Source organism: Mirounga leonina, unplaced genomic scaffold, assembly GCF_011800145.1.
Source record: "Mirounga leonina isolate KUSES-001 unplaced genomic scaffold, KU_Mleo_1.0 Mir_128, whole genome shotgun sequence".
Lineage (NCBI taxonomy): Eukaryota > Metazoa > Chordata > Mammalia > Carnivora > Phocidae > Mirounga > Mirounga leonina.
Window position 1 is genome coordinate 20,391,236 of NW_023270320.1, and position 144,179 is coordinate 20,535,414.

Below are 144,179 nucleotides of genomic sequence, written 5' to 3' on the forward strand. Positions count from 1 at the left end.
AGTAAGTGGGGCTGTGAACTAGTTTCCCTGGTCAGGTGCAGCAGGAGAAGCAGCTCAAAGGCCATTAATGCTTTGTGGTCTTGACTCAAGCCAACCCATGCCTCAAGTTCCCTGGCCAAACAAGACCACTGTTTTTTGGTGCTATCAGTTCTGCCCACCTATTTCTTGGCTTAAGAGCTGCTGGATCACACAGCTTCCAGGTGTTTTTGTCAGCCCTTCCTGTCGGATGGTGCAGGAGGCCATGCTTTGTAGATGTGGGGGCTGGAGATGGCTAGGTCTCTGGTTACTGTGTGGGCAAGAGCCCACTTTAGGCAACTCCGAACTTTCCTGAATAGATGTTCTGATCAGGAGGGTAGCTGTGGCTCAGCTCTTCTGCCAAGGCATGAGAAGACCAGGCACCAGGGCCAGCAGAACTCCTTCTTTGGGGACCCACATTTGGCAGGCCTAAACCCTGCCGAGTTCCCCAGATTGTGCCACTGACCTGGTTTGCAGATGAACAAAACCACTGGTTGGGACTATTACTTAGGCTGTGCTCACAGGAACTGTCTTCCAACTCCCAAGTGTTCGTTGTTGGAAGCCCCTCTCCTCTTCTCTTGTCACAGGCTCCGAGTGGTTGAGCCCCATGGCTTTCCCGGCAGTCCTTGTGGAGTGAAACCTGAGGGGCTCCAGCTAAGCAACCCACATCATTGGGTGGGTGGGAGGCTGGATGTCACCCATGGGCTCTCCCCCTAGAGGAACGGTAGGCTCAAGGGGGAATCTCTCCATGTAGTACTGAGCCAGCCTGGGGGAGGGGCAATGTGGTCAGCATGTAGCTGTCCCTCTTACCCTTCTAATGCAGTCTGTCTTGGTCTCTCTTGTGTTGGGGGGGGCCTTAGCCTCACTCCTGAGCGCTCTAGGATCCTCTCAGTGGTATCTTGTCCATGAACAGTTGTTAGTCTTCTTGTGAAGGGGGGCAAAGTCAGAAACAACCTCTGTCACCATGTTGGTGATATTATTCCTCTTCCCTCTCTTACCTTATTCCCATTTCAGCAAAATTTAATACCTTATTTAACAAATTTAACCTATTCAAAATACTGATGTAGGGGTGCCTGGGTGGCTTAGTCAGTTTAGCATATGACTCTTGATTTCGGCACAGGTCATAGTCTCAGGGTTGTGAGATTGGGCCCCATGTCAGGCTCCGTGAGCAGCAGGGAGTCTGCCTGAGATTCTCTCTCTCCCCCACCCTCCCCTCATTTGATTATAAAAGTGGGCCCTTTACATTCTAGAATGTAATGATAATTAAAAACCAGGCAGTTGTAAATGTTATTTATCTCTGTCTAAACTTTCTCCACTAAGTTTCTTCAGATCAAAAGTTTATAATCAAACTCTTTTCAGAACTTTCAGCAGTCAGTGGTTACTAATGTTAAGTCATATTAACCAGTTACACAGTTTCTAAAACAATAGGTGGTAAAACTTATTCTATTGTTAAATAGACAGGACAACCAAATTCTCTAGTTTTTAACTGGTGTTCTTCCTTATCAAAATGTTACACTGCTAACTTTGTTATACTAAATGCATCAGGCTGGTGGTTGGCCCACACTGTAGTGGTAATGCAATCTCTGGAATAGTAATAAAAGGTTATTTTAAAATGCTATGTTTTATAACATTTATAATTTAAACTGTTATATTTAATATGATCTGAATTCATATTTTAAGAACCAAAGAGTAAATGTTGCTTCTATTTTATTAGGTATTAGACCCGTGTTAGAGAAGAAGTGAATTATAATGTTTCAGCGTTTTTTAAATGATGAGATTCCAGAAAAAGGAAACAAGATTATAATAACAATTCAAAATATATTATTTAAGGAAAAGTTAAAGTGATCATTAAACCTGAAAGATAAGCTCAAGCAATTACAAAGCTCCTCAGTTAGAGACACATCTGCCAACCAAAAGGGGTGCGTTTCCACAGTGTACTCTGTCACTAGAAATACTGGTAACAGGATGGAAGGCAATGTCAAATATTCTAGAAAACAAAATATGTATCTGGAAGTGAAATACAGGGAAAGACTGAAGATAACAGGTTTGAGGGGAGAAGGAGTCGGGGCACCTTTTGAGCAGATGCATGCTATGACAAGGAAGATTTGCAATGATAACTCAGGTGATGGAAGAGGTCAGCACTACGTAGTGAACAAAACTTTCAGAGTCTAGAACAACATTTAAAACGGGGAATTTTCCGTTTATATATGTTTGATAAAAGAAATGGCTACTTCCTGTTCTTCAACATCTGAAGAAACTAAGAGTTGGGCTGTTCTTTCCCTTTTCATTGCTACATTTTACAATTCTCAATGACACGTGCCATTTCTTGAATTACTTTTTATTTTAAATTGCACTGCTCCCTTATTTTTGGAAAGCGTTTCTTGTGTGTCCTTTATTTTGGATCCGCACAGGGGAACTTCAGGCGGTGAGAGACACCGCTTCATCCGAGTCACGGTCCTTGCCACTGTCTTCACTGGGTGCACACTCCCCACCACTTGGGGACCGGCAGCTCAAATCCTCCACCCCAGACTCCTGATCACTGTTGGCCGACAGATCTGGATCTGAGCTTTTCAAATTGTCTTGGGGTAGAATGAGAGCAGAATCCTCATCACCTTGGGAAGGGCTCCTGGATGGAAATGATTTCGTATTTCCACTGTAATCCTGAGGAGTGTTGGCTGTGCTGTTGTCTGAGGTGGAAAACCCTGAGTGTTTGCTGGGCTCACTCTGCTTACTCTTCACTTTAGTGTGATTCAACTGGACTTTTTGAATTTTTTCCAGCCTCTAAAAAAAACCGGAAACATAAATAATTTAGCATTTATTACTTTCCAGCTGAGTATAATGTTAAGAACATGGGATTTAAGTGGACATGGGTTCAAAGCTAGATTTTATGACCTTGGACAAAACAGATTCTCCGAGACTTGGTTTCTTCATCTCTAATTAAGGAAGGTAATACCTGCCTTAGTATATAGATTTTCTGTAAAATGCACAAAAAACAAGCAAAAAACAAAAAAAACTATGTAAAGCACCTGGCAATCAGGAGTCATCCTTCTTTCTATACCTGTAAGGTTTTACATAATGATTTTCATCCTGTGAACTCAAAATACATTTTTTTTTAACATCAGGAATGAGGTGTTTATTATCTAAGTTTATAAATTAAGATATAAGTCAATTACCATAAACTGCCCCCCCCAAATATACAATTCGTTGGTTTTAGTATAGTCACAAGGTTACACAACAATTAACTACTACCTAATTCCAAAATATTTTCATCCCCAAAGAAAACCCCATATCCATTAGTAGTTACTCCCCATTCCCCCTTCCGACAGCCCTGGCAACCACTAAGTTACTTTCTAGCTCTATGGATTTGCCTAGTCTGAACATTTCCTATAAATGGAATCATAAACCATGTGTTTTTTCATGTCTGGCTTCTTTTCCCTTAGTTTATGTTCTTGGGGTTCATCCACAATGTAGCATGTATCAATACTTCATTCCTTTTTATGACTAAATAATACTACATTGCATGAATATCCATATTTTATTTATCTCTTCATCAGATGATGGACATTTGGGTTGTTCAAAATACATTTTACCAGATTTCATCCTTTGGCATCAGCAAGGGAGGTGTTAAAAGATCAAGTATTACCTAATCATTTCAAAAGCATTCACCCTAAGTTGTTGTGTGCAAAGAGCATTGTACTGGGCAATATAAGTAACAGAGATAAATACAGATCCAGCCATAAGGAACTTGGAGTATGGAGGCAGAATTCAGGTAATGTAAGAATTTGGAAGAGGTCAAAATAATTTAAGAGGGCAGGTGGGATGGCTAGAGGGAAGAGATCTGAATAAGCTTCAGGAATGAAGGAGCATTTTAACAGGACTGTGAAGGAATTAAACTGGGGGGGTGCTGGTGATGGTTAGAGCATTTATGGCAGGAGGGACAGTGAGAAGAAAAACACAAAAGTAGGAAGAGGTCATTGTGTACAAGAAGCAGAGAACAGTTAAATTTGAGCAAGGGCAACAACATGGATGGAACTAGAAGGTATTTTGCTAAGCAAAATAAGTCAATCAGAGAAAGACAATTATCATAGGATCTCACTCATATGTGGAATTTAAGAAACAAGGCAGAGCATCATAGGGGAAGAAAGGAAAAAACAAAGTAAGACAAAACCAGAGAGGGAGATAAACCTTAAGAGACTCAATCTTAGGAAACAAACTGAGGGTTGCTGGAGGGGAAGGGGTCAGGGGGTGATGGACAGTGGGGAGGGTATGTATTGTAATGAGCACTAGGTAGTATATAAGACCCAGAATCACAGACCTGTACCCCTGAAACAAATAATACATTATATGTTAGTTAAATAAAAAATTTTTAAATTTGAGCAAGGACAATAGTAGAGAATAAAGCTGAAAGGACTGATTACTGAATTATGGGAAAATTTAAATGCCAGACTAAGGGGTTCTGACTTTGTTATAAAGGAAAAAGAGCCAATGTCTTTTAATTAAGGTTTTTCTAAGTAAATTTTTTTTTTCATTTTTAGTATTTTAACAAAAAGAATATTGGAGCAGACCAGGAGAATCCTAAGCTTTTCATAAAGCTTGGGTACCTTTAGGAAGAGGAAATAAAACTGGCCTACTGATGTTGTGAGTGGACTTAAAAATGGCAAAAATCATAGAGGCTTTTACACCAGAGCTCCGGAATCCTAAAAACCTAACCTTTGCTTCATTTCAGTTGTCTCTGTGTTCAAGGTCTGTCAGCCCTGGAGGAAATTCACAATCATTGTGGAGCTCGAAAGATTCTCCATCAGAATCTCTGGGCTTAGAGCCCTGGTAGTAGGATTTTTTGTGAGGTGATTTTGATGCACAAAAACTATTTCTCCAGTCATGTAAACTTAAGGTCGAGCTCTCCATACAGGATCAAAGATGGTTTGTTTCACCCTTGCAGATTTATAATAGATTAAGATTTATGCTTGATTTCAAAAATTCTCAAAACCAACAGTTTACTAGTGACAGAATTTGTTTCATCCATCTGGCTCCTGTATGGACTTGAGTGTGCAACCCTAGACCTAAGTTCTTCTGTGGTACTTCTATCTTGAAAGGTGATGTTTCCTGGTAATGTTATGGGAACAACCAGAGAAGTCAGCCTCACCAGCTACCTCTACATGACTATATTGGTGGGGTCCCTGAACCATAGTGCATGTCCCTCAGGCCATCATTCTCAGGGGTGACTATCAATTAGTAAAGGAGTAGACTTTGTTGGAACTCGTCTTGTGATAATTTCGTCAACTTTCATTTCATTAGACATTACCAATCTACACCACATATGATCTTAGGAGCGGGGAGAAAAGGCCTTTCATCTTATTTTAATATTTAGTCTCAATTCAGAATTCTGGTCCAGACCACAGGAATTGGTTGCCAGTTCTTGAGCAAGTGAATGACCTGATGATGCCATGGAGTTTTAAGATGAGTGAAGCAGAATGAAGCAAAGAATCCAAGTGGTTTTAGTGAGCAACTAAACCAGTGGTATCACTGGAAACAAAGTTATATAATTAGCAAAAATATGTATATTATAACCTTCCTGGCCAATTACTGGGAAATTATAAAAGCCAAAAATTAGGCTGTTGCTAAGTTGGTCTCAGTTATTACCATTCATAGGCTAATGTAATAATAATATTCTAAAAAGTAGAGAAAATTTTACCACATGTGCATATATCTGATTTTGTTCTTTCACTCTGAATCCCATTTTTTAATGTACCTTTCAGAAAGAATTTTAGTTCTCTCAAATAACAGTAATAAATAAAACCTGACCTATTATAGGAATAACCAACAAGTTCAGCAAACCATGTGAGTGAGCCCCGAGCCAGATATCTAGGTGGGGTTCTGTTTCAGGTTATCCACTTAGCTAAAAATATGAAATGGCTATGTTGCTGCGTTCACATATCCTGAGTCATGAGAGGTGTTCATGGAACAGTGGTTGTCAAGAAATAAGCATCAAAAAGAGACGAATAAGAACGAGCGTGTCTTACTTCTTCCAGGGCCTCTAGTTCTTCCTGCAGCTGCTGGGTCTCCTCCTTCACTGCCATAAGGTAATCCGTAACAGACTGTCGGGGCTGCAGTCCCTTTTCAAAGCGATTGTACATCCCATTCCAAAACCTGCAAAAGATGGCAGAGCTTTAGGATACTGCCATAGCAGTCTGTAAATTCACTCCCTCAAGTCTTCTAAGGTATCTATAATGCCGGAGTCCCAAAGTCCTAATGATCACGAATTATGGGCTCAAAGACGACACTTACTTAAGGTAATGATTTCATGTTGATGTTCTCTTTTTCTTGGGTCAGTAAAGTTCTTTCAGGAGGATAAATTCATGGTGAGTCTACTTGTACATATGGTCCTGAAATAAGAAGGCCTGTATCTTTCTAAAGTAGACCGAAGTAGCCATATTACCATATTCTTTTTTCTTTTTAAGAAAATGGCTCTTAGTTTTGAAGTAAACTTGGAAAATTAGTGATTATATTAACATTTAGAATCTCTCAGTTGCAGATTTGAGGGTTTTGGCTTGTCTTTTTTTTTTTTTAATCACAACCACCAAAAATTGACATTTCCGTTTGCAATAAATCTTTCTTCTTTTATCCTACACAATAAAGCATACTGGATTGCAAAGAATAAATAGTATTATCACAGGGATGTCTGTAGATCTATGCTTTACTTAGAAAAGTACTTTGAGGGCAGGGTTTTAGTATCATTTATTGTTTTATCCATAGTGCCTAGGATAGTGCTGGACCCTCTATAACATATTTGTTGACTGGCTATTACTAACAAATTAGGAGCAATACAATTGATTGCATTGTATCTCAACAGCTCTCAAAACTGCTGTTTTATGGCTTTTTTTTTTTTTTTTTCTTCAGTGTGACAGTAGTCTTTAAAATTCTGGGCAAATAATTAGATAGAAATAATTAAGAACAAAAGCAAATTGATGAGGGGAAAAAAAAACTATAGAGGAAGCCACTAAGCACTAAGTGTGTTTTCGGGGATGCATAGGGAGAAAGAATGTGGTTTCTCAGTTTGTTCTGTGTAAGTTTGTCTTTTTGCTGACCTCTGAGACATCCTTCACATCATACAACTTCCACATAGAGAAGCCAAAGGATAAAATATAACCTACATCTCTAATAGAATCTGTAGGATGCCACCCTGCTCTCCCCATCCCAATATATATACAGTCTTAAAAATAATTTATTTCCACAGGGAAATAGTTCCACTAGGCAGAGTTTCAGCAGAAAAAGAAGGTAAGCTAAGTCATGATCACTACCTAAACTTGTGATTCCACATTTAACTTACAAGACACTTGGTTTACCTGGTCCATCCTTTCCTCTATCCTTTCTTGCTTCCTTCCTTTCTTCTTCCCTCCCTCTCTGTTTTTTGGTTCTAATAATACTGGAACTTACATTTTTAAAGATCATTATTATAAAACATTGACTTCTAAGAATTCCATATGTAGGGGGAAGGAAGGGGAGAGGGGACACTGGCAAAAATACCGGATCAGGTATTTAAAGCATCCTCTTTTAGTGTGTTTTACATCCAAAAAAAAGCCTTAAGGCTCAGTGTTCATCTGCTTTGGCCTCCAGATAAACAGTGGCAGAATCTAGGTTCATAAGCATACTGAGTAAGGTCCTAGAGGTTTACATACTTGTACATGAAGTTGAATGGCGTTGAGGGGAGACAAAGGGTTCCCCAGGTCTGACTGTGATCAGCTCTAAATAGAGGATTCATATAGTCAGCCCGATTCTTCCACAGGTGAGCCCATAAAGAGTATGTTCTTTCTTGAATTCTGTTATAAAGAAAAGAAGCCTGAAAATGACCCATCTTGGTTCTTAGCAATTGTAGATATGTAATATTAAAACTGGAAAGGGACCAATAATTGTTAGATGAATATCCCATGTCCCTGTTCTGTAGCAGGGAAATTTACAGTCTGTGTGTCCTCGTGATCTAGCAGAAGGGCACTGTAAGAGTCTCAACTTCTCTGCCATCTGAACTGGCCTGGACAAGATGTTTAATTCCTCTGAGTGTAAAACAAAACTTTATGTAATTTGGGGGAAATTTTTCCCCAAATAATCACTGAAATTTTATTATTTGCTAGGTAGTATTTAAATGCTTCACCTGTTTTCTCTGATCCAGCCCTCACTGAACTCCTACGAGATCTGTCCATTGTACAGGTGAGGAAACCGAGGCTAAGAGAGATTGAGCAGTTTCTCTCAAAGTCACATAGTCACAAAGACACATAGTGAGTGGAATAGCCAGGATTCAAAGGCAAGCAGACACCATTAAAGTGATGGGTCTGTCACAGCAAAGCACAAAACTGTCTAGGAAAAGAGGTGAGCTTGAAGGAAGCACTCTGCTGCTTTTCATCATTTACCATTTAGCAGGAATCACACTTGAAGTTCGTGAGAGAAAACAAACTAGTATGCACCTGAAAAAGCCATTTTCTTTCTGTTCAGACTATATAAAACCAGTAAAGTCCATTTTACTTGAACTGATCATTTCCAGAATTAAATCTGGTATCATATACACCAGAGTTAAAATCATTTTATGAACATTTCAAAACTGTTCTCTCATTGCAATTCATAAAGCACTTTGCTGTTCAGTTTTTGACTTAGCAATTTATTTTAAATTCTACATTTCACTGACTTTCCTCCTGGTTAAAAACAACACAGTTTTAATCTGAGTAAAAGAATGACTGGAGTTTCGAATTTGCTTTCCCAGTTAGATTTGCAGTTCTTACTCGGAGAGTATATCCACTGAAGATGTCTAACTTTTTCCTTTTAAGTACAAAAATTGCTTCCTCTGACTCCAGGAAGTTTCCTTTCAATGTGAGTGCATCAAGTCTGCCACCCTGTCTGTGGATGTCAGTGGGGCAAATGAGCTTGTGTCTATCTTTGTCACTGACATTAAACCGTTTATGAAGTGATGTCAGGAAAAAGAAAATAACTTTCATCTGCCAGTATCGCTACGTGGCTAAAATAGTCTCCAGAATTTTAAAATGTCATCTGAAATTCTCAATCACAAAATCCTTAGATAAAAATTAAACAGGAAAACACTTACTTGAGCTCTTGTCGCTCCTTTTGGCTATTACATAAGAAGTTTCCAAACTGGCAGGAATAAATGTGATGTTGAATGTGAATCAGAAATCTCTCATTGAACTCAAAGGCACAGGGAAATTGTTCCATTAGCTGCCAGACACACTCAATGAACTGATCAATAACTGGAGAGATTTCTTTTGGATCACCATCTAGATTGCCATATCTATACAACAAAATATTAAGAGACTTTATAGGAAGTTGAGGTTTTTTATTTACAAAGCTATAAATGCAAAAGCCCTAGTTTACATACAAGAAGACCTAATTTCTAGACAAACCTTATAAACCTGGGGTGCAGAAGTGGAAAAAATTAACTTCTTAAATTCCACTTTCAAGAGAAACTGTACTGAAGGTCTGGCTAGAAAAGGGACGTACAGTTACAAAAGAAAGCATCAGTGCAAGAGAGAAAATTCAAGGAAACTTGCCATGGCAAAAGAACATTCTTTTTTTTTAAGAGCATTCTTTAATTCAAGTTGTAAAAGTACATTCGCGACTTTTGAAGTAAATCTTCCGCTTTTTTAATAGAGCATTCTTTAATTCAAGTTTCCCAAAAGTACTTCAGGACTTTTGAAATAAATCTTCCACTTTATTTAATTAGCAATTTGTGGGAGTGTTAAGAGTTTTTCGCTTTTGCACTGTTTTGTTGGAAGGGAAGAGGAAGAAAGACAACTTGAAAAAAAATGTGGTTTCCTAAGTTTCTCAGGATATTTTTAGAGCAATGTTAAAACCTGTCCCATAATTTATTTTCCATGTGACAATTCCCATACTCCCAGACTCCCATACCTTTATATCTCCCATCTTTGTTTTTCAAGAGTACATCAGAAGCTTCTCCCTCACATTTGTATTGATTTTTTTAAGTAGGTTCCATGCCCAGCATGAAGCCCAACATGGGCTTGAACTCACAACCCTGAGATCAAGACCCAAGCCAAGATCAAGAATCAGATGCTCGACTGACTGAGCAACCCAGGCACCCCTTGTATTGATTTTTAAATGAAGACTGCCTAGTCCTTTACACTATCATGTGAATTTTAGAATCCAAAAGGGTTATTTGGGTGCCATCAAATTCAAAATAACAATATAGAACCTCATCTGCTCAGCAATGGATGACCAACTTTAGGAATAGAAATGAGTAAAGATCAGTTTAGAGTTCTTCCAAGAACTTCTTCTCAGAAGTTTCAGTTCCACTCAACTTGGTAGCTTTAAAAAGGGTTTCCTCGTGAAACAATTATATAGCTAGTCTTTGTCCATTTCCACATTCTTTCTGTCCATTATCCTCTATCTCAGAGATACTGCTGCCACTAGATGGTAGAACTTCATGATACAATGTATACAACAAAACTTTAACTTTTTGAATAAGATACACAAAATAAGGCTATTTTCCCCACTAAATTGAAAACTTCAGAAACAGAGTTTTTTTTGTCCTACACATTCAAAACAACAGATTTTTAAGTATTTTTTTTACCTGTGATTAAACTTATGACCAAAGGAAATCCAGTCCTTTTCAATTAATACCTATACGAAAAAGAATATAAATATCATGGAGAGAAGAAAACAAGGAAAAATAAGAGACCCCAACCAACAATGTTGAAGGATTCAAAGGATCTTGGAGAAGTCACTATCCTCAGGTAGTGCAGATGAATGCACACTCATTGTCCACCAACACAGATGGGTAGCAGAAGGGCAAGCTGAAGGTCATCCACAGGAAAAATAAGTGGGAATGGATATTTGAAAACGTAATAGCAGCACCCACTGAGTGTTTTCTAGAAACACTGTTCATAGTGCTTCATATATAATCTCATTTCACTGTGGGACAAGTATGATCACTCATTTTGCAGAAGGGGAAACTGAAAAAGAGGTTAAATACTTCTAAGATCACGCTACTAAGAAGTGGTTGATGCTACCTCATAACCTAGTTCTTTCTACACCAAAGCCCATCTCTTAACCAACAGGTCTCAGGGTAATATCAAATACCAACCTTTTTACAAGAACAATTAGGAGTATATTCCTGTGATCTTTACTACACATTAGAAAAATCCTAAAATGACAGGTGTTGGGGACATGATAGAGGAGTTTCAGCCCTGCTTTGGAGTTGGGGTAACATAAGTTTACAATCTCAAATTATCTGGATTTTAAAAAGAATCAAGTAATACAGACCGATCCCATCGCTATCACCAGTGCTCTAAAATGGCCAGAGATTTCCCTTAAAAAATATGGAGTGGTTGAAGTTTGCCCTTGACAACACGTAAATTTAATGGGGCAGAATCAAAAAGAATCCATGGTGGTAGAGGATGGTATGAAGGAATGTGTGAGCCAGAAACCCTCCAGTCTCCAAATGGAAAGGAAGGAACCCTAACCTCAGTCCAGGGGAGGGGTCTGAAGCTGGAGGATCACTCTGATGTCTCAATGCTATCACGGGGAATTGGAAGTTCTCTGACACTTTCCAAAAAAGGAGAAAAAGAAAAAGCCCATAAAGGAAACCTGCCTCTGCCTCTCCTCTCTTGTACCCAGAGTGTCAGCTGATCTTTCTCGGTGAAGGCGATCGAGCAGTAGAGATAGCCCATTCAGGCTCCTCTGTCAGCATCTATCCCTAGCATGGATGCAGGATCCACTGAAGCACTTTCTACCAAATCATGGTGCCAGAGGCAAGAACCAGGAACCACTTAGGAAGCCCCTCCAGTCATGTTAGGAACAGGGCTCCAGCTTGGCCAGAACTTCACCATCCCAGTAACTACACAAATATTCTGCAGGTGGAAGGAACACGTTGCACTGTGATGCACACCTAAAAGGTGAAAATCTAGGAAAGGATGTGCTCATAATTTCAACAGAGAGCACAGAAACACTGAAATTTCAGTACTCTCAGCTATAGTTGTGAAGGACTACCTAAAAAAATCAAAGTAGTAAAAAGTTTTTCCTCTCAAGGACTTTGCATGCAGAGGACAGAAAATTTTTTCTCCAAATATTTTTTCCTGAAAAATGTTTCCTACCACATGTTCACATGCTACCTCAAACTTGATTTATGAGCGAATAATGTATAAAATTCACTATTTTACAGACTACTGAATATATTTTATATTTGCCCCCAAATTCACATTTAATAATTAGCACTAATTTGAATTGGTTCCAATATCCCAGAAATTCACTTCTTTACTCCAAGACCATTTTCTACCTCTTCCCCTTTAATCTTGCTGATCTACTAAGAGAAAAATAACAGAGAGAGGGAAAAACAAGTTGCCAACAGTTGCCGAAAGGGAGGTCCATTTTGTTCAAGGCCCTGCGTGGGGCAGAAGCCCGGCGGCCGCACTCACCATAAAGCCCCTCAGAGTCCGGTAATGCGGATCCAGCAGGAGGCCGGCCACTGAGCACGCTTGGGCAGTCCTGTCCCAGCCGTCCGAGCAGTGAACAAGCACGCTCGCCCCTTCCTCTGAAACTGCCTAACAAACACAGGACCAGCAAAGAGTCAGAAAGAATGGCTAACAAAAAGGAAAAACGTCTCCTCAGACCTAGGTTTGGTTTTTATACCTATAGAAAGAAAAGGGGGAGAAAATAATAATAATTAAAAAAAACATAACCGAAAACAGCTAATTGAGTGTTTCGTGCCCCATCCAGTTAGGGTAGAGCCAAGGAGTCATATGATGCTGGCAACCAAAACTTTTCCTTCCCATTATACCCAGGAGCCACCCCAGACCACTGCAACTACGTATACGTGCTACGCTTCCTGAGCACCTCCAACCCTCCCGTCGGGGTTCGTAAGACCTTTCCAATATTGAAATTCTGCAGCTGCTACTGGTCTCAATCATTTCCAAAAAGGGAAAGACACAAAAATTATATGTAGTAAAACTATGAAATTAGAGATAAAAGGATAGGCGTCAAGTAATGGATCCTGGGGTAGGGGAAGGAAGAGAAAATAAGGTAAAAATTATAGCAGGGAGTCTCAAAAGAATTTCTGTCTGCTACTGCAAATGCACACAATTTTTAGCTGAGTGTTCTGGCAGGAAACATAAACTGGGAGACATAGTAGAGATTGCAACATAGCACTTTCACTACCAGAAATCCTATTTATTATTTATTCACTTTCTGTGTCCCATACCAGAATGCAAGCTCTTGTGAGAGAAGAGACTTGATCTGGTTTATTTGGCATTGCCTGCTCTGCACTTACAAAAGTGCCTTGCACTAAATAAATACTTGGTAAATAAGTGAATTATCTAATAAAGGGGAGCATACCATATCCTCAGAAAAGACATGGTTGTCTTTAGGTATAAATCTGAGAGGGATTTATAAAAACAAACAGAACCAACAAAAAACACTGAGAAAATAGATAATGCATCTAAAACCTGCTTACATGAAAGTCACAGCAAGGTTGTTCCCGTGGCAGAAGGGAACCTACCTACCAGGTCTGGAAACATGACTTGTTTACGCCATCATGGCAAAGAAGTTGCGGTTTACTAAGATGGAAGACCGGCCTTGGTTACTGAAGTGTCACACATTTGGATGTATGTACTCTCCAGTAAAAAATTCTTTCCTCCATTTAGGGCCAGGCCTACCCGAAGAGAGAATACTCTGAAAATGTTTTACCGTTTACCGCTGTGCCGCCACCCTATCAACGAGCACTGTCCTCTCTTTCGCAGCAGTCACATGTTAAGAGGCCAAACACGGTGGTCGGCAAAGCCAGCTCCCCACTGGGCGAGCCACAGCTTACTATGCGGCAGCCTCAGCAGATGGGGAGGAAACAGCCTCTCTGGTCTGAAGTCAGAGTTCGCTGGCAGCGCTGCCCTTACCCATACCTTCGCGATGAAGATCCCTGCATCCATGATGGCCTTGATGTGCCTTAACCAGCCCGAGTTCTCCAGTCCCCACAGAAAGTCACTCATTGAGGGAGATTTCAGTTCACACACTGCAAGGTAAATCATGTGATGAAAGCAAACTTAAGACAATCTCTTACTTTATATATGCTCATGCTTGCAGGCAGTTTGTTCACGATTCCCTTCACCGCTGTATTTTCTGGAAGAAACTAAGTCAGGATATATGTCCATACTTACTAAAATTGATTCTACTGAACCACTTCAAATGAGGCTCTTCTACCTTCTCTGGTCCTAGGGGATGCTGCATTTGTTCAGAAGTATTATGTTTGTAAGGTTTAAACTCCAATATTAATGAAAATCATGGACCACAGTAAAGGACCAGCAGAGAAGATCTATTTACCCTTCCAGCAAAGATTGGCAGTGGGCCATGAATGAGCGGGCTACAGAGGAAAGTTCTTGTAACGAACCCCAGCACCTGCCCAGTTACAACTCTGTAGCACCCAACCACTTCCGTTTAGGACCACTGTGAAAACACAAAACCACCATCCCAAACATCTCAGAAGGAAATGCTCCAACTCTCCTTGCCAACAACCCCCACCCACTGGGAGGAAAGCCTAGGAACTTAAAACTGAGATCCTGTCCTTCTGAACTGCTTCTCCAGCATCAAGTTAGGGGCTTTCCCTTTGACTGAAAATAAAGGTCAGCTAGAATCATAATATCTGTGTTTACACTCAAGCGGGTGTGTCAACACCTCTATATTATCACAAGCAATTTCAGCTCTAGAGCTTACTTTTAGTTAATGTAAAAGTTTTAGAGCTAGTGTTCTGACTACGTATCAGAAATAGACATTCCACAGTAAATGGGTTTTATACCTATGAAGTAGTTTTGAGGAATCCTGTAAGTCAATGACAAATAATGTTCCATACACGTTTCTGTTTGTTTGCTAAAGTATATTTTCTTGTATTCTGCGATGCTGTGATACACGCAGGGAGTAGGGAGCCCTTTCTCCTACTCCCAGCGCTGTCTGTCCCTAGCTCTACAGTCTTGCACAAGTCATTTCAACCTTTTTGAGCCTCGATCTCTTCATGTTTAAAATAGGCAAGGTGTACTAAACTATATCTAAGTGTCCTTCCAACGCTAAACTCCCAGATTCAACTTTGTTAACTCTTCCAAAATAGAGCGCAGTCGGTTAAGTGTCCAACTCTTGGTTTCAGCTCCAGCTCTCATCTCAGGGTCCTGTAATCAAGTCCCAAGCCCCCAGGTCCTGCCCTGCGCTCAGCGTGGAGTCTGTTGTCCCTCTCCCTCCTCCGCTCGTGCTCCCGTGCCTTCTCTCTCTCGCAAGTAAGGAAGTAAAATCTTAAAAAAAGAGAAAGGTATTGCACATTTGGAAAAGAGTAACTGTTAATTACAATATTTCTTAACTGTCTTTTCCTCAGACATGCCACATGAGAGGGTTCACTCTCTTTTTCCACAATATAAGAGCGACATTAAAACACACACACACATAAATTCGGAGTCATAGAGGACAGCAATGATGAAGAAAATAACACCAAAATTCCCAGCAAAAGGCCCTACTTAAGAAAACCGTATTATAAATGTGTTTAGGCAAAATCCCAAACTCTTGCTGAGCTGGAAGCACAGCTCCAGTGACCTAATAAGCAGCTAGAGAACTGAGTTCTCTCTGGCAGGGCTCTGACTCGCGAGCACTGTCCCTTTGTCTGAGGTTACAGTGCTACCCCCTCCCACTCACATCACACACTCTCCTGATAAAGCACATGCAGAACAATACGGGAAAGCTTTTTTCCCTTTGCTGAAGCTCAGGGAAAAATACACAGACTGATGCATAGAATCAACGGCTCTGTGGGTCAGCCCCGTGCCCCTCGGCACTCAGCAGCAGGGTGTTTGCAAGGTTCTGGTCTCCTTAGTCATGAAAACGTGTTAAGTTGTGAAATATTTGAACATATAAAAGGTTTTAAAATAATGTAACGGACACTCAGACTGGCCACAATTATTTCAGATCTCTCAAAGAAAAAAATGTTACAAAGTCCCATGTTCCTATGACATCCTGCTCTTCCGCCTGAAGTCTGTGAACATTGCCAGGCAGGGGTACGTCCCTTCACTACTTACTAGCTGTGTAATCTTGGACACTCTAATTAGCCTCTCTGTGCCTCAGTTTACTTGGGTGTAAAGTGGGGATAATAGCCCATCAGTTATTTTATATGTTGCTTTATAAGTTAGTCCTCATGACTATTAATTATCCTCATTCACACTTCTAGCCTTTGCAACTTGATTTTAGCCAACATTTTATTTTTGAGACTTCCATATTATGTAAGTAGATTTCACTCATTTGACAAGCATATAATATTCCACTCTATAAATATATGATTATCTATTTCCCTACTGTTGTTTCTTCTTTTTCAATATTTACCAACAGTGCCTCAAAAGACATCTGTCTACAATCTCCTTGTGGAAAATCCCCCTGTCCATGCATTTCAATAAGTGAAACGGGCTGGGTCAGAGGGTCCTAACCACATATTGCCAAACTGCTCTCCGAAGGAGTTGGCCCAGTCTGCATCCTCACCAACAGGGTGGGAGAATTCCTTTCTGGTAGTGCCAATGCTGTCAGTTTGGTCACCGTTATTTCTCTAAGGTGATTAATGCCAGTTTTTTGTTTTCATTTCTTCTACTGTCTGGATGAATCAGTTTTTTTCTGGATTCACTATGCACGCTTCCTTGCGTGCATGCGTATGTGCGTGCGTGTTGTCTCCGTCTTCCATGGTGGGCTTTCCTCAAGTGTGTGGTGATCTCTGTCCAATCATAGGTAAGCGCGGGGCACTAAAAGGTGTCTGGAAGTGCTGGGTGCACAAGCAAGTCTCTCAGCTGCAGGGCTTTGCTGCGTGACCTGTGGCTGGTGTGAGCCCCCAAACTCCAGGACCAGCAAGTCCTTTCTTGTGGGATGGCTGCAGGCCCCAGGGAGGGACTTTCAAACACCGGAGGGACTCATAGGACTGGCTGTCATTGTGCTCAGAGCAGAGCTGGAGGTGAACCACAGATAGTCTTCTCCCTTACTCTTACTTACTACCTCCTTTTTTGGCCTGGTATTTCCTGCCCATTCTTCCAGCTGTGCCTGCTCTCTGTGAGCCCAGAGTGTCTCTCGTCAACCTTTCCGGAGAGTTCCTCATCATCTTCCCTTGTGAAGGTGAGGGAAGAGGCTTCTCTGGGCAGCACAGGGGAGGGAGGAGGCTGGGTGTCTGAGGACAAACGTTCAACCAGTCCGCCTGTTTCAGAGGAAACTGATGCTTCATTCTGGAGCTTTCTGAGGGTCTGCAGGACTGTCTGGCTGGCTTCTATGTTTCTCACACACCCACCATAAATTTCAGCTTTTGTCTAGTCCATTACTCATGCATCCATTTTCCAGCATTGAAATTTTTGTTGCTGCCAACTCCTCTCCCATTCTCCCACTGTCTCACTCTTTTCTTCTCTTTCTTTTTTTTTATGCCACTTCCTTATCATTTTAGCAGGGGCCAGGGGAAGTGGATGAGTATATGCACCAGTATGCCAAGTATAACTGGAACAGGGATGATCAAATTTTGGGTCTGTGTGAGGCAGGACATGGAACGGAGATTCCCTGTATCAAACTGAGCCATTAAAAAAAAAAAAAAAATCCCCTTGTGGACTCAGGGTGATGACCAGGATGCCTGGACTCCACATGAGGAAAATAAAAATTTATCCTGAGAAAATAAAAAAAATTTTTTTTTTTAAATTTATCCCCAGGATGTTGAAACCCTAGGTCTAGTCTCATACGTGTTTGGGATCCAAAAGCATCTTTTCCTATGTGCAGGATTCCCTAGTTGAGAAATTACCATATTTGGCCTGGAGTCTTATGATACCTGGCAGAAAGAAGCAAACCAAAAAACTGCTCAGGAGCAACACTTGTGGAATCCCACAGAAAAATTGACTGAATAGAATAAAAAATTACAACACACCAAGAAACGGTATTCTCAAGTAAGAGCAAAGAGACAGAGAAAAAAAGATACAGGATTAGCACCCCCAAGAACATGATATACTAGAACAGTAATCTGAAGTGAAGTTTAATATACTTGAATTGGAGCAGGAGAATGGAAGGCTCCAACAGAATATAAAAAGGATCATTTTGCTGATGTGTTTGAGTTCACACTTCCAGCAGCCTGGGGAAAAAGTCACGTTAGCCCCTGCGGTGGGGCTGTATGGCCATCTCTGCTAATTCCCAGCCAGGATTCCCACACTGCCCTCTCCGGGGTGCCAGGTTAGCATTCAGCACAGCTATCTGCAGGCTATCTGGAAGGCAAAGGGACGCAGCCGTGTTTAACTCTGTAGAGCAGTGCGGACTCCCTCCTTTATGAACGTCAGGGAAGACAGTAAGTTGTTCTAGAAAGGAAATACAACCAGAGTAACTTTATAAAAAGCCTCAGCTGAAAAGGATACTTACACAATAATAATGTACACACTGAATAAGGAGCTAATCAAAGGAATGTGAAAGGTAGAGAGTGTATGAAAGCCATCATTCCTCCTCCATAGAGGGACACGGGCAGACCATACATAAAGGGGAAAAATGAAGCAACCACAGTGAACTCGGGTGACACTAGAAACCTGGAGGCCGAGGCCTAAGGTAAAAATAAGCGGTTACCCGAGAAGCAGGAACGGAAGTGGGCATAGTTGGGGAAGAGGACTGCGGTTTTGCTCTTGTTTTGGTTATAAACATAGAATTATTTGATTTTTTTAAAGACCCTCTATAATTGCAAGATTTTTTGAAAAATAAAAGCTAAATTTAAGCAATATCTGAAGGCTTCAGCCTTCCCTGAAGGCAATTCCCCCCTCTCTTTTCCCCTCCCCCTCCCCTTTCCTTCTGGGACCTGGAGAGTTCCTCTTCTTTCTTTTCTAACAGTTTTGTGATAGAATTTACTTACAGTGCAATTCAAAGTGTATGATGATTTTTAGTATATTCATGGAGTTGTGTATCCATCACCATATTCAATTCCAGAATGTTTTCATCACCCCTAAAAGAAACCCATTAGCAGTCACCCCCATTTTCCCTCCCCCCAGCCCTAGGCAACCACTCATCTACTTTCTTTCTGTATAGATTTGCATATTCCAGATACTTCATATAAAGTGAAGCATACAATATGTGGTTCATCCTGAGTGGCTTCTTCCCCTTAGTATAATGCAAGTTGCAGCATGTGAGTACTTCATTCCCTTTAAGGCCAAATATTTCACAGGACGGATACGCCCCATTTTTTACCCATTCATCAGCTGATGGGCATTTGGGTTATTTCTACTTCTGGGCTCTGATGAATAATGCTGCTATGAATATTCATGTACAAGTTCTACATGGAAGTATGTTTCATTTCTCATGGGGACATACCTAGGATTGAACTCGCTGGGTCACACGGTTTCACCGCTTGAGAAGCTACCAGAGGGGCTGTCTTCCTCAGCAGCTGCACCCGGTTATATCCCACGAGCAGTGCGTGAGGGTTCTGATGTCCCCACATCTGCACCAACGCTTGTTATCACTTGGCTTTTTGACTCCTGCCTCCCTAGTGGATGCGCAATGCTGTCTCACTGTGGTCTCCATTACCCGAGGGCTCATTCCTCGTCTTGCTTACAAGTTCAGTCATTCATTTAAGGAAATGTTTGCTATATTTATCTGGCATTTCTAGGTGTTCTTATCAGAGGGTGTTTCATATTTAATCTGACATCTTGGGAATTGGGAAGGCCTCCGTATTTCACTTAGATTTTAGTTTTATGTGAACTAACCTGCACACCTTAGTAATAATCGCAATTTGTGCAGGGACGACAGCACGTGGTACTGGTCAAGGCCATGGGCTTCAGAGTCCGATCCTCTGGCATTCAAATTCCAGCTCTGTGCCCCAACAATGCAACCTGGAGCTAGTTACCCAAGCCTTGATTTCCTCAAGCGTGCCATGGGGATAAAACACCTTCCTCAGAGCATTAATTGAAGGGTGAAATGAGATAATACATATACACTACGCCGGGAGATAGAAGATTCAGAAATGGTAGCTATGAAATATGCTTTATTATGTGTTCATCCAGTGTGGTGTCCTGACAGGAAGGAGATACAGACTCACTCACACCCGACCTCAAAGCTGAGGCTTAGAAAGGTCAGAACACAAAGTGATCAAGAGCAGGAGAGCCCAAGTCTTCTGACAAAGAAGCCTAGAGTTTCTGCCACCACACCACAGCTACCCTGGTGGGTTTAACTAGAAATAGTACTACTAGTAGTAATAATAATAGCAAAACTTAAATAGTACTTACCAGGTGCCAGACACTCCTCCAGGTGCTTCCCATACTATAGTTTTTTAATCCTCATGGCAATCATAGGAAGAAGGTACTATTATTATCCTTATTTTATGAAAGTGGAAGCCAATGCAAAGAGAGGTTAAGTAACTTGTCCAAGGTCACCGGCTGATAAGCAGTGAGGCTCAGATTCATTCTGGCTCCAAAGTCCGTGCTCTTAAGCAATGTCTATCGATCTCAGTTATATGATTTTTTTGTAATTCAAACACGGACCACTCTAAATGCTCCTTGCCTCCCACCTACTATCAGCTTATAGATTACACACTTGGTCACTCAAAACTGTACCATCCAGTGTGTCGCATGTGGCTGTTGAATATCTGAAATGGAGCAAGTCTGAACTGAGATACGCTGTGAGTGCAGAGTAGATCCCAAATGCCAAAGACTTAGTATCAAAAAAAGAATAAAAAATATCTCACGAATAGTTTTTGTAATGACTACATGTTGAAATGATAATATGTGGGATGTATCGAATTAAATTCAAACGTATTCTGAAAATCCACCCATTTCCTTGCACTTTTTTTGATGCAGCCACTAGAAAATGTAAAACTACAAATGTTGTCCCCACGTGTGACTTCCATTACACTTCTCTGGGATAGCAGCTATTTAGACTCTTCGAGGAAGATTAGCCTGATTAGCAGTCTTCCAGCATTTCTGCACATGTACCCTTGCAATAATGTTTTAAATTAGGTACGCTCTCGTGCACCCTGGAATAATACATCATAACAAGACTGAGGATGTGATAAAGGGTGTGTTTGTCTTTTGTAAAGTTGGCAAGAGGGCATTTAGGAGGGGAAATGGCCAAGGAGGGATGGCTTCCAGCCTGGGCCAAGGAACCTTCCAAGGCAGTTTTAGGAAGGAGAGTACCTCGAAGTTGATGCTGTGAAGCCAGCTAGCCAGGGTGCACTTCCTAAGTCTTCCCGCGAGCTCAGGGGTGTGTACCCAGTTGGAAGACAGACTGGATTCTGATGAAGGCAGAAGGACAGCCTCTAGGTAAAACTGGGCAGGCCCTGCTTCCCTTCCCAGTGACACGGCCCAGCAGTACCACTCGGCTCCTGCAGGGGGCAGGCTCGCCTCTGCCCGTGCACCCAGCGGTGGGAAGTGCCTGAAATTCCAGCACTCGCAGGGCCCTCTCGCCACTCCCTGGGCGCCTGCTGTTTGGTCTGTTTAACCCCAGGCCATGACCCAAAGTGTTCAACTTCATCCTAAAATACACACATTCCACCACGTAGAGTCTCAGGACTCCACTGATTCCTTTAAATCTTTCACAGATAACATGACCTTGCAAACAGTTTTGTTTTTTTTTCTTTTCACCAAATAGGCCAAACTTTCTGGTTGTTATTATAGGGCTTAGGGCTAGTTGGCATTCCTGTTTATTTCAAAAGGTCCAGGGAGCCTGAGGGATATCTTGGCATCCAAACCCTGAAGCTCAGCCGGAGAACAAATGATCCTTTTCACCTTCTCTTCCCACAAGGCATGGAAACGACAGCAAGTTTAAAAATAAGACACCAGGCTTTCCAGCTAACCTGGAGATGGTCTGTGCCAAAAGCAAGAGAGGAACAGACAGCTCCCAGAAACAGGGCCCTAAAATGTACTGCCAGAGAGAATGTTCCAGTGTTTCCCTCTTCATTTAGCTCACTCAGCAAGGAGACAAGCTGCTGTATCCCCTGCCAGGCCAACTCCTTTCTTCCCACACTGCGAATGGCTCCTTGTTGAACATTTCCGTTTTCAGGAACACTAAAGCTGGGTACGTTAAGTAAAATAACCTCACCAGGTTTTCAAGCAAGGTACCCACTTCAAGGGTGTTCTCCTGCTAAATGCTGAGCGGCCGGGTAAAAGCAAACAGCTCTGCAGATGATTAATACACACGGACAGATGGGGGAACACTTGAGACTCAAACAATCAGTGCCTGCATTTTTAAATCTAAAACTGGTGGGTTTGTTTGGATAAACTCAGGAAAAGGCAGAAATACTGATTTGTTCACTCTCGTTGCCAAACCCAAACCAATATTGACAAACCATTTTGCTGAACGAAGTTCATTTCAGCTGACATCAGAGACATATGCCACAGAGAGTTGTACTTACTTCGTGGGAGTTTAATGCCCAGGTCTAACAATATTTGTTTTACGTAAAAGGGCAACCATATCCCATAAAACATGTATAGATAACACCAAAAAAGGAAAAGACAGATAATTATAGGACATAAGGAAACAAAGAGGAAATAAGAAATTTACTTGGAAGAAAATAAGCCTTGGATGATCTTCTTTAGAGAGTTCCTAACACCAATCTCATTTCTTCGTGTACGGTTGCTGGGTGGGATGAGGGAGGATGCAAAGACAGTCTCCGTCTGAACCCCACGGGATCACTCTTTCTTGTCTCCTAAGACCTAAAGTTGAAGAGTTCATGGCCCTCCCTTAATTACCAGCCTGACAGCCACCTGAGTTCTGCTGATGTTTGATTTGTCCCTTTCCCATTTTGGAGTCAAAACGCCAAGCCCAATGAAATGATCTTCAAAGAACCGGTAAAAGGGTAATAATCTCCCTTCACTGAACATCCTAGCAGGTGAACCCATTGAAAGAGGACTTCATGATGGCCTGTGGCATGGAAAAGTTTTGTTAAACCTGTTTTATGGTCTGCTTTCTACTTAGAGCCCACCATGGTGACACAGAATAAACTTCTGAGCTCTGCACAAATTGTATTCCCTTTGTTAATGTTAGTGGTGTTGCTCCTCCCTCCCCAGGCCAAGCAACGTGGGCCCTCTTTATAGAGAACTCTACATTAACTAGAGAGCTTTGCATATTAGTTTCTCCACAGGACACCAACCAGATTAGTGACTATTCTTTAAAACAATTCCAGCCTTGTGCATGAGGTGCTATTTTCTGGAATCGCTATACAGTAATTCCCTGAAACCCATGGTTGTACAGCCTTGTTTTCTTTTAAAGAATTTGATGATCATATGAATTGGTAAGGTGCAATCAAGCCTCAATTTAGGAGCAGAGAAAACAGTATACACAAGTACACATGTGCATGAGTATGCGTGTGTCCAGCTACTGATAAGCGTGAAAGCGTGTATAGTCCGTGGATACACACATGAGCTCCAGTAATACTAATTACCATTGTCCTGAGGGACATCAAGCAGCAGGTTCACAAAAGAATGCCCTCAGCATTTATTAGCTTTGCACGTGAATTTGTGTCTTAAAAACACCACTTGTGGCAAATAAACGAAAACATGTATGTGCCCATTTATATTACATCCATGTATAAAAGCTTGGGCCTTGGTGGTTTTCTCTCAGTGAGCTAACACAACCTCCCATCTACAGTAGGTTTGATTCTCTCAACTTACAGAAAAGGAACAGGTTCAGATGCTAGTGGCCCAGTAAGGACACGGTGAGAGGAATCTAGCTCCCTTGACTCCAACTTCCGTATTTTTTCCACTTCAGATAGAGAATAATCAAGTCACTATGCAAACTGAGCCAGGATGAACAGGAAGTTAACTGAAGGTAAGGCTTAAAGTCTAAATAGGAAACTTAAAGCACATGGAAATAGAGAAGTCTAGACTGGGAGAAAATGCTGAGAGGCTAGAAGTCGGGGTGGATATGAAGTATTAGCGGCAGGCACTGGAGAGAAGACCCAGGAATCACTTAAGATGAAGATGGTGGCAACAAATAATTGAAGTGGTGAGATAAGCAGCAGGGGAGGGAGCGGGTGGGGGCTCATCCCACCCTGAGAACGCTGCCAGGACCAACATTCTCACCAAATCTCAAACCTTACCATCGCTGGCAAGCAGATACCGAATTGCCAAACCCCAACTACAGCCTTAGGGAAAACCAGCTCGCCTTGTCACTAAAATTAGTCATGTCTACCTTTAGTTGCACGGGAGGCACTGTCTTCGACAGCATTCCTTTTGTACATGCCCTAGTTATCCAAAACCTAACCATCATGATGAACAAAATATAAAACAATAATTCTGACGGTGAAATTAATCTTTGAATTATCTCAGTGAACGTCAAGGGACAGCATAATTATTTTCTTAAAGACTGTATTTATTTATTTGACAGAGAGAGAGATACTGAGAGAGGGAACACAAGAGGGACAGGGGGAGAGGGAGAAGCAGGCTTCCCACCGAGCAGGGAGCCCGATGCGGGGCTCGATCCCAGGACCCTGGGATCATGACCTGAGCCGAAGGCAGACGCTTAATGACTGAGCCACCCAGGCGCCCAGGACAGCATAATTAGGATGAAAATAGCCACTATTCTCATTAAATCATTTTGTTTGTCCTCTCCTTGATAATGTCACCCAGAGATGAAGTCTTTGACTCTGACATCCAGTTAAAACATTCAACCTTACCCAGGGATAGCCCTCAGTAATAAGCAAGCATCATCTTTTCTTCCTGCCCATGATTTTTGCCCTACATCAAAATCAGTACTTCATTTCATATTAATGAATAAAGCATTTTTCTACCCAATGCCCAGCATGTAGAAAATTCTCAATAACTATTTGACGTACAGACAAATGTCGGAGAGAACTTCTGTAGCACCGACTTATTCCATACTTACTCTAAGCAGGGATTGTTCCTGCTACTCTACATACAATCTCTACCAGATGGGGTATTATTTACTCCCAATACACAGATTGGAAAGGTGGCTTAAAGAAGTTTACTGAGTCATCATCCATGGTTACACGGTCCGTAAATAATTGAGCTGGAGTCCAGTCCACGTTCCCTATCCCCCCAAGGGGCCCACTCTGTTCTCCACGCCTTAGTGCTTAGGATATGCTTGTCCAGATTAGCTGATACCCAGCATTCACTGGCCACATTCTGCATCCTCTTACAACACCACAGAGAGCAAGGTACATGCTCTTGATCTATTTCTTTCCTCCAAGTGACCATGGATTGATAACTAGTAAAGCCTGACAGGACAGACCTGTTGGTCATACCAAACACTCTTTGAAAAACCTCAGATGTGAAGCTATCTAGTTCCATTTTACTGGGAAATTAGGTTTTCTGTGTGGAAAACCATGCCTTGTTGCTAACTTTTGAAGGACAATACCCAGATTTTCAGCCAGGTCTTGTTGGCTGTCTCATTTAACGGGTTAGTAATTGAGGAAATTAATAGTGGTAAAAAGGCAAAACATAGAGAACAGAAAAAAGATGAACTTTTATAGCCTTTCATTAGCTCATATCTGGTAGAACTTTGTCAACCTGTAGGCAATGTAATAGGAAATACTTTAAATTGAAAAACTTAAATCTGAATATCTATAAAGATATCTTCCAGGTTGAATTAGTCATCACCTCATAAAGACATGAGGTGAGCAAGAAAGTCTCCAACAAAGGGGACATTTGAACTGATAGCCACAACCGTAACTCTGAGCAGAGAGAAGTGTTTCATGGGACCCTCAGAGCTGTGTGTGTTAGGGTCTGCTCCTTTCTAGACCTTGGTGTGCCCAAGGCAACTTGGCAGGGAGACCAGAGCAGTTAGTCGGATGACCATAATACCCGCCGCCTCCCATGACATACTCAAAATTCTCTGCTTTCAACCATCCTTTCTACACCTAATGAAGGTTCTGAATAATTGGCCTCAGAAACTTCACACAAAAGTGCAGATCAGATATGATCTCTGAGGCCACCTGATTTTGCCACAAAACTTTCTCCACTGTCAATGTCTACAATTCCGGGGAATATGACAAATGTGGTTACACTTTGGGGCCTGCTAAAAAGATTTCAATCTTTTAAATTGCATCGACTCTGGCCCCTTTCAAACAGCTCTTCACTGTAGTATTGCCCAAATTGCTGAATGGACACTGGCCTTTCTTCCTGTGCTCAGGACCCATTCCCACATGACCTGCCATTGGGCTGAGGTTTGTATCTCTGTGAAATAATTTGCTGAGAAAACGTCCACAAGGCCTCAGAGGTGGTTTATTAAATTATTTTTGATGGACTTTTGCTGAGTGGACATTGACCGTTATCACAAGGCAAGCACTTCCATGCCTCTGAAATTGTGCTGTCTTACTCCATGTCTCTTGAATAAAGAAATTGAGAAAAGCTACTCATAACAAGGCCCGGGACCTCCCAAATATTTATCTTGCTGACTGAATTAATCTATAGCCCATTAACTTACCCATTTTATTCAGTACTTATTTCCAAGTGCAGTATTGCTTCTCAAGAGAAAGCATAATGCACCTTACAATGGAAAGAAAGCACTTTATAGTTTGCAAGGAATCTTTTCAATAAATCTGTAAGTGAGGGATGATACATTACTAATGTTGTTTTACAAATACAGGAAATGAGGTTTGTTCAAGTTTATTCAGAGACTATAAAGCAAGAACCCAAACCCAGGTCTTCAGACTCTCGGGCCAGGGTACTTTCTACCCAACCGGCTACCTAGAGAGGCCATAAAAGCCAAGTGGTGAAGAGTGTGGCATCTGGATCCATACTGATCAGGTGAAAATCTTGGTTCTATCATCTACTGTTGTGAGTTTGCATGAGTTCTTCAGCCTCTGCACCTCAATTTCCTCATCTGTACAATGAGGATACTCTGGAAAACAGTATGGAGGTTCCTCAGGAAGTTAAAGAGCTACCCTACAACCCAGCAACTGCACTACTAGGTATTTACCCCAAAGATACAGATGTAGTGAAAAGAAGGGCCATATGCACCCCAATGTTCATAGCAGCAATGTCCACAAGAGCCAAACCGTGGAAGGAGCCGAGATGTCCATCAACAAATGAATGGATAAAGAAGCTGTGGTTCATATATACAATGGAATATTACTCAGCCATCAGAAAGGATGAATACCTACCATTTACATCGACGTGGATAGAACTGGAGGGCATTATGCTAAGTGAAATAAGTCAAGCAGAGAAAGTCAATTATCATATGGTTTCACTCATATGTGGAACATAAGGAATAGTGCAGATGACCATAGAGGAAGGGAGGGAAAAGTGAATGGGAAGAAATCAGAGAGGGAGACAAACCATGAGAGACTCCTGACACCAGGAAACAAACTGAAGGTTGTGGAAGGGAGGGGGTGGTGGTATGGGGTAACTGGGTGATAGGCATTAAGGAGGGCACGTGATCTGATGAGCACTGGGTGTTATACACAACTAATGAATCACTGAACACTACATCAAAAAACTAATGATGGCTAATGATATATTGGCTAATTGAATTAAAAAAAAAAAAAGAATAGCTCTAACAAGACTGCCCTGAGGACTACTTGAATAAATACACCTGAGAAAATTAAAACAGTGTCGGGTACATAGTAATTACCCCGTAGATGTTATAACACCATTCTTATGTGGGGTGGTTATCTGTGAGCCTGTCCAACACCGTACCCACAAATCAATGAGGAGTTGTGCTCTAACATGATAGAATACAGTACTAGGCTCAAATCCAGCTTTGTTATGAGACCCTGGGAAGTGTGTGTTTTTAAAAACTTAAATATGTAATATAAAATATTTTTAAATGTGGGATGCCTGGGTGGCTCAGTTGGTTAAGTGTCTGGCTCTTGACATCAGCTCAGTCTTGATCTCAGGGTCATGAGTTCAAGCCCTGTGTTGGGCTCCACACTGGGTGTAGAGTCTACTTAAGGAAACATATATTTTTTTAATGTAATATACTTAGATTTTAGAACTGGAGAGTTAAGCTTTGAAAAAATAACCTGCCGGGGCGCCTGGGTGGCTCAGTCGGTTAAGCGTCTGCCTTTGGCTCGGGTCATGATCCCAGGGTCCTGGGATCGAGCCCCGCATCGGGGTCCCGGCTCAGTGGGAAGCCTTCTTCTCCCTCTCCCACTCCCCCTGCTGGTGTTCCGTCTCTCGCTGTGTCTCTCTGTCAAATAAATAAATAAAATGTTAAAAAAAAAAAAAAGAACCTGCCATGTTGTGAATAGCATATATAGAGTGGTCCATATGGCAGAGAAATGTGGGCTTTCTTATTGACTGTTCCAATAAAAAAAGAAAAAATAGGGCATCCCTTTATTATTTGAGGGAAAGACATTATATGATCAAGAGGGAAAGCACTGTAGAAAACAATTACAAAATTGCTACATAACTGGAAGGGATCATCATTACTATCTCATTGGGAGGTGTGAATACCGCAACACAGTTTGCTTTAGGACTTATAAATCAAAGCTAAAATTAAGTGACCTTTATAAAAGGACCTACACCGGATGTGAACTTGGTCCTAAATTTCAGTTTCTGATGAAATATCCTGCAGCTCTTGCTCACACACAGAGCCAGAATGCAAACAATTTTTTTCTTTTCTGTTATTCAAAATCTATTCTGATAATGTTAACAGTGGTAAAAAAAAAAAAAATCAAAGACAATAATAACCATGAATAAAAATGCACTATCCCTCTTCCTACCAAGTGACCAGCAACACAAACTTTCCAATCTCTTTGATGCCAAGGACAGCTGTTGGAAGCAGGAAAAGCCCTAGAAGGTGGGTCTGATTGCATCACTTCATCAGCTGAGCCTCCACAAGTGGTTTATAATTTACTTGGTAAAAACAGATAGTCAAACATTGGTCAAGTTCCCTGAAAGGCATCCAGAAGGTTGTCCTTGCTTACTGCACTGACAGAGAGCTGAAAGGTGATGTCCAATTACTGTGATCCCTCATGGAACAGGGACTGCCCTCCAGGACTCTGTCAGTTTGCCGTCCTTTAGAAGAAGAGAGTCAGACCACAGGTAGAGGGCGGGAGAAATGGTTCCTAATAAGAAACCAAATAAATGCTAGCTCCAAAACTCAAGTCAAAGTGATAGGTTATCAAAACTCCGAAGAGCTACTTTCTGCATTGAAGAAAATGTAGGTTGTCGGAAGTCAGCTTATGAAATTACTAAATGAAAAATATGAAGCATAACAACCTAAACGCTTTTTAATGATTCTGACAGTGATGCACACCTTTCGTACTAATGTTAAACTATCCTTTTAACAACAGTACAAAGCTGGTCCGATTTTTTGACACCTAAAAAGCACAGCTTATAGCACGGACAGCCACACGGCCCATGATTATCTCCAGAAGTTTAAGAAGCTCAAACAATCAGGGCACGTGGGTGGCTCAGTCTGTTAAGCGTCTGCCTTTGGCTCAGGTCATGATCCTAGGGTCCTGGGATGGAGTCCCGTGTCCGGCGTCCAGCTCCCTGCTCAGCAGGGAGTCTGTCTGTCTCTCTCCCTCCGCCTCTCCCCCTGCTCATGCTCGCTGTCTTTCTCTCAAATAAAACCTTTAAAAAAAAAAAAAAAGCTCCAACAATCATGCCCAAGGTTCCCTTACAGTGACCTGAGCCATGGCAGATTTCCCGTGAAAATAAGATGGAGATTCTCTGGGGCCGTGATTTTTCTTTTTTTTTTTCCAGATTTAGGATGAGATTTCTTCTAACGATTCAAATGTCCAAAGTCCAAATATTTGCAACCAGGGGCATCAAACTGTAGTCACAGACCCGACACAGCTGGAAGGACCCGGAGAAATTATCAGTCCGAGCTTCTCCTTTCATGGCAGGTAACAGCCCCGTGAAGGTGGCTGCTGGGCTGCAAGTTTCACAGCCCGGGCGCTGACCCAGGGAATCCAGGAGGGAGGATGGAAATCAGGAATGTGCTCCTCAAGGCCCTCCAGCCCCACCCGCAGGTTCTCACTACCCCCCATCCTTCCCATGAAGCAGAGAACTGCATGCTAACTGAGAGCAAACGTGTACCCCTTTAGAAAAAAGGAATTCAGCACTTCCTTTGTCCGCCTTCATTCCACCCTGCCTTTCCTATTCAGACAGCGCACTGTCCTCGCGCTCGGCTCCACCTTTCCAGGGCCTTCACGCCGAGGGCAAGCACAGCGTTCACAGCCTTTCCAGGGCCCCAAGGTACAGAGCAAAGCGTTTCGCCTCCCCCTGTCTCTGCGGCTCCTAATAGAGCCAGAAGCGGCGGACTGCAGCACTAGACGCCTCCTTGCGCGCCTCTATAATCACAGGGAGCATAAGCAGTAAATGAGGCCGGTTTTGCTTGAAATGCAGAATTTCTGCTAATCAGCTTATGGCTGGTTTGGCCACAAGAATGGCGGTTGCACATTACCTAATCCATCTTTGCCATTTCCTCCCCCCTAAGCCTGTGTGTGTGTGTCCCGCGGCGTAAGGAGCTGGGGGCGGGGGCGGGGGCGGGGGCGGGGGCGGGGGCGGGGCGCGGGGGGGGGCACGTGGTTTACGCGCAGGCGCACTGCCGCGGTCGTGGCGCGGAGAAACGGGAGGCAACGCTCTCGCCTCCAATGGCCGTTCGGCCGCCGGGATTCATCTCATACGCTCCTCTCCGCACAGGAACAGAGCTGGCTCTATTGCTTTAAATGTAGGACTGTTTTATCTAAATGGCCTTGAATGTGGGTCAAACCAGTATCATGAGGGAGAAGGAAAAAATACTCCTGTGCACTTTGATCTTAGATACTAAGCCCTGGACAGTGCCTGACTTTGCTAACCAAGCGAAAAACCATCTCCCCATGACACTTGCAAGAAATAAGAGAAAGGCTTAAATGTTTAATGCAATACGATATTCTCGTGTGACTTACCCCCCCTCTATAAACAGCATCATGGTAAAAACAATTTAAACAAAAGACTATCTTATCCTGCTTGACATTACAACCTTTCACTGTATTTTTTTTTTAATGCTGTGCCTAAGGAAATGGCTTACCTTCCAGCATTTTTTGCAGACTGCTCCTCATGACATGGATGTTCTCTATCCCGATAAACTGAAACTTGATATTGCAGTAGTTGTCTTCGTTCTCATAGCCTTTCCCTGCGGCACGATTTGCCATCGCATTGAGCTGCGGTGGTCAGCAAAACAGAGCAGTCACCAATGATATTCAGGGCATAAAACAACCTAAACATCTCACCGACAGCGGTAACAGCATTCAAAATGGTGTGCAGAAACATAACATGTTTGAAATCACTGGAACATTCTACCAAGCTATGTGATTCCAGGCACTCCTGCTGAGCTTATTCTCAACAGCATAAATGTGTTGATGCAAGGAACACTTTCTTAGCTGGAAAGCATTCTACAGAAAAACCCTTCTGGAGATGTCTGTCGTGGTTCCATCAGAGATGCCAAACTGAGTATGGAATTCTGTGATAGAGCCAAGTGGCCCTGACTTAACCAAACGTCATAGCCTGTAGGTTGGCAGAAGAATATCAGCAGATACAGGGGGAAATCCAAAGCTCTGAGTTAAATTATATCTTCCAGTATTATATTGCCAATAAACACATTATCCTATAGGAATGGTGGTGTGATTTTAATCTGCCTATAAGAATCCCCCAATTAAACCTTGAGCAGGACTCACTGACTAAAATGGCAAGCACACGTAGAACTATCTCCAGGGCCATTTCTCCAGTGATTTTATTTCAATCTAGAGAACTGCTAAGAGGTCTTTTGGACCACTCTCATTACTACAATTTTGTATATGGTGGGGGTTTCCCAGCAGAAACTGGGTTAAAGAGAACAGACTTCAAAGAAATTTATTAAATGCAAACTTCTGCCCCCATCCTGTGTAACTAAAACCAGGCAAGGGACAAGTCCTGCCTTATCTGGGAAATACATTTCTGGGATGGATGTATTATTGCTAAAATTCCATCCTTGCTGTTTGGCTAAGTGGGTGGTCACAACCTAGGAAACACTACCACTGATCATGTTCAACTTCTGTCCAAAAAAGGCAGGCAGGTTCTCCCAGGCAGAGAACTGACACCAGGAACTCACCGCCAGAAAAAATATATCAATTTCACAAATTAACAAATACTTCTCAAAAAGCCAAGTTTAAAAAAATGAAGCTAAAAACTAAGCTAAGTTAAAAACATAAGTATTCTTTGGCCCAGATCTTTACTTCACACAATTAAAACTACCAGCACATAAAGAGAGATGTCCATTAAAACTTTATAATAGTAAAAACCTGAAAACCTATGAGTATCTCAATAGGGCAATGGGTAGATAAATTATGGTATATTCACACCCTGAACTTCTACAGGGGCAAAAAGACATGGATTTTGGAGAGAGACAGACACAGAGACAGAGACAGACAGACTGATTTGGAATTGGCCCATGACATGGTTAAGTGAAAAGAGTAACCTAAAGAATAATATTCATACAATAATCTCATTTCTTGTAAAACAAAGTACAGATGCATATTTATGTTTATACACGTTTGAATAAGCAGATTAAAATGTATGAATGACGATACCAACCTGGCAGCGGTTAGAGCAGAAACACAGAGGTGACAAGTGCCAGGGGACACTATCAATCCTACTTTAGATGCCTCTGTATTCTCTGTTACCAAGATTATATTAGCTTTGTAATTTAACTAATAGACATAACACGTATTAGAAGTGAAAACTGAAGCAGCAGAGGGCAAGCCGGTGCCCCTCCGAGCTGGGGCTGGTGGACACCTCCCTTCTCCGTAGCGGTCCTGCTCACGATTTAGCGCTTATGACATCAGCTGGGGCCCATCAGCCCAAGACACTTCCCAGTGATTGTCACCTTTCTCCTGGGCATGCTATGAGAATAAAGGGTTTGGCCTTCCTCAAGAAAAAAAAAAAAAATACAAAAATGATGCTATTTTGAAGACAACTCCTGTTTATGCTTTACAATTTTTATTTATTTATTTTTTTAAAGGTTTTATTTATTTATTTGAGAGACTGAATGAGAGAGAGAAAGAGCACATGAGAGGGGGGAGGGTCAGAGGGAGAAGCAGACTCCCTGCCGAGCAGGGAGCCCGATGCGGGACTCGATCCCGGGACTCCGGGATCATGACCTGAGCCGAAGGCAGTCGCTTAACCAACTGAGCCACCCAGGCACCCTATGCTTTACAATTTTTAAATATTTTAAGGGGAAATTTCTCTCTAAAATTACCTACAGGCATTATTCTTTTGAAACGTACTGTTATAAAATATCACTCCTTTGTATACTTGCAAGAATCCCGATGCTACATGAGCCTTATATTTCCTCTGTATCTTAAATAATTCAAGTTAAACCTACCCACCACATACTTCAGAGATACTCTTTTCTAATAGTGTAATAAATAAAACCCCATATATCATTAGTATTATCATTTGAATGTATGATTAGAACTCTGTGTTCACATTTGTACATAGTTGAGTACCTGTGACCTGGGATAATTTGTTGATAGTCTTTCAAAGGAAAGGATCAACACAAGATGGCTTCTTGAAAGTCAATGGTACTTCTCATAATGAACAGAAGATGGCAATATTTAATCTATCATCCAAAGTGTACTTTGTCAAGGTTTCCACAGATTTTACCCGAGACCTATCAGGATAGTGTAGCAAATGCTGAACCGTCAAAGCAGGAAGTATGGTTTTATGAGTAATAAAAATTCAAGAAGCTACCCTGGACCTATTTTATAAATCTCCAGATAGAGTGTGCCTTATATATACCAAACAGTATTAGAGTAAGTCTAATTTGTCCCCCGTGCCTTTGGCTGAGAACTCCATCTCACGAACAAAGGGAAAGCTGTTCATCTCAACTCCAAAAAATTCTCGAATAAATGAAACATTGGAGGTAACTGCATTCCAGCTTCACTTTATGCATAAGGAATACAACAGAAAAATAACAAGTAGAGCTGGAAAAAAAATACCGCTTTCTCACCCAAGATCACGCCACTATTTGATAATCTCAGCATCTATGGGGGCAGAAAATCTTATCAGTGAAATAAAAAGAACCCACTCATTTCTCCACAAACTCCTTTTTTTTTTTTCTTTCTTAATTTGAGAGAGAGTGGGAGAAAGCACAAATGGGGGAAGGGGCAGAGGGAGAAGCAGACCCCCCCACTGAGCAGGGAGCCCAACACAGGGCTCCATCCCAGGACCCTGAGACCATGACCCGAGCCGAAGGCAGACGCTTAATCGACTGAGCCCAGGCGCCCTCCCCACAAACTCCTAATGAACACTTACTGTGTGTCAGATGCTGAACAGAATAAAAAGATGAATAAGAAGCTATCCCTGCCACCATAAGCTTTTGAGTGTGTCCGGGGAAGCACACAGCACCAAATAATAACGGACTCGACCCGCCAGGACTGGGCGTGAGCAGCCCCATGTGGCCTAGGGGATCAGGGGTCACGTCTCATGAAAGCAAGAGGCCTTGAGATGGACTTCCATCATCTGGGAAATGGAGACAAAGGGGAAGGCATTCCAGAAGAGGTGGGACACAAAATCAAGGGGCAGATGGGTATCAGTGAGCCCACCAGTGCCAGTGGGGTCAATGGTTCATGGATGGTAGCAGGAGCGAGAGAGGAGGCTAAAAATTATTTCGAGTCCTCCTCTACAGAGAGGCCCAAGTCAGAAGGTTAGACTTTACCCATGGGGGTGGAGAGCAACTGAAGGATTCTGACCAGGTTTATTTGAAAATCTTAAGATGTAGTGTTGATGGCAGAGAAGATCCCCTGGGCTGGGGTGGAGGACACAGGCTCCATGGGGTGCCTGCAGGCCTGGTTTGTGGCCATATCCCTCCAACTGGCACAGTGAAGATTTACTGACCGGCTGACCGGCCAAACAAAGGACTGAATATTGGAGTGAAGTGGAAAGGTGAACAGGCCAAGAATGTTAAGAAACAGAATCAGATTCTTCCTCTGACCCTCAATCAATCAGTCAGTCAGACACACCAAAACCATGAGAACTTAGCCAATGATAATCTTGGCATCAACTTAATGGTCAGCCTGGTCACTCCGAAGACTACAACTGTCTTAACCCTGCAGTCTCAGATTTCAGCACAGTACATTCTGTACCTGAATAATGACAGGAGCTGATCTGACAGGGTTGGGAAATGAGAACAAAAGTTATCTTGGCAGGAGGAGGATTGGGCCACAGCCTAGCAGCGAGCGTCCCATGACGCTCCTTTCCCTCCCTCCATCTCTAACTGGTGAAATGAAGAACCTGAACTTGTGACATAAACATGAAAATATGAGGTGGCTTGCTTTCTTGCGTACCACCCTGCTAGGGAAATCTTCCTTTCCTACCCTGAAGGACATCTTAGGCAGAATGAATAGCTTTGGGATTACACTCTGAGAGAAAAACCACCATCCAGCTCCATTTAAAATTCCAATTCCGGGACGCCTGGGTGGCTCAGTCGGTTAAGCGTCTGCCTTCGGCTCAGGTCATGATCCCAGGGTCCTGGGATCGAGTCCCGCATCGGGCTCCCTGCTCCGCGGGGAGCCTGCTTCTCCCTCTGCCTCTGTCTCTCTCTCTGTCTCTCATGAATAAATAAATAAAATCTTTAAAATTCCATTCCATGTATGATGCAAAATTATCTTTTTCCCTCATTACAGGCTATGAGGACAGGTGAGGGGTCTGCTCTCCTACTCCCTTCCCATTCCTCTTTCTTCTAGGTGCTATCTGCTTTGGGGGGGGGGTTAGGGGGTGTGGGGAGGGGTACAGAGGAGGGATAAGTGGTAAACATCTTTTTATAAAGCTGGCAAGACTGCAATTCTCTCTCCATTGACGTTGCTGCTTTTCTCATCACACTTACTGGCCCTCACTGCCCTCTCGGTGAAAAGAGTCCAAATGCTGCATCTCCCAGGGCACGTATGTGGGCTCTTGTAGATACGGGGTACACAGGTCACTGACATGGGAGATCTCCCTGGCTCGGGCCTCTTCCAGTCCCCTCAACTTCGCTCCCCAGCAGACACATGCAGCTGGGGACCGCCAGGGGACGAGCCCTCTTTGGAGGGACACTAGCAAGATGGCTCCTATGCACTTCCTTCCTCAGTGTGCACTTGACCCACGGGAAATCCCTCCACCCCTGCACTACCAAACAGAAGGAGTGCAGACTGCCCCCGCCTCTGATCGCTACCAGCTCCCTTTCCCCCTGCTCACCGCCACGGTGGCCATCAGCAAGGATGGGATACGTCCCACTAAAAGAGGAGGTCCTAGATTCTCCTCTTTCAGGCACCCCAATCTTTACAACAGATTCTCTCAGACCCCCCCCCGAGGATTTGGTGAGTAGAAACCACCTAATTACCGATCCCAGAGAAACACAAAAATACCCAACATCCTGTAGTGCAACTAAAAAACTGCTTACAGGGTGCGATTAGAAGCCATAACCATAAAGCTGTCTTTGGAGAAGGAGCAAGGACAAGAGGCTGAGCATTAGCGGAGGCGGGTGGTTACCTAACCTCCCCCCTTCTCAGCACTGCTCAGGGCTCCCTCCCAAGGTGCTGGCAGCAGAGCCCAGCTCAGAGCCCTCGTGGCTCCTCTGACCCTGGCCTGATTCCGGATGAGCTTCTGGTTGGTTCTTCAGCTCCGTGTCTCCAGGTTCACTAGGTGTGTGCTCGGAGGTGCCAACCGTCCTGAGGCTGATGTGGACACAAGGCTCCCCTGGAGATTGCTGTGAACAGCACTGTGGTCGAGTGGAAGGAGCACAGGCTTTGGCCACAGGTGAGCCCGGATTGGCACGTGGGCTCTGTCCTGAACTCTGCAACCTTGGGCAGATTATTTAACCTCTCCAAATCTACATCTCCTCGTTTTCAGGATTATTGTAAGAATTAAACGAGCATTATTACAAGCTCAGCAAAGTCCCAGGCTAAAGTAACAAGAAGTCGTCGACAAGGCTGAGAGAAAATTAGTTCCTCTCATTTTACAATTCAACGTCTAGTGCATCGATACTGTTTCCTATCTTCTTAAGGCACCAAATCCCAGCAGTAATATATGACCCCAAGGGTATAGTTGTTTTTGAGCAGATATTCAATACATGCTGAGGACCTCACCGCCTCTGCCTCCCAAGATTTTAATGTCAACAAGCAATTCAGAAGGCTTTCATCTCAACAGGCAGCGTGTGGGGTGAGCCTTGCTCCCAGGGCAGGAATGATCCAGATGCTCCCGATCCTGAGAGCAAACCCAGGGCAGGGGCCCCATTTCCCACTGCCACTGCCTATAGCAAGCTTGAGCTCCATCTCCTGGCTACCAAGGAAGCCTAACACTCGGGAACCAAAAATCAACAGCCTTGTTCTTGAACGAACAGATCTAAGCAGTTTAAAACTCACGTGAAGTGTGGGGATGTGTGAGCAAATACAAGAATGGGGCCCTCGGAGGAGACACCAGTTTTCTTTAATGGATCAGCATCAAACTTCTTATCGCCTCAAGTAAACACGCTTCATGCTAAATATACCCTTCAAATCAAAATCCTCTGGATTAATTCATTTTAAATCCGGAATCCGCCTGGCTCAACAACTGCCACACGTCCCAAAAGGTTTATGTGGCATAGTACACACTTGCATCACTGGCCCTGGAACGAGTAGGTAAATCTGTCTGGCTTTTTTTTTTTAATCTGGGAACACAGGACAGGAGAAGGGCACCCCAATTCAGGAAAGCCCCTGCCCTTCCCTTTCTTACCTCGGGCTCAGTACATGTGCCTAAGACGTAGGCGTTCTTTAATTCACCTCTGGTCACGAGGAAATGCCAAACAGCTGCACTTTACTTACACGGAAGGTACAATGAAGAGGACAGAAAAGAGTCAAGGTTAGCAGGGAGGGGTGACAGTGCGATGGGCCAGAGAGAAAAGCACACATGCAAAGAGAACAGTAAAGTCAGAGGGCTGCTGGTATCTTTCAGGTGAAAATCTACCAGCAGACCAGCTTTGTTTTGTTTTTGTTTTGTCTTCCAGTTGGAAATTCTTACCAGTGTGTTTTGTTTTCAGACTACCTAAAAGGAAGAGAATCCCCTACGTATCATCTGCTGGAACAGGATCTGGCTGTAACATGGGTTGTATCGTTGATCTCCGGGGCAGATTTGCTGATCTGGTATCTGAGAGAGACGACTTCACCGCCGCCCCGCCCACCAGTACCCCACAGCTGCACTTCGGTCAGGAGCTTGGGACTGCTGGAGGTCACGGGGACGACCAGGGCGCTGATCTTACTTACACCAGGAAAACATCAAGTTAAGGGAACCAGGCCATGAATCACAGCATTTGATGACATGAGGCTCAGAGAAGCATTGAAAACTGCCAGGGTCTGAGTGCCCACATAATGGGTAATACAAAATTCTCAATTCTCATATGGCCCATGAGTATAGACTATGTCTATAGTTACCTAGTCTACACATCTGTGTATACTTTTAAGCGACTGGGGCTGTCGGTCATAATTCCTACTTCCTGTTCTAATGTTTCTTGTGTCCTTATGCTCTTTTTAGAAAATAGCTTCGTTGGAGGGGCGCCTGGGTGGCTCAGGCATTAAGCATCTGCCTTCGGTTCAGGTCATGATCGCAGGGTCCTGGGATCGAGCCCCGCCTTGGGGTCCCTGCAGGGAGCCTGCTTCTCCCTCTCCCACTCCCCCTGCTTGTGTTCTCTCTCTCGCTTTGTCTCTCTCTGTCAAATAAATAAAATTTAAAAAAAAAAAAAAATAGCTTCGTGGGCATATAACTCACAGGCCATACAATTCATCCGCTAAAATTGCACGATTCAGTGATGTTTGGTATATTTAGAGAGTTGTGTAACCATCACCACAGTCTATTTCTAGAACATTTTAATCACCCCAAAATGAAACCCTCTACCCATTAGCTGTCACCCCACTTCCTCCAATCCTCTTAACTCGAGGCAACCACCAGCCTACCTTCTGTCTCTATGGATCTGTCTGTTCTGGACATTTCACATAAATGGAATCAGACAATGCATGGGCCTCTATGACTGAGAGATACTCTGCAAGATGGACTTGGCTTACCCCTTGACAACTAGATCCATTATTTCCTGTTGACTGTTTTATTAAATTATAAAATCAGTATATGAATACATGCAAAATTAAAATAATATTTTGGGGCGCCTGGGTGGCATAGTCGTTAAGCGTCTGCCTTCGGCTCAGGTCACGATCCCAGAGTCCTGGGATTGAGCCCCACATCGGGCTCCCTGCTCGGTGGGAAGCCTGCTTCTCCCTCTCCCGCTCCCCTCCCCTGCTTGTGTTCCCTCTCTGTCAAATAAATAAAACTTCAAAAAAAAATTTTTTTTTTCAAACAAGAGACATGTAGAAAGTTCTCTACCTCTCTAAATCCTCCCTTCTCCATGGAATTTTAACAGGTTGTTGTTTATCCTTCCAGATCTTTTCTTATTTTAACAGAAATTTTTATATGCCTGTAGTTTTATTTGACATAAACACAATAGTATACATATTATTTTGTGATTTTTTTTTTTTTTACTTGACATTGTATATTGTAAATCCTCCCGAGTCACAGATCCAGATCGCTCTACAAGGTTGAATTTGAAATAGTATAGCTGAACACCTCACAAAACATGAACTGTGGGAGCTCCGCAGTAATTTCTTACTGTTAGAGCAGAAACGGTCAATTTTAAAAATAAACCCAAAAAATAAATAAATAAATAAATAAACAATTTGGTGTATTTAGGAGAACAAGCTCCAAAATTAAACCACACTCACTGGTTGTCTGTACCGTGTACCTGGCACGATGCTAGGAGCATCTCGAAAGGCTCTGCGTGATGAGGATCCTAGGACACCCCCGGAAACAACTCGCAGGTGCAAACACACTCACCCGCGGAGAAACACTCAGCCGAGCAGGGCGGCCCCATCCTGACTACACAAAGAGGAACAGCGCCTTTGCCAGTGAGGCACCCGGAGCGGGGACGACAGTCTGTTTACCTTTGTCTCGTCTCCAGGTTCACGATTCAGGGCTGCAAAGACATGCACAGGAACGGCAACACTTACTTTGGGCCGGGTGTCCACGACGTAAATGAAGTCGCTTCCCGGATTGGCTTTCCTGATGGCCTGGAGCATCTGCTCGTCCTCGAGGCACCGGGCGCTGAAGCCGGACAGGGGCTGGCTGCTTCGGCAGATGGAGGCCTGCGGGACACGGCAGCGTCAGCTCCCACTGATACCTCGAGACCGCGGCCCCAGCAACGAGCCCCAAGCCGGCTTGTAGAAGCATCTTCATGCCTTCCAAACATCGAGCTTGGTTTCTTTTTAATTCAGGCCAGAGAAACCACTACCAGGGCAAGCAGTGCAAAGTTTCTCTGCGTAAGAAATTAGGAGTGAATATGGATGTTCAGATAGGATCTAAATTATGAAATACAAAGCCATTTACGTAGCCTACTTTCCCTTTCACTGGTATTATTTCATTTTCCTGCTGAAGGTAGAAATATAAAGTAAATAACTATCCTCCTAAAATTTACAAGATACTGCTAATAGCAAGACTAGTAAAATATAAATAAATAAGTAAGTTATTGTGTCATGTTTTCCATCAATTTTTACCAGCTCGTTTGGAAACATCACAAATACTAAAAACCAATTCTAATCCTAAATGTCCGGGAAGTTTCTGCTGTGATGAAAGGCCAGGCGGCTGCTACCTTTGCCACCCAGGAGAGCAGGCACTCCCCCGGGCTGCCCCTGGTGAGCTAGGAGCAGGGGGTTCCTCTGGAGTCAGTCTGCGTTCCAGTCTGCCATTTCCCTAGTCTGCGATTCTGACAGCCGACATGTGCAATAGCGTAAACCTTTCCCTGAGGTATTAGGAGGGGAGTGTGGGTACATCCTCGCAGCTATAAAACTGAGACTTTTGAGGCAAAGTGCTTTTTAGGGACGTAGATTTTATTTTAACACTTAAAGGAACGACTCTTGCCAAGAATCCACACTGAGGCTGTGAGCCCACTGGATGAGAGTGGGGGCCGGTGAGGAAGAGAGGCCTCTTGCCGCAGGCGGGCAGGCGAAGCAGGGCAAACTCCCTGACAATGGCGGTGGCAGAGCCCACTCAGGGTGCCCGCCCTGCAGGACTCTGTCCAGGAAGGGACAGCCCAGCTCTGAGTCCAAGCACAGCTTAACTGTCCCTGAAGTTCAACCCAGGACAACTTAGCTAGGGTTTGGGCTTCCCCAGAAAAAAAGGAAGCGTCGGTGCTCCTCACTGGAAAAGGTGGGAATGTTTCTCAATAACTATACCATCCTTCAGCTGAGGACCTGCAGGCAAGCCCGAGAACCGCAGAACAGCTCGATGCATAACTGGGCCACTGCCAGAGCGTTCCAGAACCACCCTGTAACAGCGAGGGCAATCACTGAGGTTGGTCAAGAACTCTGGGGCACCTGGGTGGCTCAGCGGGTTGAAGGTCCGACTCTTGGCTTCAGCTCAGGTCATGGTCTCAGAGTTGTGGGATCGAGCCCCGTGTCAGGCTCCCCGCTCAGTGAGGAGTCTGCCGGAGATTCTCTTCTCTGCCCCTCCCCGCTCACTCACATTCTCTCTCTCCCCCTCTCTCAAATAAATCAATCTTAAAAAGAAAAAAGAGAAAAAGAACTCTGGGCCCTGCAGCGAGGTTCAGAATCCAGGAGAAAGGACTGGGGGGCCCGAACCCGGATGAGGACAGCTGGGAAGAGGGAGGTCCTGGAGGAGAAAGGCAAGCAGGGCAGGGACCAAAGGCGGGCTGGGAACAAAAGGCAAGCAGCTTCGATGGAGAGAAAGCAAATCGCCCCAGAGGGCTTTCCTAATGCTTCCCCTGTGGGTCCTGTTTCTTCAGGCTCTGCCCCCCTGTCCTGAGGGCATTCTGGCAGCTGAGAGAACAGTTCCGAGCTGGTTCTACCTGACACTTCTTTGGGGTTGAAGAGATACTAGTTAACACAGCTACCACTGGGTAATTCCTTAGAGTATCGGAAGAGTTAGACGGGAAGGAAACACATTTACACGCTGAGAATTTGTCTGAGAATGCACACACCACACCTGAACCCCCTGACCCAGAGGGACTCCAACTAGGAAACGAAGCCAGGGAGTGACAAGGACCATCAGCAATTACCTGCAGGATGCGGGCAGCCAGTTTTAAGTGAGGGGTTAAGTCAGAATAGTTACACTAGGCAATGTGGTCAATAAACTAAACCAGATAGATTAAACCAACTATGTTTTAATATTTCATAGTTATATTTTCTTAATAACCTATAGACATACTCCACAGGGACTTCTTCATTGCCTTGGGGCTAACATATAGTTACCAATTTTGTATGGAGCATAAGTAGCCTTGGGTGCGTCTGCTCACCTTGAACATACCCCAGACCGTCCTGCTGTTGAGAGAATATTACCCTTGCCTGGCAGCCTTTCTAACTGATGTCGGTCACCTGAGCGCAGAGGGAAAACTCTTCAATGGTAAACTGTCATGGGAGCATCTCATCTACAACACTACTAGGAATTAAAATACCCAACATTTTTTGAATGCTTATTATGTGGCGAGCACTATTATAAAAACTTTGTTATTTTTTTTCTTCCTTATTTTTTTGATGTAATGTTCCATGATTCATTGTTTGCATTTAACACCCAGTGCTCCATTCAATACGTGCCCTCCTTAATACCCATGGCCAGGCTAACCCATTCCCCCACCCCCTCCCCTCTAGAACCCTCAGTTTGTTTCTCAGAGTCCATAGTTTCTCATGGTTCGTCTCCCCCTCTGATATCCCCCTTCATTTTTCCCTTCCTACTATCTTTTTTTTTCTTTAACATATAATGTATTATTTGTTTCAGAGACACAGCTCTGTGTTTCATCAGTCTTACACAATTCACAGCGCTCACCATAGCACATACCCTCCCCAATGTCTATCACCCAGCCACCCCACCCCTCCCACCCCCCACCACTCCAGCAACCCTCAGTTTGTTTCCTGAGATTAAGAATTCCTCATATCAGTGAGGTCATATGATACATGTCTTTCTCTGATTGACTTATTTTGCTCAGCATAATACCCTCCAGTTCCATCCACGTTGTTGCAAATGGCAAGATTTCATTTTTTTGATGGCTGCATGATATTCTACTGTGTGCGTGTGTGTGTGTGTGTGTATCTACACCACACCTTCTTTATCCATTCATCTGTTGATGGACATCTTGGCTCTTTCCATAGTTTGGCTATTGTGGATATTGCTGCTATAAACATCGGGGTGCACGTACCCCTTCAGATCCCATTTGTATCTTTGGGGTAAATACCCAGTAGTGCAATTGCTGGGTCATAGGGTAGCTCTATTTTCAACTTTTTGAGGAACCTCCATACTGTTTTCCAGAGTGGCTGCACCAGCTTGCATTCCCACCAACAGTGTAGGAGGGTTCCCCTTTCTCCACATCTCCGCCAACATCTGTTGTTTCCTGACTTGTTAATTTTAGCCATCCTGACTGGTGTGAGGTGGTATCTCATTGAGGTTTTGATTTGGATTTCCCTGATGCCAAGCGATGTTGAGCACTTTTTCATGTATCTGTTGGCCATTTGGATGTCTTCTTTGGAAAAATGTCTGTTCATGTCTTCTGCCCATTTCTTGATTGGATTCTTTGCTCTTTGGGTGTTGAGTTTGATAAGTTCTTTATAGATTTTGGATACTAGCCCTTTATCTGATATGTCATTTGCAAATATCTTTTCCCATTTTGTTGGTTGTCTTTTGGAACTTTGTGTTATTTTTATTTAATCTTCTCAATTACCATCTATGATTTGCTTCATTTTACAAATGAGGCAACCGAGGCAACAGAGAGGTGAAGTAACTTGCTCAATGTTACACAGCTAATAATTAGGGAAGCCAGAAATTCCATCCAGGCATAACATTTTCTGATCCTGAGTTCTCAACCAAAATAATATAGCACCGAGGTACAGAAATAAGTCAGGAGACATGAGAGAATTAAGATGCGGCATCCAAGAAGGTCTGGCTTTCAATCCACAGTTTGCTTTCACTCGGTATATGATCTTGGGTAACTGACCTATTGTCTTTGAACTTTGGTTTTCTCATCTACAATATGAGGATAATAATATCAAAACTACAGAGTATGATGAGGTTTATAATTTTCCTAGAACTGTACCTAACACATAGTGAGATTTAATAAACATTAGTTATAAAAGGAAGAGAAAATGTCTGTATTTTTCTTAAGGGAAATCACTTCTTTGGAAATCTTACAGAGTTTGGTTTCCCAGAGATTTGTACTGTGAATTTGGGAGATCACGCTATTAACCATTTAAGTAAAACTGCTTTCTTAAAAATGAAACAAGATGAAACCAGAGAGGGAGACAAACCATAAGAGACTCTTAATCTCAGGAAACAAACTGAGGGTTGCAGGAGTGGAGGGGGGTGGGAGGGAATGGGGTGGCTGGGTGATGGACATTGGGGAGGGTATGTGCTATGGTGAGCGCTGTGAATTGTGTAAGGCTGATGAATCACAGACCTGTACCCCTGAAACAAATAATACATTATATGTCAATAAAAAAATTAAAAAAAACATAACTGAAACCTTTAGTAAGAAAGAACAAAGTATACGGCAATTATAAGGGCTGGTAAATAACATGCACAGGCTTCCGAATGTAAGCGGCATTTCTAATTTATACATCTCTAACTGTTATCTACAAAGCTGTTAGTAGTTTGATATCCAAAGGGAGTATGGATGGCTCTATATAACCCCTGGGCAGTTCAAGGCCTAAACTTTTTATTCTGGGCTCTCCCTTGACATCGGTAAAATTGGGAGGACCTCAAATGACCAACAACAAGTGCCCCTTCACCCCTTGCTCCTATGGATAAAGCCCCCCGGCTAACCCTCCCTCCAGACCTGATTCAGCTCCTGCACCTGCTCATCTCTGAGTAGCGGCTTTCAGTACCCTGCCAGCCCATGGAATTCAACAAGCCAATCACATGCCCCCGTAGGAACCTGAGGTCACCGTACCCCTCACTACAAAGCCTGCCTCCCACAGTCCCTGCTGGTTCACTCTATTCCTGAGCGCCACCCCCGGGTGCCCTGCATGGCAGGCAGTGTCCTCCTCCCCTGGGAAGTGAGTACACACAACTCAGAAACCGCTGAGAACCGCTTCTGCCCAGTGTCGGGTGTCATGTGGGCAGCCTTCCCTGGAATCCTAGGGCAGGGATCCTCTTCTCACCAACAAATGACTAGGAAGTGATTACAACACCACGTATCACAAAAGCTGATATGAAAGGGATGATGCCCCCTCAGCAGGGACATTTATATCAAAGGATTCTCCCCCAGGACTTCTAGCTCATGCAACGATGTGCATTTCCCGTCATAATCTAACTCCCGATCCCACTACCGCACATTAGCCAAGCCACCTCACCAGCCAAAGGGGCCCTTAAGTAACACAAGGATATGGGAGGAACAATAGTTTAACTAAAAGATATGATATTTTTATTCACAAGCAGTAAGTTTTATTGGCTGAGGAATACATATTCTTAAGTCTAAAATGTCTAAAATCACAAAAAGGGAAGAAAGATAGATCAGCAAATTTACATAATCCACCTGTTTCCTTTTTTTTTTCCCCCTGTTTATTTTTTATGGAAGACTGCCTGGTTTATGTATGCGTTTTCCAGAGCAATGACAGCATGAACTGCTGCTTTGTTATCTCACACATCATCCATTTAACCACAGAAATCCACCTTTGACAGTATTTCCCTTTATAAAAATCCCTGGATGCATCAGAAGCATTTACATCATGAAACTTGATATTGAAACCTAAATGTTGTTATAAAACACAAAATGGATCATTCCGCTCCATGCAGGACGGAATTTAGTTCCTGGGGTTGGGAGAGTGGGTATGCATGTCCGGGCACATGAACTGTTTCCCTGGGGTAACCAGTTCATCGAGCAATGCTCAGAAGCACATCTCTATTTTGTACTTTGTAAGAAGAGCTAAAACATGAAGCATTATCTTCCTGAAAGTTCTAACTACAGGAAATCAGTTATTTTCAACTATAAATGAGGGCTGCATGGCTCATTTTCAAGCCTGGAGATCAAGTCAAGATCTTCCAAGAGGAGGAATATAACTATGAAAAGCTGAGGCCAGTAGGTGAAGAGCTTCTGGGGTCTAACTGTTAAGACTTCTATCCTGTTCTGAGACATCGCACACTTGCCCTTCGCAATAATTACAAATGACCAAGAAAAAAGTCTCTTTTCTCAAGAACATCAAAACAGAAGGAAAAGAAGTAGGGTAGACACTACGCTCACTTTTTAAATACCTAACCCACCTTCACCTCTTAAACAACAATAAAAGAAAGGATCCTCCCTCTCTTACTTCTTTATCAATGGATGTTACAAAAAGTGTCAATGTTACCGGCATCCTAATTTCAAATACAATGTCATGAAATTCCCTATTCCCTCCATCTTTTTTTTTTTTTTAAAGAAATTCACATCTTTCTTTTACCACTTCTCCAGTTCTATGTAGGCTGAAATATAGTTGGAGTCAAGTAATACAGAACATTAATAATATACTTGCCTTTTTTAGACCCCAGTGAATGTAACTAAAAGTAAGACAGTTTATATCCTTTCAATTAATGGAACTTGCACTGCTCTATGAATATTTGCCTCCAAAGCAGGCAGCACAGAAGGTTATAAGCTTACTTGGGTGCAGATGGCATTGCTCAAGGTATTTCTGGAAACCTCCTCTTAGAATCGGACACAGACCTGACCCTCCCTCGCCCATAGGTACATGTGTGAGCAGTCACACACACATCTGTTGCAATTGTTTATGGCTGTGAATTTGCCTTTGAATCCAAAACTATATCATCTAGCTTGAAAACCCAACTTTTCACCCCACTGAAGTCAAATAACTTCTGAAGTGGGTGGCAAAGACCATTCTTGGCTCCCCAAATTTGTTTTCTTGCCCTTCCCAGAAATGGAACCACAATTTTTAGTTATTTACACAATTACCCAGGAGAGTGTATTTTCTCACCTGCCCTGCACAGTTCTGACCAACAGGATGTGAGCAGAAGTGTCGCGTGGCAGTTTTAGGTTTCCTCAGAAAGCTGTGAGGGCCTGTTATCCCCCCACCCCCTGCTGCTCTGTGGAAATGGTGGCTGGTACTAAAGTCATCTCCTATACCACTCAATGAGGATCAAAGACAAAGGAAGGCAGAGCAGAAAGGTGCAGGAGCTCAGGTCTCTGAGGGCTGAGTAATGGACAACCGAGACTCTGGGCCTGGACTGCCCACTTTTGGAGTTTTACGTGAGAGAAAATAAAGTTCTATCCTGTTTAAGGCACTGTTACTTAGAGGCCCTGTTAGTTGCAGACAAATCTAATCCTAGCTTTTATAAATAATTCTTTTTTAAGTAGGTTCCACACCCAGCGTGGAACCCAACACGGAGCTTGAACTCATGACACTGAGATCAAGACCTGAGCTGAGATCAAGAATCAGATGCTTCACCAACTGTGCCACCCAGGTGCCCCTTATAAGTAATATTTAAAAAATAAAACCTGCTCTCCGTAAACAAAGATTTCTTATACTGAGGATGCTCAGAAGAGTGTGCCATTAAAGAAAAGAAGGTGCCATGGATTCTGGAAGCTTTACTAAAGCAGGCATTTCAAAGGATCTCTAGCGCTGTTTGAAGGAGCACAGAGCTTCCCAAAGTGACCACTTAGAAAAGGACAGGCATTCGTTTGGATGATTAGGTTTAGGTATTTTCTGACAGTATCCCATTACTTTATTATCAAATAAACATGAAAGGTCAGCTTCTACCTGAGGTAAGAGTTTAAGCAGAGTTGTGTTATGTAATAGTACACAGCAATACCCACATACCTTTAAGAATTCAAACACACACACACACACACACACACAGAGCAGAAGGCCGCTAGAAAAATGCCTGTTTATGATAAAACAAGAAAAGCAAAGCATAAAACAAAAGCATGCCTTGAGACTTACGTGGTTATCTTTATAGTAGTAAGAAAGGGCAGGAAATCGCCGTCTGCTCCGGAATTTGGAACTCCCCACAATGATGTGTGCCGTGGCCGATTTGGGAACATACAGTTCAGTAGGGTAAGAATCACAAACCTGTCACGGGAAACACATGGGGACTTTGAGGCCATCTCGTAATGCTTTGTGAACTGCCGCAATATATTCCATTCACCAGACTTACTTATAAGTTGTACATTTAAGTTTTTTGTTTTTTTGGTTTTTTTTTTTAGATTTTTTTTTTACTTATTTGAGAGAATGAGCGAGAGAGAGAGAGAGCGCGCACAAGCCATGGGGGGAGGGGAGGCAGAGGGAGAAGCAGACTCCCCACCCAGCAGGGAGCCTGACGTGGGGCTCGATCCCAGGACCCTGAGATCATGACCCAAGCCGAAGGCAGACACTCAACCAACTGAGCCACCCAGGCACCCCCATTTTTCTTTTTTTTCTTTACAATTTTTTTTTATTATGTTATGTTAGTCACCATACAGTACACCATTAGTTTTTGATGTAGTGTTCCATGATTCATTGTTTGCATATAACACCCAGTGCTCCATGCCCATCACCGGGCTAACCCATCCACCCACCCCCCACTCCTCTGAAACCCTCAGTTTGTTTCTCGGAGTCCATAGTCTCTCATGGTTCGTCGCCCCCTCTGATTTCCCCCCTTCATTTTTCCCTTCCTTCTCCTAATGTCTTCCATGCTATTCCTTATGTTCCACAAATAAGTGAAACCACATGATAATTGACTTTCTCTGTTTGACTTATTTCACTTAGCATAATCTCCTCCAGTCCCATCCACGTTGATGCAAAAGTTGGGTATTCATCCTTTCTGATGGCTGAGTAATATTCCATTGTATATATGGACCACATCTTTATCCGTTCGTCTGTTGAAGGGCATCTCGGCTCTTTCCACAGTTTGGCTATTGTGGACATTGCTGCTTAAGTTTTCTTAACCAAGTTACGGAGGAGGCTATTTTGAAGAAAGCAACAGCCACTTCAAAGAAATGAAGAGCTGTTGATTCCATGACATCAGAGCAAAGGGAAGCAAACACTCTTTAGCAGTCTGTCCTGGTGCACTGTCCCTTCTGAGGGCACTTCGAGGGGCAAGACAGTGACAGGTGAGCATTTCTTTCATCAGAAAGGGAGAGATTATAGTTCGACATCCTGGTAGCTGAAAAAAATGAGCCGCCTGTTTTGAGTGAAAGATAGCCCACCAGTGGGTGGCAAGCACCAGCAGTGTGCCCATGACAAAGCCCATGCCCTCGCTGGATACTTCTCCCCCTCCATCTTCCCAAATCTCTCAAGTCTCCTCCATTCTTCAGGGGACAACCCAACTCCGCCTCCTTCAAAAAGCTTCCTCCCTGGGCTTCCAGCTCAGACAAGTTTCTAGATCTGACTTGGTACCACACAACATAACAGCTTTATTTTTGTTTCTTCTGTGTGATTTCACCAATGGTAAGAAATGATTTTACTCTTTCTGTGCATTGCTAGTGGTGATTCCCACAGTGGAAACTCTAGAGCCTTGGAATGATCTTGTGATTTAGTAAGGAATCAGTTTAGAACGTGGCTCTGATTTGCCAACTTCATGACCTTCAGAGAGTCAAACTACGCTGACCTCTAAAACTGATAAAACACAGAAATAATATCCCACGGGGTTGACAGAAGGGTCAAATCAGATAACACCCATGACAAAGCACTTTATAAACCACTGGGTCTGACAGAAATGTGAGGGGTGGCAATGGTAATCACCAACTTGTTGCTCAGCATGTATTTCATTTTGACATCAGCCCATCAATCTCTTTGCAATGTGAAGATTGCTCAGATAGCAATTCCTGGGTTTTGCCAAAGAGCCGTTTCTTTCCCAGAAGTCAAGCATCTTCCTGGCCATTTCAAGAGGAGTCCTCCAGGAGGAGTAGCAACAGGGAAATCTGTCAGCCGCACGAACTCTGTCCAACCCTGCTCTCACCTACCCCTCTGGAAAGATAGAACTGGAAGGAATGAAAACCCACCCCAAGTAAGAGCCCAGCCTCTGCACCACAGCTCATGACAATTGTCCTGTGAGGATGCCGGCCCTCCCCCCGCCCCCCGCGCCTCCATCGGTTGTCTTGGTTACCAGACTGGTGAACAACATCAAGCAGGAGATAAAAGGGCCACAAAAGTGATGTTGTCAGGCTCAACGTGTAATTTCAGCAATGAGCCAAAGACATTTTAGGGAAGATTAGCAGACTTCAAAGATTTCCAGTCTCTGGCACTGACACTCTAGTGGAAATCCCATTCCAGGAACACCGATACTCTGGAGGAAAATCTTGTACCGAGAACAGATGGCCCAACCTAGTTGGACCCCAAGAGCTTTGACCAGAATGACTACCACAAGACACTACATCTTCTTGCCCATGCAAATCTGGTGCCCGAACCTCTCTTCGGTCAGCCAGCTAGAACATTACAACACAGACCACATCTGCTTGTCTGAGGTTCAAGAGGCATGTAGTCATTGCACCAGGCTTACAACATTTTCCTAAAATAACAGTTTTAAAAAGGAAATTGGGAGGGTTTCAGAAAGGTGGGAATCACCTACTTTCTTTATTATAACAACACTAAGGAACTGCAAAGTTATTTATGATGAAATAAAACAAACACTAGGTGAGATTTCTCAACCTGCCTATTACGTACAGCCTTTCTGAGTAAGAGAGGTGAATTAGGAACTGGGAAGCTCCTGCCGGGTCCCCTTATAGCTTCCCAAGGCCGAAGGAAGCTCAGCTTGTCTCATGCCTGTAACCTTTATGTGCACCGTAACTGCTATGGGACCAAGAGAAAGGTAAACCCTTGGATCTCACTCTCCTTAAGACTCTTGGCCCCACCCTACTTAGGGACCTGACTGCCATCCACCCTGGGTCCTCCTTCTTCCCAAAGAGAGCAGGAAAGGCTTTCCCACCCTCTGAGAATACCAGGGCTCTCCCCCTCCACAGTGTAGGAAAACGTGGACCTTTTAGGTTGGCATGAGCAAGGCCCAAGAGCTCAACACCTCAACCTAGTCAACAGTAGTCAGGCTCACACAGGGGTCATAGCCCCCCATGTAGGGACACGACAGATGCCAGTCACAGGGACTCCTGTTTTTCCCAGAGCACTAGCACTGGGTCTAGGTGAAAAGAGTTCAAGGCTCAGAACTGAAATATGGGCATTCTGATAAGCATTTGTGTGGGAAGCTCTAGGAGAAGCTAAAACAACTTTGGAAAAAAAGTCAGATTCATGGTGTCAGGGAAGCTCAGGTTTCAAGATACAACTTCTTAACCAAGCTGGAAAATAGGGAATTCATCCTGCTTTCATGAAATCTGACAGCACTTTCATGGAGAAAACAGCCCTAAGGGCTCCTGGGTGGCTCAGTCGGTTAAGCGTCTGCATTTGGCTCAGGTCATGATCCCCCAGGGTCCAGGATGGAGCCCTGCAGGGAGCCTGCTTCTCCCTCTCCCTCTGCCCCTCCCTCTACTCAGGCGCACGTGCGCGCTCTCTCTCTCTCTCCCTCACTCGTGCTCTCCCAAATAAATAAATAAAAATCTTTTAAAAAAAGGTCCTGCATAGCACTGACCACTGTCATTTTTACAACAAGCCCACTTGGTTAGAGTCAAAATTCTGACAATGAATAATGCACAGCACAGTGCAATTTATGCCACCAAATTCTGAAACTAATCAACGCAGCTTCCCCAAATTTTGCCTGGTTTGGAAAATCACATAAGAGAGAACGAGAGTTCAGAAAAGTACAAAAGGCTTTTCCTCTGAATTTTCCTTCTTTACACTGACTGCCTGAGCCAATGAAAGTGGAGTAAGTTAAAATCATTTCTGCGTACTTTTTTTTTTTATTAATGAGGAAATTATTTTCCTTGTCCTTCACTAAATAAATTAGCCTGCCTGGAATGCCTGCATATCTTGGTTTGGCCTCGCCAAGAAAAATCTCTTCTGATAATTCTTCCACTCATTCAACAAGTGTTTTTTTAAATATATTTGACATATACTGTTGTACACATGTTAATTTGATACATTTATATACTGTGCTAGGATTGTCACTGTAGTGATAATCAGCACCCCTATCACATTACATAATTCTCCTTTCTTTTCAGTGGTCAGAATCATTAAGTTCTAGACTCTTGGCAAGTTTGCTGATTACAGTACAGTACTGTTGTCTATCAACAAGTTTCTACCGAATACTTCACATGTGCCAGGCATTATGTTAGGTGCTAGGGAAGTAATGAATAACAAAAGAGTTATTGGCTTCAAGGACTTTACATTCCCAGTAAAGGTGATCTCTGTTGACCTGATTATACTCTTGCAGTAAATGCATTTACCACTGTAGGGTAGTATCCATCTGAGATGCCATCCAAGGCATCTTAATTAGACCTCTGTATTTATTGAGGACCACTCAACTGAGCACGTTGGAGAGTTAGTTGTCAGAGACTGAGACAGATCTACACAGACAACTTTCTTCTTAAGCATTTAGGATCTAAAATTTATTTCAAGGAATTTATGATATACTATGAGGGGAGAAGGAGGGTATGAGCCACATAAAATGATTTATATATAAATAAAATAAAGTAATACATAATATATAAAACACAGCTGTAGAAAACTGAAACAAGATTTCAGTTACTGGTTTAGATTATACTTTAAATTTTATTCCAAGAGAAACAGGTTAAAATTTTAACCTAGTAATGAATGACAATTATTTTATTTAAGAAAGACAATTTCAGGAGTTATGTACAGAAGGGAATCTTCGCTTTGAGAATTGGACTACCATAGACAAGTCTTATAAGTAGGACTAAGAGTAATAATGATAGAAATGATGATGATGATGATGATGATGATGATGATGATTAGCCTCCCAAGACCACACAAACAGAAAAAAGCAGCACAGCCTCTGAACCTGTTTTGTTCTAATTAGAAAGAAATAGGGGCACCTGGGTGGCTCAGTCGGTTGAGCATCTGACTCTTGATTTTGGCTCAGGTCATGATCTGAGGGTCGTGAGATCAAGCCCCATGTTGGGCTCCTCGCTGGGCGTGGAGCCTGCTTAAAATTCTCTCTCTCCCTCTCCATCTCCCTTCCCCCCCTTCTCTAAAAAAAGAAGAAAAAATAACTCTTGTAAAAGAAGGGAGGAAAAAGTAAACATTTTCTCAACCACGAGATGAAAAGCAAAAGTAATGGATGACATCATAACTTTCTCAATGGACTATTAGAAAGTTTTTGAGAAAATCAACTTTTATTATAGGTCTAAGTTGGTAATAAATAAGGGTACATAATCCTTTCTCCCCATTTCAATGGTATTAGTAAAATCAGAAAATCCCCTAAGTTTTCACCTCTTCTATTTCAACACAGTTTGTTGGTTGTTAGTTTTGGTTTGCTGTGTGTTACTTTGGAAAAGAAATGCTGAGTAACTCATGTTTTGTAGTCTCTACATGTAGGACTTAAGTGACTAAATATGAGTCATGTTTGTGGCGCTAATTCGAGAAGGAAATCTCATCGAAAATAGGAAGAACCTGTGTTTCCAAGAAAATATTATTCTACAAGATGTAGCTTAGATTCATTTTCTTCCTGACTCAAGGGCGTGTTATATTTTTTAAAAATTTAAAAATGTATCCAATTTTCTTTTGTAAACTTGGATTTTCCTCCCTTTCATTTCAAGGCTAAAAATTCATTGCCACATACTTCATAATAAGTGAAACAAAGAAGCCCCAAATGTCTACTCACAGAGTAGAATTATGGTTGTTAGATTTAAGTGTAATTATGAAGAAAATTCATGAACATGTCCATTCTACCCCAAATAATCTATAAATTCAAGATATCAGAAGAATGATGTGGAAGGAACTGACCTATACAATATCAAGTCTTATTATAAAACCATACTAACCATAATTGGTACAAATGTAACTATGGAAATTATATAGTGTAAAATTGGGACAGAGTTCATAAGTAGGCCAGGATCAAAAAAAAAAAAAAAACAATATGCTAAAACATGGAACAAAACAGGAAACACTAACAACTCAAAACTTCTGAGGATCCAAAGATTCTCCAGGGGCAATATTTAAACGTCTCCGAAGAAGAGAGATTTGCAACAGCTTTACATGGTAACACACTATTAGCTAGAATATGTAAAGAACTTCTACAAATCAATAAAAAAAGACAACCTTATAGAAAAAAGGATAAAAAATAACAAATAGCAAATAACAAATTTCCTTATCAGTAGACAGAAATCTTCCATATTTTTTAATGGTTACACATTAATTTAATTATATGGAGAGAGCAAAACTTATTTAACTCATCCTCTATTAAGAAATTTGGGTTTCTTCTAATATATGCTGTTACAAACAATGCTTCAATAAGTCACCTTACACATACTGTGTGTGTGTATGATGTTGACTCTTTAGAATAAATTCCCAAAAGTAAGATTGCTGGGTCAATGAGTAGGTCTATCACCAAACAAAGGCAGTACCAACTGTCAGTGAGTCTGTGGAGTAGGGAGAACTTGTATATCTTGCTATTAAGTCTATAAGTCCATGCATACACTTTGGAAAAGAACCTGGCAATACCTGGTAAGGCTAAAATCCACATACACTGTAACTCAGAAATTCTACTCCTAGATGGAAACTCCCAATATACTATGAGTCATGTGTAAGCCAGTTAACAGCTTTGTGATGATAAAACAAAAAGAGAGGGAGAGGGAGAAAAGGATAAGAATAATTTTTTTTAAACTGTGGTCTATCTGTAAAATGCAGTATAATACCACAGTGAAGAATGAAGGAATGAGAGCTGTAGGTCTCAACAGTCTCTTCACTTCTCGATGGCTTAGACAGTTATTTAATCGGTTTATGCCTGAGTTTCTCCATTTGTAAAGCAAGGATGATAACAATGGCTATCACATGGGACTGCTAACATTTGTCAGGTTTTTAGAACAGTGTCTGGCACATGGTAACTATTATAGATGTGTGTGCTAAAAATGAAACGAATCGGGCGCCTGGGTGGCTCAGTTGGTTAAGCAACTGCCTTCAGCTCAGGTCATGATCCCAGGGTCCTGGGATCGAGTTCCGCATCGGACTCCCTGCTCTGCGGGGAGCCTGCTTCTCCCTCTCCCACTCCCCCTGCTTGTGTTCCTGCTCTTGCTGTGTCTCTCTGTCAAATAAATAAATAAAATCTTTAAAAAAAAAAAAATGAAACGAATCTCATAAATACAATGTTAAGTGAAATATCAAGTTTCAGTAAGCTACATTCATCATAACACCATGTATAGAAAATATTAAAAAAACACAAAATAATACATTTTTACCACTTACATATGTAGGAACATTATAAATAGAGAAGGACAACACCAAATGGCAGTCAGTGACATTGGAGCAGAAGGTGATCTGGAGGGAACATTAGGAGGTTTAATAGCATTGATCTATGTGTCTATTTTTGTACCAGGACTGTACTATTTTTATTCCTTTAGCTAGCAAATAGATGCATTTGTATAAATATTACATGCTTTTTATATATATAGTTAATTATTACTATATTTATATAACAAACTATTGGGACTACACCAAAATAAAAAGTTTTTGCACAAGGGAAACTATCAACAAAGCAAACTGAATGGGAGAAGATATTTAGATATTTGCAAGTAATATATCTGATAAGGGTTTAATATATAAAGAATTTACACAACTCAACACCAAAAAATTGAAATAATCCCAGGGAAAAACGGGCAGAGGACATGAAAAGCTGTTTTTCTAAAGAAGACCAACAAATGGCAAGCAGACACATGAGAACATGCTCAACATAACTCATCACCAGGAAAATGAAGACCAAAACCACAATGAGGTATCCCCTCACACCAGTCAGTATGGTTAGTATTAAGAAGACAAGAAGTAAGGAGTGTTGGCAAGATGTGGAAAAAAGGGAACTCCCTTGGCACTGTTGGTGGGAATGTATATTGGCGTAGCCACTGTGGAAAACAGTATGAAGGTCCCTCAAAAAATTCAAAATAGAACTACCATATGATCCAGCAATTCTACTACTGAGTATTTACCCAAAGAGAACAAAAGCACTAATTTGAAAAGATATATGCATCCTTCTGTTCATTGCAGCACTATTTACAATAGCCAAGATCTGGAAGTAACTTGTGTCCATTGATAGATAAATGAATAAAGAAAATGTGGTATATATATATATATATATATATTACACACACACACACACACACAGGAATATCACTCAACCATAAAAAAGAATGAGATCTTGACATTTCTGACATAAATGGACTTAAGAGGGCATTATGCTAAGTAAAATGTCATATAGAGAAAGACAAATACCATATGATTTCACTTATGTGATTTCACTTATGTGAAATCAAAGAAACAAACAAAAAACAGAAATAGACTCATAAACACAGAGAGCAAACTGGTTGCCAGCGGAGAGAGGTAGAAGGGTGGGAGAAAGAGGTGAAGGGGAGTTAGAGGTACAAGCTTCCAGTGATAAAACAAATAAGTCACAGGGATGAAGAGTACAGCACGGGAATAGAGTTAATAATATTGTAATAACATTGTGTGGTGATTATACTTACCGTGGTGGGCATTACATAACGTATAGACTAGCTGAATTACTATGTTGTGCACCTGAAACTAATATAACATTGTATGCCAACTATACGTCAATAATAAAAAATTTTAAAAATGTAACCAGAAATGGTCAATAAACAGGAGATAAGATATAAATGGTCAATCAGCATATACAAATCTACAAATCAAGAAATCAAAGCATGTAGATTAAATTAAAATGAGACATCACTTGTCCCACTATCAAGTTGTTAAAAAAACTTTTTAAGAACTGACATCTTTCTCAGTGAGGGAACAAAGAATCAGGCATTCTCATACACGGCTGCTGAGAATTTATATAAATTGGTCCAACTTTTCTGCAGTTCTTTTTGACAACATGTACAAAAATTTATGTAAACTTTTTGACACAGAAATTTCACCTTTAGGAATTTGTCTTTAAAAAGAATTTGAACATGGGCAGAAGTATAGGTATGAGGATGTTCTCACTATGTTTATTTAAAATCATAAAAAATAATAATAATCTGCATGTCTAAAAATTGGAGATTAGGTAGAAAGAACAGGATATAGCCATACTATGTGATTTTATAGAACATTTTTAAATGATATAAAATATATTTATTAGGAAAAAACAGTATGATGGGTGAAGAAAAGCAAACACAAGGCATGTGTAATATGATTCCATATTTGTTATATATACTGGAACAGTTCCCTTTCCTCTGTACTTTCCAATTTCGAATCATTAAATGCATTGCTTATATAAGAAAAGAGCTATTAAAACTATGCAGATGAGAAAAGAAACTGAAGGAAAATTTTAAAACCTAATAGACGAACATTAGGGCACTGAGATGGTGGGTATTTTTTCTTTTTTCTTGCTTTTATAAATTCTCTGCAACATTCTTGCATTGCTTTTATTACCTAAAATATTTTAAAAATTAATAGGGAAACCAACATTGATTTGTAAGCCCATCATTAGGGACAATATGAGATTGATTCTGCCCCTCCTGCTTCCCTTCCTCTCCATAGGCCTTTCTGTAAGCGTAGACACATTTCTCCACATTTCTCTAGGGAAGCCTCTTGGTGACCTTGTGTACCAATCAAGAGTTCAGTGAGTACAGAGAGGAGCTGGTGCCAGACTGCCATCAGAGTCCTTGTGACTTCCCCACTAATCACTCGCTGCACTATAAAAAGAGCTGATGGGAGAACTTGGCCCTGGCCGGCTCTCCCACCCACTGCCTGGCCATGACGCCCGCCACTGGGCTTCTCTGGGTTTCCATCTCCTTAACCATTAGGGGAAGGTGTCGGGGGGGGCGGTTCTCTAAGGTTCCCTTGGCCAAACTCTTTGATTCTAGATGCAGGTAGGAAATGCAGCTCACAGTAACCAGGGGAGACTTGCAAATCCACATATCTGTATCTACAAAGAGCTGTAAAAACTAAAGGAGATTAAACAGAGGTCATGCTAAGCTATGTGAATCATGAGTTCCCTTGGATTAAGTAATGCCTCCGCACTCACTCTGTAGTCTCTATTCACATCGCTGAGCTGCCAATAATCATTAGGGAGGCCCATTCGCTTGTACTCTTCACCGAGATCGATCAGCATCCAGCCCCGTTCTCTTTCTTCTTTATCCAGCTTGGGGTTGAATGAAAAGCAGTATAACTCTTCATATTTCACTGCAAGATAAAGGAGAATAAAGCCAAATCAAACCAAGTCAAATCCAGAACCAAATCTCCTCAAAAGCATTCTATCTGGGCTGGATTACATCAAGAAGCCAAAGCAGCTTCTTGCCCCTCGGGACACTGCAAGGAGCACCCCGTCTCTGGGGGCAGGTTCACCCACCTCCTCCCAGCAATGACATGGAGACCTTGCAACAAGCGAACTCAATTTTGCAAGAGCTCCTTTCCCTTCAGAAACAAGGCCTTCTCCATTTTGCGCTTTTTTTTTAAGTTGCTTTTGAAGCCAAACATATTCTCCAGAACACGTAAGAAAGGGAACTTTAAAAATTAATTAAGAATGTATGTATCCTTAGACATCAAGAACTCAATCTGTTTATGTATATCGAGCTTGGATTTGGGATGGCCTCTCGGAGGTGGATGGAGGCCCAGGCCGCTGCCCCATGTTGATACTCACCATATGAAAAAAAGAAATAACATCTGTGAAATGTATACAGATGTTTGCCCTGAAAACATCTGAACTTACAGCAGACACATCAATGTCATAATTGCACTGCTCACACAAAATTCATAGGATTCATAAAAAAAGCAATTGATAGTGTAAGTCACCGTGGTCATGAGGGGCAAACTCGGGGCTGTCTGATGAAAGTCTGCTTTCAATTCTGCCAGGATGTCTACGTCTTTATGTACCACCCTTTCTGCTTGTGAGGCCAGGGCCAACAGCCTTCCCCATTTAGAGTGAGGATTTGATTTTCCTGCCCTGATCTTGTTATGTTGAAGGAAGCAGTTAGGCCAGGGCTGTCCAACAAGAATATAAGCAAGCCACATGTGTCACTTAAAATGTCCTTGCAGCCATATTAAGAAACTAAAAAGAGACAATGAAATTAATTTTACAGATATATTTTCTTAGAAAGCCAATATATCCAAATATTATCATTTCAACATGTGTATAAAACTTTTTTTTTTTAAGATTTTATTTATTTATTTGCGAGAGAGAATGAGAGACAGAGAGCACGAGAGGGAGGAGGGTCAGAGGGAGAAGCAGACTCCCTCCTGAGCAGGGAGCCTGACGTGGGACTCGATCCCGGGACTCCAGGATCACGACCTGAGCCGAAGGCAGTCGCTTAACCGACTGAGCCACCCAGGCGCCCCTAGTGCCTTTTTTTTAAAAATTATTTCCAATTTAACGTGATTTTCTTTCCACTTCTTTCTTTTTTCTTTTTCTTTCTTTCTTTCTTTCTTTCTTTTTTTTTTTTTTTTTTGAAGTAGGCTCCATGCCCAGTGTGCTTGAACTCATGTCCCTGAGATCAAGACCTGAGCTGATATCAAGAGTAGGATGCTTAACCGACTGAGCCACCCAGGCGCCCTGTATAAAACTTTTTAATATTTTATGTATCTTATTTCATAATGTCTCTGAAATTCCACGTGTATTTCACACTTGACAGCATATCCTCACTCATTCTACCTACATTTCAAGTGCCCACAAGCCACATGCAGCCATGTTGGATAGTGCAGATCCAAGCACCTCCGGTAAAGATGAATCATGGCTGATTATCACTGAACACGTATTTCATTCCAGATTCTGTTCTTAGTAAATGTATTAACCCATGATGGGCCTGATTTTACAGATGAGAAATCTGAGGCAAAGGTAGGTCAAGGAATATCGCCAGGGCCACAGGGCTAGTAAGTGGAGACTCTGGATTTAAATTAGGCAATCTGGCTATAGAGTGCATGCTCCTAATCACACGCATTGCCCCTCTAAGGCAGATCCTTCTCCCCAGACGGACCACTTTTGTGTCTTCTCCTTCCTTGTTCCATCCCCTGAATCATCTTCTTTTTCTCCAATAGGTTTCTTTCTCCTCAATTTTCTTAGGTCCCCCCATTTATTCCTTAATCTGTTGATGACATTCAGATGTAGTTAATTTAATGGCTCTTCCACATGTGTCTGGAGGCCCAAGAAAGGATCTCACCGTCAGCAAAAGGCCACAGAAACACACAGGCAGCCTGAGAGCTAACCTCAGTTTCAGGCTTGTTGTGATTACCATGGAAGTAACTCATCTACAAGGAGGAAGAAAGATAAGGATCATATTTTAAGGACCAGATTTTTTCATTAGACATGCACTCTTTCTTGTAGGAAAGAAGCAAAAGTAAGTTTATCAGTTAGATAAACTATGTTCTATTTCAGTTTCTCCTGATATATTTCTAAACTTCAAGCTTTGAGACACTGACAATTTCAACCAATAAGAAAGCGCACGCCCACAGATATCTGTACACACAAACATGAAGTCGACGCTCTCAGTAGGAACTGTCTCTTGTAATCTTAGCTACTGGAGCAGGAAGACTACGAAATTGAGATCCTGTTCTGGGAACCATCGGCTGGACACTGACACATCTTTTCCATCCCTCAGTACCATTTCATGACTCAGACCTCTGCTACCATAATGTTAACCGCAAATGCAATTTGGTTAAGAGGCCAAAAGAATCTCTTGAGAAAGCCTCAGTCCCTCAGTGAAAGAAGAGCTTATGAACACGGGGTTAATAATGGACGTTAAGTTCCCTTTGTCGAGTAGTTACAACTAGGTTTAAAGGTAGAAGGAGAAAACCATTCTAGAACTATGGATAGTTTTCTTTGTATGGGCTTACGCCTGCTGTCATTGGGAGGAGGCAAGCACACAGAACAGAAATTAAAGCAAGAACAGTTTATAGCAGATATTAAGAAGATCATTCTTGAACTGGGAGGCATTAGGATTGGTTGCCACTAAAACTGTGAAATGTTTTCTTTTAGTTATTTTTAAGCAAAAGGGTGATCAACCATAGCTCTAGCCCAATTTAAGTAAAATTCTACACAAGGGCAAAGAAACCCACATTTTTGTCAGCCAATACTCAGTCTTATTAACATAGGCAAGCTTCTTACCCAAAGGCCAGCCCAGGGGAAGCCTTCAGTGGATGACTGCCTACTCTGAGAAATTAAAAAGTACCATTAACACAGATGTAAATTTCACTGAATATTTCCCATTCACAATGTTCTGTTCCTCTCACCTCCATCACCTGCAAAATACGTAGCAGAATTCTTAGTAATCACAAGGAGGTGAGTTAAAAACCACACCAAAAGTAGGGCTAAAGAAATCTCTAGTCTTTACAGAATCTGAATGGAGAACACGTCTCCTTCAGAAAGATCAGATCCCTGATTCCTCACCCTCATCTCTTAAAACAGACAGGTTAAATACTCCACTGGCTTCTCACCCCACGGAGTCTGAGCCATCACACCCAACCTCAAATGTCTTTTGCTATTAGTGAGAGCAGGGTTCAACAGGAGGTGCACCAAAGGGCTCTCCTCCAGAGCTCTTTCCATAAGAAGCAAATACCCCACATGCCTTTGCACTGTGGGAGTAAGCTGAATGTGCACCTCCAATCTAAAAAAAAAAAAAAAAAAAGGTTTTTCAGAAAAAGTTATGCAGAAATCATTCTAGTATTTACTTTATTTACCTATTTAAATCTTACAACTGCCAAGCAAAGGCAGACTTGAAGGTTTTTCTATCCAGAAAGAAAAAGAACAATTTCTAAAATACTGCCTTAAATTAAGAATGGATAGCATTTAAAAAAAAAAAAAAAAAAAGAAGAAGAAGAATGGATAGCATTTTGGGTACGTTTCTAGGAAAGCCAAATCAGCGTTTCGGGACTCAGGAGATGGCCTAAGAGATGCATGTGTTGACTGACTTGGCATTCCTTAAGCACTACTGTTCAGCTGGACTCCTTAACACAGGGAAGCCCTCGGCACTGCGACGGGGTCCATACCTACTGCTCTCATCAAAGCCTTGGCTCTCGGGCAATCCCACTTCCTACTCCCTGGGGGGGGTATTTATGCCATCACGTGGCAATTTTCAACTTGGAACCACCCAGCCTCCAAATGGCCCCGTCTCTACACCCCCACCCCTTCTCTCCTGTAAAAAAGGAAAGGGTGTTCACTCCACCAGATAAGGCAGCTGTGGGCAAGACAAAGCAATTGGAGAAAAAAGAAAAACAACCTGGTTTGTTTCCCAGGTATCAGGCTAACTGGTTATGTAAACAGAATATTTTGGAAAAAAAAAATAGGGTAGGAATTACCGTGATAGACTAATTGGGAGAAACAAAAGGTAACAATAGTATAATAAAAAAAAATACTTTAAGAAGAAAAACTTGCAATGACCAATGTAAAACCTGAATAATACAGTTATTTTACTGATTGTTTCCCTTGTGCAAATTTTTTAAAACTCCAAAGGAAAGAACAAACACAAATGGGCATTCGCAGAATGAGGAGGTGGGTCTAGGAAGGGAAAAGTGACCGGCAGTCATCAGGCGGACACACATATGTGGAGTTTATTAGAACCAAAAGTAACAATTGAAAGCTCAGCTGCTCCCAACCTTCTGCTTAATTCAGGCAATCTAAAATAGCAGAGCTGAAAAACCAGTGAAACAAGGTTAAGAAGACAGCCTGGTTATTACTGGACTTTGCAGATTTAGAATAAAAATAAGGAGACGTCTGCTGTCTATTTTCAACAAGTAAGTGTTTGAATGAAACACCAGGGCTGTGGAAAAGGACTTCTGGACTCAGAGATCAGTATCGTCAATAAAAAGCAAATTACCACTGCAGACACTACATAAGCAGCCATGACAGACAAGGGTATCAAAAGTGAAATTAAGCCCCGCCCCCCCAAAAAGTGAAATTGAGCAAATGAGATGATGTCAATCACAAGATTTGTAAAATCATAATATGTGTGCAGAAGAACTGGGGACTAAGAAGAACTGAAAAAAAAAAAACTATCATTTAGAAAAAATGGGAAAATAAACAAAGATGGTTTAAATGTTGAAGGGTCCAGGAACACTACAGAGGGAAAGATAATTGATAGAAAAATAAACAGCAGAAGCCAAATCAGAGGGAGGAGAATGCACATGGGAAAAATGGAAGCTCTCTGAGAAATAGGGGTCTTTTCATCAGAAAAATGTATATCCTTATTAGTACACTGGATCTATTTCTCATTGGGGCCAAAGTTTTACTTTAACCTAAATTATTCTTTATTAAGAATTAAAGAGCTTACTGACTTTGGCTACTTTAATTTTTCATTCTTACCAATCTGAATTCACACCAAAGACCAACCAATAAAATCTCGCTAAATGTTTTAGTAGTTTGATGTACCCTTATCCTAGAAATCCTAATTCAGTGAAGAGAGAATCTCAAGAGTTCTGAAAATCTCCTTCATAGGACTTGACTTAAATGGACTCCCAAGCATTTCTTCTTTTGTACATAATAAAATAAGAAAATCTGTCCTCTACAGGACCTTGAAACTTAGCTATATCTCTAAAGGTACTGAAAATAGGTGATTCGTGTTGGTGACAAACCAGAGCAACCACAGAGAGCTGTATCGTGCTAACACACACACACACACACACACACACACACTCTGATAGACCCAGAGGAGGGGGGAGGTATATTTTGTAAAAGATCTTCAGATGGCTCTGATAAGCCACCCCTATTCCCAGCTGGGACCCCCTCCACCTTTCTCTACCTCCACCCAGATTCAAAAGCCTGCTTCCAAGGTTGTAGGCTGTAACGGATCCTAATTTTAGCATTGCCTCTAACATTAAACTGTGAAACTGTCTGGGTTCCATTTCATCTTCCCACACTTATTAAAGTACTGTGTTTTATGTAAACTGACATTTCTAATTCCAGGGTTTCAAAATGCTGGTGGCTTTCTAAAAATCTTCTAAGGTAATAAATTTAATTCAATTCATTACTATGATTTCCTTTTTGGCTCTCTGGCTATGTCTAATACCTACCTCCCAAACGTCACCTTTAAGAAAAAGTGGGAGTTTTAAAAAAAGTGAGGAACACAGAGATTTTCCTCCATGGGGACCCTTGCAATGACTGTCCGCACCAGCCACAGCCCTCACGTTCACTGTGATCTGCCCTTCCAGCCACTCAGCTCTTTCCCAGTTCTCTGGGCTATTCCTAAATCCTATTAGTCCGGTCAGAGCACATTTATTACACAGCCCAGCCATTAATCAGTGATACAGAAATTGCTGATACACAGTTCTCCTCGCATTCGCTGTTGCACGCAACCTAACACACATCTTCCCAGAACTTCTGTTCCAATTATAGTGCACCCTCTAAAAAGTTCAACTGCTTTTCTGGCTAACTTTGCATTTCTGTGCAACACACGGAGATGAAAAATCCTCCACCAACTGCTTTGAAAGGGGAGCAAAGTCAAGTCAAAACTATCAGGTTTTGACAGCTCCCTAGCATCATTTTCAAGAAATAACTTGAGTTCTTCGCTATCTGCAGATGATACGGTCACACCATATGAAATGGAGGACCCAGCCAAGCCCCTTGCAGACGTTACAACCAAACTTCTTGTCCTGAATCAAAAAGCATTTAGCACAGTAACTATAAAGATATATTCCATCTCCCTTGTCAGCAATTTTGGTATAACACTACCATGGAGATTACTCTTATATAAAAGATTTATTTTTACTGAATTCTCCCCAGAAACTCAGATGTCTATTTCTTTTAAGCAAAAGGACACCGCAACCCATACAAGCCACACAGAGAGACAAGAAACGCTTCTCTAGAAGTGCCCAGGAAGCCATAAATTGGAAGACCCCAAGCCGAGGGATAGAACAGAAGAGAAACTGACAGCATCTATTTTTCAAATCAACTAAACATTCTTCCCACGACACTTAAGAAGGTTTTGTTTAGGAGAACCAACAGATCCACACTGTGAATACAACTGATGCTAACAAACGTCTGGTTATACCAACCTTGGGAAACCTCTATCACCATCACAAAGCAATAAAAAACCAAACCTTAAAAGCCCCAAGAGGGGGAAGTACCCTTAAGCTGTTTGATATTAATGTTTTCCACACAAAACAATTTGTCAGTTTTATCTTAGGCTTCAATAATCATTGTATGGGAAGGGCATGATTTTAATACGAGTTCACTCCAAAAGGAACAGCTATAAACCCTCCCCCCCCACCCAAGACAAAGTGAATACTAAGAATAATGAAAGAGGTTCGTATAGTGAACAACTTAGGGAGAGCCCCTAAAAGGCAATGAATCATTCAGAATTCTTGGCCTCATTGGAGGACTTGGGAAAACATATAATTCCTAAAACACCATAATTCTTAAGCTATGCATATTTCTTGAACACGATTTGTGAACCTCAGGGTGCGACGTACACAATGCTGAGTTCCTCTGCCCTACCTGGCCTCGCAAGGCGTATCAGAGAGATGTACACATCATGGCAGTCTCGTTCCTGCGGGATGATGAGCTGTAACAGCTGGAAGTTCTTGCAGCGAATAAGCAGAGGGCTCCCGGTAGCAGTTGTTGCCTGTTTTTCAATGGTGGAAATCTGACTGTGAAGAATCTACAACCAAAAGTCATGCGGAGAAGCTAAGCACTGATAACTGATAAATGAGACAAGCACAACCCAGATCTCCGAAGGAACACGGACAAGAAACACTGCCCCCCCCCCGCCCCCCCGGCCTTTAGCTAGTCAACACCTGCACTCAGACAAGAACCAATGTTCCGGGAAAGAGCCATCTAAGTTTGTCATTTTATTTTTCATTACCAAGTCTTCTGATAGCCACGCTAATTATTTAGAGCCAACTATTCAGCATACAATTTTGTACAAGTCCAGGTAAGGGAACATTTTGGTAGTCAAATGGTGAACGCACTTAATAGCTAAGATTAAATAAGGTCATGAGAAGTTAGTAAAATAAACCTCGCAATCAACAAAAGTTAGAGATGGCTCCGCAGGGAGGTGCCACCATGCTCCTTAATTCCACATGGGATGCTCAAGTTCAATAGCAACTTGAGACTGTTGTTTTCTAAGCTGCTGGTAGTCAGGCAGGCTGGAGAAGAGATTTATGTTAAAGAAAATCAGGCTGAAGTGCATCTCTCTGGTGCTTCAGTGTGTGGCGGGGGGTAGGTTTCTGCTCAGTCAATGGGAACATTTGTTATCTTTTGTTATGTAGATATTGTTGACACACACTGTTACATCAGTTTCAGGTGTACAATATACTGACTCATCAACTCTATACATTATGCTATGCTCCCAAGTGTAGTCACCATCTGTCACTATTTCTCTCCACCCAATAATGCCTGCCACCTTCTGCTGAAAATGTAACAATGTCCACAGAATACAGAAAAGGGAAAAATCTACAATTCAGGGATTCTGGTTCTAGTCAGAGTGTCGGGAGTTGGGTGGCTATATAACATAAGATGTATCCAATGGTCTCATTACTAAGTAGCAGAAATATCTGACATTCGGACTCTTCCCTAGCTTTGCTTTCCTCCGTTTTCAAATTATCAGAAAAGTGAAGACAACATAATAACTAAACGGTCTGCATTATTGGATCCTACAAATACAATGTATTGCAAATAAGGCCCTAGCTAAGTGCTATACCGGGCACTGATGATCTCGAATCTCTGCTTGACAGCTGTACCATGAAGCATTTACATCTCTATTTCTAGGCCTGTCTTTGATGATGTTTAAATAATTAGTGTTTAAAATGAATAAGTAGATCCAGGGGATTTGACTCTGTGCAAAAGAACGTGAAGCTGACCCTCCAGAAACAGTCCTCTGGACACCCAAATATCAAAAGCCCAACCACAGGGTCAAAACTTGTTACTCAAAACAACAGAAAATGTATAAAGCCAAAAATAAGGAATGCATACCCATGTTTCTTTTCTTGTGTCAGGTGCGTTTTCCACAAATATGACATGAGTTGCCGTCAAATACAAAGTACCTAGGGCCGCTTTTTTAGAAGATATTCGATCTACCAAGCGGACATTTTCGACCTAGAGAAATCAGTTTGACAGAGTTATCATAAAGCAAAAGACTATTCATAAAAATAAACAGTAAGTAGGTAATCTTATATTTAATCCAAAATATATATAATTTTGAGGATTCTCCCAATAAGAAAACCTAAAACTCATCCTCTTAATTAGATCTCAGTATGTGACTCTGTAGATCAAAAGATAAAAATTCACCAATTACTTAAAATATCATTTTAAATGTACCACAAAATTTTATAGACCATATTCTTTAAGAATGCCCTCTTTGTATTTTAAATAAGTCAGCATTTTTATTTCACTGTAATTATATAATTCTAATGGAAGGCAGGAAGTGTATGCATCATAGTTCTGAGTTTTTACAATAACCATGTATGAATTATGCCTAATAAAAGGACAATAATATATCTATGTATTTCTCGGTAGTAGAAACAGCCTTAAGGCAGTTTGCTTCCACATAAACTAGCAGGAAATATATGAGAGCAAAAAGTATCAGAGAAATGTTCTGCGTGTTTACAAGGAACACCTACCAAATTAAAATGCTCACATTCATTTATAATAAAATCTCTCTAATAAGTGGAATTTTCACCACTGACCTTGGAATGGTTAAGAGAGATCTCTGGAAACAATTTTCATCAAGCATACCTCTCTTATAGGCAGAGCAGTTTCAAGGATATGTGGATTGGGATCAGTCCAATATAAAATATAATGGACATTCTAAGATCATCTCTTCAGGGCAAGTGGAAACTGAGGGAACTATGACTCTAACAAGGCAGGGCCACCACAGTGACCAGAGGAACACTCCTATAATGATGGTGGGCTTGGCACTGCTCTCACTGAGGATCAACCATCTACAGACAGACGCTGGCTCGACCCTCACCTCTCAAGCCAAGAGGGCTGCTCGCTTCCCCGAGGAAGCTTCAGGGACTAGTGAACCACATTTGCTCTAATCTTCAGTCTAATATGGAAGTTGTGGCCCTGATGTATTTGGAGAGCTCAGGGCATCCCCCCTGCTCTAGGGAAAACCTTGGAGGAGAGCAGACCTAATGAGTGCCCCTCAGGACACCAAGGTCAAACAGCACTCAAGACATTATGTTGCCTTTGTCTTCTCTGAGCCCTAGAATCAAAGCAGCCTTCTGAGAAGAGCACTGGACGGTCCCATCCCACTTCTGCCCAATTTTCAGGGATCTGATGAGGTAAATAAAAAATGTGGTATTTAAAATATGTTTTTATTCATACAACTTAGTCTGAGATGGTTGTATTATTCCTGAGGCCCTGTGAATGTCTACCTAAAAGATGCTCATTCGGGCACCTGGGTGGCTCAGTTGGTTGGGTGACTGCCTTCGGCTCAGGTCATGATCCTGGAGTCCCGGGATCGAGTCCCGCATCGGGCTCCCTGCTCAGCGGGGAGTCTGCTTCTCCCTCTGACCCTCCCCCCTCTCATGCTCTCTCTATCTCATTCTCTCTCTCAAATAAATAAATAAAATCTTAAAAAAAAATGCTCATTCAACAGGAGGCTCTTAACCTATTAACTCATAGTTTTAAAAAGTATTTCCTTCATTACGGATATGTTCCTTTCATATCGTTATTCACCACTGCGTCTCTTGTAAATGGCCTTCATGTCGCTGGTTTATTTTCCTACTAGATGATCATCATTTCTTATGTACTCATAAGAACTCTATCAGTAAGGAGAAGAGCCTACGGCCGAATTTTTATTTGTGTGTTTTATAATTTCTTCTTTACCAAACTCTTTTACTGCCTCTACTAATTTTCTCAGTGAGGTCTCTTGGACACTCTGATAGGAATATTTTCTGTAATAATCTGTTTCTTCTTTTCCAGTATTCATACATCTTTTCCTCTCCTTGTTTACTGGCAGATTGCTGTGAATACCAGCAACAGCATTCATGCACATTTTCATTTGTTTCTTTTTTTAATAACATCTTTATTGAGATACCCACCCACTTAAAGTGTGCTACACTGGTTTTTAGCATATCCACAGCATTGTGCATACCATCCTCATGCATCCATCACCACGATCAATTTTAAAACATTTTCTTCGCCCCTCAAAGAAACCCTGAACCCATTAGCATTCACTCTTCACTTCTTCCCCAACCACCTCAGCACTAGGCAACCGTCAGTGTACTTCTTCTCAGTGGATTTGCCTATTCTGGACATTTCATATAAAGGGGCTCCTACAATATGTCGTACTTTGTGACTGGCTTCCTTCATTCAGCCTCATGTTTTCAACCCATGTTTCAATCCAAGTTGATCCATCTGTACAATGTGTCAGTACTTCATTGCCTTGTATTGCCAATAATATTCCATTATAAAGATATAGATACATCACATTTTATGTATCCATTTGTCAGTGGATGGACATTGGGGTTGTTTCTACTTTTTTTTTTAATTTTACATTGTTTTTTATTTTATTATGTTATGTTAATCACCATACATTACCTCATTAGTTTTTGATGTAGTGTTCCATGATTCATTGTTTGCATATAACACCCAGTGCTCCATTCAGTACGTATCCTCTTTAATACCCATCACCAGGCTAACCCATCCCCCCACCCCCTCCCCTCTAGAACCCTCAGTTTGTTTCTCAGAGTCCATAGTCTCTCATGGTTTGTCTCCCCCTCCGATTTCCCCCCTTCATTTTTCCCTTCCTACTATCTTCTTCTTCTTTTTTTTTTTTTAACATATAATGTATTATTTGTTTCAGAGACACAGGTCTGTGTTTCATCAGTCTTACACAATTCACAGTGCTCACCATAGCACATACCCTCCCCAATGTCTACCACCCAGCCACCCCATCCCTCCCACCCCCCACCTCTCCAGCAACTCAGTTTGTTTCCTGAGATTAAGAATTTTGGCTATTATGAATAATGCTGCTATGAACGTTCTTGTGCAAGCTGTTGTGAGGACATTTGTTTTCATTTCTCTTGGGTATATACATATACACACACATACATCCAGGAATGGAAATGCTGTGTCATATGCTAACTCTGTTTAACATTGTAAGGAAATTCCACATTATTTTCCAAAGCGGTTGTACCATTTAACAATCCTACTACCAGTGTATGAAGTTCTAATTTTTCCATATCTTTGACAACACTTTTTATGCTCTCTCTTTCTGATTACAGCCATCCTAGTAGGTGTAAGATAGTATCTCACTATGATTTTGCTTTGCATTTCTCCGATGATTAATGATGTTGAGCATCTTTTCATGTGTACCTCTATTTTTAATGGGAACACTTCCAATATTTCACCATTGAGTTTGATGTTGATGTTTTGTTATCACATTGTGGAAGTGACCTATTCTTCATTCACTAAGAATTTTGATTTTTAAAAATCAGGAATGAACACTGTGTTTTTTAAAATATGTATTTGGATGAATATTTGCTTTTTTACTTTAGTCCTACATTACAATAGCAATAGATTTCTTAATCTTTAAACAAGTCTTGGATTCTCAGGATTGGTGTTTTAATATTTCTTGTATTTTACCAGCTATAACTGTTTTGTTTTCTGTTTTGTTTTTCCATCTATACTTTTAAGAGAGACTGACATGTACCAGCCTATTTGTTCTACTTTTATCAGGTGAATTCATCACGATTATGATGACATTAATTAGAAAGATTTCATCATACACATTTTTTGAAACAAAAAAATACAAAAAAGGTACTTCTTTATACAGAATTAATTATTTAATAATTCTTTCCATTTCTTATGTGGTTATATATCTACTCAATGTTACCATTTTTTAAAAAGATTTTATCTTTTTTAAAAGATTTTATTTATTTATTTATTTGACAGAGAGAGACACAGCGAGAGAGGGAACACAAGCAGGGAGAGTGGGAGAGGGAGAAGCAGGCTTCCCCCCGAGCAGGGAGCCCAATGCGGGGCTCGATCCCAGGACCCTGGGATCATGACCTGAGCCGAAGGCAGACACTTAACAACTGAGCCACCCAGGTGCCCCAAAAGATTTTATTTTTTTAAGTAATCTTTACACCCAACGTGGGGCTTCACAACCCCAATTTCAAGCGTCACACGTTTTACCGACTGAGCCAGCCAGCTTCCCTTCAATGTTACCATTTTTTACTAAATCTCATTTTGACATCTATTGTCTTTACAAATTATCTTCTAATCGCTGGTTTTCAAATTCTTAGACATTTTTAATTCCTATCTGTGGGTGAATCCCTCCCCCTTTAACCTTTCTCTCATTCCTAAATTGTGAACTATGTTTTAACTTTCTTGTGATTAGATAGGCAAAGGGTTTTCTTCAAAGTAACAAGTCTTGGATCTACAAATTTACTAATTTTTCTCTTTTCTAATTGTTTAATTTCTGCTCCTTTGTTAATAATATTTCAGCTTTCCTTGGTATATCATGTGTCTTTGTTTGTTTCTTTGTTCCTTTCTGAACTCTCAGGTTCGAGTCAGCTCATTCATTGTCATTCTTTTTGTTTAATAACAAGTCTTAAAGTCCAATCATTTTCCTCCAAGTAAATCTTTGGCTGCACCTTATGGGTTTTATTTGCAGTATTCTTGTTCTTCGTCCTTTCTAGAAGAGTCTATAACTGCATTTTTTTTTTTATTGCTTCTTTGACCCAGGAGTATTTAAGGAGAATATTTTTCAATTCCCACATGATCAGATTATTTTATTTAAACTTTTGTCATTAAATGTTCTATTCTGAACTAACAACAAGAAAGGTCTTATGGAAGACAGTTGTGGGAGAAGAAAAAAAGGAGATATATTATTTTTGGAACATTTCTATGGGAAAATACTGATTTGCATGCTAAAATATAACTACCTAAATTAAGTGGAGGTTCAGGGGTGATACACTAGTTAACAGCATCTAAAAGCGTAATGTAAATGATTTTCCCTGCCCTTAGGACTAAGGAGACAAAACTTTATTGGGATAATCAGATTGAACATAAGGTAATATTTTGAGGCAAACGTAATTTAGTATGGATTATTCTCTCCATAGAAGTGAAGGAAGCTATACAGCTCAGATTATTTTTAGAAAGGCTTAGTGAAACAGAACGAGGTTCGCAGATGGTGGTAGATTAGAATACTTAATGAGATTTTTTTTTCTGTGTCTTTTTGTTAACTTTGGCTGCTGTTGCAGGAAAATTACATTTCCAAAATTTGGCAATAGTTCTTATAGGTCCCATTGCTGTTAAAAGTAATTTTGAAGTAGAGGGAGAAAAAAGGAAATAAAAAAATGAGGGAAACAAGAAGAGCACAATTTCCCAGTGATCTGTAACAACAAAATAAATGAGTAATAAAAATTAAAATTCAATTGTCTGAGAAGTTGTGTGATGATAGGGAGCACTGCTCAGAGGCCACCACATGGTTTACACTAAGATAACCAGAACATTCTTGACTATGACTCTAGAGTCAGTCAACTGTAGATAAAATGAAACAAATCTCAAGAGTTTGGACACCATCTTGACGATCCTCTGGCTCAATAACTCTGCCTCATTGTTCAGCTAACTTAATTCTACCTTATTTAGACATATAATAAGCTATATGGTAATAAGGCCTATTTCATGCCTGGAGAGACAGGACTCAGGAAACTACCAGCTTCCCTAGACAACGTTATTATGATTCATTTGTGCATTCCAGGAACACCATGCTTAAGACACACTAGGTATTCAATACTCTGCAAATTGCAGTTTATCTATGCAAAAACATTTTACAGCATATTATTAATTTTTTTTAAAGATTTTATTTATTTGACAGAGACAGATATAGCAAGAGAGGGAACACAAGCAGGGGGAGTGGGAGAGGGAGAAGCAGGCTTCCCTCCGAGCAGGGAGCCCGATGTGGGCCTCGATCCCAGGACCTGGGATCATGACCTGAGCCGAAGGCAGACGCTTAATGCCTGAGCCACCCAGGCGCCCCAGCATATCATTAATTCTTGAGTGTGCCTTTTTCATATTCTGACATTTCTGAAAATGGAATTCGTCTTACAGTTAATGTGTAAGAAGCTGTTATGTCATGTAATTGGCAGTACTTCTGTCTTTCTTTGTGGGATATAAGATCTTGGTGCATCTTACCATCACTGATGTCTTAGATTTGCTGAAATGCAGTTAAATTTGTAGTCAGTGGCACATAAATTATATTTGAAATCATGAGACCCAGAGAGGTTACCCAGGGAGAACATGTAGAGTGAGAAGAGAAGAAATCTGAGGAAATCCAATCTTTAAAGATCGACAGAAGAAGAGGAATCAGAAAAGCGAACTAGAAAGGAATCCAGCTGGAAGAGAACCATCAGGAGAGCATGCTGTCAAGGAACCATGTGCAGAAGAAATGGTTTAAGAGAAAGGAAGTGTCCACTCCCAATGCTGCTGAGAGATCAAGTAAGGCAATCATTGCAAACTGCCCACTGGATTCAGTGACATGGAAGACACTGGTGACCTTAGCGGGAGTGGTCCTGGGAGCACAGGGATCAGTAAGAGAGGAATGAGCTCCACAGGAGCTGAGAAAGAGAGACTCTTCTCTTTGTCAAAGTTAAGGGTGGAACTGGGCAGAAGCCAGAGTGGGATAGCCTGAGCATTGAAACTCCATCCTGGAGCAGCAGAGGACCAAAGAATAGGAGGAGCCTTCCAGAAACAACTGGCACGTCAAGACATGTTAAAGAAAGAATCCTAGGGCGCCTGGGTGGCTCAGTTGGTTGAGCGACTGCCTTCGGCTCAGGTCGTGATCCTGGAGTCCCGGGATCGAGTCCCACATCGGGCTCCCTGCTCGGCGGGGAGTCTCCTTCTCCCTCTGACCCTCTTCCCTCTCATGCTCTCTCTCATTCTCTCTCTCAAATAAATAAATAGGGCGCCTGGGTGGCTCAGTTGGTTAAGCGACTGCCTTCGGCTCAGGTCATGATCCTGGAGTCCCGGGATCGAGTCCCGCATCAGGCTCCCTGCTCTCTCTATCTCATTCTCTCTGTCTCAAATAAATAAAAAATAAAATCTTTAAAAAAAAAAAGAAAGAAAGAAAGAAAGAAAGAATCCTATTATGCTGCCAATGAGGGGGCATCTGGAACTGTGATACAGAAAATACAACAACTCCCATTAGGAGGAACTCATGAGAAATACATTTTAAAAGATCAGAAAAAGGAGATGAGGTTTGCTGGGCAAGGACTTATTTCTCCTGTTAATACCAAAGTCTTCCCCAATCCTTGAAAGCTCTCTCCCCTGGCCTTAAAAACTGGCCTTTTTGGGGCGCCTGGGTGGCTCAGTCGGGTAAGCGGCTGCCTTCGGCTCAGGTCATGATCCCAGGGTCCTGGGATCAAGCCCCATGTTGGGCTCCCTGCTCAGTGGGGAGCCTGCTTCTCCCTCTCCCTCTGTCTGCCTCTCTGCCTACTTGTGCTCTCTCTCGAGATCTCTCTGTCAAATAAAATCTTAAAAAAAAAAAAAACCTAGTCTTTTTTTTAAAAAGATTATGAAATGTGTACTTATTTACATAATGTTTAAAGTTTCAGAAATATAGAAAGAAGGAAAGAAAATTACCCCTAGTCCCACAATCCAAACATAAGCACTTTTAATTTTTTGGTGTATTTTAGAAAATATTTCTATTTAAGCATTATTTGATTAGGTAATGAAGTGCCAGAACCAGAAGAAATCATTCCGGGATGGGCAGGAAAAGTCTTTTGCTTTACTGAGCCTCGCCTTTGCCCCATTTCTTCAGGACAGTTTTTATCCACCATGATGTGGTGATGGGTTGGACGAGGACAGTGTAGCTAGGTAAGAGGCACGTTTTAATTCTCCACAGCTGGGTCACGGAACACAGACACATGAGTGGGAGTGGGTGGTGAGACAATCTCTGACCTGACCACCTCAGTGGGAGCAGAAGATTATGCCAGAGAGGGCTGTGGAAACGCAAACCTCCATGGGAACTGGCAGGAATTCCAGGGAGAGTTTTGGATTTCCAAAGGGAAAAAATGGGAGTGTTCAAAATAGCCTTCCCAATAGTTTATAGATCAGGCCAATCTCGGCTGTCATTTGGTTTATGTCAAAATTACCAAAATAATAATAATAAAAACAAAAACAAATATTTTTAGAGTACTTACTCTATGCCATGAACTGTGCCGTCACTTTGCATGAGTGACCTCAGTTAATCTCCACAATAACCCCATTAGTTAGGTCCTTACATAATCCCCAGTTCGCAGTTCCTGGGGACCAGTTTCCCCAGGCCACTCAGGCAGTGTGTGGTGAGGCTCAGCCTGGAGCTAGGGTCTGCCTAACTCAGAGCCCAAGTTCATCAGGCACCGAAATGTGGGCACCGGTGAATGCCTCTGAGGTCCTTTTAGTCCTGTTCTTCAACATCAATATATATGGAATAATCGATAAACAATTCTTTTAAAACCAGTTTTATACATGAAAATTAGTATTTGAAAATTGAATGCTTGCAGACAAAATTATACGATAAAACCATATTCACAAACCACTATCAGCATAATCTTTGAGATTAACCCAAAGACAGAAAGCCTGGGCATTGAATACAAGAGCCCAAATGCTGGCAAGAGGGTTCTCAGAACTAATAAAAGAGAGACCCCCAAACGTCCAACTCCATTCAACAAAATGCCCATGCAGAGCACCATGTTAGGTCCAAAGAAGAACAAAAGGGTGAATAAGAGTGAACCTTTGTTTATCCTCAAGAATCTTACAGACTCAATGGAAGAGCCTGTGCCCCAGGTTAATGGCCTTTTCATTCCATCCCTGCTCTGCTGGCTTTAGATTGAGGGGGGAAAAAAGGTTTTATCAGCTTTTCTAGGCCAAGGCTGAAAAGCTTCAGTGAAAACCCTGAGCCCTGCCACGTCACTGCCAGGTCTGAAACAGGACACCCGGCTGCAGAACACAAGCCTGCTCCGTCCTTCCCTCGCCCCCTGGGAATCAGGGGAACCTTGGAAATCACTGAGACACAGAGCCTCTCTTCAGCAACTCTCGATCACAACACCTTCTAATTTCAGTCTTAATAATAGAATATGAGCCTTGACCTTCTACTCTGTAGGTCGAATATTGGATTGTGGAACATTCTGGATTCCAGAATCATACCAGACTCTCTACAAAGGTAAAGCTACTCTTCAGGACAGCAGTCTGCAGTGCGGGCTAGGATTACCTTCTACCGAAAAAGAAGAGAGGCAAATGTCACTGGCCACCAGCTTCGCTTGGACCAAAGACCAAGTCCTCAATACCATATAAATTAGGCTGAAGGTCACTGCCAATCATCTGGGGGAAGGGATCGGATCCAGAGGTTGCTGAACAGGGAGAAATCAAAATGCCTGCAGTAGCCAAAACCTGGGACAAGTTTATGTTCTAATCTAAGAAAAGCAGCTAGATAAATAGTTTGTTGTGCTAAATTTGGTATCATGACATTTTCTAATTCTACCAACATGAAAAGTAAAGTATTTGCGAGTCAGGAGGCCTGGACTCTGGTGCCGGTTCTAGTTTTGGAACTGAACTCTGGGGGCGCTGGGCAGTTTACTCACTATCTCTGGGTTTCCACTTCTATAAAGGACCTAAAGGATATTTAGTGTCTTTCTCCACTCTACCAGGCTGCAGTTAGAACTCAGTGGTATGGGTCCTTTACAGAGAGGCCAGAAAGCACATGCAACAGTAACTGTGAAAATACAAACCATAATGATTCCGTGTTCACTTCTCCGGAAATTCAGCCACTCGGTAACATGGTTGGCCAACAGAACTCCTGGGGTCCCCTAAGGAAAGGAAGCACCAGAGTCTGCACCCACATCCAGCATTCAGGGCCCAAAGGACAGAGATGAACAGGGCAAGCCTACTAGCCTGGGGGAGAAGCAGCCTGAGCAGAGAATGGCTCTTCCCCAGTCTCCAGGCTCCCTTTCCCTTTCCTCTTTCTGGAGTCTGAGGACTTGGCTTCCTGTGAATCCTGGAGGACTTGGTAAGACTTCTTGGGTTATTTCTACCTCTGATAATTAAGTATCATGTGGTTTTCAGTCTGAATTAATAAAGTATCTTACTGTAGTATTTAAAAGAAAGTACTCTGGTTGCCTTTCTATAACAGATGACACCAGACTGCATCTTTGTTAAAGTATTATATTTAATCTTAATGCTCATAAAATTCTTTAAGATAAAATGAAAGAAAACATCATATACAACATACGTGTATGTCATTTCTGAAAACATAATATTTTAAAATCTATCAATCTAGGCGCCTGGGTGGCTCAGTTGGTTAAGCGACTGCCTTCGGCTCAGGTCATGATCCTGGAGTCCCGGGATCGAGTCCCGCATCGGGCTCCCTGCTCAGCGGGGAGTCTGCTTCTCCCTCTGACCCTCCCCTCTCTCATGCTCTCTGTCTCATTCTCTCTCAAATAAATAAATAAAATCTTTAAAAAGAAAAAATCTATCAATCTAGTCATCCACTTTTCTACAGTCTTTAATGGTGATATTCAGGCTACACAGCATACAGACCAATCTGGCTTCTAACTGCCCACCCATCCCATTCCCACATCACTGGTCAGAAAGTGGCTAGGTGACAAGGGGGGATGAGAGCAGACACCAAACTTGAGGCCGTTACAATAATGAAAAACTAAAAGTCAAGGCAGACTTCATTTTTCCTAAAGGGTTCTTCCATTATAAGCAGAACAGGTCAGATGAGCCACAAAATGTGAAGATGGACGACACAAAAATGTGCAATATTACTTCAGTTTGAAATACACAATCGTTAATGTAGGTCTATTACATTGTACAGTAATTAGCACAGTGATTAGGAGAAGCGGTGCATGTCCCAAAGCTGGGACATGGAAGCTCCCGGGTTGGGGAGCCATCCCTGGACATCCACAGGCCTGGGTGCGGAGGCCGCTCTGGCTTGAAGTCACGCCCACTCCCTCACTCCCCCACTAGCTAATTGCTGAGAATCACAATCAGGCCAATCCAGGACTACTTTTCCAGAAAAGCCAATGGTAAAGAAGGAAGCACAATTATGGCAGATTCCTTTCAACTTCTCCCTTTTGAGCAGAGGGATAACGAAGGAAGGGTAATAAGAACAGCAACACTATGATTTACTGAGCAACTAGCAAGTGCCAGGTATTGTACTAAGTGTGGTCCATACACTATTTCTAACCCTAGCTGAAAGGTAGACGTGATTATCCCATTTTACAAATGATAAAATAGAAGTACATGAAGAGTAAACCAATTGCCCATGGACTCACAGCTAGAGAGTGGCAGACCCAGTTTTAAACCAGAAGTATCTGATGCCACATCCATTTCCCCAAGCCCCTCCTGTGCTCTACTTCTGCAGTCCAGAACTAGTATTGTAAATAAGGAAAGGCATCATGGCTGAAAGCCTATCTTCTATTTTCCCTAAAATTTCCATTAGAGAGTTACATAGTTAACAAGTAAAAAGCTCTGGCTAAAGCTAAGGCATTGATAATTCACTATAGCACAGTCTGGTTGGCCAGTGAACCCTATTCACTCCATCTTGTCTGGAGGGGCCAACCCCCATGGTACGGCGGTCATTACAGCCTGGAGAGCCTGGTTCCCCAAATGGTCCCAGGACTAGCTGGACAGTCTTGAAATGAGTATTGGCATGTTTTACATCCTAAGGTGTAATGCCATCCTGCAGCAGCATCAGGAGAACCATTTAAGAAATCAAGTTCCACTTCTAGCCAGCCATGCATTAATTATAGAAACATCTACCCCATTAGAAATTCTGAATGGTTTTATTTACGGTAGGTGTCTCTGTGTTGCCAAGCAAGATGTTGTAAGTTTGAAGCCAGAGGTCCAGGATAATGAATGATCCCACCTATAAGTGCATGTGTGAGAGAAAAAAAAAGCGTGTATCTCGGTGGTTGTTAATAATAAATAGTAATGGATAAACAAATCCATAAGAGAGACTTCGAGATTTAATTCTTGCTCCCACTGAATGCTCACTTCACGTCTGCGACTTCATTTTCCCCTGTGGAAGTAGTGGGAGCAACAGAATATACAAGGAAGGTGGGCTACATGATTATTGTTGCAAAGTTATCTTGACGAAGAAGAAAGAGTGAAGCAATAAAACATTCCTCAGACCGTTTTGAATCTCTTTAGAAGAAAAAGCATTTGATTTTTCCAACTTAAAAAGAAGCACTTCTAATACCGTATTGTCTATTTGAACGTTGCTAAGAGAATAGATCTTAAAAGTTCTCCTCACAAGAAAAAAAATTTGCAACAATATGAGGGGATGGATGTTAACTAGACCTATTGTGGTGATCATTTTACAACAGGAACATATATCAAGTCATTATGTTGTGTATCTTAAGCTAACACAATGTTACATGTCAATTATGTCTCAATAAAACTGGAAAAATAAAATCATATTGTAAAATGTTACATAATAAACTTGTCTGCATAAAAAATTAAAAATAAAGAGCACTTTTTTTCGTACTGACATACAGTTGTTTAAACAAATAATAAGGGTAGTCAAGAGGCTTCAGGAGTTTTCTAATATAGCCATTTGATAGAATAATCAGGAACACTAATCCTTCTCCCAAAAGGCAGATTTAAACTGTTTAAAACTATAAAACCAACGCAAGTCTTTTCCCAGGACCATTTTATTCAGAGGTCAGATATTGGAGAGGAACTAAGGGCAAAAATCACAAAGCACAGTCCAAGAAAATATATGACATGCAACCAGAAGAAATACTTGGACATTCTGCCCTTCATAAAACCCCTATCTTTGATATAACAGAGACAAATGCTAGTGGGATACACACATTGAGACTGTATAAAAATAATCCTATTTCCAAGCTGCCTAAAAATGTATCCTGCTGTGAAACTAAATTGTTTTTGAAAACAGAGTTAATATAGTCGGATATAATACAAAGCAAGGTACCTATGACAGAATCCCATGAAAATTAGCCAGCTGCCATCCATCAGCTTTTAATTAAGCCCTTCTAATTTGTTAATGTTATTGATTTGTTGAGTGGCTACTCTGTACCAAGTACCCAGACTATTCATCAAAAGGCTTCTAACTAGTAACACTGCCTGCAGATTATCTGACTCCACCTCTGTGAGGAATCTTCCGGGAGCAAGAGAGAAAAATCTCAACATCATATTGCTTAAGACAAAAGGGATCTTACTGAAGTATGCATCCATAAACATCTGTGGTGGGGCTGGCTTCAGACTGGCCAGAGGTTCAAAACACCCAGCTGCTCGCCCTCATCTCTCTGTGTTCCCCCTCCGCTGGCTCTTGGCTCTCTGCTTATGGCAGCTCTGGCAGCCCAGCCACACCTTCCACCATTCCCATGGCCGGTGTAGAAAAGCACCAAAGGCCCAAGCAAACACTCAGTGCCTTTCACTGGGTCACATGCTTATCCTTAAACCAGCGATGACTTGATGGCCAGACTTGAGGTGCAAGACACACCACAAACACAGGGACTGAGAACCGAGCAGGCATGCCCCCGAGAGGGAGTGGTGAGAGCAAATGGTGACCGGCCAAGGCCAGCGCACGCCCACCACACGAACTATTCCCAGGGCTGTCACCCAAGCACTCATCCCACCACACACTCCTGTCACGTCATTCCATATTCAAAACCCCAGGGGCTCCCTGCTGCTGCTGGGCTTTCCACAACCTGTCCCCCCTACCTTTTCAGCAGGTTCCCTTTTTCATACCCCAAACTACTGCCAATATCCTATGCCAGATGCCACTGATTATGCTCTGAAGATACACTGATCTACCAGAGTCTATGCATGTGAAGATAATCCTTCATCCCATTTCTTCCTCTACCACCTAGCTGGTGGAGCTCTCATCTTCAACCTTACTTCCCCAAGCACCAACTCCTCTCTGGACAGAACTCGTTTCAACCAGCTTAACTGAAGTAAGAGGGTTCAAATTTGAAAAGATGAAAACCCAGTTTGAAACAGACTCGTAATCCAAGGGGTTTAGACAGATCCATGGGTAGATATTCATAGAAAAGTTCATCCCAGTAATCTTGATCTAATTTTCAAAAGTAAGGGGGAAAAGGATAGATGTGTCTACCCAGGCTATTTTGTTATGGTAGTTGCACAAAAGGACACTGAAAATGAATAAAGATTCTGGAATCATATGCACATTAGAAGGATATTTATTTGGTGTGTCAGCTTCCAAAGTGAAATATCTACACATTTCCCCAATTTGCTGGAAAATTGGAAATTGGGTACTTGATAGACCTATTTATACAGATTTTTAGGCCACCTACAAATCTCTGAATAATTCCAACAAATAATGTTATACTCTGGGGAAAACATAAGCTTTGCAAAATTTGCTTTTAAAAGATTAAAAAAATCAGTCAAATTTCTCTATAGATAAGGATATTTTTACCCAGCTTAAGTCAAGGTAAAGGAAACATCTTGATGATTTCGGACAGCCTTGAATGCCTATAAATGGGCAGGTTGTTGAGTTCCATCTACCTATACAATCGTTAAAACAGTAGATTTGGCTGAAATTTAGCTAAGCTTAAAAAAAAATTCCCCGAGAGGGATAATAAAGCTAAAATAGTTAGAGACATGGAGCCATAGCTCCTTAGCTGCTAGGAATTCTTGGAAAAAGCAGAGACAAGAAAAGGGGAGACCATTTTTGCTCAGGGGAAACTACAAACGTTATGCCAGCCAAGTCTCATAAATAAAAAGTCAGGCACTTGAGAGTTTTGTACAGGGTCCATATAATTTATTTTGGTAGGATGACCCTGGATGTGTAGGCTTAAAAGAACATGTGCTGTTGAATAAGAGGACAGTCCCAGGATTTATTTCAACACCACCTTAAAATAACCTCCACCAAAAATACCATTTTCAACAAACTCAAATAAGAGAAAAAGAGGAAGAAAGATGTTACGAGGAAAGTAAATGGAGAACAGATGCTAGGCCCATTGTAACTCAAAGAATAAATGTATGGAGTAATCTATTAAAGATCATTGGTTTAAAAACAATAATCATGTTAAAAAAAAAAAATAAAACAGTCTCAGGAGACTGAGTCCTTCCCATGAAGCACTACAGAAAGTCAAGGGCTTATTTTGATGGTGATTTTCCTCCAAAAGTATTTCCAAAATTCTAAAATGCTTCTGAAGTTGACATATTTTTGACAAAGGCACTATTAGAAAAGCATAGACCGTTTACTTATATAGCTCTATGGGAAAACATTTTTCCAAGGGCAAGTTGTGCCAGTTGGAACTTAATGCTGGTCCAAAGAGAGGAGACAGCCGGTCATGGAGAGAACCAAGTCGTACACACCCTTCCCACCATCTTCTGGCAAGTATCAGGGCCAGAGGACAGAAGGGTACAGCCGAAGACCCAGGGCAAGGCCATGTTCCAGCTCATTTACACATTCGCATGCCTCACCCAGGGCTCCCAGCCCCCGAGGACAGACCCATAATCCACACCACATTCTTCTCCTTCTCCTCCCTCTGGAAGCCATTGCTGCCATTCTGAGAAATAAGGATAAAGCAGAATGCTTTGCAGACACCAAAATGTGGTAGCCTCTTCTGGGCTCAAGAAGAAAGGCTGCACTGCTCTCCTATCACGATGAGCTGAGGCTACCAAGGACAGTGAGGACCCACTCACCCAGCACTGCGTGACCTCTCCAGCTGGACACCCAAGACCTGCCTCCGTAAGCCCACCTTCGCTTGACCACTCCACGACACAGCGACCACCCTCTACCCTGTGGATGGCTGGGACCTTTCTGGTCATTGCCATTTACTTCGCATTTACCCTGTGCTGCCTGCTCTTTTCACCGGACAACTTGCATTGTTTCTGCAAATATACACCCTCAAGGCAGGCATGGATTCTTTCATTCCCACTATCCTCTGCAGCACCATGAGCAACGCTAGGTCCACACTTACATTAGAACTGTGGGAAGAAAGAAGGAGGCACAGTCTGCAGCTTATTGGCTTCCTGAAATGAGAGACCACAGAAGTGATCTCAGAGCAACATCACAACCCATGACTGTAGGACCCGAAGGGCAGGCACTGTGCCCTTTTCACCTTTCCATCCTGATTCCAAGCACGGGTATGTGCTAACGTATTTTCCAGTGAATCAAAATTAATGTTATCGTAAAAACGAAGTATGTGAGGGCTTGTAGGTAGAATCCGGCAAGATTAACTAGGAATGTTTTATTACTGAATTTGAATGTTCAGACAAGAAGGTAAGAAAGGTTCAAGCGTGGAAGATGTTGTGAGTACAAAACAAGAAACAGAGATGGAAAAAAAAAAAAAAAAAAAAAAAACCCTTCACGTGTGAAAGGGAAAACTAAGTGCCATGCAAACAACTTAGAACTAATAAGACTTTTGACTTTTTTCCACAGCTGGGAGACGGTATGCTGCTGTCGTTGAGAAATCAGTCTTTAAAAGCTGCTGTGAACACAAGCCCGCAGGTAAAAATAAAAGCTACACCATTAAACTAGATTTGAGATTTTTTTTAAGTCCACTAGTCGTGACACAGGGTGAAGGTTACCCCACTGGTGCAGAATCTGAGAAGTTTCAAGAAAGGTAGTTTGCCTCTGCTTTAGGTCAGAAGTTCCCTACGCGACCACTGTATATGAATACATAGCTCTTCATAACATCCTTCTTTGTCGAGTTGAGACTAATCAAGACACAAGTGTCCTGTCAGTTTGCGGGTACGCTGCGGAGCTGGGCTTCCAGTTCCTATGCAAGATGTTTTCTTCATGCTGTCATTTGTAACACGCTTTGTGAAAATCCGTGGGATTACAGCTTTGGTTACACTGTTAAATTTAAAGCCTGATTTTCCTTGCAAAACTAAAATCTGTGAGGTTGGTACCAAGTCCATCCTTCTATTTTCTTGTAAAGTACTTTTGAATTAACAAAATATTAGCATAACTGTGTAAACAAATAAGAATAAAAATGGTAAGGAACAAGGCTGTTGAAAGGTAGTGAAGCTTGGACACAAGATCACATTAAGCCATTCCCTTCATGCATTCATTCATTCAATGACTGTTCATTGTGCATCTCTACTCTGTGCCAGGCACAGAGTGCTCTGGGCACTGGGGATATAGCAGTAACAAGACAAAGGCACTGCGAACATGGAGCTTGCATTCAGTTTGGGAATGAGTGGGCAGGAAACAGGTAATAAGCAAAATAAATACACGTATGCATGCCAGAAAATGCTAGGGAGGAGAGTCAAACAGGGTAAGCAGCTGGGTGTAGAGAGGCACCAGCAAGTCCAGGAAAGTCCCCTCGAATCAAATTATTGGATATTTCAGTCGAGAACCAAAGTAAGTAAGAGAGCCGGCTGTACGGAAATCTGGAGAAAGAGCATTCCAGGCAAAAGGAACCACAAGTGAAGGCCATGAGCTGGAACAGTTTGGACATGCTCAAGGGTCTACAAGGAGTTGATGTTTGGACCAGAGTCTGTGAGGGGTGAAGAGCAGGAGAGGAGGGGCCCCAAGTGGCCAGGGTGATCTGTGGCATCTTCCAGGACAATGTGGGGACTCTGGCTTTCACTCTGAGTGCAGTGGGAAACAACCAGGGGGTCTCCAGGGGAAGGGTAACAGGATTTGGCAAATCTAAAAAAATGGAAGATTTTCTAAGGTCTTGGCTTACAGCGATTATATGACTACACACGTGTTTAAAGAATATGGCAATATTTTTCAATTTAACTCTTTCCTACAATGTAAGTTCCATGAAACTAGGGACCCCGTCTGTCTAGTTCACCACTGTATTTCCAGGGGCCTAAAACAGTACCTGGCCTCCAGGAAGCACTTGAGAAATATTTGATGAAGGTACATGTGAACGATTAAATGCATGAATAGGGTCTTTGAATCTATCCACTTAGCTGAAGAAGGCAGAATCCCTTTCTCCAACCTCCACTCCCCAAACTGGTTGAACAGTTTACTTCGACGTGTAAGTACTGTGTAAGTGCACCTGGAATGTTCTAAATGACTTTTATGTTGCTACATGCCCTAGGGGATGATTTTCTTTCATAGCTTGGCAATAAATTTATTTCCCCGGGAATCTGTGATAAGCAGTGTTTTAACAAATGAAAAAAGAGGAGAAAAGTAAACACACAATTTTTATAAAGTTGTCATAGCCTGCCACAAAACTTTAAGTGGGGGTTATTTTTAAACTATTTTAAATGGCTGTGGGAGGAAGGGTTCGGTTTATATCCTGGGAAGTACTTTTACTCCCAAAGGCTTCAACTTAGCTGTCCACCAGGGGAAAGGGCACTAAAAAAAAAAAAAAAAAAAAGTTTAGACTGTTCCTGGCGTAAGAAATATGGTACAAAATGAGCTGCTTGGACTCTGAGTGCAACACAAGAATACAAAACTGAACCATCACACGGGACAAAGTCATGGAATCCTGAGTGTTTAGTCAAATGGTTTAATTTCATGTATACTTCACAGCTTGTCCCATTCAGAAAAGCCAATAAAAATAAGCTTTAAATAAGGATGAGAAAAATATATGTACATCTGCTCTGTGAAAACAAACATTCCAGACACAGTTTTTCTGGTGGGGATAGGACAGAAGTGATAACCAAACAGAATCAGTTAATGATGAAAGTTCAAGGACAAATACTGAAATTTACTAATAACTAAATAAAGCACACATATACAACATGACAGTTTCAGGTCTGTCATTCCTCACAAGATTTCCAAAGTTTCAAGGTATATAATGCCTCCATTATATCCCTTTTGAAAACTTTAATGTTATCATGTTACTTTCATCCACGAACAAAAATCAAAGTGTGTGTCTCTCTGCATGCAGGCACTGGAAAACACCGCAGGGTGATGTCACTGAGGCCTTTTCTCGAGGAACATCGGCCACTGCAGAGGCTTCCTGAACAAAACTCGGCACCTTCCCTAAAATCCATGCTGATCCACATTCATCCATGTTGGATAAGTCAATGTTTTGATGAAAGAAAAATATGCTCTCAAGTATGGGTGTGAAGTTGAGTAGGGTTAGAGGAAGGCAGCCTTTCCAGAGCACCTTCAGAGGAAACAAGGTCGCCCATTGTACAGCGGGGAAGTTAATGAGTGAGTCAAACGAAATGCTTGGATTAAGAAAATGTTTTCTGTTATCAAATTTCATAGAAGTTCTTTCAGCATACAAACCTGGGGCCACCTCTTTGTGCAATAAAGATGATAATAAAAATAACAAAGCAGCTGTAATGTGCTGAATGCCAAGTTTTTATGTGCTTTAAATGTATTCTCTGGTTGGGTCTCCTAACTAGGTATAGATGAGGACAGCAAGGCTTTGAGAGACCTCAGGTGACTCATTCAAGATCCTATATCTACTACAATAATCAAGACTGTGTGATACAAGTTAAGGATGGACATGAAGATCAGAGGAATACAGCTGAGAGTCCAGTTAAGAAACTCATGCATCTATGGTCTATGCAAAATCAATTTGCTAGGGAACTGATTTTCCACAAGGATGCCAAGACAATTAAGAAAAGACTTTTCGATAAATGGTGCTGGGACCACTGGAATTCCACATGAAGACAATGAATTTAGACCTCTAATTCACACCAAATATAAAAATTAATTCAAAATGGATCAAAGACCTAAAAGTGTAAATCTTTGTAACCTTGGATTTGGCAATGTTTTCTTAGATAAGACACCTAAAGTACAAACAACCAAAGAAAAATAGACAAACTTCTATTCATCAAAATTAGAAATGTTGAGCTTCAAAGAGTAAGAAAGTGAGAAAAACAACCCATGGAACAGAAGCAAACATTTGCAACTCATATATCTAATAAGGATCTGGTATCTAGAATGTATAAAGGTCTAGAATCCAGAATATATAAAGAAAACTCAACAATAAAAAGATAATCAATTTAAAATAAACGAAAGGCTTAGAACATAACATAGGAGAAAATCTCAATGATCTAGGATTTGGAAATAACTTTTTAAATACAACACCAAAGGCATAATCTATTAAAAAAAGAAATGATAAGCTAGACTTAATTAAAATTAAAAACTTCTCTGTGAAAGACACTGCCAAGAAAATGAAAAGCAAAGCCACGTGATTGGGAGAAAATAGTTGCAAAAGACATTTCTCATAAAAAAAAAAAAAAAACCTGGTTTAAAAAAATGGGCCAAAGACTTTGACACCTCACCAAAGGTACACTGATGGCAAATAAGCACATGCAAAAATGCTCCTCATCATATATCATCAGGGAATTACACATTAAAACAGCAATGAAATACTACTACACACCTATCAGAATGACCAAACTCCAAAACTCTGACATCAAATGCTTGTGGATGAGGTTGTGGAGCTTCAGAAACTCTCATTCATTGCTGATGGGAATGTAAAATGGTACAGCCAGTTTGGACAACAGTTGGGTGATTTCTTACAAAACTAGACATCATCTTGCCACACAATCCAGCCACGCACACTTGGGCATTTACCCAAAGAAGCTGAAAAATCGTGTCCCCACAAAAACATGTTACAGCGATGTTTATAGCAGCTTTATTCACAATTACCAAAACTTGGGAGCAACTAAGATGTCCTTCAGTTGGTGAATGGATAAAGGTGGTACATCCGGACAAAGGAATATTATTTAGCATTAAAAAGAAAGGAGCTATCAAGCAATGAAAAGATATGGAGAAAACTTGAATGTGTATTACAAAGTGAAAGAAGCTAATCTGAAAAGCCTACGTAATATATGATTCCAACTATATGATATTCTGGAAAAAGGCAAAACTCTGGAGACACTAAAAAGATCAGTGGTTGCCAGTGGTTGGGGGAGAGGGGGGAAGAGGGATAAACAGGTGGAACACAGGATTTTGAGGGCAATGAAACCATTCTATATGATACTATAATGATGGATACATGTCATTATAAATGTGTTCAAACCCATAAAATGTATAACAGCAAGATGAACCCTAATGTAAACCATGGACTCTGGGTGATAATGATGTGTCAGTGTAGGTTCATCATTAGTAACAAATGTACCACACTGATGCAGATGTTGATAATGGGGAAAAGCATATATGTATCAGGGCAGGAGGTATATGGGAAATCTCTATACCTTGTGCTCAATACTTCTGTGAACTTAAAACTGCTTTAAAAAACCAAAAGGTACTTAAAAAAATAAGCAAAGCGTTTGAATAGATATTTCTCCAAAGAAGATATACAAATAGCCCACACGCACATAAAAAGGTGTTCGACATCACTTACCATCAGGGAAATGAAAAGCATCACAATGAGATCTCACTTCACACCCATCAGGATAGTTATAATCAGAAAGACACAGACAATAACAAGTGTTGGCCAGAATATGGAGAAATCAGAACCCTCATACATTGCTGTTGGGCCTATAAAATGGTGCAGCCGCTTTGGAAAACAGTATTAGTTTCTCAAAAGGTTAAACATATAGTTACCATATGACCCCAATATTTCAATCCTGGGTATATACTCAAGAGAACTGAAAACATATGTTCCCATGAAAAAACTCGTACATAAGTGTTCATAGTAGCTTTATTCACAAAAAACAAAATGGGAAAGCAACCCAATATCTATCAACTGATGAATGCATAAACAAATGTGGGTGTTGGGTGTATCCATACAATGGGATATCATCCAGCTATGAAAAGGAACATAGTACTAATTTATGCTACAATATAGATGAAACTTGAAAATGAAATGAACAAAGCCAGTCACAACGGACCACATACTGTATGACTCCATTTACAAAGAACGTCCAGAACAGGTAAACATACAGAGACAGAAAGCAGATTTGTGGTTGCCAGGAGTGTGGGCAGAGACCCATGAGGACTGCCTGCTAACGAGTATGAAGTTTCTCTTGAGGGCGGTGAAAATGTTGTGAAATTAGATAGTAATGATGATTCCACAAAAAGCAACAAAATGCACTGAACTGTACATTTTCAAAGAGTGAATTTTATGGTATGCAAATTATTTCTCATCTTTAAAATTATGCCAAAAGTAAAAAAAAATAAAATAAAATGTATCCATAAGTAAGTGGCAGAACCAGAATTTAAACCATGGACACCTGACTTCAGAGCCACACTGCCTCTCACTATCAGGCTAATAATTGATGTACATTTGCCAAATTAAGGATAGCAGGAATTCCTTCCTTCCTTCCTTCCATCCTTCCATCCTTCCTCCCTCCCTTCCCCCTTCCTTCCTTCCTCCCTCCCTCCCCCTTTCCTTCCTTCCTTCCTCCCTCCTTCCCCCCTCTTTCCTTCTCTATCCCCCTCCTCTCCCTTCCTCCTTTCCTCCTTCCTCCCTCCCTGCCTCCCTTCCTTCCCTCCTTCCTTCAACAAATTCACCGAGTTAATAAATACAGGCAATGTATTTGTTGGCTTCTTTCTTTATTGTGGCTAAATACACATGACATAAAATTTACCATTTTAACCATTTTTAAGTGTGCCATTTGGTGGCATTAAGTGCATTCTTAGTATATAACCATTTCCACACATTTTCATCTCCTGAAACTCTGTAATTGTTAAGCAGTAACTCTCACTTCCCTTACCCCCAGCCCCTGGTAACTTCTATTTCTGTCTCTAAGAATTTCGTCATTCTAGACACCTCATATTAAATGGAATTATACAGTATTTGTCCTTTTTTATCTGCCTTGTTTTACTCAGCAAAACATCTTAAGGTTCATCCATTTTGTACTATGTATCAGAACTTCATTCTTTTTATGGCTGAATAATATTCCACTATATGTATCCACCACACTTTATTCACCCATTCATCTGTCCCTGAATACATGGATTGTCTCCACTCTTTGGATATTGTGAATAATGCAGTGATGAACATGGGCATACAAGTATCTGTTTGTTTTCCTGTTTTTAATTCTTTTAGGTGTATAGCTAAAAGTGGAATTGATGGGTGATATGGTAATTCTATGTTTAACTTTTTGAGAAACTGCCAACCTGTTTTCCACGGCAGCTGCACCATTTTGCATTCCCACCAGCAATGTCTAAAAGTTCTAATTTCTCCACAACTGTGCCAATACTTGTTATTTTCATTATTTTTACAATGGCCATCCTAATGGGTATGAAGTATCTCATTGTGGTTTTGATTTGCATTTCCCTAACAGCTAGTGATGTTAGGCATCTTTTCATGTGCTTATTGGTCATTTGTCTATCTTCTTTGGAGAAATGTATATTCAAGTCTTTCACTCATTTTTTAATTGAGCTGCTTGGTTATTGTTGTTATTGTTAAGTTATAAATGTACTTGTTTAACAGATGCAAATATATGAACCAGAGAAAATAAAGCAAAGCAGGATCTCTCATATTATAAAAGAATCATCCAGCATACCTTTAAATATTACATGCCTCTCATGCTAAGAAATGTATTTGTTTATAGTCCATGTTGGTGGGTGATTGGTGAAGTCAGCAAAGAAGAAAGATTAAGCTATTGAAAGTAAATATATTATTTATGTACATGATATATAATAGACTACTCAACATTAAATAGTCCTTAAAAACAATGGAATCCAGAGGGAACTATGATCAAACACACAAACATACATGTTAGAAAATTTTCCAAAGTGTGTATCTATTGACCGAATTTATTTCATCAGATTACTTTCAAAAAGACTTGAGGCCTTTCTAAAATATATATGATAAAAAAGAAATAGTGCTATCAAAAATAAAGCATGTCACTCTTGTATTGTCATTCTGTAGTTCCTTAAGGGAGTACCCAGGTTTTACTAAGGAAATCACCTGTGTGTCTAACAGAACTCTCAAACTGATCCTGGATTCCCTCTCACCCTGCCTCCAATCTTCCTCCCGTAGCCCTTCCAGTCTTGACAATCCATTTTTCAGTGCTGGGGCCAATAACCTTGGTGTTATCTTTGACTCCTCTTTCCCTCTACTCTCATATCTACTCCATCAGTAAATCCTCACCACTCTACTTTTAAATTATTATATCCAGTTTATTCTTACTCCACTCCTATACCCCCGTCCTCTCTTTCCATTTTTGCTTACCCTCCCACCTCCAACCACTTTACTTTACCTGAGACCCTGCTAAATGTAAGTCAGAGCTTGGATCCCTTCCACAGATCTCCACACCCAGAAGGAAGGTCTGTACATTACTTGTACTGCTCGCTCCTTGTCAAACCTCATTTCCCACTACCCCACTTGCTGACTTTGACCACACTGTCTCTCTGCTATTCCTGAAGATTCTAAGCACAATCACTCAAGGATCTTGGCTCCAAATGTTCCCTCTGCTCTCCTTAGATATGCAGATGGCTTGCTTCCTCACTTTCTTAGGTCTCTGCTCTAATACCATTTTATCAGGAAGGCCGTGATATCGTTATATATAAAATAACAATCCTAACTCACTCCAACCAACATTCCCCTCCCCCTTTATTTCACTATTTTTCTTGTCATTTTCTCCATCACACACATACATGTGCACACACACACAGAGTCGGTATCCCCCTAATTAGAAAGCTACCTGGTTCTGTGACACAGTGTGTGTTCTATACACCCAAGCCCCACATGGGACAACCAGACTTCCCCAACTAAACTTCTGCTGAACCTACAAGAAGTGAGGATCTCAAGAAGTGCAAGTGGTTTTTAAGGAATGCTTAACCACAACTCCTGTGGTAATTTGGTTCAGACAATCCATTCCCACTTGGAAAACTAAAGAAAATATAACTGTCACAGCTCTACTTCTAAGTAGATTGTTTTACTATGACCCATCAGCCTAGTGTTTGAAGTATAAGAGCATATTTGATGACCAAGACTACCCCCAATACTGTTAAATGTTGTGCAATAAAAGAACCTCTAACAATTGGGCAATAATCTGTCTTTAGACAGATCTGAATCAAAACACAATGTAGGGCTTGATTCCTTTGATAAAATCAAGCTGCAAGAATAAGAAAACATGAGGGGAACGTTTGATAATACAGAGGTAACCCCTTAACTTGAAGGCAAGAATGCAAGAAAGGACCGCAGAAGTTCCCAGGATTGTGACGGTAAAACCACTGAGAACCCAAACTGCATTCTCTTGCCTGCTCTCAATAGCAAAACACAAGATTGTGTAGTTGTTGAGAGCATAGGCTTTTGAAGCCATAATGTCTGGTTTTGAATCCTCACTCTGCCCCTGATAGCTGGCTGACTTACTTACCTCAGTTTCCTCATCTGTGAAATGGGGCTAATAATAGAAATTACCTCATAGCGTAATTTTAGGGCAAATCAATTAATACAGTGCCTAACACTTAGCAGTACTATTTAAAGATTTCCTTTCATCAGTACTATTACTGTACTGCTACTGTTATAAACAGCCACAAAAAAACATTCCATCTTACCAATAGTCAGAAATATAAATTAATGAGAAGCCATCCTTTACATACCATTCTCAAGAATAATAAAAAGAACGTTCCTCTGCTACACTGGTTGCAGAAAATTCTAGAGTAAAATCCAGCATAAATCATCAAAAAGATTTAAAATATATATAATAACCAAGTAGCAGAAAGTGAAATTAAGAAAATCCCATTTACATTTGCACCAAAAAGAATGAAATACCTAGGAATACATTTAAACAAGGAGGTGAAAGACCTGTACTCTGAAAACTTTAATACATAGATGATAGAAACTGAAGATGACAAGAACAACTAGGGAGATATTCCATGCTCATGGATTGGAAGAATGGATATTGTTAAAATGTCCATACTACCCAAAGCAATCTACAGATTCAACGCAATCCCTATCAAAATGCCAACTGCATTTTTCACAGACCTAGAATAAACAATCCTAAAATTTGTACAGAACTGTAAAAGACCCTAAATAGCCAAAGCAATCTTGAGAAAGAACAAAGCTGGGGGTATTGTAATACCAGATTCCAAGATATACTACAAAGCTACAGTAATCCAAACAGTATACTACTGGGACAAAGAGAGACACATAGATCAACAGAATGGGATAGAGAAGCCAGAAATAAGCCCATGCTTATACGGTCAGTTCATCTATGACAAAGGAAGCAAGAACAAACAATAGGGAAAAGAGAGGCTCTCAATAAATGGTGCTAGGGAAACTGGACAGGTATATGCAAAAGAATGAAACTGGACCACTTTCCTATACCGTACTCAAAAATAAAATCAAAATGGATTAAAGAGGTAAGTGTGAGACCTGAGACCATAAAACTACAAAAAGATAACACAGGCAGTAATCTCTTGGACACTGGGCTCACCAACATATTTATGGATATACGGATATGTCTCATCAGGCAAGTAAAATGAAAGAAAAAATAAACTACTGGGACCCCTCCAAACTAAAATCTCCTGCCCAATAAAGGAAACCATTAACAAAACAAAAAGGTGACCTACTGAATAGAAGATATTTGCAAATGGTATGTCCAATAAAAGGTCAATATCCAAAATACATAAAGAAATTATACACCTCAACGCCAATAAAGCAAATTATCTGATTTAAAAATGGGCAGAGAACCTTAATTGACATTTTTCTAAAGAAGAAATACAGATGGCAAACAGACACACAAGAAGATGCTCAGCATCACTTATCATCAGGAAAATGCAAATCAACACCACAATGAGATATTACTTCACACCAGTCAGAAAGGCTAGCATCAAAAAGATAAGAAATAAGTGTTGACGAGAGTACCCTTGTACACTGTTGGTAAGAATGTAAATTAGTGCAACCTTGGTGGATAATAGTATGAAAGTTTCTCAAGAAATTAAAAATAGAAATACCATATGATCTGGTAATTCCACTCTTGGGTATTTACCCTAGGAAAATGAATACACTAATTTGAAAAGATGTACACACCCCAATGTTCACTGCAGCATTATTTACAATGGGCAAGATATGGAAGCAACCCAAGTATCCAGCAATAGATGAATGGAGAAAGAAGATGTGAAGATGTTTTGTGTACATACACACATACACACACACATATATATATGGTGGAATATTACTGTCATAAAGAAGAATGAAATCTTATCATTTGCAATGACATGAATGGACCTAGGAGGTATTATGCTAAATGAAATAAGTCAGACACAAAGACAAATACCATATGATTTATTTACATGTGGAATCTAAAAAACAAAACAAATGAACAAACAAAAGAGCAGAAACGGACTCATAAATACAGAGAACAAAGTGGTGGTTGCAATAGATGAGGGGAGTGGAGGGATGGGCAAAACAGGTGAAGAGGATTAAGAATTATAAACTTCCAGTTATAAAATAAATAAATTACAGGGATGAAAAGTAGAGCATATGGAATATAGTCAATAATACTCTACTAACATTGTATGGTGACAGACAGTGACTTAAAATGGTGAGCACTGAGTAATGTAGAGAATTGTTGAATCACTATGTTGTACACCTGAAACTAATATAACATTGTATGTCAACTATACTTCAATAATAACAATTAAAAATAAATAAATAAAAATATATAGAAAAAGAACCTGACAATATACCTTAGAAATTTAATCTGAGGCAACAGGGATTGCACAACAATTTAAATACATTGATGTTTATCACAGTTCTTTATTACAGGAACAAAAATGGAGACAAATTAAGCATCAAATACTAGGGGATAAATTGTCAAAAACTATGAAGTGTCTGAGATTTTAACCTACTTGCAACATATAAGTTAGCATCTCACGTTTTCATGGCTGCTGACAGAAGACACTAGACTCCTGGGTCAGAAACAAAGGACTTTATTACTCATTGCACACCTAGAATCATGAGTATCATGTTTCCATCAGCTCTCCATGCCCCCAACCTACCTCCAAGTCTAAGGGGCAAGATGGAGCAGCCTGGATGAATGCTGCACAGAGAGTAGATCTGTGTCACACATGAGGAAACTCGGATCTTAGAGTTTAAGAAAAGTCAATCTCATAAGAAGTATGCCAGCAACCCTAACCAACCTCTGCCTCCAAGGAAAAAATAATGTTTATTATCTTGGACTGCAAACAAATTTTCCTTTTGCCCCTGAGGGAGAAACTATTTCTATCTTCCAAGGCCATTTGCAATAAAATCATCCTTGAGAAGGTAGTTCAGAGCAAAAGCGCAGAAACATTTAAGAGCCACGGAGAATCGCCTCCCAACATGAAATAATTTACGATGTATCCAACGTGAGATGCTGTAGTTATGACCGCTTTTCATAAGAATGTTTAATAAAATGAGAAAAAATATTTATAGTGTATTATGACATATAAAAACCAGGTCTCATCCCCCCAAATTATATACACACACAAAGAAAGAAAATGAACTTAACTTTTTATATTATTTTCTATTTATATGTAAAGAAAGGGCTGATAATCTATACCAAGTTAACAGCAGCTTTTCCTGGGTTTTGAGATATGCATGATTTTTATTTTCTTTCTGCTCTTTTGAACTAAATTTTCTGTGATATACTTTTATAAGCAGAAAAAAAGGCTTTTCAAAAAATATACATAAATATGACTGACACCTAAAGTACAAGTGATAAAAGAAAAAAATGCATAAGTTAGACTTCATCAAAATTAAAAACCTTTATGCTTCAAAGGATGCCATCAAGACTACAAAAAGAAAACTGACAGAATGGGAGGAGACATTTGCAAGTCATATATCTAGTTAGGGACCTGTATCCAGAATATACAAAGAACTTTTTTGCAACTAAATAAGTAAATAAATAAAAAGACAAATAATGTAACTTAAAAATGATTAAAGGATTTAAACAGATGGTTCTCCAAAGAAGATAAAACCAATGGTCACTAAGCACATGAAAAGACAGGCAACATAATTAATCATTAGGGAAATGCAAACCAAAACCATGATAAATACCACTTTACACCCACTAAGATGAATAAAAGAAAAAAGACAGTAATAAGTGCTGACAAGGATATGGAAAGCCTGGAATCCTCATACATTGTTGGTGGAACTCTGAAACAGTACAGCGACTTCATTACAGTTCCTCAAAATGTTAAACCTAGGGTTGCCATATGATTCAGCAATTCCACTCTTAGAGAAGTGAGATTCCACCCAGGAGAAAGAAAAACATATGCCCACACAAAAACTTGTATACAAAAGTTCACAGGAGCTTTATTCATAATAGCCCAACAATGGAAACAAGACAAATACCCATCAATTGATAAGTAGATAAACAAAATCTGGTATATCCATAGAATGGATAGAAAGTAATGAAGTACTGATACATGCTACAACAGGGATGAATCTTGAAAACATTATGCTAAGTGAAAAAAGCAAGCCACATGTTGTAGGACTCAATTTATATGAAATGTCCAGAAAAAGCTAATACACAGAGACAGAAAGTGCATTAATGGTTGATGGTTAAGCAGGAGGGAGAAATGGGAGTGATCGTTACTAAGTATGGGTTTCTTTTTGGAGTGATGACATGTTCTGGAATTAGATAATTGTGTTGGTGAATATACAAAAAAGGACAGAATTATATACTTTAAAAAAATTAATTTTATAGTATGTGAATTCTGAATAAAGTTATTAAATATATATGTAAATATATATATACACACACACCATCCACATAATAAAATCACCAATTATTAAAATGAAAACAGATATAAGTAGGTAATATAGAAAAGTAACAAAATGTCAAAAAACATGTGTGAAAAGGTTTCAACATCACTAGTAAAAAAAAAAACACAATGAAAGAATGAAGTACCATCCTCCTTCTTTAAATTAGCAAATATTTTTATTTTTATTTTTTTAGGCTTTCTTTGCCTTTATTTTTTGTATTAATAACATATATATTTGGTTTCAGATGTACAGGTCTGTGATTCATAATACCCAGTAGCAAATATTTTTTTAAATAATAAGCAATGACACAGTGAGAAGGACACTATACCTAAAATCAATTTCTAAAAATTGATGTTTTTGTAAAGTCATTTGGCAATATATATCAATCATTCATCTTCTGTGACACAGTAATTCCATCTAGGGTTCTATCCTAAGGGAGTAATCACATATGCAGATAGTAATTAATAAACAAGATTTTCATCATAACATTATTGTAATAGCCTTATGGGGAAATGGTTAATGTGATAATGATATTTCTGTATTATAAAACATCACATAGTCTTCTAAAAGCATGTTTTCAAAGACCACAATACAGTAAGGTAAAGAAAGCATACTACAATATTGAGCTGGGTGATCCTTAATTTCTAAACAAACAAATAAAAAGGTTGAGTATTCATGCGATGAAAAAAATGGCAGAAGGAAATATATTCAAATATTAACAGTGGTTAATTTCTATATCAACTCTAATATAAAATCAAAAATAATACTTTTATAACCTGAAAATTATTATTTGTTAAATGAAATTGAAAGAAGAGATAACACTTAGTGCTAATGATATACTGGTAGTGAATGACACAGAAAAAGAATCTTCTCAGGAGTCTATTGAACTCTCTCAATTACAGAGAACACTTGCAAGTCAGATCACTATTTTCAAATGGGGGACATGAAATTTTGTAATTATAAGTTGGTAAGTTTGACATTAATTCAAGGCAAGATTCTAAAATTGCTTCTTTAATGGAATTTTGTATGAACCTAGAAAAGGAAACCATCAGTCCGCAGGAACATTGTGGATTCACTCAGTCATCATCACAGACAACTTCATTTTTTTCTTCAATAAGCTATCTGGAGAGGTGATAAAGGACAAGTTTCTCAAATGGTAGACGGCACCAAACTGAAAGAACAAGTTAATCTGCTACCAGGATTGAGATCCTGGGAGATGGGGGCAAAGTAGCTTTGGTTACTAGGAAGTCACATCCACCTAACCTAGTTTCTTTCTTGGATGAGATCATGGATGAGGTAACAGGAGGTGAGCTTGTTAAAGTGCCAATGGTACAAACCAAGAGGGGCAGAAGTGTACCAGATCAAAAGACAGAATAAGCGATTAAGCAATAAACCAAATCCAATGAGACTACATTCAACAAAGATAAGGGTAAGACACTAGCACTCAAGGAAAAGGCAGGGCAGGCTTGACTGCACAGCACAATGTGGGGAGCTAACTTAAGGGTTCTCTTCCACACTCAGTTCACCAAAAGGCCACTGAGATGTGGCTCTGTGGAACACACGATTTAAAAATCATTATTAAATTTTACTGATTCAACAAAACCTGCAGTAATCATATTTTTGTAACTCACTGAGTAAAACATCCAGGATGGTAAAGGAACTTAAACGAAGCCACTGGTTGGTTACCAGAACAGGTGGCACTAAGCTAACTACTCAGGTAGGAGGGAAGCATTAGGGGGATGGCAACATCAAATGAAATACTTGAAGGGCCCTTTCCTGGAAGGAGGGTTGATGTACTGGGCAATCTCCCAATGAACAGAGCTAGACCTAACTGCCAAAAACTAAAGTGAAACAGATTTTTACTAAATATAAAGAAAACTTCTTCATGTTTAGAGCTGTCCATGGTCATTATGGACTGCCAAGGGACACAGTGAGTTCTGTGCATGAGAAGTATGAAACTCGGAGTAGCTGGGGACTTGGCTTCGAGGAAACTCAAACATGAATCTAGAACAGAGAAGAACTACAAAACCCACCAGAAAACAGCTAAAAAAATAGCAATAAATACATACCTATCAATACTTATTTAAAATGTAAATGGACCAAATGCTCCAATCAAAAGACATGGTCTGACTAAATGGATAAAAAAACAAGACCCATATATACGCTGCCTCCAAGAGACTCACTTCAGACCTAAAGACACACACAGACTGAAAGTGAAGGGATGGAAAAAGCTATTCTATGCAAATGGAATGAAAAGAAACCTGGGGTAGCAATACTTATATCAGACAAAGCAGACTTTAAAAACAAAGACTGTAACAAGAGACAAAGAAGGTCATTACAAAATAATAAAGGGATCACTCCAACAAGAAGATACAACAACTGTAAGTATCTATGCACCCAACATAAGAGCACCTAAATATGTAAAGCAAATACTAACACACATAAAGGTAGAAACTGACAGCAATACAATATTGAAGATTTTCACACCCCCTATACATCAATGGATAGATCATCCAAAGAGAAAATCAATAAGGAAAGAGAGTCCTTAAATGATACATTAGACAAAATAGATTAATAGATAAATAAAAAACATGCCATTCAAACACAGAAGATTCCTTTCAAGTGTATACGTAACATTCTCCAGAATAGATCACCTGTTAGGCCACAAAACAAGTCTCAATAAATTTTTTTTTAAAAGATTTTATTTATTTATTTGAGAGAGAGAGAATGAAAGACAGAGAGCACAAGCGGGAAGAGGGTCAGAGGGAGAAGCAGACCCCCTGCCAAGCAGGGAGCCGATGCGGGACTCGATCCCGGGACTCTAGAATCATGACCTGAGCCGAAGGCAGTCGTTTAACCAACTGAGCCACCCAGGCGCCCATAAGTCTCAATAAATTTAAGAAGACTGAAATCAAGCATTTTTTCCAACCACAATGATATGAAATTAGAAATTAATTATAATAAAAAAAATAGGAGAAAAAACCACAAGTACATAGAGGTCAAACAACATGCTACTAAATAACGAATGGGTCAACAGAGATCAAAGAGGAAATCCAAAAATACCTTGAGACAAATAAGAATGGAAAAACAATGGTCCAAATTCTATGGGACATAGCAAAAGCATTTCTAAGAGGGAAGTTTATATTAATACCTCAAAAAATAAGGAAAATCTCAAATAAGCAATCTAACTTCCACCCAATGGACTATAAAAAGAAGAATACACAAAGCCCAAAGTTAGTAGAAGGAAGTAATAAAAATAAGAAGGGAAATAAATGAAATATAAACTTTAAAAACAATATAAAAGATCAATAAAACTAAGAGCTGGTCTGGTCCAAAGATAACAAAATTGAAAACCCTTTAGCCAGACTCAATAAGAAAAATACAAAGAGGGCCCAAATAAAATCGGAAATGAAAGAGGAGAAGGTACAACTGACACCACAGAGATACAAAGGATTATAAGAAACTACTATGAACAATTATATGCCAACAAACTGGACTTAGAAAAAAATGAATAAACCTAGAAGAAATGGAAAAATCCTAGAAACATATAATCTTCCAAACTGAACAAGGAAGAAATAGAAATTCTGAACAGACCAAGTATTAGGATAAAATTGAATAGGTAATCAAGACACTCCCAATAAACAAAAGTCCAGATGGGTTTACAGGTCAATTCTACCATATGTTAAAGGAGAGTTAATATCTGTCCTCTCAAACTATTCCCCAAAAAATAGAAGAGGAAGAAAACTTCCAAACTCATTCTATGAGGCCAGCACTACCCTGATATCAAAACTAAAAACACTGCAAAAAAAAATAAAATAAAATAAAATTACAGGCCAATATCCCTGATGAACATGAACACAAAAATCCTCAACAAAATATTACCGAACTAAATTCAACAATATAGTAAAAGGATCATATAGCACAATCAAGTAGGATTTTGAAAGGATGGTTCAATATGTGCAAATCAATCAATGTGTACACTACATTAACAAAATGATAAAAACTCTCAACAAAGTGAGTATAGAGGGAACATACCCCAGTATAATAAACACCATATATGACAAACCCACTATCATACTCTACGATGAAAAGCTGAAAGCTTTTCTTCTAAGATCAGGAACAAGACAAAGATGCTCACTCTCACAACTTTTATCCAACATAGTACTGTAAATCCTAGCCCCAGTAATCAGACAAGCAAAAGAAATGAGGCATCCAAGTTGGTAAGGAAAAAGTAAAACTGTCCCTATTTGCCAACAAAATGGTATAGAAAACTCTAAAAACTCCACAAAAAAACTATTAGAATAAACAAATTCAGTAAAGTTGCAGGAGACAAAATACATACCCAGAAATCTGTTGCTAATAAATCTATACACTAATAACAAAGTATCAGAAACATAAATTAAGAAAACAATCCCATTTACAATTCCATCAAAAAGAATGAAATACCTAGAAATAAATGTAACTAAGGAGGTTAAAGACTTGTATTATGAAAACTAGAAGACATGGATGAAAAAATTGAAGACAGCACAAATAAATGAAAAGATATACTGTACTCATGGATTGGAAGAATCAATATTGTTAAAATGTCCATACTACCTAAAGCAATCTATGGATTCAATGCAATCCCTATCAAAATACCAATGGCATATTTCACAGAACTAGAATAAATAAATCTAAAATTTGTATGAAATCACAAAAGACCCCAAATAGCCAAAGCAATCTTGAGAAAGAACAAAATTGGAAGTATCAAGCTCCCGGATATCAAACTATACTATATACCTATAGTAATCAAAACATTATGGTACTGGCACTAAAACAGACACATAAATCAATGGAACAGAACAGAGCCCAGAAATAAACCCACATTTATATGGTCAATTAATCTAAAACAAAGGAGGCAGGAATACACAATGGGGGAAAGACAGTCTCTTCAATAAATGGTGCTGAGGAAACTGGACACCTACATGCAAAAGAATGAAACTGGACCGCTTTCTTACATCATATACTAGACTCAATATAGATTAAAGACCTATATATTAGACATGAAAACATAAAGCTCATAAAACATAACATAGGCAGTAATCTCAGTGACACCAGCCTTAGCAATATTTTTTTGGATCTATCTTCACAGACAAGGGCAACAAAAGCAAAAATAGACAAATAGGACATCACACTAAAAAGCTTTTTTCACAACAAAGGAAACCATCAACAAAACAAAAAGACAACCTACTAAATTAAAGAAGATATTTGCTAACAATACATCTGATAAGGGACTAATATACAAAATATATAAAGAACTCATGCAACCTGACTCTAAAAAACCCCACAACAATCTGTTTAAAAAATGGGCAGAGGACCTGAACAGACACGTGCCAAAAAGACATACAGATGGCCAACAGACACATGAAAAGATGCTCTACATCACTAATCATCAGGGAAAGGAAAATCACCACCACAATGAGATATCACCTCACACCTGTCAGAATAGACAGTATCAAAAAGAAAAGAAATAACAAATGTTGGCAAGGATGCAGAGAAAAGGAAACCGTCATGCACTGTTGGGGGGATGAAAACTGGTGCAGCCACTATGGAAAATAGTATGGAGGATCTCAAAAAATTAAAAATAGAATTACCATATGATCCAGCAATTCCACTGCTGGGTATTTACCAAAAGGAAACAAAAATGCTAATTCAAAAAGATAGGAGCATTTTGCAGCATTATTTACAATGACCAAGATACGGAAGCAACCCGAGAGTTCATAGATGAATGGATAAAGAATATTTGGCATATTTATGAAATGGAAAATCACTCCATCATAAAAAAGAATGAAGTCTTGCCATTTGCAACTACATGGATGGACCTAGAGGTATGATATTATGCTAAGTGAAGTAAGTCAGACAGAGAAAGACAAACACCATATGATTTCACTTATATGTGGAATCTAAAAAACCAAACAAAGTAGAAACATACTCAAACATGCTCCTAAGTACAGAGGACAAATGAGTGGTTGCCAGATGGGAGGAGTGGTGGATGGGCAAAGTAGGTGAAGGAGATTAAGAAGTATAAACTTCCAGTTATAAAATAAATAAGTCACAGGATGTAAAGTACAGCATAGGGACAGTCAGTAATATTGTAATAACCATGTAGGGTGACAGATGGTGACTAGACTTATGGTGATCGTTTCATAATTATGTAAATGTCGAATCACTATGTTGTACACCTGAAACTGATAATCCTGTATGTCAACTATACTTCAATGAAAAAAAACCAAACATTATTCTAGTCCATTCTCTTCTCAGATGCCTGAAATATCTCCATATCTTCACTGCCAAGAGTCAACTGTTTAGATGCCTCTATTCTTTTAAAAGATAAACTAATGTCTTTTATACAAACAGATATAATTGTGGGAAACAACCCTCTATATCAGCAAGACTTTCTCCTCTGCCATCTCTATCCTTTGTTTCTGCTGAGACTATGAAGAATTTGCCTAAACACTGGGCCATATGAGAATCTTTCAAATACTGAAAGATATCCTGTAATAACCTCATAAGATTGTTCCAACTCTAAGGCTTTCTAGTCTGGGCAATATATATTAAGAAAACTGTACCAGGGATTTTCACAGGGGCTCAAAATCCAAATCCCTAATAGTAGAGACAGGTTACACAAACTATAGTTACATGAATAATATGCACTCATTAAAACAATAAATAGGGGTGCCTGGGGGGCTCAGTTGGTTAAGCGACTGCCTTTGGCTCAGGTCATGATCCTGGAGTACCGGGATCGAGTCCTGCACCCGGACCCCGGCTAGGCAGGGAGTCAGCTTCTCCCTCTGACACTCTCCCCTCTCATGCTTTCTCTATTTCTCTCTCTCAAATAAATAAACAAAATCTTTTAAAAAAATAAAACAATAAATACGTGAGTGAATTCTGAATATAAAATATATATACAAAATAACAGTGGGCAAAAAGTTCAGTATGAGAGAAAAAGCACACTATGACTGTGTAAAAAGGGCCATTGTCACAAATTAGAATTGATTTTGGAATGATAGAAAGAGAACTTCATGCTCACTGGGTTGGTTTTCTAAGAAACTGTTTAAATGTTCAACAAATTCCATATCCCCTTTTGATGTAAATCTATTTATTCATACCATCTAAACAATTGTTTCCAAAGTATCTAGGTTCTGTACACCATACAATTCATTCTATATTGTTGGAATCACATGAAGAGGAAAGTTTTAGTAATATCAAACGTAAGATGTGATCATAATTTCCCCAAAAAGTAGCACTGAATTATTATATGACCCAGTAATTCCACTTCTAGGGATACACCTAAGAGAATTAAAAACTTATTTTCAGGGTGTGGGGGATTGGGCAAAATGAGTGAAGGGGAGAGGGAGATACAGGGCTCCAGTTATGGAATGAGTAAATCTTGGCAATAAAAGAGCATAAGGAATACAGTCAGTGATGTGTCATAGCCATGTAATAGGCCAGGTGGTAGCTACACCTGTGGTGAGCACAGCATAATGTATAAATCTGTCAAATCACTAAATTGTACACCTGAAACTAAGGTAACATTATGAGTCAACTATACTCAAAAAAAAAAAACAAAAAAAAATTTTCACACACACACAAACAAGTATAGGAGTGTTCATAGCAGCACCTATTCATAATAATCAAAAAGTGGGAGCAACCCAAATGCCCATCAATTGATGAATGAATACACAGCATGTGGTATATCCACATAGTGCAATATTACCCTGCATAAAAGGGAATATTACCCTGCATAAAAGGGAATGAAGTATCATTACATGCTACGACTTGGATGAACCTAGGAAAAAATTATGCTAAATGAAAGAAGTCACAAGAGGCCATATCTTAGATTATGATATGAAATGTCCAGAGTCGGCAAATCTAATAGAGACCGAAAGTAGAATCAGCACTGGGTTTCTTTTGGGGAGTGATGAAATGCTCTGAATTCGAGACTGGTGATGGTTGCACAACATTGTAAATGCACTTAAAAACACTGAATCGTATAAAATGACTGAAATGGTAAATTTAATGTTATTTGGATTCTATCTCATTAAAACTACATATAATCACAAACTACACATCATTATATATATGTGACATAATATACTGACATCGACAAGAACTCGACACTAGATCTATTAGAGGATTTACAATACTGTTCCTAGTCACGGGTACAACACACAAGGCCTGGATCACTAAAGCAAATAGTAAAAACTGAAGAACTGAAGCCAAGAATTACTCCTATTATCCAATTATTAATTTATTTACTGATGCTTAATCGGTGCCAGGAACTGTGTTGGGGGTGAACAAGACATGATCCTCACCTTCATAGGGCTCCTAGTCTAGCAGGGGAGCCAAACATTAAACACTCAAATCTAAAACTTGTAACAAGGAGCATAAGGTGAAATATTGCATTTGGTGATACAATATAACAGGCAAACCTGACTCAGAGGAGGAACTGGGCAATAACCACTCTGAGGAAATTCTATCTAGTCTGTAACTAGAGAGATGAGTTCTAGCCAGGTGAAGAGTGAGAATAAGAGCATCCCCTAGATGGAACAGCAGTGCAGACGTCCTGAGGCAGAAAAGAACTCACATTTGAGAAACCCACAAAGGCTAGTTGTGACCAGAGGGTAGTGAATAAGAAAACGATTGTCACAGAATGAGGCTGGGGAAGTGAGGAGGGGGTCAGTCTACACAGGGCCTTATGGGTCACTCTGAGCATCCTCATTTTATACACTGGGTACAAAGGGAAGCCACCCAGGGTGGCTCAGTCGGTTAAGCATCTGACTCCTGATTTCGGCTCAAGTCATGATCTCAGGGCTGTGAGATAGAGCCCTCTGTCAGGCTCCGCACTCAGCACGGAGTCTGCCTGAAATGCTCTCCTTCTCTCCCTCTGTCCCCCACCCCGCACTCACATTCTCTAAAATAAACAAATCTTTAAAAAGAGACAAAAACGAAGGGAAGCCACCCAAGAATTTCAGCGAGCAAGTAACATGACCAACGTGTGCCATCAAAAGCATCCCAGGCTCCCTCTGTGCAGAAGGGGTTAGAGAAGAGCAGAGGACAGTTACCAGTGAGTAGGCTATTCCAGTTAATGGCTCAGACCAGGAGGAAGAGGTGGAAAGAGAAGACATTTTCAAGGTCAGTTTTGCAGTTTGGGAGGTCTTCACATATTTTATTTTACAACTAAAATTTACTGATGTGGGGGGAATAAAACAGTTTCCCAGAAAGATCAAAGCATAAAAAGTAGAGATTATTTAGCCAGGATCTTAGACACACTAGCTTCAGTCCAGTACAAAACCAAATCCTACAAAACACTTCAAGCTATGTCCAGGAGTCCTGCAGCCTTTTCATATAACTGAACCCAAATTATCCCTAAGCTTCTTGCAGGGTATTTTCTTACTAGCAAGCTTTCAGACTGGTTAAAAAAAAAAAAAATCCAGACAGTGAAGTAAAAACCCAGAAGTTCACTGTGATGAGTGCAGGTAATGCTTGGTGTCCTCACTTTGACCCAACTGCAAACTAGCTTGTCCTTAGAACATTTTTTTTTTCTATAAAGGAACCATTCTGGGAGAGAAACACCCTGCTTAACATATGCTCTGTTAAAGGCTTCAGTTAAACATGCACACACACACAGAAAGAAATATGTGCAAAGTATTCCAGATTATTCATGTGCATCTGTCTCCTTAAACTGCACTCCAGAGACTGAAGAAGAACAGAGGCTGTGATGGATATCAAGCAGCTTATAAAGAGTAAATGAATGACTTTCATTGTAGTAGCAAAGCAACTGTACATTATACACACATACATGCATGCACTTCTTTTCCTCTTAAAAGCCTGCTATCTACATGGTAAATATCACTTCAAACACACAGATCAGAAAACCGAAATTTGCGAATATCCTTATATCCTTCCTTATAGCCCAAGACATGAATCCTGAAATTGAAGGCAAACTAGCTATCCAGCTCCCCCAGAGCATACTGGAAGCAAATAATAAAGATGAATATAACCATTACTAATGACATACTTTGCAACACATACTCTGTAAGTAGCCATGTTCTATTTTTCATTTATACTGTGAAAATTAGTTTTGCATTTAAAAATGCAAAATGGAGAGAGATGTTGTTTAGCCTCAAGCGATCATTTCATCATTTCCGTCTTTATCACTCCTAAGGTTTCAGCCTCTTTGAGGTTTTCATCTTACATCATATGGACACAATTGCATGACAGCTATTTCAAGTGCTCCTGGTCCTCCTTGACTCCTTACATGTTAAGACTCCGCTCTTCTTTAAGAAGACTTCACTCACCCTTAATAGTTGAGCTCATTCTCATCCATTCTCTTGTATATATCTCTGTCCAGACTTACAACTGTCCCCCCTTCCAGACAAGGAGTTCCCTATGTTTCATGCTCCCAGGACCTAACAGAGCCTCACACATGAAAGGTTCTCAAAGGCTTGAGATGAAATGGATGAGTAAATGAATCTGCTCCACCCAATCTCTAGATTTAATTTTTTCTACCTGTGTTATCCTAAATGTTAATGACCCTCAATTCAATGACATTTCAGATGATTCTCCATTTTCCCCCATTTTTTTCCATTTCCTGATAGAAGAGGATTTCTGATTTGAGGTACTACACTGCGTAGAGAGTGTTCATGAAAACCAATTATAAGTAGAATATTGTTTGCTGTTCAGGTTTACACACGTGGCTTTGTACAGAGTTTGAACACAAATTAGAAAAGGCCTTTAATCCCCAAATTCATATTCTATGGTGCCATGTCACTCTATCACTCTTGCTATTGACATTCACAACAGATATTTTTATAAAGGGCCCCCTTCATCATGACAAAGAAAAAATGCCCTTGGCAAGGACGAAGGGAGTCCATGAGTTAAATTTGTCATTCCGGAATAAATTATTTAGCACGACTTAAATCCTGAAAGCTCTGAGCCACCTACCTTGTGGTTTATGGTGCTCTCTTCTATGTTTACAATTTCCCAATAGTAAAGCAACAATTTAATTCTATAGTGCAAAATCAATACAATTTAAATTTACTATTGGAATTGACACTATCTAGCAAACTAAAAGATTTATTCTTCCACTGACCTGAGATCATTGTAAAGCGGCTTCTACAATGAGGTACTTAGGAACCATTCTAGAATTTAGGAATGAATTCTTCTTACTGGATGCCCACCCCCTCCTCCCTTGCATGAAATGAGTGGGATCCCTGGGGCCGCCTAAATTCTGACCACACAGACCCAGCTTTGACTTAACTCTATCAAGGGCCTAGATTTTGAACGTGAGATCATCCCGGAAACACAAGGAGCTGTGGTGGTAGTAACGAGAGACAGCCAACTGGCTTGAAATATATTCTCATCACTAGTTTAGGGTTTTTATCAGACAGGAATTTGATCATCGTTTTCACTCTAAATTACATTACTAGTGCAACTATGAGTGGGGAAGTTTAGTGCAGCCGCCAACGATTCCAGTGTAATTTATCTGGAATGACCAGGGACCAGGCGCTTTTGTTAAGTGGCAAAAGCTGCTGCTGTTTTCAAACACACCAGTGGATGAATCTGTAAGCTGCGCCCTTCTCCTCAATGAACGAAAACTGGCGGAAAAAGCAAGAAGATGGAAGGACTGATAATAACAGTCACCCCACAGCGAACACTGATCATCTGCTCCGTGTAAGTGCACTGCAGCTGACAGCCTGAGGATGGGGTAGCTGAAGGGTGAGCCCTGTGGGTCTGAAACCCTTAGACTCAACAAGCTTCCGAGGTGCCTTTAATCCACCTGCACGTAACTCCTTCCCTTGCACCTGTCATCAGGAAGGCTTGTTTCTCTTTCAACTGCTCAGAGCAGGCAACAGGAAACTGAAGGGGGGGTGGGGGGGCAGCAGCACCCGCAACCTAGTGCCAGGCTACAAGGGAGCGTTTATCAGCTCATCAGCAGCCCTATTACTCCACGGACGATTGGGGTTCCCTCCCGTCCCCCCCGTCCAATGCGCACTCTCGAGGACAAGAGGTTGGATCCAGCAACAGCCACAGTTAGGCCTGTGAGACAGCGAGAGAAAGACCAGCCTCACAGCGAACCCGCAGATGCTCGAGCTGCCTCCTCCTCCTCCCTCGCTCGCGCGCCGGCTCGGCCAGCGCCCCGCAGGGAAGCCGGGCCTCCCGCCCGCTCAGCATCCCTCCTCCAGCTCCGGCTCTCCCTCTTCCGCCCGCGCCCGTGCCACCAACCTTGGGCGTGCGGATGTGCTCCATGGCGGGCCCGCTTCGGCAAGGCCCCGGGCGGGCGCGGCCTCACGCACCTGCGCGCGTCTGCAGCGCGGCGGGAGGGGCGCGGGGAGGGGGCTTCGCGCCCAGGAGCGGGCGGGCCACGGGGCTTGGCTCCGCCTCCAGGTGCGGCGGCGCCCGCGCGAGGCGGGCGTGCGGGCCCGGGGCGCCGGCGCGGCCCTAGAGCGCGCGCGGCTCTGCGCTCCTGCCACCTGCCCTGCGTGCGGCCGCCCAGCCCACTGCCGGCTGGGGTCGCCAAGAGCCGCCGGCTGCTCTTTAAGAGGGGCAGCCGGCGTAATACTGTGAGGCTGCTGTTCCCCAAGACACAATGGGGGCCTTGTGTTGGGTGTGGCCTCTTGGAGGATGGCTGGGGAGTACGCGCAGCTCCGCACCGAGCATTGATGGGCTTCCTTCCCGAGCATCCCAGGATAGGTAGGACTTCAGGGTGGGGCGGGAAGAAGGCTGCCACTTGCACTCCCGATCTGGGACGGCCTAGTGGGCTATGTCTGTATGTTTGAGCACGTGAGCAGCTGGTACAGCATTTGGGATAAGGGTGGCAATAAGAGCAACAGTGTTAGATCCTTAGGAGGTGATCTGTTAAGTCAGGAATCTCACAGTCAACCTGCCACTTAGCTGTTGCAAGACATGCTTTCCCTTGGCACCGTGTTGGGTGTTCATTTGCCATCTTCACTTAGCTCTAACTGAACGAGAAGGTAAAGATACAAAACATCCATTATAAGATAACAATTTTCTATTTATGATATTAAGAGTAGTTACTGCTATTGTTAGTATTCAGCTATTGGGAAAAAGCCAGAGAAGAAATGCCACCACTACCCCCCAACCTTTTTTTCTTGCAACCTTAAGTGCTCAACCTTCCACTATAACTAAAATTTTTTTTTCTAGCTCTTATTCATCTCTCTAATTGGATTGTAAATTATTTAACTGTAGAGATTCTGTCTTCTAGCTCTTGTTCAATGCATGGTAAGCACATTGTAGCTTTCCAAATAAATGCTTAATCAATACAGTGTTACTGTTATTTTAAAATTTCGAGATCTTTTTCACATATCTTGTAGCATTTTACAATGCTACCCTGGGAGACAATTAAAACAAGAACATAAACTGATGTTTGCATTTGACAAAATTGACCCCAGGGTATAAGTTCTACCTTACTAAAGAACACCAGGAAGAGAGTCAGGAGCACTCTTATACCAACTCACTGGCCTCAGTCTCCTCATTTGTAAAATGGAAGTCATCTGCCTAAATGATCTTAAAGGGAGCTTCCATCTCCAAATTCCATAAGTACTAAGAATCCTATATTTACTTTGGGGTTTGCATTCTGAATGGGATAATAATCCTGGAATTATGTGACTTCAGGGCTCTTCTATCCCTCTACTGGTGGGCAAATCAAGAGTTTACTTGGTGAGTAATTTTTGCATACAGCTGACCTTCATATTAGCATAGTTTTTTTTTAAGCACCCACAACACTAACTGGTACATAAAAAGACATAAATCTGAATGATATAAATGGCCTAATTTTAAGAAACAATTTTCAGATTAGTTCAAAAATACATCTTCCATTATCATACCTATAAAACCCACATTAGGTTAAAATGAGTCAAAAAGTATGTTCAAATTATCAGGGTAAATTGGCACAGAACAAGCTATGTTCATTTATAAATTTATATTTATAAAAATTTATAAATAAAATAATAGGTAAAGAAATCTCTATAAGTAGACATTTTAGTTTGATCTAACAATTCTCTGAGGAACCCTCCCCCGCTTGTCCCTCAGCCCCAATCAGTATTCAGATTATTAGATCACACACTGTGTTGGCCCTTGCTGGCCACTCTGCACTTTCTTCTTACCGTACCTCATACCCCCAAGTTTCACCGCTTCTCTGAACACCACTCACTGGGGCAGAAGAGATTGAACAAAGCAGCAAGAGTTGGAGGGCAATGACGTGAGGAAATGTGGAGTACCTCATTGAAATGCTAACAATGTTGATCCTAAGTAGGGCAAAAAGAGAAACTAGCCTCTCCTTTATTTAAGAAACATTGACATTAATTGCACTGACATGGATGGAGCTAGAGAGTATTATGTTAAGCGAATCAGTCAGTCAGAGAAAGACAAATACCATATGATTTCACTCATATGTGGAATTAAAGAAACAAAACAGATGAGGAAAGGGACAAAAAGAGAGAGACGAGCCAAGAAACAGACTCTTAACTATAGAGTACAAACCCATGGTTACCAGACGGGAGGTGGGTGGGGGGATGGGTGAAATAGGTGATGGGGATTAAGGAGTGCACCTGTTGTGATGAGCACCAGGTGTTGTATGGAAGTGTTGAATCACTATATTGTACACCTGAAACTAATATAACGCTATGTTAACTACCTGGAATTAAAATAAAAACTTAAAAAAAATTGACAATAATTAACTGATGGCCACGCACAAGTTACTGTGGCAGATGCTGGGAGACTGAGAGAGGAGAAGGATACTAAGTTCCATAATAGTGATGCAGACAACACGGAGGAAATGAAAAGTACACCAACAAAGATGGCAACAGAGCATGTGGAAATGCCAAAAGAAGCCTCAAGGAGATTGATTCACTTCCTTCATTTTCCATATTAATTATACAGAAAATAATGGGTAGACTCAGAATCATAGACTTAGTTCTTGAAGTTTGATATCTGGTGTGTCTAGAACAAACCGTGGGAAATTTGGGTGAATGCTGCCTCTGTGAGTCTTCAAGAAGCAGAAATCTCTCCATCTGGCCCCAGAACCAAGAAGTGAGAAGGCGGGAAAAAAACTTACTCTTAAAACACTACATAATTTACAGATGGATGCACACCTAGATTTGTACTACATCAGCCTTTGCCCAGTGGGTTGCAAAATGGCTATTTTCTCCAGTATTTGTGAGTCCTTGATGGAAAATAAGTATATTTCCGCAAAACTCTTGTCATCATCAAGCAAAACATCAGACAGTAGGGTTAAGATCTAGTTACCTGCATATTCATCAGACTACTACTTCTTCCCTCGCTAAGTAAGGCACAACATGGTTGTCCTCACTTTATCATTAGTGTCTCATTTTTCACTGGCTTTTACCTTGTAAAAATGGGAGATATGATTTTACCCATTAATATTTAATTATCCTGTTCTTCATGGGCAAAACAGGAGACTATGCTTTTCAACTCTGTTATTGTTGGTTGGGGCCATGTGGCTATTTCTGTCCAGTGGGTTGTGAGAAGTGACATGTATCATTTTGGAGCCAAGGTTCTGCAAAACCAGAGCGAGGCCTTTCAGCTTCCTCTGCCCTTTTTTTTTTTCTTAAAGATTTATTTATTTTAGAGAGAGAGAGAGCACGCACGAGTAGGGGGCAGGGCAGAGGGAAAGGGAGAGAGAGAGAATCTCAAGCAGACTCCCCACTGAGTGTGGAGCTCTATGCAGGGCTCAATCCCATGACCCTGAGATCATGACCTGAGTTGAAATCAAGAGTCAGACACTTAACCGACTGAGCCACCCAGGCACCCCCTCTTCCCCGTCTTGATATTTGCAGATCACATCTTAAGATTATAGAAAAAATAATGATGGTAAATTCACTCTAAATATATGATGTGACTGTGACCCAAAATTATTCAGCATTAGATTGAAATGAAGGAAGAAAGAGACTGTTGGCCCAAGTCATTACTTGGAAAGCAGTAAGAGTCACAGCCGATTCTTTCAAGTTAAAAGAATGGTGGTGGTTGTTGCATGAAGCCACTGAGATATAAGGGTTTAAGTTTTGTACCTAGACTAGCCTATCCTCACTTTACAGAGAGAGTCAACATAATATCCTGTTTCCACCTTCTGTGTTTCTGATATTTTTAAAGGGGGTTGAAGACTGTCCTTAAAGAGCTCTAAGGACATATGTCATATGCCAAGACCTAAAGCACTCTATTGTATATTACCAAACTTCTGGAGAACATCTTAAGAAATTTCTATTACATAGCTATTCTAATTGTGAATAGTATTGTTACAGGAATTTTTAAACAAAAACTTGACATTAACTGGGAACTTTCCCAAAATCTTGTGATCTTCAGTGGCCTGAGGAGATTTGGATACTTATCAAGTACTTGCAAGACTTTTTTTCCGGAATACTTACATTTCTCCTGAGGCAACTAAAACTTCTGATTTGGCAGTGAAGACAAAAAAAGAAATGTTTCCTCAGGGGGTAGTATTGCTAATGATTACAAACCCAATGCCGTCCTCTTCAGCACTATCAAATCTCCATGGTCCTAGTTATATGTGGAGGAGGGCACATATTTCTGAAAAGCCCAGTCTCAGACATGTATTAGATACCCAATGTGACAGAAGCAGACCTGTAGTGGGGGTTCTGCCTGGAAAAAAACAACAAAAACATAGCATCCTTCCCTTCAGGATTTTAATACACTCGATGACGCAAAATATCGATGCCTTCTTTGGCCTCGCCTTATGCCAGTTAGAGAGTGAGCACTCCATGGATTGCAGGCAGCTCTGCCCTTTTTCTAGAAACCAAAAAGGAAACTCTAGGGCAGCATAAAAACAGCACTTACTTGGTGAACAGGCAAGGTTTTAAAATAGTCTCTTACATTTTGTTCTCCTTCCAAGAAGGCACATTGCTCAAGTCCAAGTCTGTCCTCAGACCACTTAGGACTGTGTATTGCCTTTCCACCGCCATCCCTTTGACCGTCACTTTGATGAGAATAATTCCCATATCAGTATTTCTAGGCCTCAATTCTCTCTCTGCCTCACGTATTATGTTTCCATCCACCTGCTGAGTGTCTCCCCAGAGGTTTCACCCATGCCACAAACTAGGTGTGGTTGAGAACATGGGCTCTCGAGGTGGACAGGCCTATTTTCCTATCACAGCTCTGGCGTGTATAGGCTGTGTGACCTTAAGCCAGTTTTCTAACCACTCTGGGCCTCAGGCTTCTCAGTTGTAAGATGGGCATAATGATAAAACCCTGCCCTCAAGATACTTCAGTCTAAGGATATCAGCTATTTCATTACCTTCTACCTAATCCAAAACCCTCCTCTTGACCTCAGGATTTCTCATGTTGATCCCAATCATTCAAGCTCAAAAGCTTGGGGCTGTTTTTGACTTATGCCTCTTGCTGGCCCCCAAGTCCAGACCTATGTAGATTCCCTCCCCCACAGGCATTTCTCCAGCGGGTCCCTCCACCTTCCTTGAATTTCCAGTCATGACTCTAGTTCAGGTCCCACTGCTTCATCCTGGCTAGAATGGTAGTCTCTGCTGCCAGATTCATCCTTGTAAAAAGCCACTTCAATCATGGCCCTCTCCAGCTGACAAGCCTTCCAGAGGTTTCCAGCGGCCTTCCGAATTAAGTATCATTTCCTTATTCTGTCATTTCAGGCCCGACCACATCCTGCCCTTCTCTTGCACAAACTCAGCAAAGCAAGTCATTGGCACATAGAAGGTGCTCCACAAATATTTTTATTTGTGTGTCAATTAGTCAACCAATCAATTTCTGTATCTTATATTGGCTTATCTCTCTGTCTTTGCTCCGATGGTTCCTATCTGTCAAATTCTTTGAGGTTTCAAAATTCACTTCAGTATTCCCTCCAGATGCAGTTCTTCCAAAATAGCTCTTGTCTTTTCATTCCAACAAGCAAAAGATTATCATAAGCAGTTTATTTGCATCTAGATGCATGCTTCTATGCGTCTCTGTCACAACTTGTCCACGAGGGACCTTGATTGGTCCACTCTCCCAGGAATACCACGCTTGCCCACTGCTCTGACAACATCATGCTGAATAGATCTAATAAGCAGAAAGTAGCAGGTGTCCCAGATGCCCAAGCAAGGCACTCATGTGTCAGAGGGTAGGTGATAGATACTAGGAAAATTCAGGGGCCCGCCACCTCAGTGAAGTTTCCGGAGAGATGCAGTAGTCTGAGACATAGCTTTAACTTCCCAGAAATTGAAATAGCTTCTCCAGTGTGAAAGGCGTGTTGCTTCACTTTGCACCCCAACCGCTTCTCGCTCTAACGTATTCCTGAGCTACCAGAGCTCTGAGTGGGGCCTAGAGCAAGAAAAGGCTGTCCAGCTGGTTTGCGTTGTAGCGAAAACACATCTACCACGGTGGCCTTTGACCCCAGCAGATCCAAATATGCCCAAGGCATCTGCAGCAGCAGACAGGGATGTGGTACACAGCTTCTGGCAAGCCACAGTTGAAGAATCACATGTGGTCCCTGGCACGGCCCACCACAATGCCTTTGTGCTCATTTTGAAAAGTTTTCGTTTATTTTTAATTCTGGTAAAATACACATAACTCAAAATTTATAATCTTAACCATTTTTAAGGGTATGGTGTATGGTTTAGTGGTGTTAAGTACATCCACATTGTTATATAATCATCACTATTATCCATTTCTAGAACTCTTTATCTATGACACTAAAACTCTGTACCCATAAAACAGTAACTTCCTATTTCCTGCCCCCTCCCAGGCCCCCAGCCACAAAGGATGAAGGGGAGAGCACTTGGTGCAGTTTTTCTGGGAACTTCATATGCCTCGAAGGACAGATGGCTAGGTGTACAGATCTATGCCAGTTTAAGGCACATGACCACTGGGCGCCTGGGTGGCTCAGTTGGTTAAGCGACTGCCTTCGGCTCAGGTCATGATCCTGGAGTCCCTGGATCGAGTCCCGCATCGGGCTCCCTGCTCCGCAGGGAGTCTGCTTCTCCCTCTGACCCTCCCGACCCTCCCCCCTCTCCTGCTCTCTCTCTCTCAGTCTCTCTCTCAAATAAATAAATAAAATCTTAAAAAAAAAAAAAAAAAGGCACGTGACCACCAATTTGTTCAAATGTCAGGAACTTGGAAGGAAAAAAATTAGAGATTGGCAATGAGAACTAAGGAAAATATTTATGGACTGATGTCTCAGGATGAGCCCAGAGTATGAAAATGTTACTGTCCTATATAAATACCGTAGGACATCTGATTCAGTGACACTGTGACATTCTCAATAATTATATGGACAGGATGATCCATTTTATTGTTGTCAGTCACTCAAGACCTTCCCAGCCACGGCAGAGCCTACTGTACTGACTCACATATGAGTGACCATCGTGGTAGGGATCAAGGTTGTGTATGAACTCCGCAATGTGGCCTTCCCTCACTGAGTCTGAATCAGTACCACCATTGCTGGGTGCCCAGTCTGCAGAGACCGAGATTGAGCCCCTCCCTTCCCCCATTCTATAGGACACCATCCCTGGTGAAACAGCCCGCCACCTGTGGTAGGTTGATATACTCAACCCCCTCCCACTATGGAAGGAGCAGATATTTTTTTCTCAATAGAATAAACACTTACTTTAAATATGAATTTGTCTTTCCTCCTCGTAATACCTTTGTCAGCACCTCATCATTGGACTTACTTCATGCTTATTCACTCTCACAGTATCCCACAAAATATCTCTTTGCACCAAAAATAAAAAAATGTGTTACACAAAAATAAGAAATGGGCAAATGTCCGCGGGATTCATTGGTCTTGCCATATATGCATTCACTCAGAAGCTGTTGGCCTCATAAACTCATAGGATGACCTATTAAAGACTCTATTATGACATCAGCTAAGAGATAAACACCTTCAAAGAGTAGGGTGATGTCCTACAAGATGGAGTGTATGCTCTGAATGAGTTTCCAGTATTATAGTTTGTTTCCTATGGGTAGACTATATGAGTCCAAGGGTGGAAATGGGAATAGCACCTCTTATTAGGAAACCTGTGCAAACACTTACTATTTGTTGCTCCCTGACTCTACAATTTTGGACTTTTTTTGGTTTAGAGGTTGTATAAACTAAGGTAGAAATGCTTCCCCTGGGGGACATTGAATTGGAAATAGAGATTGCTGTGATGTTCCTCATGTCATTTAACCAAAAGCACACCAGAAAAGAGATACGTCGTTAGCCGTGGAGATTGACCCTAAGTATCCAGAGGGAAACAGGGTTGCTGCTGAGTAGTAGAGGCACTGAGGATTATGTCTGGAACTCAGGGAGCCTCTGGAACACTTCCTCAGCAGCACTGCCTTGTCCAGAGGTAAAAAGCACCAGAAGAGGGGCGCCTGGGTGGCTCAGTCGTTAAGCGTCTGCCTTTGGCTCAGGTCATGATCCCAGGGTGCTGGGATCGAGTCCCGCGTCGGGCTCCCTGCTCTGCGGGAAGCCTGCTTCTCTCTCCCCCACTCCCCCTGCTTGTGTTCCCTCTCTTTCTGTGTCTCTCTCTGTCAAATAAATAAAATCTTTAAAAAAAAAAAAAAAAGCACCAGAAGATGCAGCAGCCCTATACAGGAAAGATGCACAAGGGCTCAGATCATCCAGGAGTGAACTGGCAAAGACCTCAACCAGCTTTACATGTGGTCGGGGGATATGCTTTTCATTTTTATCCCATTTTCAGTTGTGCATTCAGCTGGGTGCTTTGGTGGGGTAGGTTGGTACTCAGCCTGAATCACAGGCTTCCCTAATTCTTCAGACATTAGCAAATATCTGTCCAAGGTTCAAGTTTTTGTAAATTCAGGAGGCTCTTCAGCTCCTATGGAAATAATCATATTCCAATGGACCCCTAAGGGACAGGATTTGCCTTACCTAACAATCTGGAAGCATCTGGGCCCCAGTTCAAGTCCAGCCAGTACTCCTGGTTACATTTTGATTAGTGAAACATTAGAAAAAACAAATATCAAAAATAAATAGAATTATTAAATAAAATGTGTGGTCATATATAAAATACTGAATGAGCTTTAATTTTTTTCAGAGAATATTTAATGACAGAAAAATGCTTCTGGCAAATTTTAAGCACAAAAGCCAGATACAAAACTATATATACAGTATGATCTAAGTTGTGTTTCAAAATCCATGTGTGCCTGTGTATATATGTGCAAAAGTAAAGATAAAGAAAATGGAAAAAAGAAATATACAGATAGAGCAAGGCCATCTGGGTAAGTGGGTTTATGGGTGATCTTAATTTTTAAAAAATATTTTACAAAACTCGTGCAGCCACTCTGGAGAACAGTTTGGAGGTTCCTCAAAAAGTGAAAAATAGAGCTATCCTGCAATCCAGCAATTGCACTATTAGGTACTTACCCAAAGGCTACAAAAATATAGATTCTAAGGGGTACATGCACCCTGATGTTTATAGCAGCATTATCAACAATAGCCAAACTATGGAGAGAGCCCAAATCGACTGATGAATGGATAAAGAAGAGGTGGTGCACATGCATATACACACACACACACACACACATACATACACAATGGGATATTGCTCAGCCATCAAAAAATTGAAATCTTGCTATTTGCAATGACATGGACGCAGCTAGAGAGTATAATGCTAAGCGAAATAAGTCAGAGAAAGAAAAATACCATATGATCTCATTCATATGTGAAATTTAAGAAAGGAAACAGATGAACATATGGGAAGGGGCGGGGGAAAGGAGAGAGGGAAACAAGCCATAATAGAGTCTTAACAATAGAGAACAAATGGAGGGTTGCTGGAGGGAGGTGAGGGGGGGGATGGGCTAGATGGGTAACGGGTATTAAGGAGGGCATTTGTTGTAATGAGCACTGGGTGTTTTATGTAAGTGATGAATCCCTGAATCCTCCAGAAACCAATATTGCATTGTATGTTAACTAAAATTTAAATTTAAAAGATATTTTACAAATATTCACAGTGCATATTTTAATAATTATAAATAACATGATTTTTAAAAGGCCATTTCAAATCAAAACTAGCCATAATCAATAATCATGACATAGCGTCATGACTCGAAGCAAATATTTTTGTGGAGAATAAGCTCTATTTTGTTTTTTTAAAGCAAAACATAAGTTGGATACTGAAGTGTTGAGAGACCTTCTAAGTATATACTTCCTAAAATTTCAATTCAAAAATAATCTTTCTGAGAAGTAATCCTTTTTCAAGGATAAAAGCAGACTAATTCTCCATGAGGAAACAATAAAAGCAAATATCCTAAATGTAAAACAATAGCTGGAAAAAGAAAAGAGGAGGGTGCTCCCTATTGAGTTGTCAGGATCTTGGCAGGGCTGTTTTAAAACCAAAAAAAAAAAAAAAAAAAAGCCAAAAATTTTTCTATGAAGTACAGTCAAGTTTGTAGGAATGTTCTGTGGTGCTTGAAAGCCAATGTTCTGTAAAAATGACTTAATTGATCTTTAGCTTTTAGTAAAAATCTGAAATCCACTCTTGATGTTTGGGCCATGGGATTTACATAATTAATAAAAATTACCTTAATCTCCCTCCTCTTTTTATTTGGATACAGATGCTAAATATTGGCAAAATGTATATGAACAGGGAACTCATAGCTAGGCCAACTCAAGATTGTTAATAAACAAATGTAAGAGTTGTTCTTGGGCTGCATTACGGTTTCTTGTGGAGAAAATGAGTAATTCTGAATGACGGCTCTGCAAGAAAATTCTTCTCTTCTTTGGCAGAGAGAACATTTTTGTAAACAAAAGCGGTGAGCAAGATTTGTTCAAAATGGTGAGCTAACCAGGATTTGATCTGGACCTAACTTGCTGAGAACCACCTATGTTCGCATTTAGATCTGGCGATCGTTACGGATTGCCCTGTCACGGCACCACACAGCTTGGACACAGCACAGAATAGGAATCCCCTTATTTTCAGGTAGAACCACGTCATAGCTTCAGTTCATCCATACCTGAATTTTATGGTAACATTTGTTATTATTCATTAGCAATTGTTCATTCATTTTGGTCTTGGGAACAGTAAACAGAAGATTTGTAGGGGAAAAAATTTTGTTTTCCTTTTAATTTTATTTTTTTTATTTTATTATTTTATGTTAATCACCATACATTACATCATTAGTTTTTGATGTAGTGTTCCATGATTCATTGTTTGTGCATAACACCCAGTGCTCCATTCAGTACGTGCCCTCTTTAATACCCATCACCAGGCTAACCCATTCCCCCACCCCCCCTCCTCTCTAGAACCCTCAGTTTGTTTCTAGAGTCCATAGTCTCTCATGGTTCATCTCCCCCTCCGATTCCCCCCCCCTTCATTTTTGTAGGGGAAAAAATTTGAATAGAGAGAGTTCTATGTTGTTTTTTTTTTTTGAAAATTGAGAAAAACTGATTTTAATCTATTTTAACTGACAATATCCTGGTCCAGCTTTGAAAGCATTGTTTAAACTCTAGAAGTTTTAAATTAAAGAACACAAGAGAGGAGGGAGGGGTAGGGGTGTCTCAACAATGACTCCCCATGACCTTATATTTAGTGACCCATCTTTATATGTCCACGATCGTGAAAAACCAAAGCAGGACAATAGATTCACAGCAGACTAAAAATAGAGCTTCCTTTACTAGAAAGCCTAAAAATATTACAGAATTTGGGGCACCTGGGTGGCTTAGTCAGTTAAGCACCCAACTCTTGGTTTCGGCTCAGGTCGTGATCTCAGGATCGTGAGATAGAACTCCACATGGGGCTCCTTGCTCTGCGGGGAGTCTGCTTGAGATTCTTTCTCTCCCTCTCCCTCTGCGTGTGCATGGGAGCACTCTCTCCCTCTCTCTCAAATAAATAAATAAATCTTTTTAAAATATTACAAAATTCCCAATAGTGGTATAAATTGATATTATTTGTCTCTTTGCAGGATACATAATGCCTACCCTAAACACCAAAAAATAGGGCAAATACAGAGAGACAAAAAAGACTTTTCTAAAGTAATTTTATATCTCAATACGTTCAGGTTACTCGAGGTGGCATTGACATGAAACAAAGCATTTTGTTTTAATGTTAGGAGGAGAAGCCGACGAGAAAACAAATTGCCTAGGATCCAGCAGGAGAATGTGACAGTGTTCACTGGCTGTATTAAAATATTTATTGAGTGAAAACTGGACACCTGAAGCCTTTGTGCTTTGGAAGAGGAAGCTGCTGCAAGTCCTATCTCTGGTGGTGGTTCTGGAACTTCCCTGAACCTTCGGATCTCAGGAGTGTTGTCGATGTTAATTCCCAATCCTTAATTTTAAAGATTTTCCTGTTGCCGTCACTAGTACCCTTCATCTATCAGTCGTGGACTTCAACAATCTGTTTCTAGCATTTTGTACATTTTAAATTTTCCCTCATAATTTAATACATATCTGACAGACTTAGTTCAAAAATTCTGGCTCATAACTAAAGCTCAGTGCCCGATCATGGCTAATTATTTATATCTGCTACAATTGTCATGTCACTAGTATAACTTTCCTATTACTAATTATTTATAATAATGGCAAAATGTAATAAAACAGTCAATTCAAGTAGTTTTATGGGAAAAAATAAAAAAGAAAGCAGCTTAGTTTGAAGTTGTGTGATGTGGCCAGCACATCATCGTGAGTCACCTCTGAATGAGTGTTCATTGGCTGATAAGTAGAAGTTCAGAGTCTGCAAATTGGGGTCATCATTATGGACTAGATGTGCAGAGTGTTTTAAAGTCATGTAGCTTATTTGTAAGTCAAGGTATTATCTTTACTTCTTCACCTCATTCTTCAAGCAACACCTTTTCTGAAAAAAAATTTAATATCAAACAACTAGAATACTATGGAGAGTGAAAAATCTGTTGATATAAATTTATCTCTATAAGTAGAAGCTATAAAAATACATACACACACACACACACACACATGTCCACACAGCGTTCATTGCACCAAGAAGAGTCATTTCCTACAAACCGGATTGTAGTTAAGTGTGCAAGGTACCGCTGAGATGAATACTTTCCTCAACTTGTCTCTCCCATGACATAATGAGAGACACTATCCAGGAAAATCACTTTATTTTCATCTTTTTCAGCTTAAAAAAAAAAACAAAGAACTTTCATTTATCACTGGAAACTCTAAACCCAAAGCTCACAGTGAGTGCTTTGTGTTAATTATTTTTGCTTAATTTAGTTTTGCTTTATTTCACTGTGTTGAGAGGCATTCTGCATTTCTCATTAATGGTATTTTGGGTGAGACAGTTAATTCAGAGTGCAAAACTGATCCACAAATTGCAGGATATTTATTGTCCTTGATCTTTGGACACTAAATGCCAGTGGAATCTCCCTTGTGACAAGCAAAAATAGTCCCTCCCTCAAAGCATCCACCAGTGCCCCCTGGTTCCAAAGGCCCACCCAGGTTAAGAACCACAGTAGAGAATTCACCCTTACTTTCACAGATGTCAGCTAAAGTTGAAGGGGAAAAGCACGGAATTGGTGATAGATGAAGTAGACAGTAATAAGATTAACAACTACTATTTATTGAACCCCTTCTATATGCCAGAGCTCATAACAGACAGGTAAGGAGAGGAAGGAACAAAACTCAAACATTAAACAACTAACCCAAGTCACAGAGGTGTCAAGGTGGTACCAGAATTTGAATTCAGTATCATCTTACCCCATATCTTAAGCTCTTGTTCATCAAACTAGCTAACTTACTCTTTTAAGTTCATTAGACTAAGTCAACTGACCTTCAGACAGCTCTATCAGTTTGACCAGATTTTGTGCAAAGTTAGTACACTCATGTATATTTCTACACAGTATAGCTTGAGCAGAACTGGTTTTGCTTAGCCTGAGCCACAGATTGGTCTTTAATAATTAGGTAGAATTCATACAGTTTGTAGATAGATACAGATGACAGTACCTCTAAGAATTCTTACAAAATCCTCAAAATTTGAATGGAGACTAGTTGAATTCACAGTCTATAAAGTAACAAGAGTATAACCAAGAAGTCTCTGGATCTTGCTAGCCTGTGGATTTGTCTTCCACTGGCTCATTGTCTTCACTTGCTCAGACAGAAATTCCTGTCTCCTGAAATGTTCCCCTCAGGCATGGGAAGGCATTCCTAGAGGCTTGCTCAGATATGCCCAGGAACACCTGTTCTCCGAAAGCTGGTCTCCGGCCTCTGTCACAAAAACCCCAGCTGGGGGTACCTCATCCGTTGCTACTGCAGTCTTCAGTGAGGGTGTTAACATCCATGCCGAGAGGGTTGTTTCCTGGTACCTCCAGGCTGACTATTTCGGCAGTTCAGAGCCATACTGGATTTCCCACAGAGGTGGAGGATGCCTCTCTTCCCAACTCTGGGCCACATTTTTCTGAGTTGCAGAGTTGCTCTGCTTGAGTCCAGAGTCCACAGATTTTCTCATGAGGCCGCTTTAGTTTGGGGCTCACGCATCTTTACATTGGTGCTCAAACCCAACAGGGAGCAAACACTATCATGGCAGTTATGCTTCTAACTGCCCTTGTCTCTAAAGAAGATAAAAGTGAAACTCCTAATTTTGGCAGTTAATTGTATGTGTCAACTTAACTGGGCTAAGGTGCCCAGTTGTTGGGTCAAAAACCAATCTAGATGTTGCTGTGAAGGTATTTTTTAGATGTTTTTAACATTTTTTAGATGTTTTTAACATTTACATCAGTAGATTCTGATTAAAGCAGATTATTCTCCATATTGTGGGTGGGCCCCATCCAATAAGTTGAAGGTCTTAGGAGAAAAGACTGGGATCCCTGAAGAGGAAGGAATTCTGCCTCCAGACTGCCTTTGGGATCAAGAATGCAACATCAACTCCTGCTGGAATTTACAGCCTGCTGGCCTGCTCTGCAAATTTTGGACTTGCCAGCCCTGACAATCACATGAGCCAATTCCCTAAAATAAATCTATCTAGATCTAGCCCTAAATATAAAGAGTAGATAGGTATAGATATAGATTTATAGACATAGGATATATAGAATACTTATAGGATAATAGGATTATACAATTTTATATATACTTATATATATTTTTATTGTATATATGATTATATATTTATAAATATATATTTATATATTATTTCCTATAATCTCTCATATATATGTGTGTGTGTGTGTGTGTGTGTGTATATATATATATATCTCCTATTGGTTCTTTTCTCAGGAGAACTTATCCCATCCTCTTTCAGACAGTCCAAAAGTACTCAGTTATAGCAACTCAAATAAACAGATGCTCAGAGACATCACCTGCTTGCAAAGTCAGCAACCAGACATTGATCGATTATCATTTTGAGGTCGTCTGGAACACCACTTTATATTGTTGATAATGATTTATAGAAGATAGAAGGTGGGTTAGGATATCAGTCTCAGCTTCTCTCACTAAGGACTCGAGCAAGTGTTGCTAAGGGAATACGCACCGTGCTGGTCTCATCTCATGTTATTTCCCCAGATAGTTGGTACCAGGACGGCTGCTTCTTCAACAACATTCCCACCAGCACAATTTCTACTTCTACCACTACTACTACAATTAGCTAACATTCAGTGGCCATTTGCTCTTTAACCCAGATGTCAGCTGGGTTATACTCACTCTCTGAGATAAAATTGGCTTGAATCCAGTCCATACCTTATGAAAATCCAAATTTATGCAGATTTTTAGATGAGAAGGAAAGTCAACATAGGCTGTGGGGTCCTGTTGCCTCTCTTCCATGGTCTGTCCTCTTAGACTTACAACTCACTTTTTTTCTCTATTTCTACCTAAAAACAACCAAACCAAATATTTGAGAATATATATATATATACAATACTGATCATTTTTAAAGATTTTTAGAGTTGCTTAATGTCACATCACTCAATAGTACTATCATTCTGAAAGTGCATGTTAGTGTAGCAGATAATATTTGAAATATTAATTGAAGTTCTCTCTCCTTACATTTTCTTTTACCATTATCTTTCCTCTCACTACTCAAGTGAACTATAACATCTTTCATTTACACTTAAGATGTCAAGTATAAACTAGAACCAAAAAGCCTTTGAGTAGCAGAAGGTTGAGCTGAGAGCCAGAAACCTGAAAAAAAAAAAAAGTTTTCTGAATTCCAAAAATTTAGCTTTAATTATCAAGAGTCAAAGCCAGAAGGAAGAAGACATCAAGTTTATCCTCAAACAATAAACAGGGAGAAGAAAGATCAAGAGCCCATTTCCAGCCACACAAGAGGATAAAAGACTTTTCTTGGCTGGGGAAGGGACTTCAAAGAGGAGAGAAAGAAGAGAAGGAGTCTGTGTCTCTGGTCCCTGGCCTTACTCCTGACCTAGGCTGAGTCCAGGTAGGGAAGGCAACTGGAAATCCAAAGCAGGAAAGGACCCAGGCCTTCCTTCTCAGAGCCTAGCCTGGGAAGATTGTGAGTCTCTGCATCCATCCTGGCACCAGGACAATCTGAGAGATATGCCCGGACATCTGGTCCAAGGGCAACCTCATGCATCCTCAGGGTGATATGGGAAGAGCAGCAGAAAGTTACTGTGGCCCTGACAGGGGGATGGGGATGGCACCCATGTCAATGGACATGGAGGGAACTGGGATCTATGCCCTAGTGAGCAGGACCCAGAGTGACCTGCAATGAACAGATAATCAGGAGGGTTATCGAGAGGACAGTGTTTCTTTCGGCACATGAGGCAGGACAACGCATCCAGAGGATGGTGGGATAAGTTGCAGCTCAGCAGCTGCCTGAGAAGGACACAGGATGATTGAGTACCAAGCACCCTCTTCCCCTGACCTGGATGATAATTAAATTCCCCTCTTTCTGGGACTTATGTCACCTCCTGGGCAGAAAGGAGAGGGATGAGGGAGAATGAGAATGATTGAGAAGATAGCCATAATCCACAGTTTCAAACCCTGAGAATCTGAGCTAACCTCAAATCAAGATTACCTTTGTCGCTACTCATTAAAAAGGGGGACTCAAAATTTAGTTTAATTATACAGAAATGAAGAAAGTTCCAATTTTGCATAACTGTTCAATAGATGGGGAAGGTATATATATTTTTTCTTTTTCTTAAAGATTTTATTCATTTATTTGAGAGAGAGAGAGAGAAATAGCACGAGCAGGAGAAGAGGGAGAAGCAGTCTCCCAGCCGAGCAGGGAGCCTGATGCGGGGCTCGGGGCTCAATCCCAGGATCCTGGGATCATGACCTGAGCCAATGGCAGATGGTTAACCGACTGAGCCACCCAGGCGCCCCTATAAATTTTTCATTTAAAACATGTCATTCCACTGCTATTGCACTCAACATGGGAGGTTTCTCACTGGCCCTTCACCCAGTCCTCCTCTCTGGTCTTCTCCACTAGCACGCACTTCTCTGTGCCTTTTCCACCAAGATTGCCTTGCCAACTCCAAACTCTGTTTCTCTAACCTGCAAAGCAAGTCAGCACTCCCCAGCTCTGACTCTTACCACACCAACCAGTTAAGTCTTCAGCAGCTTGAAACACCTTTCCATCGAACCGAATCTGACCTTGGAAGTCACTTTGGGTTAGGTATGGCATCTTTCTCCTTTTACAACTATGCACCAGCTGCGTTTTGTACTTCACTTTACAATAATGCGTATAAGAAAACTGATTGAGGATGAGAAAGAAAATGAAAAGAGACATAGATCAGAAATTGTGCAGGCAGTTCTCAGACGCCAGTCTCTCTAACCCCAAATCATATACTAATAGATACTGTCTTGCAAAAATTCCTAGTCTTTGCTTGTGTGCTTGCCTGATGTCCTTGAAAGTTAAGTCTTGATCGTTCCTTTTCTTTTGAGGGCTTGGATTCCTTCCAGTCTACTTCTCCTGATTTATTGGTTAATAAAATGGCTGATGGCTGATTGGCTCTGTCTCTCCATTATCTGCCTTCTCACTTTGGCACGTTGCTCAGTAGTACAATCAGCCTCACCGCCTTCTGAGGCCCGAGGGAATCTTTTAAATCCCCTTTGATGAGAATAGTCATTTCCTGCCCTGAGTTTCAACTGACATTTGATCGTGAGCATTTCCTGTATATCTCTCGGGGAAGCAGGAGCTAATGGGTGGTATTATTGCTCAATCCTTTTATGTCCCCTCTGTGGGCTACCAGGGTCACTCAGAGCACTGTTCCTGCCACCTCCTTTGGGGAAAATGACTCCAAAGGGGAGTTGATTTACACTAGTTCCCAACCAATGTTCTCACAAAATGGAGTGGGAGAAAGAGAGCTGTGTAAAAGGTGGAACCACACAAAATACTTTGTGCTAGACTGAAAACTTCTGTGGTTGGAAATGCCTAACAGCTCATGACACTTCAGTAGGCACTTCAGACATTTTCTCATTTCTAAAGAAGACTGAAGAAAAGAACACATTGTATTTAACCTTGGAAAACTGATTATCATCACAAATTTTATCTGCTTCGAGGTTATTTCACTCTTAAAAATTAACAGTTTCTGAGATTTATTGAAAGCAGTCATAGCTAGAAAAACAACTAATCTTTCATGAGTGAGTAAACTGTGCTACCATCAATAATCCAATATGATATATTTCTCTGTTTTAAAAGCCCTATTTATCCCAGGTAGGCAGGTTGGTTTAACAATCCAAAATCAATGGAACTCACCATATTAATAGACTAAAAAACTCTACCATATTATCATCTCAACAGATGAAGAAAAACCATTTGGCAAAATCTGACATCCATTCCTGATTAAAAGAACAAGAATAGAAGGGAACTTCTTCCACGTGATGAAGATCACTTACAAAAAAAAAAAAAACTACAGCTAACATCAGACTCAATGATGAAAGACTGAAAGCTATCTCCTTAAGATCAGAAGAAATCAAGGATGTCTGCTCTCACCACTGTTACTCAACACTGTACTAGATTTTCTAGCTAGTACAATAAGGCAAGGACAAGAATTTAAAGATTGAAAAAGAAGAACTAAATCCGTCTTCATTTGCAACCAACATGATTTTATACACAGAAAATCCCATGGAATCTACAAAAAAGCTATTAGGCTAACAAACTTATCAAGGATATAGGATGCAGGGTGCCTGGCTTGCTCACGTGGAAGAGAATCTGACTCTTGATCTTGGGTCCGTGAGTTCAAGCCCCACATTGGGTGCAGATATTATTTAAATAATTTTTTTTTAAAAGGATATAGGATGCAAGATCAATATAAAAAGTAATTACATTTCTATATGCCAGCAACTAATAATTGGAAATTAAAAATAATACCATTTACAATAAAATTTTAAAATGTGAAATAAGCATAAATCTAACCAAAAAAAAGTGTAACCCATGTACACTGCAAAGTACAAACATTGCTGAGAGAAATTAAAGAAGACCTAATTAAAAGTTTAGGAGGACTTCATGTTTTGAAGGACTCAGTATATTATTACTATGTTGCTTCCCAAATTTATTTATAGATTTGGTGTGATCCCAGTCAAAATTCCAGCAGGTTGTTTTTGTATAATTGACAAACAGATTTTATAATTCATAGCAAAAGACCTAGAATTGCCAAAACAATTTTGAAAACTAAGAACCAGTTTGGAGGACTTAAAATATCTAACTTGCCAATCGTGAAACTGTAGTCATCAAGACAATGTGATATTGGCTTAAGAATAGACAAATAAACAAAATATGGAGTCCAGAAATAAACCCACACATTTATGGTCCATTGACTTTGAACAAACGTACAAAAGTAATTCAGTGGAGAAAGAATAGTCTTTTCAACAAATGGTGCTAGGAAAATTGGATATCCATGTGCAAAGAAAACAAACAAAATAAAACTGTGATCCTTACTTCACACCACTCAATTCAAAATGGATCATAGATCTACATACAAAACCTAAAACTATAAAGCTTCTAAAAGAAAGTGTAAGAGAAAACCTTTGTAACCTTGGGCTAAGCAAAGTTTTCTTATATAAAACACCAAAAACACAATCCATTAAAAAACATCATTGGGGGTACCTGGGTGGCTCAGTCAGCTAGGCATCTGCCTTTGGCTTGGGTCATGATCCCGGGATCCTGGGATCGAGCCCCGTGTCAGGCTTCCTGCTCAGCAGTGAGTCTGTTTCTCCCTCTCCTTCTGCCCCCTGCCTGCTTGTGCGTGCTCTCTCTCTGTCAAATAATTAAATAATACCTTTAAAAAACAAATCACAAACTGGGCTTTCTCAAAATCAAGAAACTTCTGCTTTTTAAAGGTCTTCTTAAGAGAATAAAAAAGCAAGCCACTGACTGAAAGAAAATATTTACAAGTCACATACCTGACTTGTATCCAGGACTTGTATGAAAAATACTCTCAAAACTCAGTAATATGAAAATAAACCATGCAATTAAAAAAAAAAAGCAGGCAAACAAGACACAGAAGCAACTTAAGTGTCCATCAACAGGTGAATATATGTAATCTAATATATAATATTTATGCATACATATACATATGCAATAGGATATTACTCAGCCACAAAAAGGAAGGAAATCCTGCCATTTGTGACAACATGGATAGACCTGGAGGGCAATATGCTAAGTGAAATAAGTCAGAGAAAGACAAATACTGCATGATCTCACTTTTATGTGGAATCTACAAATCTGGAACTCATTGAAACAGAGAGTAGGATGGTGATTGCCAGGGGCTGAGAGGTGGGAGAAATGGGGAGATATTGGTCAAAGAGTATGAGCTTTCAGTTCTAAATTCAGGGGATCTAAGTGAACAATACTGTATTGTACAAACAAAAGTTGCTGTGAGGGGTACATGGGAGGCTCAGTTGGTTAAGCATCTGCCTTCAGCTCAGGTCATGACCCCAGGACCTGCAATGGAACCCGTATTGGGCTTCCTGCTCAGCAGAGAGTCTGCTTCTCCCTTTCTCTCTCCCTCTGCCTCTCCCTTGCTTGTGCTCTCTCTGTCTCTCTCAAATAAATAAATAAAATCTTTAAAAATAAAACAAATTTTAAAAGTTGCTGTGAGAGTAGCGTTTTAATGTTCTCACCATAACAACACAACAAAATGGTAATTACGTGAAGTACAGAATGTGTTAACTAACCTTATTGTGGTAAACATTTCATAGTATACATAGGTATCAAATCCTCACATTGCACACACCTTAAACTTATGCAATGTTATATGTCAATTACATTTTAATAAAGCTGGAAAAAATTAAAAAATTAAAAATGGACAAAAATTTAAACAATTTCACCACAGAAGGTATGGAAGGCAAATAAGTATGCTCAACATGATAGTCAACAGAGAAATGCAAGTTAAAGTATAATTAGATGCCACCTCATACCTATAAGAATGGCTAAAATTATAAAGATTAATTCTACCAGGGCGCCTGGGTGGCTCAGTTGGTTGAGCGACTGCCTTCGGCTCAGGTCATGATCCTGGAGTCCCGGGATCGAGTCCCGCATCGGGCTCGCTGCTCAGCAGGGAGTCTGCTTCTCCCTCTGACCCTCCCCCCTCTCATGTGCTCTCTCTCTCTCATTCTCTCTCTCAAATAAATAAATAAAATCTTTAAAAAAAAAAAGATTAATCTACCACCTGTTGGCAAAGTTGTTGAACAAGTGGAACTCTCATGCACAGCTGGAGGTAATGAAAAATGATACAAACCCCTTGGAAAATAGTTCGGCAATTTCTCCAATAGTTAAACATATACGTACCCTTTGATCCAGCCATTCCACTCCTAGGTATTTAACTGAAAGAAACAAAAGCATATGTTCACACAAAGACTTGTACATGAATGTTCATAGCATACTTCTTTGTAATATTCCCAAATTGGAAACAACCCAAATGTTCATTACCAGGTAAATAAGTTGTGGCATATCCATATAATGAGTAATCCTCAGTAACTGAAAACAAGAGAGAGCTATTAACTCACATAGCCTAGACAAATGTCAAAATACGTAGGCTGAATAAAAGAAGCCAGACTTCCCCCCACAACAGACATACTGTATAATTATATTTATATAAAATTCTAAGGAATACAAAATAATTTATAATGACAGAAAGCAGATCAGTGGTTGTCTGGGGTTTGGGAGGAGAGGAGGTTATTTGGAAGGTGTGGAGAGAGGAGAGTAAGGATTGCAAAGGGCGCAAGGAAACTTGGTGGTAAGTCATTATCTTGATTGTGGTGGTTTCATAGATGTCAAAACCTATCAAATTGGATATTGAAACATAGTAGTGCATGTCAGCTACACCTCAGTAAAGCTGTTATACAAAAACCTGTTTAATGATTATAATTTATTCAGTTAAGGAAATCTGAATTATTTCCATATCCTATAATTTGCAATAAAAAATTAAGCTTTTGGAAGCACTCTAAGCAGTCACTTCATAAGAACATTTACACATTTGAATGCCATGGCTGAAAAAGTGAAACTGTACAGTAAGATCTGTAAAAGGCTCATTGTGTGATCAAATGATCTGACGGCATTCAGTGTCACCTGAATGTAGAGTGTCACCTATGTAGAGTGCTGTTGGTGAAGTGTGCAAAGGCCTTGTCTCTAGGGACTCGGATTGTATGAGCCGGAGTGATTGGAATCCTAAGGAAAAGCCAATAGAAAAGAACATGGGCTTGGTAGCTTAGATGATCGGGATGGGGAAAGTATAAGCTCAAGGCTGTCATAGAAAACGTGCCACAGCAGTATTTGCCCTGAGTGTTCTTGGGGTTGGCTGCCGTCCTCACCTGCCCCCCTCCCTGCCTATGCACAGAGCAAGGGGCTCTCTCTAACAAAGTGTATGTTTGCTCGGCTCTTCTTTCTAACTTGTGGGAAGGCAACCACAGAGCTCTGTACTGGGGACTGAAAAGGCCATAACGCAGAGATCCCTGTTGTTCTCTGTTTCCTGAGTAGCCAAGAAGAACAAAGGGGACCAAGGTAATCCAGGTGTATGCTCTGGGCCTGATTTTTGCGCACCTGCCAATTTCAGTAAGAGAGTCAATAGTATTGTATTATAAACTTCAAAGCTGCTAAGAGACTAGATCTTAATTGTTCTCACCACAAAAAAAAGAAATGATAATTATGTAACCTGACCGAGGTGTTAGCTAAGGCTAAGGTGGTAATCATATTGCAATATATAAATATGTATCAATCAGCATACTGCATACCTTCAATTCACACAAGGTTATATGTCACTTATATCTCAATTAAAAAAAAAAAAGATTCAGTGTGATAGTTGTTCTGGCCCTGGTGGCAGGTTTCAAATATAATCTGTGGTGACCAAGAGGAAATCACTTTGGTTCCAACAAAGCAGGCACATAGGGGCTGCATACAGTGAGAGGTGCTTGGCCAGTGATCAAGATGATATGGAGAGGAAACCTTCTACTCAGGTCAGGGTTGAGTTATCGATAGCTACTAAAGAGCATCCAGCCAAACTCATAAAACTGGATATTAAATAGAAGAAGGTAAAGAATCGTGAAACTTGCTCTGTAGCCTTCTCACAATGGCCTTTTGTCTGTGTAACTAAGTTGTCTTATGGGAGATGTTCTTAGGAATCTGATCTGCGGTACAATTCTAGCAATAGGTATAATAGCTGAAACCATCGCTGCACGCTAGAGTGACCTGCCATTCTGAAACTCGTTTCCAACAGTATTGTCCCACATGTTAGCTGCTAGGCAGTCACAGTGAGCACGGAACACCTGAAACGGAGCTAATGGGACTGTTACTGAATTTTTAGTTGTATTTAGTTTTAACTAATTTTAATCTGTATCTAAAACAGTGACGGGATGCCTGGGTGGCTCAGCTGGTTAAGCGTCTGCCTTCGGCTCAGGTCATGATCCCTCCTGAGATCGAGTCTCTCATCGAGCTCCTTGCTCAGTGGGGACTCTGCTTCTCCCTCTGCCTTCTGCTCTCTCTCTCTCTCTCTGGCAAATAAATAAAATCTGTAAAAAGAATGAAAATAATAAAAATAAATAAATAAAACAGTGATATGTAGCTATTGGGCCCAGTACAGAATAGTTCTCTCCTGGCCTGAAACAGTTTGCATTTTAGTTAATGGTATATAATATCGCCCTAAGTGAAGTTGAAGAAACTAATTAAATTGCTATAAAGGAAAAGCACCAGCACTTTTGTCCTTTGCATTCGAGTGCATCTCAAAACAGGCACAATTTTTTTCTTATTCTTGTTGTGGGTTTTTTGTTGTTGTTGTGGGTTTTTTGTTGTGGATTTTTTGTTGTTGTTGTTGAATACTAAGAGAAACATTTAGAAAAGACAACATAGATATTTTTCTTTTTTAAGAGAAACCCATTAATTTCTTTAAGTCAAAGATTATTTTCTATCAACTTCTATGTAGGGAACAGGAAAGTTACAGCAGAAACACAGGACTGTGCCCGTCAGCTTTCATTCACATTTGCCCTGGTAACTGTTGTACGGTTATTTGTTTTTCTAAGTACCTATCAACACTACCCAAACCCTTTCATCCCTGCCCCATCACACCAATGGAGAGGGAGTTTGTTTTAAGAACTTTCTCGTCATCCAATCAGAACCAACAAAGTGAAATGAGATTTTTGTGGGGACCATAGGGGGAAAGATGCCTCTTGTCACCAGGACTGCTGGGAAGTGAGCACAATGTGAACCGGGAGGTTCTATGTGGAGCCTGGGGGAGTCACCAACAAAAAGGAAGGCAGAACCAAGAAAAGGAGAAAAACTGATAATGATAAAAAATGATAATGTGTGAACCCCAACATCCAGTCACAGATGAAGGCTCCCATGGAGATTTCTTTTAGTAACAGTTTTAATGAGGTAGAATTCATATACCATACAATTCACCTATTTAAAGTAACCACTCAGTGGTTTTTAGTAAATTCACAGAGTTGTATAACCATCACCACAACCAATTTTAGAATATTTTTATCTCCTGCCTGCCCCAGAGTCCTATATACCATGAGCTGTTACTCTTTCTCTTCTCTCCCCAGCCCCTGGCAACTGCTAATCTACTTTCTGTCTTTATGAATTCGTCTCTTCTGGGTATTTCAGACAAATAGAATCATGTATACATACATACAGCCTTTTGTGACTGTTTTTTTTTTTTCACTTAACATAATGTTTACGAGGTTCATCCAGATTGTAGCATGCATCAGTACCTCATTCTTTTTTATTTACAAACAGGAGGTTTTTTAAAAACAGCCTTCTTATTTGGGCATAATTTTAGATTTACAGAAAAGTTGCAAAGACAGTAGATTGTAGATGTTACTTACCCTTCTCCCAGTGTCTCCTAATGTTAACATATTATGTAACCGTATACATTTTAAGAAATAAACTGCTAGCTAAACTACAGACTCTATTTTGATTTCACTTTTTTAACAAAATGTTAAATGTTTTTTTTTTCTCTTTCAGGAAACCAAATTGCTTTTAATTGTCATATCTCCTTAGTTTCTTCTCTGGTTATAATAATTTTTCCTTGTTTATCACAACTTCGACACTTTTGAAGACTTTACTTTTGATAGTTAGATATTTTGTAGACTTTACCTCATTTTGGGCTAGGCCCATGTTTGGGTTTGTTTTTGGTTTTGTTTGTTTGTTTTGTTTTTTCATGATCACACTCAGGTTATAGGTTTTTGGTAAGAATACCACAGAGGTGAGGCACTGTTCTCTTCACATGGTATCAGGGGATGGGTGATATCCACATGGTGAGGTTAACCTTGATCACTTAGTTAAGATGTCTAACAAGTTTCTCCTCCATAAAGTTCCTATTTTTCCCTTTTCATTCTCTATTTTTTGGTAATAAGTCACTAAATCCAGCCCTCACTCAAAAGTAGGAAAATTAAGGATGCCTGGGTGGCTCAGTCATTAAGCGTCTGCCTTCGGCTCAGGTCATGATCCCAGGGTCCTGGGATCGAGTGCCGCATCGGGCTCCCTCCTCCGCGGGAAGCCTGCTTCTCCCTCTCCCACTCCCCCTGCTTGCGTTCCTGCTCTCGCTATCTCTCTCTCTGTCAAATAAATAAATAAAAAATAATAAAATAAAAAAAATAAAAGTAGGAAAATTAAGCTCTACCTTCTAGAGACAGGAACGGCTACATATATTATTTGGCATTCTTATGTAAGGAAGATTTATCCTTTCTCATTCATTCATTCATTTATTTATTTAATCATTTATACCAGTATGGACTCATCAATACATATTACAACCCAATACTGACATTGTTTGTTCAAATTGTTCTGGCTTTGTCCATAGGGAGGGATCTCTTTTAGGTTTGTTCCTATGTCCTTTGATATGCCCTTTCTCTTCCTCCTCTTTCTTCTTTTCCTCCTTTTCCTCTTCCTCCTCATCCTTCTTCCTTAGCATTTCCTTACTTCCTGGCACCACAGATGCTCCAGCCCTAGAATAAGCCATTTCTCCAAGGAGCCTGTTTTGTTTTATTGAAGAATGATAGTTAGAAATCAAAATCTGGGCACTGAGTGTGCTTATGTTATTGGGGTGTTACTGCCGCTGAGCCAATATTGTATGTATATATACACACATATCTAAAATTACTTTTAGTTCCATTTGCATATATATTAAAATAACGGGAATTCCTATTATTATCTCTGACTCTAATCCAGAACCACAGGTTTCATTCTAACTTCTCTTCTTGCTTATTTTTAACTTCTTATCTGACAGTGAGAAACCTGGCTCCCACTATCTGTTATTTATTTACTTCTTTACTCAACCCTAGAATGCATGTAAAGTAGTTTCAGAATTTCTAATTTTCACTCTGGTGATAAATAAATTTACCAACTTGAGCATAGTGCTTAGTCTCAGTTCTTTTTGTTTCCAGCCTTTTATTACCAAATAAATAAATTCTTTGTTTGTTTGTTTGTTTGTACAGGTTGGAATTGGCTGGTCTGATACTTCAATCTCTTATACCATAATTTATAGGCATTTAAAAACTCTTATTTTTTAAAAAAAATATATAGTAAATGCCCTCTGTTTTATAATGAGTTTTTTGCAGTATATTTTATGCTGATGTTTGAAATCAATTATAAGAAATGTAAGTCCATGATTAAATACTCACTACCTTACTTAAAATATGAGGAAATGAAGAGACAGAGCTCCCCTATGCACAACTTTAAAAAAGCATTCATCTAAAAGGGAACAAAAAATGATGTGGCAATGCTGTCATTTAATTGCCATGATTAGTTGAGTTTCAGAATCCTAATATGTGTAACAGGAAAATATCTAATTGCTGGTTCATGATATGAATTAATATTTGTTGAATGAATTGTGGAGGGTTGATGGGCCAACATGACATCTATAATCATAACCAAAAGTACTTTCACCTACACTTATCTCCTTTATTTTTTATACCAACCCTGTGAAGACAGACATTATAATTATCATCATCATCATTATCTGCAGTTTTCTAAGAACTGAAGCTGAGTAACTTCATTAAGCAACATAGCTAGATTCAAAAGCAGGTGATCTAACTCAAATTCCCATGTTCTGTCCTTTCTACTAGGTTATTGATTAAGTCATCATGTTATTGGGGATATCAACATATTGACATCACATAAATCACCAGACGTTTTCAGACAGAGGTTCACATTTGGTTCGTGTGAGCTATGGGGAGCCCCTGAGCCCTGAGTTCAGAGCAGTAATGCGTATCCCTTTTGTCATCACACCGTTAGCCATAAATCTATGATCTACTAGTAATGCTGTTAAAGAGATGCAAAAGAATGTAAATTTAGATTTTTTAAGACCTCTAAAATTTTCAATTTCTCCTCCTTTTTCTTCTTCTATTTGCTAAATAAAAATTCTCAAATTACTAACTTGTAAAAATAGGAAACTTATCTATAGAAGATGAAGATTTTTACATTTAATTGACTTTCGGTTTACTGTCCACCTTTACAACAAACCTAGGAAAAGACACAGGGTCTAAGTTAGTTCATTTCATGGTAGCTGCCTGGTAAATGTTTGTTGAATTAATCAATTATTCAAATCACCAAATATTTACAGAACTAAACTCCGCAAAGTCACCAAGAAGAAAAGGTCTCTGTCTTCAAGGAGCAATGACCTTGTCGAGGAGACCGGGCACAAACACCTGCTCATACTGAAAGTTAACAGCACAGGAGTTCCAGGATAATAAAAGAACTAAGAACTTGGGACTTATTGTCGGTTAAATCATGGGTAATAAATACTGAAGAATTTCTGAGCAGAAAGCAATTATTCAAGCAGACATGATCAAGTGGACATTTTACAGAGGGATGCTTTGAATTCAGTCGTAAAGGGTGGCTAAAGCTTTGGGTGGATGAAGGTGTGGAGGTCTGCTGTGGAAACAGGGAAATGCAAAGATTTCTGATCTGAGAACTTATTTTCCCACTAAAGTTAGAGTGCAAGGGTGTTGGAGTGAAGTTGCTTATGTCAGAGGAATCAGTCAGTGGTCTTTATCGATCTCAAAGAAGCAAAACGTGTCAAGTACTATTTAGGAGTTTGAGATTAAAATAAAAGAAATTAGCTAAGATCCAAGTTTCAAAAAATCAGATAACTACTTTGTTCTGATTTTCTTTAACTACTTGTATAACTAGACTCTAAAGAAATATCATTTGAAAAAGTAGTCGTCTGTTTTTAGAGTTTAAATTTAAAGTTTAGCTACAATCTCTGTGGTTTTGAGTTAACCAACAGACTCCTTCATTCCTCCATGAATGTGACTCACAGTATATATCAGTATGATGTGTTAAAAAAAAAATCTCAAGTGTTTTTCTTTCATAAGCGAGTTTTTTATTTTTCCAACTTCTACATGTTTAATTAAGAGTATGTGCTATATGTGGGGAATATTTTCTGTCTTCTCTTTATTTTTCCTTCATTCATTAGCAGGATATCAGTTTTACATGTCATTCCACTCATCCCAATAACTTGAGGTTCAGTTTGGTTTCTGAAAAGAATCTCGTTACAGGGCAGCTTCACCCAGAAGTTGGACTCTAAGTTTCCTGCATATGTATCTATCTATAAAAGACAACAAATTGCTTCTTAGAGGCAGGTTGCCTGGTTTTAAAATACACACTTGCTGCCCAACAAGGAGACCAGGAAAAAAATTTTCCTTTTGCTTAAGGAGTTCTAATTAAAAAAAAAAAAACTGAAAAGAAACATATCTAGTACTGGAGGAAACATTGTCATTTTCCTTCCAAATAGTGCTAGAGGCACATGTCAAAACATACTAATAATAGAAAAAAAAAGTTCTCTTTGTTTTTTTTTTATTATTTTTACTGTTAATGTAGCTCGTGAGGCAGCTGCAAATCTTCATTTTCGTGGAAACAATCCCATACCCTTGTTCACCCCAAAGAGCTCTTTCCTTCCAACTAAGAACACATTTTTTTTTCCTTTCATAGGATTTTAGAGTTTTGAAACTTAGAGATCACTGAGTCTAATTTTATAAACTGAATGAACAGACAAGGATAAGGCAGGAAAATAATGGGAGAATCTACCCACCTATCCCATCTCCCACCCTGTATTCACCTATAAGCCAACTACACTCCAGCAACATTAAACCCTTTTAAAAGATCTGGTGACTTTAGGATTCCAAACATTGGCACAGGCAGTTCCCTTGCTGGAGGAGGACAAGCTTATCCTCTAAGACTTAATTCAAAGGTTGCCTCAACTATGGAGTCTTTCCCAGTTCTCTGAGTGAAGAGCTCTCTTCTGACCCCTGTCTTCTTTGAGTACCCAGTTGATACCACTCTCGTGGCTCTTGTCATGGTGTATTTCAATAATCTGTTGCATATTCAGACACTCACTGGATCGTGAGTGACTCAGTTTCCAATTCTTTCCTAGCACAGCACTTGACACATAAATAGATAATTCATAACTGATGATTGAGTGATTGCATGCAGTTCTCCTCATGCCTCTAGTAGATTGGTTACACATTCTCAGATCTGTTTCTTATCTAAATTGAAATCATTACTTGAATAATAACTCTGAGCCCCACACCTTTTGGATAATGCACTAAGTTAGCGTGGTTGCCTGTTTTCAAAATTCTTTGATATGTGTTTGAGTAAATTAATAACCACAATCTACCATTCATTAAATTCAAGGAGTAGAGGGTCACTCAGACTTCACCTTGGAAAAAATTAATCACAGGGCTCAGCAAATTTAGAACAAAATAAAATTCGAGTTTGATTATTTTTGCCTTTTTTTAAATAAGACATGTCTTTGTCCTTTATTAACTAGATATGATTAGGCTTCATAATCAAGTTTTTGTACTTCTTATCCTCATGGTTAGCCCTGGGGAGTTTTCCGCCACTGGTAAGATCTCCTGCACCCAAGTATTTTAGGAACTAGTAAGGATACAGTTTAAGATATATGTATTTCTAAAATATTCCCAAATATAAGATGTCAAAATTTTAAAACAATTTTGAAAGTCAGCTCTCTCCCGATCTTCCCATCCAGTGGTGAAATGGAAATTATTTACTCTGGGAACTCTGACTGACTTACTGATGAATCATGTGGGGGCTGTGGCTCAGGCCCCAGAGCTGCGCTCCTGGGTAATTTCTCCATTGCCATCATCGGTTTTATATGTTTACTTAAAATGAGCCAAACCGCTGCAAACATTTCAGTCTCTATGCAAAGGCCACTAACCTGTCCGAAAGCGGAGCTCGTTAGGAGCACCGGACAAAACTTTTGGACAAAAATCAAAGGCTACATAAAGCTCGGTATAATCAGACTCTGTGAGCACACACGGAGCCAAAAATAAATGTTGTGCATTGGCAAAGGCTCAGGGCTCAGAAGTTAGGCTTTGAGACTTTTGGTATAAGTTTTTCAGACTTTCCCTGTACACTGAAAATGTTAATATTTGCCATTCTTCATAGTCCTAAGTAGTTGCTCCCTGGAGAAAAATACAGACATTCTAAATGTTATTCTTATCTGTTTTTCCCTCTGTTAAACCAGTTACTGTATTCGTTTTTCAGAAATACGGAAAAAAGTCTTTAAAACGTGCCTTGTCATTTCCTATAGGGAGTTTGACGAAAAGTAAAATTGGGTCTCTTCAAATACGCTACCACATTTTCTCCCTGAAACACGAAAAGATTATGGCATTTTTATGTCCATATCTCTGGACACCAGAATGTTTTGCCCTCATCTTAATTTTTCATAAATAAGCACACACATAAATAAATAAATAAATATGGGGGGGAGAGAACGAGCTCTATTAAAATTATGTTGTAAATAAGTTACCAGATAGATCTTATTGACTACTAAAGGTTTACAACAGAAGCTATGGAAATAATCGCCTAATAATAATATGTGAAATATATTCTCATTCTACATCCTAATCATACCTACACATTCCATTTCACCTGAAAGTATAAGTGAAGACACATTGGTAAAAGATATTTATACATATATGTCCTGATTACAGCAAGAAGTAACTGAAAAATCTCAAGAGAGTCTTTCTTGTGACCACACGGGTTTGGGGGATTCCAGATGTTTATGAGCTTATTATAAACTTTGAATTGCTATCTGCACCCTGACACTAAACATCGACTACCCATTATTTCATCCCTTCCCCAACCCCACCCACTAAGATTTGAGGTGAAATGTCTTTATGCCTGGGGCTTAAAAATGCGGGGGGGATCCCAAACTACCTCTTATCTTGGCAAAATCCTTAACCACATGGGGCGCCTGGGTGGCTCAGTTGGTTAAGCGACTGCCTTCGGCTCAGGTCATGATCCTGGAGTCCCGGGATCGAGTCCTGCATCGAGTCCCTCATTGAGTCCCTCATCGGGTCCCGCATCGAGTCCCGCATCGGGCTCCCTGCTCAGCAGGGAGTCTGCTTCTCCCTCTGACCCTCCCCACTCTTGTGCTCTCTCTCTTGCATTCTCTCTCTCAAATAAATAAATAAAATCTTAAAAAAAAAAAAAAATCCTTAACCACAACCCTCCTATCTCCTCACCCTCTCCTTAAACCAACAAAGAAATGCACCAGACCGCTTTCTAAAGCTTTCCAAATGTAAATCCTGGTATTCAAATGTTATGCATGCTCTTTTGGGAATCCCTTTTAATATTAGAGCACTGATTTACTTTCTCTCCAAGAAAGAACACCAGGGCTGAGTGAAAACACCAGGAGCCATGCTCTGTGAAATCCCATCCACTCTGCAGCCTTCTGCTGCTTGCCCACCCCCCACCCCAGGAATCCAAGTGTAGATTAGCAATAAAATATTTTCCAAAATATTCTGAGTAAATTACGGGATTTTATATTTTTTTCTTTTTCTGGTCTTGCAAATAAAAGAGAAATTCTTTTTCAATCCAGTGTTCTCTTGACAGCTTTAAATACAATGAAAGACAAACAGACAGGAGAACAATGCTAGGAGACAGAAAAGCATTTGGCAGTTTACCTGAGTCTGACAGCTTCCTCTTTGTGAGTCTGACACCTTCCTCTTCCTCTGTGACGTTACCCCCTGAGCTGGTGTGTCATTCCGGTCACATGAGTCGGTCACTGAAGCACGTAGAAACTCGACTAGTGTCAGGTGGTTCTGTTCCCAGGGGAGACTCACTTCACATGTAAGAGCTTGTTTTCACTCACTGATTTCTGTACCCAAGGCCACTGAAAGTGCATCAGTTAGCGAAACTTTTTAAGACACCTGTGTCACAAGATGTTTGACATTATTGAGTAGCGGTCGGCAAGGATGACTCAAGCCCAGTTAAGTTAGGTGGGATCATCGGTCATCTACCCATAACAGTTTTCTCGGGGCAAATTCAAGGGGAAAAAAATTGCTTTATGAGACTAAAACCTCATTTTGTATTATCGAAGAAAACAGTGCACCTCATTAATGACATAAACAAAATGTGTATCCTTTCCCTTTTAACAATGGTCATTTTCTACTGATCATAGATCAATAACTAATCATGGCGGGCTCCAATCTCATGACAAGATAATAGCGTTTAGAAAGAACCAATTAGGGGCGCCTGGATGGCTCAGTCGTTAAGCGTCTACCTTCGGCTCAGGTCATGATCCCAGAGTCCTGGGATCGAGCCCCGCATCGGGCTCCCTGCTCGGCGGGAAGCCTGCTTCTCCCTCTCCCACTCCCCCTGCTTGTGTTCCCTCTCTCGCTGTGTCTCTCTCTGTCAAATAAATAAATAAAGTCTTAAAAAAAAAAAAAAGAAAGAACCAATTGATTGCAGCTGTGTTTTTTGTCTCCCAACAAATGATTCTCCAAAACTGAGGTTCTTTTATCCCTTGGAAAGCTAGTTAAGAATATTATAAAACAAAATAAACAAACAAAGCAAAACAGAAGCAGACTCACAGGTACAGAGAACAATCTGGTAGAGATTCTGCCAGAGGGGAAGGGGTTTGGGGGATGGGCGGAAGAAGGGAAAGGGGATGAAAAGGTACAAACTTCCAGTTATAAAATAAATAAGACAGAAGATGTACAGCATACATGTAGTTAATAAGATTGAATGTAGTTCATAAGATTGAATGACTTTGCGACTTCGCGTGGTGAAAGATGGTAGCTAGATTTCTTGTGGTGAACACTTTGTAGTAGATATAAACATTGAATCACTATGTTGTACAGCTGAAACTGATATAATATTGTAGGTCAACTATACATCAATAAAAAATTTAAATAAAAATAAATAAAAAGATTAAAGATTATTTTTGATCTCCAGTGATGTTATTTATGGCTCTTGTTATATGAAGCTTAGCAAAACCACATTAAAGAACAATTGCTTTTGTAACGGAAATGTCTCCCTTTTCAGACATGTCTAATAGAATCATCTGAACTCTGGAGCAGGAGGAGCCTGGTTACAACCTGCAGGAGCAACAATAGTGATGGATACAGAGAAGCAATCTGAGAATGGGAAAGCCATCCCTTGCTGTGTCTCAAAGTGGATAGACTTACTAGCACTTACGGACATTCTCTGCTTTGGAAGACAGGCATTAGAAGAAAAATTCAGATAAAGATTCAAAAGGAAATTCTAAGATTAGAAAATATTCTAAAAAAGAAGGAAGCAGAACTTTTTATTTTGGTGTAGTTGCAATAGTTTAATTTTGCTTTTGTTTCTCTTGTCTGAGGAGACACATCTAGAAAAATGTTTCTATGGCCAACATCAAAGAAATAACTGCCCATGTTTTCTAGTTTTATGGTTTCAGGTCTCACATTTAGGTCTTTAATCCATTTTGACTTTATTTTTGTGTATGGTGTAAGAAAAGTGGTCCGGTTTCATTCTTTTGCATGTACCTGTCTAGTTTTCCCAGCATCATTTGTAGAAGAGATGGTCTTTTCACCATTGCATATTCTTGCCTCCTTTGTCATAGATTAATTGACCATATAAGCGTGGGCTTATTTCTGGACTTTCTATTCTGTTCTGTTGATCTATGTGTCTATTTTTGTGCCAGTACCATACTGTTTTGATTACTACAGTTTTATAGAATATCTGGAAATCTGGGATTGTGATACCTCCCACTTTGTTCTTTTTCAAGATTGCTTTGATCATTTGGAGTCCTTTGTGGTTCCATACAAATTTTAGGATTACTTGTTCTAGTTCTGGGAAAAATGCTGTTGGTATTTTGGTAAGGATTGCACTAAATCTGTAGATTGCTTTGGGTTATACGGGCGTTTTAATAATATTAATTCTTCCAATCCATAAGCATGGAATATCTTGCCATTTGTTTGTGTCATCTTCAGTTTCTTTCATCAGTGTTTTATAGTTTTCAGAGAATGGGTCTTTCACCTCCTTGGTTAAATTTATTCCTAAGTATTTTATTCTTTGTGATGCAATTGTAAATGGGATTGTTTTCTTAATTTCTCTTTCTGCTACTTCATTATTAGTGTATAGAAATGCAACAGATTTCTTCAGTTTGTATCCAGAGAGCTTACTGAACTCATTTATCAGTTCTAATAATTTTTTGGTGGAGTCTTTAGGATTTTCTATATATAGTATCATGTCATTGGCAGTGTTTAAAACACAATATGTAGTTCCCAGGCAAATACGAAGTGCATTTGCTTAAGTTTTTTCAGTTTTATTGAGATAGAATTGACATATAACACTTAAGTCTAAGGTGTACAGCATAATGATAGACATGTATCATGAAATGATTACTACAGTAAGTTCGGTCAGTATGACCCATCACCTCACATAGTTACAAAAAGTTTATTTTGTTCGTTATGACCATTAGGATGTCTCTTAGCAACTTTCAAGTACCCCATATAGCAGTGTTAACTGTAGATGGACCTTGAGAGCATTATGCTAAGTGATACAAGTTAGACTGAGAAAGACAAATACTCCATTATCTCACTTCCATGTGGTATCTTAAAAAAACACACAGAAAAAGAGATCATTTTTATAGTTAGCAGAGGTGGGGGGTTAGGAGGTTGGGGAATTAGGTGAATGCAGTTAAAAGGTACAAACTTCTCATTATAAGGTAAGTCAGTCCTGGGGAAGTTGCCTATTTTTTTTAAGTGTTTATTTAAATTCTAGTTAGTTAACATATACTGTAATATTGGTTTCAGGAGTAGAATTTAGTGATTCATTACTTACTGGGTATCATAGAACATCCAGCGCTCATCACAAATGTTTTGTGGTGACTCTCAATTTTGCTCTTTCTCCTGTGTCTCATTTCACCAGGCTTTAAATCAGACTGTCTCGTGAAATGCTTTGGACTCGCATTACTGCAACCAAGAGCCAAGTCACCGAACTAAATGAGAAGGTAAGTAAAAATCAATTCTATAACATCTGCTCCCAGATATCTGAGCCTGAGGGTCCCCTGCACGGCTTCGTAGGTTGTGAGTATCCAAAGAAGCTGTTTGTTCTATCCCACAAGAAGGAAACCAGCATGTCCTGAGGTAGCA

The 144,179-nt window shown here is 40.5% G+C and overlaps 1 protein-coding gene across 1 annotated transcript; it reads right to left on the bottom strand.

Moving 5' to 3' along the window:
- Positions 1 to 1,677: 1,677 nt before the first annotated feature.
- MTMR7 (myotubularin related protein 7) lies at positions 1,678 to 68,880 on the bottom strand. The gene is made up of 14 exons (XM_035003833.1): positions 68,731 to 68,880; positions 66,858 to 66,980; positions 65,382 to 65,544; positions 57,987 to 58,144; positions 47,873 to 48,001; positions 39,953 to 40,087; positions 30,943 to 31,075; positions 13,920 to 14,029; positions 12,444 to 12,569; positions 10,601 to 10,650; positions 9,104 to 9,304; positions 7,692 to 7,832; positions 6,036 to 6,162; positions 1,678 to 2,796 (listed from the first exon to the last, which is right to left on the bottom strand). Exons 1-14 carry the CDS (start codon positions 68,878 to 68,880, stop codon positions 2,434 to 2,436), a joined length of 2,109 nt encoding a protein of 702 aa, XP_034859724.1. The 3' UTR covers positions 1,678 to 2,433.
- Positions 68,881 to 144,179: the final 75,299 nt, after the last annotated feature.

Bases quoted from the DNA above. Each gene is read 5' to 3' on its own strand.
- MTMR7 (XM_035003833.1), bottom strand. From the start codon at position 68,880: ATGAATGCTGTTGCTGGTATTCACAGCAATCTGCCAGTAAACAAGGAG. The intron at 6,163-7,691 runs GTATGTAAACCT...CATCTTTTGCAG, and splicing joins CCATTCAACTTCATGTACAA to GTTTTGGAATGGGATGTACA. The intron at 2,797-6,035 runs GTAAGACACGCT...GGTTTTTTTTAG, and splicing joins AACTAGAGGCCCTGGAAGAA to AGGCTGGAAAAAATTCAAAA.